Genomic DNA, 105028 nt, shown 5'->3' on the forward strand with positions numbered 1-105028 from the left:
ATCCCTGAGCACAGAGTCAGGAGTAAGCCCAGAGCACAGGCCCGTGTAGCACAAAAACAGAACAAACAAAATTGTTCCCTGTTGGGGGTGGATGTGGCTATAGACAGCTGGCAGCGCCCTGGGCAGTGGCCCAGCTGCGACCTGGACAGGCTGCTCTAAGGGACCTGGAGCCAGTCCTTGCAGTGGACACTCCTATCTATACTCAGGCTCACCCCAATCTCAGGCTCCAGACAAGCCTGTGGGGCCCTTGGAGAGACCCAGGGTGAGGTGGCCAGGGCCCACGTCGGCAAAGTCATCATCGGCACCAAACTGCAGAACCCGGAGCCTGTGACGGCAGCTCTGGGCTGGGTCAAGGTCCCTGGACACCAGCAGAGTCACAGCTCCGGAAGTGAGGCTGTGCCAGTTCTCACGGGGACAGGTCTGAAGACAGCAAGGCCAAAGGCAGCTCATCCCAGATGGCTGCAGGGTCAAAGGCACCCGGACCCTTACGCCTCTGGACAGGGAGGGCACCGTGCCCTGAGAGCCTCGGAGATGCCAGCTCCAGCCCCTGCTCTCCACCGCAGCACGCAGCCAGCCAGCCCACCACCACGGTAAATGCTTCTTCTTCTTCTTTTTTGTTCCTTAAAAATTTTTTAAATTGAATCACGGTGAGATTCAGTTACAAAGCATGTTTGAGTCATACATGATTGAACACCCATCCCTCCACCAGTGCACATTTTCCACCACCAATGTACCCAGTGTCCCCCCCTCCCAACCTCCAGTCATCCCACCCCTCCCCCTGCCTCCATGGCAGACAATTTCCCCCATACTCTCTCTCTACTTTTGGGCATTGTGGTTTGCAATATAGATACTGAGAGGCCATCAGGTTTGGTCCTTTATCTACTTTCAGCACACATCTCCCATCCCGAACCATTCCTCCAACCATCACTGACTTAGTGATCCCTTCTCTATCCCAGCTGCCTTCTCCCCCAGTTCCTGAGGGAGGCTTCCAACCATCCTAAGTGCTGCTTCTTAAACAGAAGAGGCCGGAATTCCCTCTCGGGCTCCTCCCCTTCGGGGGCGGGGCCCACAAAGCCACGCCCACCACCACTTGCGCCCTGGGCGGGGCGTTCGCCTTGAGCTCTTTTGGCCCGCGGGGCCCCCGTAGCCCCGCCCCCGCCGGTGACGCGCATTAGAGCCGCCGGCGGCGCCCGTGGGACCCGGTTCGAGCCCCTGCCTCGGCCGCCATGGCGGACGCGGGGCCGGGCCCTGGCGACCGCGGCGAGGGCGGCGGCGGCGCCGCGTGCGTGGCCCCTTTGGCCCCCGAGCAGCTGCGGCGGGTCCTGGAGCAGGTGACGCCGTCGGCGGGGCGGGACCCCCGCGCCCCGCGCCCGCTGCCGCCGCCGCGCCAGGTGAGACGCCGGCCCCCACGTCACCTCGGCGCCGCGCCCGGAGACCGGCGTTGCGGCCGGGCAGAGGGAGCAACGGAGTCGCCAGGAGCCCCGGGGCGCTGCCGTGGGCCCGTGCCCCCCCCCCCCCCGAAAGAGCAAAGTGCACCGCGCCGCAGGCTGCTTGCCCGCCCTTGCTCCGGATCCGACGCCCCCCGCGCCCCTCGCCCCCTCCCCGCCCGCGCTGCGCAGGACGCTGCCGTGTGCGGGACGTGGCGGTGTGCAGAGCTGCCGCTGGGCGCCCACGCGAGCCCCTGCTTTTGGCGGCGCCAGAGCTGGTGCCAGCTTTTGCAGATCGCCGAGAGGCTTGGCCGGGGGGCCCGCAGCGCTCGGGGCAGAGGGGGCGTCTGTGCTGCACCGAGGAGCAGTTGGCCAGCTCTAGCACACGTGTTGGAGGAAAATCCTTCACGCCCCTTCAGTGTATGGTAACACAGAGGCCCCGCCACTGTCCTTCGCCGCCTTCACACACGACCCCCGATCAGCCCGTGCGCCCCCCACCCCCACCCCAATGCACGCACATAACCAGATCCAAAGGTTTAGCTTAGTTTGTTCTGCTCTGTGCCCTCGCTTGGTTTCTCTGTATCCCACGCAGGAATGAGACGGGGCATCAGCTATTTGTTCTTTCTCCCGGATGATTCTTCTTAGCATCACCCGCTCCATGCCAGCCAAGTTGCCACAAAGGCCAGGCTTCCTCTTCCTCACGGCCAAGCTCCGTCCTGTCCCTACACCAGAGCTTTGTGCCCTCATCTCTCCTGGGCTGGCGCCTTATTCCCCAGTCTCAGGTGTTGTAAATGCTCTGCAGTGAACGTGTGTGTGCATTTATCCCCGCGCAATTGCTGATCCTATGGTGGATCTTTTCATGCTGGGAATTGAACCCAGGTCCACACACACAGAACAGGTGCTCGGCTGCCAAGGTCCATCACTAGCCACTGGTTGCTTCATTATTAGTAAATTAAGTCGTGGCCTGTCAAGCAGGACTCAGAGACCTGGGTGCCACACTCTGTGATACTTTGTCAGGCTGTACAGTAATATGGTTCTGGTATTTCTAATATTTTGAGAAGCCCCCATACTGCTTTTCACTGAGGCTGGAACAATCCCCATCTCCCACCAATGTTTGTATATGTACTGACCATTATTACAAGAATTCAGAGAAGTTTTAAGTGATTGGTAGTAAAATGAAACACGATTTTTTGTTTAATAAAGGCCAACTGTTGGGGAGCTTAGGGGCCCCCGGGGCTGTACCTGGCAGTGCTGGGGGATGGTGCCACAGAGAAAAATCGAGCTCAGGGCCTTGCACACACCCGCTTGTGCTTTACTTGAGCTATCACCCTGGCCCCAAGTGTGATCCCATAAAGCCATGCAGAGCACTCGGGGGGCGCAGCGATAGGACCACAGGTAAGGCATTGCCCTGTACACGGCTGACCTGAGTCCAACTCCAGACCCTGTATGGACTCCCGAGCACCACCAGGGTTGTAATTCCTGAGCACTGTGGGATGAGGCCCCCAAATTTAAAACAAAACAAAATACCAACCCCCCCCCCCCCAAGATATACAGAGTACACAGTTGTCATCCGATTCGCAAGCACCCTGGGAATCAGACTCGGGACATGCCTCAGCTCTGCATCTGTGTGTTGAATCATGTCTGCTATTTGTAGAGGGGGTGACATACAGCCCAGGACTATCCCCAGCCTGATCTCTCTGACTCTTCCACACTGTGGGACATTTTATTGCACCTCACCTTGGTAGAGGCCCGAGCCCAATGCAGGCCTGCTGGTGGCCCTAAGTCAGTGGTTCTCGGGGCGTCGGGGCGGGGGGGGGGGGAGTCTCACCCCAGGAAGCACAGTCAGTGATTTCCAGGGAGGTTTTTGATTGTCCCTACTGGGGTGCAGTGGGTAGAGGCAGGGAGGCTGCACCCCGCCTGCAGACCACAGCTGCTAGCTGCTCCCCTGCGAGGGCTGGAGGGGTGTGCACTGCATGAGGGGCTCACCCGCTGCCCCGGAAGATGCTCTGCCTTGGCCCCAGCCATGAAGCCAATGCTGGGAGCTTTCTGACACATGGGCATTACCCAGAAACTCCGGAATTTTCTGATAGGTGATTGCCAGGTCAGGCAGTGCTGCCTGGAACCTCCTAGAGCTCATGTTAGTGGATGCCTATGTGGGTGTGTCTTATAGAATCCTAGAGGCGGAGACTCTGAGCATTTGGAATTTTGTTTCTTTTTGAAAACTGGCCAATGTGCCACACCCAGTGGTGCTCAGGACTACTTCGGCTCTGTGACCCTAGACCCCTGTGAAGCCCCAAGGGGAGCCCAGGGCTTCCACTGGCCAAGCTTGTGTGCAAACCTTTGGCCATCACTCCAGCTTCTTGTCCAGCGTTTGAAAGCAAAATTGGCACTCTGCAGCCCTCCAAGGGACATACCTCTGAGGACACATGCGTGCACTCAGACTGGGAACTGCAGGCGTGAGGACCATCTGTCCCCAACAGCAAACACCCGGCAACTGAACCCCTCACCATGGACAGAGCGTCAAAGGCCAAATTCCCCACCCAGATATGGACAGTGAAATCGCTTGGGGAAAGTTTAAAATCTTGGGGCTGAGGAGACCTGGATGTAATTCCTGCCTGCAAAGAAAATATTTAAACTGAAACTGGGCTGAAGAGGTGGTGCCTGGGTAAGGCGCCTTGGTGCTGCTGGCCCAGTTCGATCCCGTGAGCCCCGCCAGGAGTGAGCCCTGAGCATCACCAGGTGCGGCCCAAAACCAAAAATGCTAAATAAGAAACAAGATACTGGGGCTGGAGCAATAGCACAGCGGGTAGGGCGTTTGCCTAGCATGCAGCCGACCCGGGTTCGATTCCCAGCATCCCATATGGTCCCCTGAGCACTGTCAGGAGTAACTCCCAAGTGCAGAACCAAGAGTAGCCCCTGTGCATCGCCAGGTGTGACCCAAAAAGCAAAAAAAAAAAAGGAACAAAATACTGGGGCTGGAGCGATAGCACAGTGGGTAGGGCGTTTGCCTTGCATGCGGGTTTGATTCCCAGCATCCCATATGGTCTCCTGAGCACTGCCAGGAGTGATTCCTGAGTGCAAAGCCAGGAGTAACCCCTGAGCATTGCTGCATTGCTGGGTGTTATCCAAAAAGAAAAAAAAAACCCTTAAAAAAACAAAATCAAAATACTTCTGGGCTGGAAGGATAGTACATCGGGCGGGCGGGGCCAACCTGGGTTCTTCCCCTGGCACCATGAGCATTTTTGGTCCTCTGAGCATTTTTTTTTTAACCACCTTTGGGTGTGGTAAAATAAGCAAAAATGAAAAGACTAAGGAGATAGTTTGAGGGCTGGAGCCCAGGTCCCATCCGCAGACCACACAGTCCCTTAAGCAGCAAGCCGGGAGGACCGAGCACTGCCAGGGATGGTGCCAAAACCGGAAACCGTCAGATGTCCGGGAAAGGTGTGAGCTGCAGAGCCGTGGGGGAGGTGTGTGCGCTGTACTGTTCCCAGACCCGTCAGGCGCCAGCTCCAGGGGAGGGAGGGGGCCGGCTACAGATTCCTGTGTTCTCCTTGATTTCCAGAATTTATTCGAAAGCATTTTTTGGAGGGGGGGCGCACACCCTGGCTTTGTGCTCAGGGATCGCTCCTGGAAGGCTCAAGGGTCCATATGGGGTGCTGGGGATTGGACCTGGGTTGGCCACATGCAAGACAAACTCTACCTGCTGTCCTATTGCTCCGGCCGCCATAGTTTTAGATCTATGTACGAAGACAGTTTCTCAGCAACTCAACTGAGTGCACTGCAGCGAGTGGTTTCAGAGTAGACAGTGAGGGGGATTACACCCAGCCCGAGGACCCTGACGGGGTCTCACTGAGCTGTTTGCAGAAAACAGGCAGGAGAGAGAGAGAGAGAGTGGGCAAGGCACTTCCTTGCCCCTGGGTGACCTGGGCCCCCTTCCCACTAAGGACACACACTGTCCCCTGTCTGCTGCCGGGGGTGAGCCCTGAGCCCTGTAGCCCACAGGCAGCAACACAAAAGGAAACTTTTTACTCTTATTTTGCCTTTTCGGTTTTTGGACTGGGCCAGCACTGCTCAGGGGCTGTCCTGGTCGGGGCCCTCCTGGCCGTGCTCTGAGAATAAACTACAGGGAGAAGCAACAGATTGCCTGCATGCTTTGCATGTGGGAGGGCCCAGTTTGATTCCTGGCACTGCCAGGAGTGACCCCCCCACACACTGCTGGGTGTGGCCCCCAAGCCAAACAAAACCACGAGAACCCACCTGTGGAGAGCTGGTGAGCTTGACCCTGCCTTTCTCTTTCTGTGTTTAAGCAACTAGAAGCCGTTTGTGTCAAGGTGCCCTCCGGAGAGGAGAGTGGTCAGGCGAAGCCCTGGCCTCTGCCAGCAGCCCTGCAGCCCCCGACGGCCCAGTCTGGGCCGCAGCCTGCCTTCCGGCTGCTGATCCAGATTCCCCGGCCCACCCTCCAGCCTGTTCCTGTGAAGAGAACTGTGGTCCCCGGGGCTCCAAGTGCGGAGGGCCCTACGCCGGCCCCTCAGGCCACCTCCCGCCCACCCGCTGTCCCTCGGGCCTTCTCGGGCCCTGCCAACGCCTCTGTCTCCCGCGTGCTCCCAGAGCACACCCAGAAGCTCAGGAAATCTCTGACGGTGCAGACACGCTCAGGACGCATATCCCGGCCACCCCGGCACAAGACCAAAGACTACAAGTTCATCAAGACCGAGGACCTGGCTGATGGGCGCACGTCGGACTCGGACGACTACTTGGAGCTGAGCGCGGGGGAGGAGGAGGAGCAGCGGGCACGCTTGCCGCCCTTCGACCTGTCCAGCTGCTGCCTGAGGCCCAAGATGTTCCACTGCCAGGAGTGCGACAAGGCGTACATTGGCAAGGGGGGGCTGGCCCGGCATCTCAAGCTTCACCCCGACCACGGCCCGCCGGAAACTGGGAGTCCCGTCGAGGGTCACCAGGATGTGGACCCTGCACGTCTGACCTCCGTGGAGCCGTCCACACCTGCCGGTGTCCACTCAGCACAGGGAGGCCTGCAGGTATTGTTGCCGCTCCCTCTGTGACCTGCCCGGCAGGGCACAGCTGCCCGTGTCTTCCAGAGCACACCGCTGACCCCAGCCCCTGGCGCCTCTGGGGACGAGCTTCTGTTTCAGGGGCTGCTCTGTGCAGGGACCCCCGTTCTTGGGCTTTGCTTCCCCTCGCCCGTGTTCACTTCCCAGCACCCTATATGGTCCCTCGAGCCGGCCAGGAGTGACCCCTGAATGCAGAGCCAGGAGGAATCCCCGAGCACTGCTGGGTGTCCTCTCCTCCCCTTCCCCCCCCAAAAAAAAGAAAAAAAAACATATTTATCAAACTGTCACTGTCACTGTTCTCCCGTTGTTCATCGATTTGCTCGAGCGGGCCCAGTAACGTCTCTATTGTGAGACTTGTTAGTGTGTTTGGCATATTGAATATGTCACGGGTAGCTTGCCAGGCTTTGCCGTGCGGGCGAGATACTTTCGGTAGCTTGCCGGGCTCTCCGAGATTTATCAAAACTTTTTAAAAATTTAAGTCAGGGGGCCGGAGCGATAGCACAGCAGGTAGGGCGTTTGCCTTGCGCGCGGCCAACCTGGGTTCAATCCCCAGCATCCCATATGGTGCCCCAAGCACCGCCAGGAATAATTCCTGAGTGCAGAGCCAGGAATAACCTTTGAGCATCACTGGGTGTGACCCGAAAAGCAAAAATAAATAAATAAATAAAAATTGAAGTCAGAGTAAATTAGGAATGAGCAAATGCAGGTCGGCTTGAAGATGACAGTGATGTTGGGGGGTGGGTTCCTGTTGGGTAGCCCCTTAGGTGAGGGTTCATCGCCCCAGAGTGCTGGGGGCTTCTTGTTAGCTGGTCTCAGGGGGAATTTGACAGGAAGTTTAACATGGTGATTGTAGTCAGTGTGTCTTCCTTACGTAGGAAAGAGAGAGTTTGTAGTTGTTGTTTTGGTCACACCTCTCTATGCCCAGGGCTCAGTCCTGGTGGGGCTCAGGAGCCACATATGGTGCCAGGAACTGAACCCAGGTTGGCCTTACCCACTGCACCATCCAGCCCCGGGATGAGGGAATTTAGCAAGTGGTGGGCACATGTTAAAGTTCTCAGGATGGTGTGTAAAGCCTGTCCGTTTCGCTCTCTTTCCGTTTGGGGCTGTGCCACTCCCTGGGACCGTCAGTTTGTGGACATGGGAGAGGCACCAGCGTCGGCGCCGGACGGCGGAAGTTATCCAGCCCCTGGGGGATCAGAGGCGCCCCTGGCCGGACCTGAGAGAAGTGTGTCCTCGGCCCCCGCGGACGGCAGCGCTGGAGCCAGACTCCATGAGGTGCGTCCCGGCAGGGTGCGGGTGACCCCACGGGCGCTGCCATCCGGGGTGGGGGGCTGTGGGGGGGCGTGGGTGCTGCGTGGAGCCGCTGGGGCTTTCAAGTGAAGAGCTCTCACTCTGGAAGTTCTGCAGGAGCAACGGCTGCTCCGTGGAAGCCGCGTATGAGACCAGATGCGTTCCTCACTTGGGTTTGGGGCCCTCCCCCCGCAGGACTCAGGGGACATGTGGTGCTAGCGAGGGGACCAGGCCTGCCACATCCACGGCATTTCCTAGCCGGCTTCTCATCTGGGCCAGAGGCTGTGAGGCTGGAGACCTGTCTCCATCGCCGCCCTGTGAAAGGGGTCAGTGGGCCTGACGGGCTGGCCGGTTCCTCCTGGGCTTGGTGCTAGCGGCAGACAGGCATCCCACTGCCCAGTCACGCTGCCCGGAGCGTTTCTGACATCCACTGGGCCCCGCGTCACTGCTCTCATGCCCAGTGCCCGGTTCCTTAGTCACCGCTAGCTCGAGGGTGGGCGGGGGCTGAGGTCCCCAAGAGGGTGGCCGGGCACCTCCTCTTGGGCTGGGGACGCCACATCCTGTGCTTGGCGTTTGTAGCAAAGTGGGACTGTGCTGTTCGGGAGCCACGACGAGGGAGGGGTTGGTCCGAGGCTGGCGCTGAGAGGCCCGTGGTACCTGTGCATGGACGAACTGCCTCAGTTGCCGACAGAGACATGCAGGAGAGAGCGTTCTGTGTGGGTGTTCCCATGGCCTTCGGATCCATCTCCGAGTGGGATTGCTGGACCAAGGGTCTGTCTGTAGCCTGCCCGCCTGCCTTTTGTTTGGGGGCCGCACCTGGAGGTGCCCAGGGATTACTCCTGGTGGTGTTTAGGGACCATATGGTATTCCAGAGATCAAATGCAAGTCGGCTACAGACAAGTCAAGTGCCTTACCCACTGTACTAGTCTTGGACCCCTTGCTTTCTTTTTTCTTCTTTCTTTCTTTCTTTCTTTCTTTCTTTCTTTCTTTCTTTCATTTTGGGCCTACCCAGTGGTACTCAGGGCTTTCCCCAGCTCTGCGCTCAGGGGTCACCCCTGGCAGGCTCGGGGACCATATGGAGTGCTGGGAATAGAACCCAGGTTGGCCACGTGCAAGGCTCTGGCCCCCTGGACCTAGCTTTTCTTTATGTTTTATTGTTTATTTGGGGGCCACACCCAGCGGTGCTGACTCTGCACTCAGGAATTACTCCTGGCAGGCTCAGGGGACCGTGTGGAACGTGAGAGACCGAACCCAGGTTGACTTGTGCAAGGCAAATGCCCTACCCACGGTACTATTTATTGCTTCAGCACCTCTTTCTAAGTTTTTAAGGACAAGCCCTTGCCTTTAAAATAAAATGGTTATTTTCTTGGTCCCTCCCTCCCTCAGCCATCTCTGTGGGAGCGAAGCCGGGCATCACTCACGCCTGGTATATACAATACACTCTGCCTCTGGGCCTGAGCCTCATCCCTTGACCTGAATCTCGCTTCTGGAAGCTCTGGAGTATTTGCTGAAGTGGGTGACACCCTGCCCCAGGGTCTGACCATAGACCCAAGGAAATGCAGTAGCCTTGGGCTGGTTGTGTGTGTGTGTGTGTGTGTGTGTGTGTGTGTGTGTGTGTGAGTTTGCTAAACCATGTGTGTGTGTGGGTGGGGGGACTTTGTGGTAGTTTGATTTCAGGGGAGCTCTGAGTGATGTTTTCTGGGGAGAGGCTGGTAGACAGGACGTGTCTGGCGGCTTGCACTCACTCTCCCTGACTGACTGCCCTGGGCCGTGTCTGGGCCCTGGACTGCCCGAACTCTGCTCTGTTGGTGCAGGCGGGCCGCAGTGCCAGGGCCGCCCCTGGCAGCACTCTGACCTCTGGGGGGCTTTCTTCCCGCGGGGCCTGGGGTGCCAGCCTCTCTCTGTGGCAGCTTCTCCAGCAGTGCGACCTGGAGCAGCTCGTGGAACTGGTCCTGCCTCGGCTGGCTCAGGCGGTGACTGTGTACGAGTTTCTTCTGACAAGGGTGAGTCCCCGTGTGCCAAGGACTGGGGGGTGGCCGAAGCTGGGGTGGTGGGGGGGCGGCATCCTCCAGGCCTCCTGGACTCCCGGACAAGCTTCGTGCGCCCGCAGCACCTGCCCAGCGGCCTGGTGTCCCGGCTCATCCCAGCCCCATGGGAGCACTCAGCGGAAGAGCTGCCCTGCCATCCCGGTGCCGCAGCCACGGGCCCCTCTCAGCGCACTGGGTGCTGGCCCTGGGTGGCTTCCTCCCCTGCTGTCTCCCCAGGTGCGGCAGGGCCCTCCGGCACGGCCCGTCTTCCCCGCCGTGTACCGGGAGTTTGAGCTGCTGCACAGGATGGTGAAGGGGCTGTGTCAGGACTACGTGGACAGCGGGGGCTGCCGGGAGCCCCTGGACGTGAGCAACAGTGAGGTAACTTGCCCCTTGGGACAGAGTCTGTGCTCAGGGCTGACGGAGGAGGCTGTGTGCACTAGGGAGGGGACAAGCAGTGACCCTGTCACAGCCCCTGTGTCACCTCCATCCGGTGATGCCTCTTCCCACTAGAAAAGTGATCATGCTTGTCCCGGAGAACTCAGGGCTGCAGACGAGCCATCAGGCCGGGACATGCACTCAGAGGGGGTCCTTCCACACTGCCAGGCATTGGGGACAGGGCATGGAGACCCTGCCCTTGGCTATCCCCAGGGGCTGTGGGATAGAGCCTTGGTCCCTCCTTTCTTGGGCAACCGTTGCCCGTCATCCTTCTGTGTCCTGGACAGATGGTGGTCTTCCTGCCGGGGGACCCTGCAGGGGCCTTTGCTGGTCCCCCAGGAGACCCAGGTCTTGTCCTTGTCCCTGCCCTGCCCAGGTCTGCAGGGGCACCCTGAGGAGCCAGGATTTGTTTAGCTGCTTGTTTTCCTTCCTGGCAGTGCTGAGGGCCACATGGCCCTGCCTGGGTAAGGACTGGCCTCTGGCCACACCCGCTCAGGCAGCGTGTGTTGCGGGCACTCGGTGGTGAGGCCCGTGCGTGGGCCGTGTTTTTTTTCCTAGTTTCACTGAGGGCGCCCCACACAGCGAGGCTTGGGGACCTGAGCCCAGGGGTCCTCCACCACCACAAGCTCGTGCTGGACCTGAGACCGTTTGCTGATGCTGCTCCCACCCTCTATGACCCTGCCTGGGCCTGCCCAGGAAAGAGTGGATGGCTGGACCTTACGGGCTGGCTTCTGTGGCAGGAGGCCTGTCCACACACTGCTGTGACACAGGGCTGCGGCTCTGCTCTCTGCTGGGCACTTTCCTCTGCCCTGCCCTGCCCATCCCCCTGCCCTGTCCAGCTCCCTGCCCTGCCCAGCTCTGTCCTGGCGGTTCTGGGTTCTGGGCAGGTGGGCCTCGCGGCCTGACATGGCTCCCGGCCCTTCATGTCCCTCTCCCTGCAGCTGGCTGAGTCCCTGGGCATCCCAGAGCAGCTCCTGCGGAAGGATGGTGGGCATATGACCTGCGCCCCAGCCTGCGGACCCAAACGAGAGCTGGAGGTGGACAAGGTGGGGGGGGAGGGGCAGGCCTGGCTTGCATGTCCGGGGGTGCTGCTGCCCTGGGCCGCGTCTGGGCGCTCACAGACCTTCTCTCCGCAGACGGCAGAGCAAGGCTGCACCCCCGCGAAAAGGCCCCGGAGGGACACAGCCACCCATGGTGCCACGGAGCCCTGGGCTGCTGCCGACACAGGTGGGCGGCTCCATGTCCCCTGCCAGGAGAGCCACGTCCCTCCCCGGGCTCCTAAGGGCTTACCTGGCTGTGCCCGACAGCCGGCGTGTCCGGCTCCACACTGCTGCGTTGTCCTGTTTGTCCCCACTGGGGCTTGAGAATATGCCCTTATCAGGGTGGGGGCGGGGGCTGGAGGGGACACGGGCGCTTGTCTTGCATGCTGCCAACACCAGTCTGTCCCTGGGCACAGAGCCAGGACCACCATCAGGTGTGGCCCCAAACCCAAAATAATTGAATTAGGCCGGCGGGTAGGGAGAGGCGTGGAGGGCTGAGCACGAGCTCGCAGGTTGGAGGCTGGGTTGATCCGTGGCACCGCAGGCTCCAAACCTCCCTGGGCACCACTAGGCTTAGCCCAGAGAAGATGCAAGGCTGGTGGTGAGTGGGCCGGTGCCCACCGGGGAGAGTGGCGCAGGGCAGTGGCTCGGGAGGCGTGAGGGGGTCAGCAGGGCTGCAGCGCCAGGGGACGAGGCAGGCAGCCTGGGGATTCCTGCAGCCTCTTGCTGGCTCCTGAGGGCTCTGGTGTTTTGTGGGTTCTCCCAACAGTGTTTGGGGTCAGTGGTCCGGGGACCTGGCGCCACACCCTGCATTGCTGCCGCTGTGACAGGGTTTTGGGACCTCGCACATGCCGGGGTCCGGTCTGAGGTTCTCTGCCTCGGAAGCTGACTCAGAAGCATGGACTCGCTCTCCGGGTCCCTGCCCTGCAGCGCCAGGACAGCCCCTACACTTGTGACACAAGCCAGCCGCGGACGGGCCCTCACAGCAGGCACAGCGGCCCCTCTCCTTTCCTGCCCAGGCTGACCTCTCATGCCTCTCCCCAGGTCCTGCCAGGGACACCGAGAGTGCCCAAGCCTGCCCCATAGGAGGTGCCACTGGACATGGAGGCGTTCACTACACTGGCCAGCAGCAGATGCCCCCTGCCGACTCAGGAGCCAGGAGTGGCTCTGAACAGCCCCTGGCCCTGCCCTGCGCTGTCCACGCTCCACAGGCTGAGCCAGGGAGGCTGAGTCCAGACCTCACGGGCACCGTCCCCCAGCAGGGAGCCCCCGGCCACTCGCCCTCAGCCGTGGGGGTGCCGCAGGAGGGGACCCCCTGCCCCCACGGCCCTGGCGGGGACCTGCGGGAGACCGTCCTGTCTGTGGATGTGGCACCCGTGTTTGAGCCGGAGCCTCAGATGTCCACAGACGGCCCTCTTGGGAACCACACGGGGCCCCCGGAAGCCAACCAAAGGGTCACCTTGGGGCCCCCCGCTTTGAACTGGACCCCTGAGGTGCTTCTCCTGCGGGGTCCAGCCCCTGGGCTGTCTGGGGGCGACACTGTCACTGCGGGCCAGGTCGGGGGGCCTCCCGGGCATCGGGGCTTACCGGAGGACCCGGCGCCCTCCCAGAGAGGCGAGCGGGAGGTGCTGGGTGGGTTCGTGTGTGTCTGATGTGGGGTCCGCTTTCGGCCAGGCCAGCTTCTCACTGTGAGCACCGACACGAGAGCCTTGATTTATAAAAGCAGCGTCTTTCTGCCCTGCCACCTGCTTTCTCGCTCCCTGCCCCGGCCCCGGGTGCAGCCAGGGCGCTGCTCTGGGTTCAGCGGAGAGGAAAGAGCTGGCCGCGTGGGCGGCGCCTTATAGGGAGGGGAAAGTCGTTCCCACATATGCTTTCTTCAGGGAAAAAAGGCAGAAAAGGCAGGTCTGCCCAGACGGAGCCAGATCCGGGAGGCCCAGGGTCAGCCCATGCGCAGGCGGGGAGCCCGCGAGGCCGTGGGGCACAGCGCCTCCTGCTGGAGCCACACGCGCGTCACCTAGCAGGGTGATTGCACGGCTGGTCTGGCACATCTGGCTTCCCACTCTCAAAGGGGCGGTAGGAGCATGGAGGGGTGGGGGGACACATGAATTACCCTAACCCCAGGGGCCACACGCCCCCCAGCCTGTGGGCCGCATGGGGTCATGTCCCCGGGGTCCCAGACAGATGCTTCGGCACAGTTTCTACACCACAGCTGCTCCGTCGCGGGCGGAACTGCAGGGACGTGGCGGTCCCCGTTAACAACACCGCCCTTTGACCTCACCAAGCTTTTCTGGGAGACACCAGGATGGAGGCGGTTCAGAGCCCCGGAGACACCCAGACCCCAACTGGCCTTACCCAGGGTTGGCGTGGCTCATGCTTGTGGGACTGCTGGACCCATGTCTGCCCCCACATCCGGTTCCATCACTGGGCAGGGTCCAGTGAATCCACCTGAGTAGTGGCTAGGGGTGCGTGTGAAGAGTCCCTGCGTCCCCTGGAACACTGTCTGGGCCCCGGCAGCTGCTCCCTGACCCCCCACAGCTGCTCCCTGACCCCCCCACAGCTGCTCCTCCCCACTCCTCCCCCCTGGACAGCTGCTCCTCCCCCTCCCCCATCCCGGGGCAGCTGCTCCTTCGTCCATCCCCCGATGCACCAAGTTTGTCCACAGACATCCGCCAAGGTCTCAGGCACCATCCCTGAGAGGGGCATAGGGAACCCTCTTTAATGCCCTGAAACTGGCATTTTTGTTTCATTTTGGGGGTTACTTAAAGAAAAAATAACCCACCTATCACGAATTTATTTTGGTTTTGGCCCACAGCTGGCAGCACTCAGGGCGGGCTCCCGGTTCTGCGCTGTTCCCTGGCGTCTCTCTGCTCGCTGGGAGAAGGGCTCGATCCTTCACTGGGGTGGCTGTCGGGGCTGTGGGTGAGCCTGGGCTGAAGGGACAGGGCTCGGGGCCGCCAGCCCGTCTCCCCAAGCCGGTTTCTCTCGCTGAGGCTTCTCCGGCTGGGGTCTCAGTCATGCATGGGCGGCAACTCAACCCCGTCACCTCCCGAGCAGGGCTGCTCCTGGGGAAGTGCTCCTGGCCTCCTGGGAAAGTGCTCCTGGGCTGAGCACAGCCTCACACACAGGCCGGTTTTGCACCTGGGCACGCACCATCCCCCCTGCGCCCTGCTGGCATGAGCCCTCAGAAGCAGGGGCGCCTTACTGGGGTCCGGGCTCAGCAGCCCCTGCGGTGCACTCCCTCAAAGCTGCAGTGCTGCCATGGGCAATCTGAGACCTGCACCCTCCTGCACCCCAAAGCTGCCCCGGCCTGTGCTGCAGGGCGGGCTCGGAGGCTGGAGAAGGGCATGAGGGCCGCTGTGGGATTAATGTAGACGGGGATGGGGGGCGCTACAGGATCGGTGCGGACTCTGGGGGTGGGGGTGGGGGCAAGCACTGCAGGAGTCGGCGAGGACACGGGGTGCAGGAGTCTGGAGCTGCAGAGCTCCGGTGGCCAAACTGGCATCCTGTCACCTCACCTCACTTCGTGTCTGTGCCACCACTCACTTCCCCGACTCAAGAAGGTTTGGGGTGCCCACTCCAGGCGCCCCATCTGTGGCCTCTGGACGAGGCAGGTGCAGCTTGGCAGGCTGGGCGCCCTGCAGGGCTCTCCTCAGGAAACCGAACAGGGGCGTCCCATCCCCCAGAACACTGGCCTGTGTGTGTGGGGTTTATCACCCAGCAACCTGTTCCTGGGGGGTAGTGACCCCGGCACCAGTGTGCAGGGATGTGATTCTTGCTGCTTGGGGAGCAGCGGCAGGATTTGCCCCAGCACCCCTGTTCCTTGTCTGTGGCCTTCTGGCGGTGCTGGGGACCCCAGGCTGTATGTACCTGGCCTCCCTCTCCAGCCCTAGACGGAATAAAACTTGTTTTGTGGCCACATCTGGTGGTGCTCAATGGTCACTCGGCGGGCTCTGGGACCTGTACACCATGCTAACCAAACACCATAACCATACACTGCAGTCCCTTGAATCCGGACACGCCGCACGCAAGGCAAGTGCTCTACCCGCTGTGCTATCACTCTTGTCCCTGCTCTCGGGGGTCCCTCGTGCTAGTGCTCAGAGACCTACAGGGGGCAGGGGCTTGAGCCCAGGTTGGCCCTCTGCAGGCCCCTAGAGAAAGTTGAGAGGCGATTTCCACTTGCATGATGGTACAGTTTAATGGCATGGGAATGCTTTTCGGCTTGTCTGGTTGCGAGGATGGAACCTGGGGTCTCAGGCACGCCTTTGTTCTGCCACGTAACTGGAAGCTCCACTGCACACGTTGGTTTTGGGGGTGGAGCTCTGGTGGTGTCATGGGCTGAGCCAGAGCTCACATGGCATGTGCCACAACCCAGCCCTCCACAGCACTTAGCAAAACCTTTCCCAGGTCTAGAGCCTGGGCAGGCAGGCAGCCGTGACTGGGTCAGCACTGCACAGCCCCTGGGGCACCCCCGGGAGCGGATAGCAGCACTGCTGGGTGTACACCACAGTAACAAAATTGAACAACTTCCCCCTTTCCCTTTTTGTGGCGGGAGGGGACCATTCCTGGTGGGGCTTGGGTGCCAGGGGTCAAACCCGAGTTGGCTGCATGCCAGGCAAGAACCTTACCACTGTACGATCTCTCTGCCTCCCTCTCCGTCCCCTCTGTCCTGACAACCAGGGGTCACACACCTGGTCATTCTATTTCCTGGGAATAGAACTTATAATTCTTTGTTTTGTATTTTTGGGCCGCCTGGCTGTGCTCAGTGCTTACTCCTGGCGTTGCCCAGGAGACCGTATGGGGTACCCAGGATCGAACCTGGGTTAGCTGGGTGCAAGGCAAGTGCCCCACCCACTGCAGTATCGCTCCAGCTCCGACACACTTGCAATGCACTGAACAGAAGCTTTTATTCATCCGTTTCTGTGGGGGTCAACACTGGCAGTGCCAAGAATCAAACCCAGGGCCCAGGAGCTGTCACAGAGCTGCCCACCCTGCTCTGCTGGTCCTGCGCGTTCTCTCGGGGATCGCCGCCTTTGCTGTCGGGGCTCAGTGCCGCCACAGTGGCCCTGCGTGTGTGCAGCTCCTGCGGTGGAACCGAGACCAGGAGCTCTGCGGAGCAGCGTGGCAGGACCTGCCTGGCCTATGTGCCGGGCTGCAAATCCTTGGCCTTGTGCTTCCAAGGCAGGCCCCGCCACCACGTCTCAATAGCTGTCGTACCAAACTAGAACACTCACCCCACAGCAGCAGACAATGTAGAGTGAAAAAAGTACAATCAGTCACTGGCGCTTTCAGCAAACTCACACAGTTCAGGAGACTCAGGCTGGGCAGGCCTGGAGCTCGTGCACCCCGCCAAGTGCGGCTCCCAGTGGCCCATCCCCAGCAGCCCCCAGAGCAGGGTCATGATGCTCGGTGGCCGTCTCCAGCGGCCCCCAGAGTGCGGCTCACGACACCACCGTCGCCAGCAGTTGCCCAGGGCGCGGCTCATGACGCCCCGTGGTCCGTCCCCAGCAGCCCCCAGAGCGCAGCTCACGACGCCCGGTGGCCCGTCTCCAGCAGCATACTCTCCAGCTGCAGCACCGCGTCATTCTCCAGGTAGGGCTGGTGCAGCCACATGGACAGGAAGCTCAGGACCAGGTCGCGGTTGGAGGTGTGAGGCAGCCCCTCGCAGATGGCGCGTTTCAGGAGCAGCTCCTTCGTGTACATGTCACAGAGCGCGCGGGCCACCGTGTCTGCAGGGCACAGGGTCGCCGTCAACAGCAGGAACTCCAGGGTGGGCCTACCTACTCCCCGCAGAGAGGCCACCGGGCACTGCTCCCCAGACAGAGCAGTGTCACCCCTGGGTCCTTATCAGGAGGCTAAGAAGCTCTAGAACCTTCTATGCAAGCCTGTAGTGATTCACCCCCAGGCAACGGTATCTCACTCCCCACCGACCTCACCACAGCCACTTCTTCTCTCACTGCCATGGGGCTGCTCTGGGTGCGCATGCCCGACAGTGAAGGGAGCACTGTGGGACTTGGCCCAGCCAGGAGCAGCACCCTTCTGAGCTAGCTCCATGGCCCCTCCAATTTACTTTAAAGAAAATTTTTTTGGTACATATTTATTCAACACCTTCCACATGGATATTTAAAAAGCAATTTTACTAGTTTTAAAAATATCCTATTTACTTTTTTTTCTTTTTCCTTTATTTGGGGATAACATGCAGTGTTGCACAGGGGTTATTCCTGGCTCATGCACTCAGGAATTACTCCTGGCGATGCTCGGGGGACCATATGGGATGCTGGGAATCAAACCTGGGTCGGCCAAATGCAAGGCAAACAAACGCCCTATCCTCTATACTATTGCTCCAGCCCCCCAATTTCACTGTCACTGTCCTCCCGTTGTACCTCGATTTGCTCGAGCGGGCCCCATAACATTGTGAGACTTGTTACTGTGTTTGGCATATCGATACCTCACGGGTAGCTTGCCAGGCTTTGCCATGAGGGCGAGATACTCTTGGTAGCTTGCCAGGCTCTCCGAGAGGGGTGGAGGAATTGAACCTGGCTCGGCCAGGCTGGCTGCGCGCAAGGCAAACGCCCTACCTGCTTGCTATCGCTCCAGCCCCCCAATTTACTTCTGAGTAAAACAAAAGCATTGGGCCAGAGCGATAGCACGTCAGGGAGGGTGCTTGCCAACTTGGGTTCGATTCCTTTATCCCACATGGTGCCCTGAGCAGCACCACAAATGATCCCTGAGCACAGCGCCAGGAGTAATTCCTGAGCAGAGTTGGATATGGCCCAAAAACAAAACAAAAAAGCAAATCAGGGGCTGGAGTGATAAAACAGCAGGGAGGGCATTTTCCTTGTATGCGGCCGACTTGGGTTCGATTCCCAGCATCCCATATGGTCCCCTGAGCACCACCAGGAGTGATTCCTGAGTGCAGAGCCAGGAGTGACCCCTGTGCATCGCCGGGTGTGACACACACAAACACAATAAAAGCAAATGAACAACAACAACAAAAAAAAAAACCAAAAGGAAAGCTAAAGTTCCATCATTCTTCCTTTACACAAGAAAAACACAAAGGCCGGCAAAGGCTCCTGTGTGCGAGCGGAAGGGCTGACGGCTGCGGCGGGCACTGTGGGCCCCAGTGATGTCACCGCTCTCGGCTGCCTGTGCTAGTCAAGGCCACGGCGTGCTGCCTGGTGCCAGTCTCGGCAACATCTGACAGGACGGGCCCTGGGGTCAGAGCCTGTTGCTGCTTCTCCCCCACCCAGAACAGCAACTCACAGAACTGGGCCGTGGGCCAGGTGTCAAACATGGGAGGCCGGGTCCCCTCCGCCCCGTGGTGGTAGTTTTCCAGCTCACAGACTCCTTTGGTTGTGGAAGTCAGCTTTTCCATTTTCACCTGTATTTTGGTCTGAAAAAACAGAAATTTTTGACAGGATCACTCGGCGTCCACTGGGGCCAGGCCACACATGGGCATCTCCCACTGCACTGCACGAGCTGCTATTTTTAGCAACAGCCCCAAGGCACGGCGCAGGGAGTGCTGGACGACCACCCCGAGGAGCGCTGTGAAGGTGTGGTGAAGAGAAGAGAAATCCGCATCAGAATCTCAATTCTTCACACTTGCCCTTCGACCTTCAACCACAGGCCAACCGACTCCAGGCCACAAGCGCCACATTTAGCTCACATGAATTTTTAAAAGCCTCCTCCCACCTCTTCTGGGTCGATGCTCCACCCTGCCATATCCTCCCGAGAGGCACCTCACAGCTGGAAAATTCTCAAGGTTGCCGTGACTGAGCCCAGGAGCCCGGCACAGCTCTCTTCTCCGCCTTCTGCTGCAGTCACTTGGGGCCACGTTGTTCTCGAGCCGAGAAAGCTGGGAGAGGCTGGCCACAGGCCACCATGCCACACTCAGCAGCCCACATGGGGAGGCTGAGGTGTGTGTGCTGTCGAGCCCGTTCTGCAGCCCACAGCGCCATACAGACCACGCCGAGAGGGCCACCAGGCCTGGGCAAAGAACACCCTCTACCAAGGGCAGATTCATTATAGACAAGGGAGGGGCTGGAGCAATAGCACAGTGGCCGACCAGGCTTCGATTCCCAGCATCCCATATGGTCCCCCGAGCTCCACCAGGAGTAATTCCTGAGTGCAGGGCCAGGAGGAACCCCTAAGCATCGCTGAGTGTGACCCAAAAAGAAAAAAAAAAAAAGGGCCCAGAGCCTACACAGCAGCTGGCACCACAGGGGTACAAAGGATTGAACCTGAGCAGGAGGACTGGATGGACCCAACACCATGCCAGCCCAGGCTATGTCCAAGATGGGAGGTGGGACTAGCCTCTCAGCCTCAGGGCCCTCCTCCCTGAACCCCACCTGCCAGCCTCAGTGCGAGGCCATCAAACACACTGCACTGGGGTGCAGTCCACACTGCCCACGTCCTCTCAGAGCTGTGTACGTGTCAAGACCAGCACCAATTGCACAGCGATGGCAATGGCCCGGGTGACCCTTACCAGCCCATCCAGCGTGGCCTGCAGCTCTTCACACAGCACCTCCAGCTCCTTAGAATATTCTGGAAACACCTTCTCTGCATTTTCAGCGTAAGCCGGGCCTCCACCCTCTAACTCTATCTTGTCTTTATCCCTGGACAGAACAGAAAAGTCACTGTTGAGCTGCCTTGTGCGCAAGGGCAGGAGGAAAGTCCATATGCCCAGAGCCCACTTGAGATCACTGCGCCAGCCTCTTGAGATCACTGCAACAGCCACTCAAGATCACTGCAGCAAGAGTGAGGCCTGGAGGGAAGACTGAGGGAACAAGGAAACTCCAAGAGTCCTTGACAGCACCCAGCACTCAGCCCCCGCCATGCAGATGGCTGGAAAAAAAACCCTATGATCAGCTTTCCAGGGGCCCATCCTCCACCAGGTCACCTGCCTCCTGCTGTGTGTCCTTGCTCCTTAATTACAGCCCGCCCCTCTCTCCATCTCCTGCCCTCTGCTCTGCTGGGAATTCGTCCATTAATACGCCTAACAGACTTCATTAGCTGTCCTCACTACCACGGCTGGGACTAGGGTGGAGGCTGGAACCTTCCCTGCAGAAAGCATCCTCCGGGCTTGGCCTGGGAGCCCCGGCTCTATCAGCACTCGGGAGTGTGTGGCCTTAAAGGCTGCTTGTGAAGGCTGGCAGGACCCTCGGCACCGTCAGGAGCTGGGGTGGACACGGTCAACCTCAGCATCCCGGCAAACAGCAACCACACAGATACCATGTCCCCGAGTCACTTCCCGGCCATCACACACTTCATTTCCCTACCTCCAGGGCCTTCGTTTTCCCCCTTTTATAGGAAATGGCACACACAGTTCTCCGAACACTCACAGTAGACTGAGTTTCAGATTGGCGATACTGTTTGCAGTGGCAAAACCCGTGTCATTGAGGGTTTCCCATTTCAGGATTAAATTATGCCAGTCGGCAGCATTGTCCTTGATCTTTCTTGCACTCACAGATAAGACAGGTTTTCTGGGCGTTGCGCTTCCAGGACTTTTGGCTGAAAGGAAGTAAAGTAAGCAGGACTGTTACAAAACTCATGATCTTGGTTAGGAGGAAAATGTTATCTTTCAACAGTAAACGTCTCTGAAATATTGCTGCAACCGGAATATTCCAAACCGAGACGTGTACATGGACACGGAAGTTTCTGGAATAATACTTTTTGCAGGGCGGGTACTTTGGGGCCACACCTGGAGATGTTCGGGGGTTATTCCTGGCTCTCTACTCAGGAGTGACCACAGGAGTCTTGATACACTCATCTGTGAAGCGGGGGCTCAGGGGGAGCCTCAGAAGAGACACAACAGGACTAGGTAAGGGCTGGTGCATAGCAGTGTCTGGCGGAGTCAGCTGTCGGCGGAGCAGAGGGTGCCTTCCAGCAGTGGATGCCAGAGCCAGCACCAGCACCCCGGCCACAGCGTAGGTCCTTCCTGCCCCTGCCTGGATGCCTATGCAAGTCCAGGCTGTCACTGGTCCCCCTGCTGCTGACCCCTTCCTTGGGTTCAATCAGAGCAGCTCACGGGACCCAGGGGAACAGGTCACTGATAAGAAGAAGAGGTCTGCAGTCAACTCAGGGCAGGAAGCGTGGGAGAAAGGGGTGAGGAGGGTGAGGAAGAGAGACCCTCTGACCCCCAGGCCGCCACTCTCTCCCACAGACCTGGAAACGCCACCCCCAGGGGTGCTGGGGAGGGATCAGTCTTGGCAGTGCTCGAGGGACAATGGGGTGCGGGATCAAGCCTGGGGCTCCTGCATAAGAAGCCCCTCGCCCCTCAGTTCTCTGGGCCACCTCCCTGGCCCCTGCGGAGTTCTGCATGGACTCCATGGCCAAGTCACTGGCCACTGGTGACTGAGGGGGCCTCCTGTCCCCCTGCAGGCGAGTCCAGCCCTCCAGGGCAGGGCCGGGTCCTGGCAACCAGTCCTGTCCTTGGGCAATTCAACTGTCCAAGGACACCTCATAGGCTCCCCTGCACAACACCAGGAGCTTTTTTCTTAGCGCAGAGACAGGGGTTACACCTGAGTCATGTGTAAACCCCAAACAGAACAAAATAAAAAAGTGTCTCACACATAACAAAGACAATTTTAGCACCCTTCACTTAGGCTAGCACAAGGCTTAGCTCAGAGCCAGACATCACAGCCCTTTCATCGGGGACAGGGGTGGGGGGCTCCACCTAGCAGTGCTCAGGAGCTGTTCTTGGCTCTATGCTCAGAAGTGACCCCTGGCAGTGCTTGATCCACACCTGTGATGCCTGGATCAAACCAGGCTGAGTGGGATATAAGACAAGCGTCTGAAGTAACACGCCACCCCTCCGGCCATATCACTGTCATTCTCCCCAAGTCCTGGCCATGGGTTCCAGCGCGACCACTTCCTTCCACTCCTCTGTGCTGCACAAGCACTGATTTGGACCTGGAATGTCACCTGCTTTACTCCTTAGCGTTTCCCTGGGCTGCGCGTTCTCAGGCTGCTGAGCAACCCTCGCTGGGGAGGGAGTCAGCCTGGGCCATTCTCAGGCAACTCTCTCTCCAGAAACGAAGCACAATGAGGTGAGGAGGCCTCAAACAGGGGTAGGAGAGAGAAGGGGACCACAGAAGGGCATCGTTTACCTGACAGTGAATGATGAGACGCTAGGGAGGGATGGCAGGGATGCGGAACCACGAGACCAAGGAAGACCTTGGGTTACATCACAGTGGACACATGAGCGTGCACGCACACACACACACACGCACACGCACACACACACACACACTTGCTCACATTCACACAGGCCCAAGACACGCAATACAAGGAAAGGGGAGTTGGCCATAGTACAGTTAAGCTTCTTGAGGCAACTGGGACCCGTCTGACCCCTACCACCCCGTCTGGTCCCGCCCCCTGCCAGGAGTGATCCCTGAGCACAGAGCCAGGAGTCAGCCCCGAGTGCCGCTGGGTGTGCCGTTCCCCAGCCACCCCCCAAGTAAGGCCAGCGTGGCAGATGTAAGGGGCAGCAGAGGAGGGTGGCGAGGAGGCTGCGGCGCAACCCGAGCCTTCCAGACCCCAAAGAGAAGCTCGGCCTCCTCCGTCTCGGGGCAAGGGGTCTCGAGCAAGAAGAGACAAGACCTGGTGCAGCTCAGGGTCGCTTCGGGCGTTTTCCTCGGGGCCACACTGGCCTGCGGACCCCCCGCCTGTCCGACAATCTCGGACTTCTCCCCCCAGGGAGGCCCCCGCGAGCCCCTCTCCCCGCCCCAGCGCCCGCACGTACTCGCCATGCGGCTCCGCGGGGATCCCGGGAAGGAGACCCGCGGCCCGCCCCGGAAGGAACGTCACTTCCGGCCCGCCCCCCAGCCGGCCGCTCTAGCCCCCGCGGGAGCGCGGCCGCCCCCGGAGGCCGGCCCGTCGCCCAGGGAACCGGCTCCCGGCAGCCCCCGCGCCGCCCAGCCCAGCCCCGCCTCCTCCGGCCCGGCTGGGCCGAAGAGTCCGGAGGGGCCGCGGCGGAGGTGAGTCCGGCGCCCCGCGCCCCTGCCTGGGCTCCCGCGCGCCCGGCCGCGCCGCCGAGCCTCGGCGCCCCAGCCCCTCAGCGCGTCGCCCCCGCGGCTCCCCGGCCCCCGGCCCCTCGGCGCCTCGCCCCCTCGGCCCCTCAGCGTCCCGACCCTCAGCCCCTCAGCGCCTCACCCCTCGGCCCCTTAGCTCCTCGGCCTCTCGACCCCTCAGTGCCTCACTCTTCAGCCCCTCGCCCCTCGGCCCCTCACCCCTCTGCCCCTCGCCCCTCGGCCCCTCACCCCTCAGCCCCTCAGCTCCTCAGCCCCTCAGCACCTCAGCGCCTCACCCCCTCACCCCTCAGCCCCTCAGCCCCTCAGCGCCTCACTCCCTCACTCAGTCTCTCAGCCCCTCACCCCTCAGCCCCTCAGCCCCTCAGCGCCTCACCCCCTCACCCCTCAGCTCCTCAGCCCCTCAGCCCCTCACTCAGTCTCTCAGCCCCTCACCCCTCAGCCCCTCAGGCGCCTTCGGCCCTTGTCGCCACTTTCCCGGGCGGCCGGCGAGTGGGGTGAGTGGGCGGCGCGTCCCGGGTGCCCCCGCGACCCCTGGAGCGCCCAGCCGGGGCCTCCCCGCGCACCCCACCCCGCCGCCGCCAGCGCCCCCGAGCTGCTGCCCCGGCCGGGCACCGGGCACCCGGCAGGTGGGGCTGTGCAGGTGCCACGTCCGTCCGCGGGCGCGGGGTGTCGGGTGTCCGGGAGCCGGCCGCCACCCCCGCGTCATTCATTCGGAGCTGCCGCTGCTGTACCCTGACGGGGGCAGAGAGTGGGGGCGCGCCGCCTGGGCTGGACTTCCAGCTGGCACGGGTTTAGTGAGTGCCCAGGGACGAGCCCCAGGAAGCCCCAGGCCCTCCCGGGGGACGCCCCCCACCCCGCGACTCCCTTGGCACCCGCCCGCACCCCCGCCGCAGTGCTCGATGAGTCTCCCGGCTTTTTTGGGTGCCCCGCCACCTGCCATGTGCGCGCATCCAGCAGGCTCCGTGGGTGCCGCCGTGGGTGGACAGTCGCTTCTGGGTTCCAGGGCGCTCAGCCAGTGGAGGGGCCGCTTTTGCAGCCTGGCTTGAGGAGCTCTGAGGAGTGTCCACGATGCCCCTGCTCTGTGGCCACGCTGCCTCTGCCCCCCCCCCCACCCGCAGCGCCCGTGCCCTTTCTCTCCGACAAGTCACACGGCACCGCAGCTTCTGTGTTGGCACAGAAGCTTCGGAAGTTCGCGCGACTCGGGAAAATGAGGCGTCGACCAGGAACCAGTTTCCTTCCACCCATTAAAAGCGAACCCTTAGCCAGAAACGCCTACAAACTTTCAGCCTTACCTGGGGTTCCACTCCCCGTCTCTCGTTCCTGGGGCTGCCATGGTGTGAAAAGCAGAAAGGGATGTTTGGACTTGGCAGTGAGAAGCACGGGGTCCTCCAGACCGTTGTACCTGGACCGTTGTTGTTTGTCTTTCCCCAGCCAGAGGGTGTGGCGGCCCAGGTCAGCGGAGGCTGGAGCCGGGTTTAGAATAAATCACCTCTTGTCAAAAGGGCTCTTGTCTGCGATGGTTCGCCCAACTGCAGGCTAATATCCGTGTTCTGAGCACATTTGCGGTGAACAGGGCGGAGCTGTGGCTGTGATGTTTTGTAGATTTGCTTCATTTTGTGCTTTTCCTTTCAGTCTCTGAAGGGGTCCCTGGGATCAAAGCGGGGCTTCGTGATTTTGAGATGTGGGCTATGCCACTGAGCTCCACCCCAGCTTTAAATGCACTATGGACTTAAGGTGTTTGCAGAGTATGTCTGTACTGTTGCAAGTCAGGGAAGCTCTATGCATGCAAGGAAACAAATGTTTCTGAGCCAGAGATAGGACAGTGGATAGGGCACTTGCCCTGCACGTGGCCATCCTGGGTTCTGATCCCTTGCATATATGGTTCCCTGCCCTCCCCCAATTCCCTGCCAGGAGTGATCCCTGAGCACAGAGCTAGGAGTAAGACCTAAGTGCCCCTGGGTGTGGTCCAAAACCAAAACAAGGAAAACAAGCATTTTTGCGAGGCAAGAGAGATTTCTCAGTATGTAGGAGTTTGGGATCTGGAAGAGCTACTGGTTGGGAGGTAGGAGAAGTGGGAAGGCACCCTGGCAGCCACACAGGCCCTATTGTGCTCTGGGTGGTCGCAGGCCCCCTGTGCCCACTCAGCTGCAAGCTGACTGGCTTTCCGTCTGGGGCTGAGGGCACTGGCACCACAGGGCATGTAATCTGGGAAGTGGCAGATATCTAGAAGTTAAGCAACTGCCTCTTTCTACTTTCTACTTGGGTTCAGCAGGAAGATTATAACCCTTTCATAATCAGGGTCGCAGTCTACCTTTAAAAATAGGTGGTTCAGAGGGGTGGCGGGGAGGGAAGTGGGGTCATCGGTGGTGGGAAATGTACAGTGGCGAAGGGTCAGGTATTGAAACAGTGGTATGACTGAAACCCCAATCAGGAACAGTCTTGTAACTCTGTATCTCATGGTAATTCAGTAAAAAAAAGGGGGGGGGAGAGGGAGGGGACCAAAACAAACAAAAAATAGATGGTTCAAGGGGAGGTGGCTGTTGTCACTGTCTGGAGGGTTGAAAGAGTTAGTTTTGCCTCTTCTAGGTAAGGTTTCCTGTCTGCAGGTCATCCAGAATGCGCCTTGGGGTCGCATGTGCCAAGGTCTGCAGTGGAGCTTGTGTGTGGTAGCTGAGCCTAGCTCCCCTTTGCTGGGCCACTGGGTCATGTGTGTTTGGGACAGGTTTGGTGAGAAAACATGGGTCTTCAGTTCTCTGGTAGAGGGAGACCTTGGAGTAGAATTGTGGGTCATGGGCCAGAGCAATAGGTGAGGGGTCAGGGTGCATGTCATGGCTGTTGTAGGTTCAATTCCCAGCATCTCATTGTCCCCTGGGCCCTGCCAGAAGTGATCCCTGAGCCACACTGGGTGTGACTCTCCTCCCCCCACCCCACTCCCTGCCCTCTCCTATTGAAAGAAGGAAAAAATTGCTGGGTCACAGGTGACTCTCAGTGGCTGTCCCTGTTTCCAACCGGCACTGTGGCTAGGGCTGGTTTCTCCACTCTCATGATCCTGTCTATTGATTGTGAAGGAGCTTCTCGAAGTTTTGTTTTCACTTCCTGAGGATTAACCATGGAGAGCATCAATCCAGAAGCTCCGTGTCACACAGGTTTTCTTTGAAGTGTCTGTTCACATTCTGTGCCTATGAAAGTTTTTATTTGATGACTGAGTTTCAAGAGTTCTCTTTTATCACCTGTGATGTGGGGGGTTTTGGCACTGGCATCAGAGCTCATACAGTCATGGCGTGGGAGCAAGGATCTAGGGCAAGTGGGGCTGTGGGAGTACTTGGGTGCTGGGGAAAGTTCAGGCCTGGTGCCCAGCCCAGGGGAGAAGGCTAGGTGCCAGGTTGCTGAGGAGATGGAGCTGAAGGATTGATTGTTGGAGGATAAAGAAAGGGAGAAGGCAGCCTGAACACAAGGAGGCCACCTCACACAGTTTGGACTGAAATTGGATTATGCTGTCTGTGATCAGCCACAGAATTGTGATCTTTGTTGTTTGGTGTGGATTGAGTAGGGGATCCCCAAGCAGTGGAAACTTAGCAGGCAACACTTAGCAGGCAGGACAGTGCTGTGGTCTGGAGGGCAGTGCTATTTCCCCCACCCCTACAGCTATTCCCCCACAGTGCTGGGGTCTCACAGTGCAGGGCTGTTCCCCCACAGTGCTGAACCTATGAGTGCAGCACTGTCTGGGCTTGAGTCTTCCTTAGCTCATGGTGCCTAGGGTCAAACTTGGATCTGGGGCATCAGAACAATCTCTCCTAACCTTTGTACTATCTCCTCAGAGCCTAAAATGTGATTTTTTTTTTTGGAGAGGGGCACACTCGGTTATGCTCAGAGGTTATTCTTGGCTCTGCATTCAGGAGTCACTCCAGGCGGTGCACAGGGGAACATATGTGATGCCAGGGATCCAATCTGGGTCAGCCACGTGCAAGGCAAACATATTACATTCTGTACTAGCACTCCAGTCCCAGGATGTGATTATTTTTAATCCTGCTGAAGCCCTGAACTCCTTCCTTACATATTTTGTAGTTGATTTGGTTCTTATTATCACTGTGTCAAGAGTATGGTCTAGAACATTCAACCCCCTTGAGTTGGAGTCAGAGAGAGCGCAAGGGGTAAGTGCTTGCCTTGCAAGTAACCGACTCCGATTCCATCCCTAGAACTGCATGGGGTCCCTCAGACACTGCTGAGTGTGGCCCCAAACCAATAAAGAGTTGAAAAATCTCAAATATTGTGAACAACTTTATAAAATTTTTAAAAATTACCAAAAGGAAACAAAAAGAATTTAAAAAATCTCATCACGCGGTCCAGGACAGCTGTAAAGGTTGGAGCACACGTGCCTGAGAGGCCCAGATTCAATCCCTGGCACCCAGGTCCCCCGTGCAATGCTGGGTGTGCCTTGGGGCTGTAACTGGATGTAACCCTTGCCCACGGGTGTGGCTCAGAAGCCCAAACCAAAAGGTTCTGGCATGGCACACCTGTGAGCTGTGTTAGTTCCCGATGGTGCCTGGCCTGCTGATGGGTCCCTCTGTAGCGCAGGGGCCCCTCCAGCCTTACTTCTGAGCTGGAGTGTGGAACGGATTGGCTGCCCAGAGCTGAAGTGCTGCTGACTGAGCTCTGCGGCTACTTAGCATATTCATCGGCTTCCATGGGCCTCTGCTCTTCCCGCTGTCACTGTCATTCGGGCCTGGCAGATGCTGGGTGTGTTGGGCAGTCCGAGGGGCCTTCCTGAGCCCTGCTATACCTGCTGTGTTTTGGGTGCTGAGTGAATATCCGGTCGGCCACAGTCATGGTGCCTGAGTGCTGACCTATGTTCTCCTGCTCTATCGTCGGGGACACTTTCCTCATATGCGGGCAGGATCTTGGGCTCTTCCATACTAGGATGGCCGTCAGCAGCCCAGAGTGTTGCTGTCCTCACAGTGTCCTTGTGTCCCAGACTCACCTGGTTGGCCTAATGGCCATTGTCTTTTCCTCTGGTGGCCGGGTCCTGTGAGCCCTGCACAAATCCAGGTCTCTACTGCATTGTGTCCCCTCGGGCAGCTCCAACCCCTAGTACCTCCTGCTGGAAGCGGGACTGCCAGTGCTCGGCTTTGCCCCCACTGACCCTGTGCCCTCGCCGCCTTAACTGTCTGAGCTGGGGAAGTGGGACTCTGAGAGGGCTAGAAAAGGGGGACTAGCTGAGCAGGACAGGCCTGGGCCAAGCCTCGAGCCTCCTCGCCCGCCTGCCGCCATCACTTGCGCCTTCCCCACACTTCCTGTTAGTGGCCATTGGTGTTTATCACTTCCTGAGCACTTCCTACCGACTTGACCCTTTTCTGGGTGCCAGGGCTGGAGGGGTGACGGGGCACCCAGAACAGCAGCAGGGTTGCCTGAGCAGGCTTGTCTGCTGTGAAGGTGGAGGAGGGGAGTGGTAAGTGCTGTGGAGTTGGCTGCTAAGGGAGGGGCTTCCTGCGGGGACCCCGGTCCAGGCCGGGGAGTGAGGCGCCCCCTGGAAGATTCTGCCTCCCTGCTGGGGAAAGGGCGCAGACTAGCAGGGAGGCGCCCAGCTCAACCTGCAGCCCTCTACCCTCGTCACCTCCATTGTCTTACCCGGAAGGGTGTGCATGAGACAGAGCACCGCAGACTATGGCACGGCCCTCGGGGAAAACACGGGGACACTGCCAGCCCGGCTCTGAGGGTTGAGGGGCTGCTGGTGGCGCCAGCGGGTGTTTCTCACCCACTCAGCATCACGAGCAGATTTCTCGGCCAGCTCGCTGGGTGCAGAACCACGCCCGCTTCCCTCCATGCCGCCTCCTGGTGGAGCCTTCCCCGCACCCACCGGGCTACTCTCTCAGATCCCCTTCAGATCAGCGCCTGGTGACAGCGTGCTTGTCTCACTGTTTCTGAGTGTAAACTACGGGGCCCTGGATATGTGAAGAGTATATTGGATTAAAATGCTCAAAAGTCATCTTCCTGCTTGTTTGGGGCCCACACTGGCAGTGCACAGGAGCTGTTCTGTCTCTCCAGAGTGGGACCCAGGGGCTGTTCCTGGTGTTGTTCTGGGAACCTTGTGGTTCAGGGGGTCAAATCCATGCCTCCTGCATGTAAAACAAATGCACTATCCCTTTGGGCTCTCTCCCTGCGCCCTCCACGTGAGCTTTATAATGCCTGCTTTTCTTTCCCGATTTAATTAAACTCTAGCTGTGTGCGTCTGTGTGTGTGTGTGTGTGTGTGTGTGTGGTTTCTCTTGGGCATGAGCAGACATTCAGAGGTGCTCATGCCTCATTTCGCCCTAGGTGCCCAGATGCCAAGAAAACACCTTTCCTGCCTGAAGATCCCTGGCGGAGGGCTGGGCCATGGCGTCCCCATCAGACCCCGTCACATTTCGAGAGTTCTGTCCTTTGTACTATCTGCTCAATGCCATCCCCACAAAGATCCAGAAGGGCTTCCGCTCACTGGTGGTGTACCTCACAGCCCTGGACGCCAACGGGGACTATATTGCCGTGGGCAGCAGCATCGGCATGCTCTACCTGTACTGCCGCCACCTCAGCCAGATGAGAAAATACAACTTTGAGGTGAGTCCTCTCTTCTGCATACCTGGGTCACCGCTGCCCGGGGCTGCACTGGCCCAGTCTCTGCTGCTATGTCCTGCTCAGACAGGGCACACCCCTTTCATGCCACCTTTCCCAGAGATGGAAGCTGATTGAAGCAGCAGTTTGCTCATCCTTTCCGACCGCTGAGAGGACATTTTAAGGCATGAATGTAACAGAAGCCATCATTTCTGAAAGCACTCTGCCTCACTCTCTTACTCTCCGCTGTTGTCTTCCTTTGCATCAGACCACTTCTGGGGAGCACGCAGCTGGTGTTCTTGCCCCTCTGTTTGCCTCGTTAGACACTCAGGTATCTGGTAGGTGGTGGGCACCATCACCAGCTTGCCTGCTTAGGCTGTAGTAGCTCTCCGTTGTGAGGCCCTGGCTTCTGTGACCAGCCTATGGCTTTTACTGCCAAGTCTTGTGGGGTCCTCTCTCTGCTCTGAGGCTTTTATATTTAAGAGAAACATCAGTATTTTAGTTATTAAAGTCCTGGGGTTTTCATACTTTTGGGGGATGGGGGCATACTTTGGCAGTACCTGTGCTCGCTGGTCCTGGTGTTGCTCAGGGTCCACCATAGCGCCATGCATTAAACCTGGTCAGCCATGTACAAGACCAGAATCTTTCCTGTCTCTCCAGGGAGGGACTCAAGTTGGCCATCTCTCCAGTCCCCTAATGTCCTCACTTAAAGTTAACTTTTCATAAATCTCTATATTTAATTTGGAAAAAAAAGGGTGCCGGAGTAATAGTGCAATGGGTGGGGCACTTGCCTTCCACATGGCTGGCCCAGGTTTGATCCACGGTACCCTATATGATCCTTTGATCCCTGAGTGACCCCTGAGTGCCAGGAGTAAACCCTTGGTACTGCTGGGTGGGTGTGGAACAAAAATTAAAAAAGAAAAAAGAAAAGAAAGCTCTGTAAGACAAGGACTGTCAACTCCAGGCCAGGGAGATAGTACAGGGGGCTCTTGCCTTGCTTGCAGCAGAGCCTGGTTTGCTTCCTGGCACTGCCTAGCGCTCCCCAAGTATCACCAGGAGTGATCTCCAAGCAGAGCTGGGAGTAGGCCCTGAGTATGTCCGGATGTGGCCAATTTCCCTGGCCCTCCCAGCCACACAAACACAACATAAGAGAGAAAAAAAGATTTTTTGTTTTGTTTTTGTTTTGGGGCCACACCCAGTGACACTCGGGTTACTCCTGGTTCTGCACTCCGTAATTACTCCTGGGTGCTCAAGGGACCACAAGGGATGTGGGAGACTAAACCTAGGCAAGCACCTTCCCCACTGTACTATTCTCTGACCCCTGAGAATTTCAGCTCTGGCTTTTTTTTGGGGGGGGTTATCTTTTTATTATTATTATTATTATTATTATTTGGTGAGGGAAAGTTTGGTTTTGTTTTTTGTTTTTGTTTTTTGTTTTTTTGCAAGGGCCTATTATATCTCTCCAGGCCCCCTTAAAGTTTTTTACTGCAATAAAAGTATCTCTTGAGAAAGAAGAAAAAAACGGATATTCTCAAATGAAAGAAAACTCAGGAGATTTGTTGCTCTTTGTTTTAGAAAATAATTGCTTCAGGGATTTCTTATGATAAAAGGACAATGAGACCAGAAGGAAACTTGGGACATCTGTAATGATGGCAGAGCAACAGATAGAATAGATGATTTTAGTACTCCTAGTACTCTGCTCATTTTAAAAAATCTCTTTGTCTGGAGGTTTTCCCTCTGGCGGGGGAAACCAGAGCGATGGTACAGTGGGGAGCACATTTGCCTTGCACACAGCTGACCCAGGTTCGATGTCTGCAGGGTCCCCTGAGCACTGCCAGGAGTTGAGTACAGAGTCAGGAGTGACCCTTGAGTGTCACCAGGTGTGACCCTCCCCTCTCCCCCCCAAAAAAGAAAACAAAAAAATGTTTTTTAAAATGTATTTGATAGGCACCAGAAAAAATTGTAACATCATCTGAGTTTTCGGTATGTGTAGAACAGTAATATAAGGCAACTATACATAGGAGGGTGGCGTATAATGGATAGAAGGGATCTATATCCTGGTAAGGTTTTCACAGTTTGCTCAGAGGGAACATAGGTAAAGGTAAAGGTAAAGGCCCTCCCGTTGATCATCGATTTGCTCGAGTGGGCCCAGTAACGTCTCCATTGGAGACTTGGTTGTAACTGTGTCTGGCATATTGAATACTCTTGGTAGCTTGCCGGCTCTCCGAGGGGCGGAGGAATCGAACTCGGGTCGGCCATGTTGGCTTCGTGCAAGGCAAACGCCCTACCGCTGTGCTATTGCTCCAGCCCATATTGATCATAAATAAACTTTGAAAAATAAATGATATAAATATATGTACACACATATACCATAGGGTAAGCACTAAAAAATAGCAGTTCAGCATGGGGCTGGAACGATAGTACAGAGGGTAGCGTGCTTGTCTTGCATGTGGCCGACCTGGGCTTAATCCCTGGCATTCTATATGCCCTCACTCCCCAGCACCGCCAGGAGTAATCCCTGAATGCAGAGCCAGGAGTAACCCCTGAGCTTTGCTGGTGTGGCCTAAATAGAAAAATGAAATTGTACAGCATGATTTCAAAAGATCACTGTAGATAAATAATTTTGTGTGTGTGTGCTGGGGATTGAACCCAGGGTCTCTACCACTAAGCTAAATCCCTTATCCCCAAAATGGAAATTTTTTTTCATTTTGGGTCACACCTGGCAATGCACAGGGGTTACTCCTGTCTCTGCGCTCAGGAACCACCCCTGGCAGTGCTCAGGGAACCATATGGGATGCTGGGAATCGAGCCCGGGTCGGCCATGTGCAAGGCAAACACCCTACCTGCTGTGCTATCACTCCAGCCCCTCAAAATGGAATATTTTGGAGGGGGTTGGGGCCACACCCTGTGATGAGAAATATCTGGAATCACCTCTTTGTTGTCTTATAGTTGACTCTATATCTAAAACAAACTCAGGTTGAGGCCTGTGGGTGACTCAGTATGGAAAACGCCTGCTCTGCAGATGTGAAGCTGAGAGTTTGATCCCTGTGGCTGCCCACGTATGCTGAGCCTGGTTCTGTTAGCTCTGCAGTCGGGAGGCTCTGGCACAAGCGGTGGGGAGAAAGACTCAGTTCAAGCATGATGTCGTAAAAGTAACTAGTTGAAGAGAGGCTTGCTCGTAAACACTGATCAGAAGGAAGTCGGAGTGGTGGTAATAATATCAAAGTAGTCTTGTGAGTCAAGACAGAATCAGGCTGAAGAGCAGCGCTTCCTGGGGTAGTCTGCTTGGCCGGAAAGACACAGCAGAGCTTGACAGCCCCAGTGGCAAATGATGTGGCGAGGGAGAAGCAGCAGCCGTGTCTGTAGGGGACATGGGTGCCCTGCCAGCTGCGAGTGGCAGGAGTCGCCCACATCATTGCTGAAGACCGTCTCTGTAGGGCTTCTCCATGGCTACCCTCGGTCATGCAGCACAGGCCAGAGGTCAGAGTCGAGCTGGCTCTCCCGCCCTGTGTCTCACTGTGTTGTTTCTCACCTTAATTAGTGCCTGAGTCTCCTAAGTGTACAAATCTCAAGGGAACACCTTGATGAACTGGCACCTGTGCTCACCTGTGGCATCACCCAGTCAAGACATGGAGGGGCTGGAGCAATAGTACAGCGGGTAGGGTGTTTGCCTTGCACACGGCCGACCCGGGTTCGATTCCCAGCATCCCATATGGTCCCCTGAGCACTGCGAGGGCTAATTCCTGAGCGCAGAGCCAGGAGTAACCCCTGTGCATCGCCGGGTATGACCCAAAAAGGAAAAAAAGAAAAAGACATGGATTGTGTCCTGGGAGTCTCCTGTGCCCGAACGTGCTCCTCTCACTTCAGATGCCTCGGCTATCGTTCCCGCCACCGCAGCCATTGGTGTTCCTTAGAGCAAAATTTCATTGATTGCCATCTTATTTAGTTAGTTGGATTTTTGGATCACATGTGGCATTGTTCAGGGGTTACTCTTGGCTCTGCTCTAGGGAGTCACTCCTGGTGGGTCTCAGGGAACCATATAGGGTGTCAGGGATTTAACTGAGGTTGCCCATCTGCAAGGCAAGCACCCTACCTGCTGTACTATTGCTCTGGCTCCACGATCACCATTTTATTATTCCCAACACCCACCCCTCCTCACCATTTTTAAAATCTATATGGCCATGTGTACAGCCACCAAACTAAAATGACCCTTAAGTTAAAGAAAGGAGAAATGCCTTCTGCCAGGTTGGTAGTTTCACCTGGACCGACAGCGTCTAACCTGAGTTTGTGTGTGTGTCATCAGAGGTGCCTGCGGAGTGCTCTGCATTAGGACAGGCTCCGCAGGACTGCAGGGTTTGGGGTACCTGGTACAAAGGACTGGAGCCCTGGTCTAGAAGGGGAATCTTGCAAGGTCCTATGTGTGTTTAGCTGCTTCTCCTTTACCAGAGACCTTGAAGAGAAACCAGAGTCCATGCCGGACCGCCCGAGCTTGTAAGGAACTTATGAGCAGCCACTGAAGTAGAGAGCACAGACTTAGGGTGACTGACAGAGGAAGCAGGAAATGAAAGCTCTTCTTAGAAAGAACACAGGAGTTGGGGTCTGGAAGCAAAGCTGAATGTCTGAATCATAAAACAAAGCTGTGGAGGATCATTTCTAAGGTTTCTATCATAATTAACTCTTGAGGTAGGGATAGAGAATGGGCCAGAGGATGAACAGGGTTTTAGGGTTTGGGAAATATCCCTTCAGCACTCAGGGTCTGTCCTGGCATGTTGAAATATCCCTTCAGCACTCAGGGTCTGTCCTGGCATGTTGAAATATCCCTTCAGCACTCAGGGTCTGTCCTGGCATGTGAATTCTTGGGGTTAGTGTGTGGGATCCAACCCAGGCCTCCCTTTTCTGTACAAAGCACTGGTTGAACTCCACAAGAAGAAAACATCCAGCCCCATCAAAAAATGGCGCAACGAATTGAATAGAAACTTTCTCAAAGAAGAAATCCAAATAGCAAAAAAGGCACACGAGAAAATCACATCACTAATCATCCGGGAGATACAGATCAAAACAACAATGAGATATCATCTCATACCACAGAGACTGGCCCACATCCAAAAGAACAAAAGCAACCGGTGCTGGCACGAATGTTGCAAGAAAGGGACCCTCTTTCACTGCTGGTGGGAATGCCAACTGGTTCAGCCCTTTTGGAAAACAGTATGGACGATTCTCAAAAAATTAGAAATTGAAAAAAAAAATTAGAAATTGAGCTCCCATTTGACCCAGCAATACCAATCCTGGAAATATATCCCGGAGAGGCAAAAAAGTACAGTCGAAATGACATCTGCACTTTATGTTCATTGCTGCACTGTTCACAATAGCCAAAATTTGGGAAAAAAACTCAAGTGCCCGAAAACAGATGACTGGTTATAGAAACTTTGGTACATCTACACAGTGGAATACTATGCAGCTGTTAGAAAAGACGAAGTCATGAAGTTTACATACAAGTGGTTCTACATGGAAAATATGCTAAGTGAAATGAGCCAGAAAGAGAGGGACAGACATAGAACGACTGCACTCATCTGGGGAATAGAAAGTAACAGAGTGGGAGTCGAACACCCAAGAATAGCAGAGATAAGTACCAGGAGTCTGCTCCACGGTTTGGAAGCCAGCAACACATGCTGGGGGAAAAGGCAGCTCAGATAGAGAAGGGAACACCAAGTAAAGGATGTTTGGAGGACTTGCTTGGGATGCGAGAGGCATGCTGAAAGTAGACTATAAACCGAACACCATGGCCACTCAATACCGCTGTTGCAAAGTACAACACCCTAAAGGAAAGAGTGAGCAAAAAGGAATGCCCTGCTACAGAGCGGGTTGGGGTGGGGGTGGAAGGGCTACTGGGATCATTGGTGGTGGAGAATGGGCACTGGTGGAGGGATTGGTACTCGATCATTGTATAACTAAAACCCAAGCACAAAAGTTTGTGAGTCTACAACTGTACTTCGTGGTGTTTCACTAGAAAAAAAATCTCAGGCTTGGGACTGGAGCGATAGCACAGCAGGTAGGGCGTTTGTTTTGCACGTGGCTGACCCGGGTTCGATTCCCAGCATCCCATATGGTCCCCTGAGCACCATCAGGAGTAATTCCTGAGTGCAGAGCCAGGAGTGACCCCTGAGCCTTGTTGGGTGTGACCCAAAAAGAAAAAAAAATCTCCAGGCTTGGGGGCTAGGGCAATAGCACAGCAGATAGGGCATTTGCCTTGCACACAGCTGACCCAAGTTCGATTCCCAGCATCCCATATGGTCCCCTGAGCACCGTCAGGAGTAATTCCTGAGTGCATGAGTCAGGAGTAACCCCTGTGCATCGCCAGGTGTGACCCAAAAAGAAAAATAATAATAATAAATAATAATAAAATCTCCAGGCTTTCTTAGGGTCAGGATGGGCTACTTTCCCCCACCTCCCTGTACTTCTGGAAGCCTCGGCCGTCATGTCCACACCCCAAAGCTGCCACTCTGTTAAAAAAGCTATTCCAGCCTTAACTTTACTGATACAAATACTGAAGGCCCTGAACAAACACTATGACCTCTTAGTACCTGTATTGCAAACCATAATGCACAAAAGGAGAGAGAAAGAAGAAAATTGCCTGACATAGAGGCAGACTAGAGGGGGTGGGGGGTGTTGGGGTATGGTAGGAGGGAAACCGGGAACTCTGTAGTGGGAAATGTGCACTGGTGGAGGGATGGGTGTTGAATCATTGACTGAAACTCAATTATGAACAGCTTTGTAATGGTCTATCTCACAGATATTCAATTAAAAAATTTTTAAAAAGTAATGTGAAGTTCATGCCAACTTCAGTCAGCCCTATCAGTGACTGAATAGCAGTACTCCTACATTTAAAAAAAGTCATACTTTTTTTCGCACACACACATACAAAAATCCATGTATAGCATAGAGGAAAGACCATGTGCTTTTTGAAATTTAATGGATTCTTCAGTATTTCTTCTTTCCTTTGTGGCAGTATCTTGGGGATACAGACTTGTTGTGGTTCTTGCAAGGTGGCTGGGTGTTTGCCAAGGTCACACTTGTGACATTGGGGCTCACAGCAGTGTGTGGATCTTTGGGGATCCAGCTCATGGCCCCCCATGTGCATGACAGCAACTTTTGTGACTGAGCCATGTCCCAGGTCTCGTGTCTAGAGTGGAGACATTTCCTAAGTGAGCAATAGGCCTTTCACGAGGCAAAGCCAAGCCAGCACAAACTTCTGAGAATCACGCTTTGGGAAACCTTTTCTTTAAAGTTCAAGTCAGCGGGAGACATGGAGGGTTCCCTCATCTGTGCCAAAAGCACCCCAGGAAATGTCTGAAGCACATGATAAGTATGAATGTCACAGATGTGTGAGACATATGGGCGCTTATGTGCGCTTATCTGCTTTTCTCTTTGGGTCTTTTTTTGTTTTTGGTTTGATTTTTGGTCCATAACAGGCAGTGCTCAGGGGTTACTCCTGCTGCCTCTGCATTCAAGAATTACTCCTGGCAGTGCTTGGGGGACCATATGGGATGCTAGGGATCGAACCCATGCAAATGTGTGCAAAGCAAATGGCCAACCCACTGGACTCATGCTCCTGCCCTATTATGTGTCTGTCTTCCTAAGGGTAGATCAGAAAGCTGACTTTACCTAAGTTTCTCGTTTTCTTTTTTCTCTTTTTTTTAAGGGTCTTTCTGTTTTTATTTATTTTTTTCAATGAGGGCACTGTGATTTACAAAGCTGTACATAATAGAGTTTCAGGCATGCAGTGTTCCCACAGCAATCCCACCACCAGTGTCAACTTCCCACCATGCAAGTTCCCAGTAAGTTTCTATTTTCTCTTTTGAAATTTCTCCCAGGCATTGGATGTTGGTAGTTTCCTTGAGTTCCACCTGCCCAATTTTAGCCAAGGAAGCAAAGTGGGAGTTTTTGTCATGTCAGGTGCAAGTGCTTTTGCCCTTTGCTTGCCTGCCTTTCCCTGCAGAAGTGATCCTTAGATACTGTAGTCTGAGTCTGGTGTCAGCCCAGCCAAGACTGGTATGTGCCTCAGTGAAATGCATGCTGTGGCCATGCATAAGGCTCGCAGTGTGTGTGACTCCATAGAGCTGTGGGGTGCAATGAGTGCCAGGCTGGGATGCCATCTCTGTGCAGTTCCGTCTCAGAGACTTCAGTAGGGCTCTCAGCTTCATGACAGGGTAGCCCTGCAGGCCAAGAGCCTGGGCCACCACAGCAAGTGGTTTAGGGCCTGTGAAATCCATGTTATGCTGAGCCCCCATGGGTGTGCACAAGGTGTGACCCAACAAGGTTTCTGAACAAGGTGTGACCCAGCAAGTCCCAGTGAACTGGTAACAGTGTCAGTGTCCTTGTGCTGTCATGCCAGCTCCTTCTTAGGAAAGGAGAGGGAACTGGGGCTCTACACAGGGACCTGAAGAGCTGAGTCCCTGATGCCCAGTCAGCCCTGCTCTTCCTGTGTGGGAAGAGCACCTGTCAGGAACCCAGACCTCTGATCCCACTGTGCTCTGTGGCCACATGCAGACTAACCCTGGTGCAGACTCTGTCTCACTTCCAGCAGCAGTGATGGCAACCTTTCCAGGCTCTGCTCATCCCCTGACAAACTAACCAGGGCCCTGGGGCCTGTGTAACACACATGGCTTTCGTGCCGCCAATAAAATGCCTGTTCCCCAGCAAAAATTAAAGAGAAATGAATCTCAGTCTTTGCGTGGATCAGTGTCTAGGGCAGTCCTTTTCTCTCTGCTGTGACTGTTCTGCAGCCTGGCCCCGCCACTCAGATCTCAAGTACTTTCGAGGTTTCATTCTGCCAGCAGTTCACCCTGGGTCCACACTTCTTGTTCCATTTCTCTGACAGTGTTGGCCAGTGTCTCCTCGGTGAGGTGCAGTACTTACATCGTGGGAGACAGGGGTTGTTCCATTTTATCATTGCCTTTTCTGTTGCTGCTGTTCCCAGGCCATTTTTCTGGGTGACGTCTAATGACGGGCAGTGTGGCTGGTCCTGCTCAGGGTAGACACCAAGTCGGGGCTGTCCCACAGCCAGGCAGTGTGAGCCTTGTCAGGCATGGGGCTGTGGCGGGGCAGAGCTGGCGCAGACTGACACGGAGGCTCTCCATACACGTGTGCCTGCCTGGGTGGGAGAGGGAGGGCAGGCCTGTGTCAGATGCATCGAATGAGGCTTCTGCCTCAGGAATGAAGTAGATTCCTTGTCCGCTGCATTTGCCAACAGGCCCGTTTTCCCATTCCCCTTCGGCCGTAGGCTCAGTCTTCCTTGCCTGGCTGGAAGCCTTGTCTTCTCCCCTGCTCAGAGGATACTGTGTATTGGCAGAGAGCCCCTGCCAGGCCTGTTGTGCCCGCACTGTCCTGTCTTGGTTTGGAGATCTGTGGACACGCTCTGATCCAGATGCCACAGCTGACAGTTCCAAGAGCCTCAGTGAAAGAAAGGGTGGCACAGATGTGGAATTTTCCTGCTTGCCACTGTAGTTTACTGAGCATACAATAGCTCAGTGTCTGCAGCTGTCTCCTAACCCCGCCCCCCCCCCCCCCCCCACCGCGCAGGGCCCAGAGCTCATGTTCTATATGCAGGAAGCCAAGGTTTGATCCCTGGCTCCATATCCTTCCCTGCCAGTATCTCTGGGAGTGAGCCTCACACAGATCCATTAGCTCCCAAACAAAAGGTGCCTTTCTTTCTGTCTTTTTTTTTTTTTAAAGGTGCCTTTCTTTAAAAATACTTACTTGGTGGGGATATGGTGTGACCAGCAGGTCAGCCTGTACTTGTGGAGCGAGTGCATCAGCAGCCTGATGGTGCCTTCAGGCTTCTTGATACCCCAAAATTGCTGCTGTGCCTCTGACTGGACCCCAAAAACTGGGACCAAAGTCCCTGAGAAATTAAATGGCTAAAAGTTAGGTATGGGGGGTCATGCCCACAAACCACATGCAATTCAACTATACAAGCTCATTTTTTGGCCTTGCTTCAGAGACGCATAAATGACACTCCAAAGAGATCAAAAGCCACAGTTAATCTCAGACCCACGCAAGGCTGAGCAATTGGAGGGGTGCAGGGTAGCCTGGTGCCCGCCCATGCAGAGCCCTCTGCAGCTGCTTGCTCCCACAACCCAAAATCACTGCTATGCCCCCGCCCCCAGTCAGACTCCACCCTCTCAGGACAGACCTCCCGGAGATATTAACCTGTTGAAAATTTGGATATGCAGGTTTTGTGACTGAAATCTCCAGGCTTTCTCAGGGTCGAGATGAGCTACCGCCCCCACGTCCCTGTACTTATGGAAGCCTTTCGGCAGTCACATTCACTCCCCAAAGCTGCCACCCAGTAAAAAAACACTACTCCAACCTTATAGTTCCAATAAAAATATTGAACACCCTGAACAAATGCCATGACCTCTTAGTACCTGTATTGCAACTATAATGCACAAAAATAGAGGGAGACTGGAGGGGGGCGGTGTTGGGGGATGGTGGGCGGGAAATGGGGGACATTGGTGGTGGGAAACGTACACCGATGGAGGAATGGGCGTTGGATCATTGTATGACGGAAGCCCAATCATGAACAGCTTTATAATGGTCTACCTCATGGATCACACTGTCACTGTCTTCCTGTTGTTCATCGATTTGCTCTAGCGGACCCAGTAACATCTCGATTGTGAGACTTGGTTGTTACTGTGTTTGGCATATCGAATATGTCACGGGTAGCTTGCCAGGCTTTGCCGTGAGGGCTCGATACTCTTGGTAGCTTGCCGGGCTCTCCGAGAGGGGCAGAGGAATCGAACTTGGGTGGGCCATGTTGGCTGCATGCAAGGCAAATGCCCTACCTGTTGTGCTATCGCTCCAGCCCACGTCATGGATATTCAATAAAAATTTTTAAAAATAATGTGGAGTTCATACCTGCTTCAGTCAGCTTAATCAGTGGCTGATTAATAGCAGTACTCTTACATTAAAAAAAAAAAAACTTTAATGGGGTCTGGAGAGATAGTACAGGGGATGGGGCACTTGCCTTGCTTGTATCTGACCCAGGTTCTTGTTCCCGACATCCCATGTGGTCTCCTGAGCACCACCAGGAGTGATCCCTGAGCAAAGCTAGGAGTTAAGTCCTGAGCACTTCTAGGTTTTGCTAAAAAGTGCTCACAGGTGAGGGGGGCTTGGTGGATTGAGGTGGGGGACACTGCTGGGGGCATGGTATGTTGTACATGTGAACCCTATTATTAATGATATTGCAAATCATGTGCCAAAAATTTAAAAATGGAAAGAAAAACCATGCTGATCATTACTTTAGCATCAAGGAGTTGTCTTGGTGGCTGAGGGATTGGCAGTGAAGTCTGTTGGACTTGGGTTCTGTGTCTCTATAGAGGCCATGCCCAGATGCTGGGGTGGTGGGCACCAGTCGATCAGTGTGCAGCAGGCGGTAATCCAGGCCTCCCACATACTGAGCGTGTGCCCTCCTCTTATTCCCTCTGCCCAACCTCAGCCTGGATTCTCAAGGATCACTCCTGTTGGGCTCTGGGGACCACATGGGGTGCCAGGGATTGAACCCAAATTGGTTGCATGTAAGATAGTGTCCTCCCCGCCGTGCTATTGTTCAGGCCCTGCTGTGATTCTTGTTTCTGCACTTTGTTTTACTTTTTTACTATCCTGAACTACTGTGTGTGTGTGTGTTTGTGTGTTGTTTCTGCACTTTGCTTTACTGTTTGTTTTTGTTTTGGGCTCACACCCAGCAATGTTCAGGGGGTTACTCCTGGCTCTGCACTCAGGAATGACTCCTGGTGGTGCTCAGGGTTTCACAGGGATGCGGGGATCAAACCTGGGTTGGCCATGTGCAAGGCAAGCACCTTACCCACTGTACTATCACTCCAGTCTCCTGCTTTGCTGTTTCTGATTTGTATGTTTTAGTTTTTGGGTCACACCCACTGATGCTCCGGGGTTAGTCTTTTCTCTGTACTTGGTAATTACTATTATTCCTTATGGTTCTCAGGGGATGCTATGGGGTCCCAGGATGGTATCAGGGTCAGCTGCATGCAAAGCAAACGTCCTATCTACTGGACTATCTCTCCAACCATTGCTTTACTTTTTGAATACCCAGGAGAGAGAAGGGGGAGGTAGAGTGAGTGAGAGAGAGAGAGAGAGAGAGAGAGAGAGAGAGAGAGAGAGAGAGAGCGCCTGTCTTAAGTTTCCTCCTTCACATTTCTGACTGTTCATATAGGACTGTTTTTCTAGATAGTAAGGCTGCTGTCCTGTTGAAAGTTGTAGGTAAAAGTCAGTAAACTGTAACATTATCACTAATCATGTTAAATAAAATGAAAACAAGCACTGTCCCCATCACAGTCTCCCCTGGGCAGCACCAGAGGGTTCCATTAAGTGCTGCCCCACTACCCACTACCTCCCCTTGGACAGTCTGACCATGCTCCTTCCTCTCTGCTGGCCCACCCGCCAAGTCTGGGGCCATCACGAACCACTGACCGCGGTGCCTGCCCTCCTCGCCATCAGCTGGAAACTCAGGTGATGGTGCATGTAACATATTCCATGGTGCCTGGTCTGCGGACCTCTGGGAAAGGATGTGGGGAACGCTCCTCCTCCCTGGCACGGTCACCCTACCCCAGGTCTGATTCCAGTCACGTTCCTGCCCTTATCCCCAGCCTTGCTTCTCTTGGAGTAAGCCAGAAGCCGCCTGCTCTGTTCCTGGACAGTCCGCCCCCTCCTCTCAGCCTGCTCCCCATCTGGAACCCGCAGCACTGCTAAAGCATCTGCTGCAGAGTCAGGGATCTTCAGGGCTCACCCCTTCCTTCCTGCAGTTAGGATCCAACCCTTTCTTTGTATCATGATCTTACAGCCCTTGAGAAACCCAGGGAGTGAGTCCTCCTCCACCCGGCTGCGCCCGGCCCGCGCCCTCCATACCCTGTGTGGGCAGCCTTCTGCAGGCAGCTTAGCCAGCTCCAAGTGTGGGTGGTCTTTCTGAATCAATCTGGTTTCAAAACGGAAGCATCCGATGACACCTTCAGCACCGCTAGGGACTCTGGAACCCCGGCACTGCAGGCCTGTGCGACGTCGCATCCTCAGGCCTCGCACTGTCACTTAGCCGAGTGTCACCAGTCTGGCCCAGCGTGTCAGGCACATGCGCAGTACTTGCTCACTTGCACTCTGCTCTTATGCTTGGTGGCAGCACTGTCCCGCTAAGCCTGTGCCTGCCTCTGCCTCTGCGTGCATCTCGGCCCAGCCTTGCTTCTCAGTGGGCGTGCGTGCAGCCGCAGGGCTGTTTCACAGGCTGCCCCCACACAACCAGCTCAGGCTTACCTGCCCTGCGCCCTGGGCTGTGCTCCAGGAGGGCAGACTGACCTGGCCGCTTGGGGTGCCTGCACCTCTGATTCTGGGCAGGCGCCTGCTTGGCCCGAGCAAAGTCTCTTCAGACCTGGGTTTTCATCTCCGTGCAGTCAGGCTGTCATCGTGGCATTTCCAAGCCTGGACACCTAGAAAGGCAAGAGCAGGGACTGGCCACCTTCCCTCATTGTCAGCTGGAGACTTGCCCTCGGCGTCCATCCCTGGGGGCTTCTCTTGTCCTCTGCCCAGTCTCAACCGTGTTTGTGCTGTCTCCTCCCCAGGGCCGAACAGAGTCCATCACAGCTGTGAAGCTCCTGAGCTGCTTCGATGACCTGGTGGCCGCGGGCACAGCCTCGGGGAGAGTCGCGGTCTTCCAGCTAGTGTCTTCACTACCCGGGAGAAATAAGCAGGTGCACGCATGACCTTAGGCTGCTGGGCTTTTGGGGGTTCTGCAAGGGAGAAACTCCCCTCAGCCCAAAAACCCTGCTCAGCAAAGCTTGGCCCTACACTGGGCAGAACCCAAAGCTCACTGACATTTGCATGCGCCCACCGGCTGGCTTTAAAGGGGGCTCAGTGGAATCGGGGGGTTCTTCCTGGAGGGGGCTGGGAAAGTGCCCCCATCACTCGTGCCTGTAACCCTGCACATGGCCAAGCTCATGCTTCTCCTGTCACCTCCGTGCCCAGCTCCGGAGATTTGATGTCGCTGCCATTCACAAAACCAGCATAACGGCTCTGGCCTGGAGCCCCAACGGGATGAAATTATTCTCTGGCGATGACAAGGGGAAGATCGTCTATTCGTCTCTGGATCTAGACCAGGTAACAGCGTCCTCGGAGTAGAGCTGTCCCTGCATCGTGTGTCCACTGCGCCTGGCGTTGTCGTTAGCTGTAGCGTTTTCTTTCAGGGACTGTGCTTGGCTCTGTCAGCTCCCCTCCTGACACTGAGCATTTGTCTTTGTCAGCCCCTTCGCTGTTTCCTTCTCTTTTCAGAAAGCACCTTCCAGGCACTGTGTGTGGGTGCCGGCTCACGGTGGCTGAAACTTCCCTGGCTGCCTGTGGCAAGGCTTTGTGTGGCTGAAGTGCCCAGCCTCTCTGCCCGGCTGTGTTACTCAGTCACCTTTACTGTCGCTCCGGGTGAAGGGTCCATCTACTGCCAGTAGTGAAGCGCCTGAGACTCTGACCATGGTCAGCTGCGGACTTCAGCCCCTCTGACTCAGGGCTGACCCGTAATCTGTAGCAGTAGTTCTCAGGCTTGTTCGTCTTGACCCCCTCTCGTGCATCAGAGGAGGCCCCCACAGAGCTGTCTGCCTGGTCTCTCTTCAGAGTGCGTTGTGTCAGAGACACGGGGAAGTTTAGTGTGGTGCTGCAGGCCCCGGGGCTGGATGCACGCTCTGTGAGCAGGAGCCCGCATTCCTTCCTGAGAGTGTGGCCCCCAAACCCAAACTAGCTGAAATGCAGTTTAAAATAATGCTGCAGGGGCTGGAGAGACAGTTCAGTGGGCAGGACACTTGCCTTGCATGCAGCCGACCTGGGTTCTGTCCCCAGCACCCCATGTGTTCCCCTGAGCACCACCAGGAGAGATCCCTGAGCACAAAGCCATCAGTAAGCCCTAGGATGTGCCCCCCCCCCCCCCCCAGAAAAAAAATGCTGCACTGCTCTGTGTTAACACAAGTACTAGCTTTTTTTTGTGGAAGTATCTGTTCTCAAACCACTGAGGAGAGGGTGCCTCGACTCCGGTGCCTGGGGGACAGCAGTGTTTTTATTCGTCTGTCTGGTCCTCTGTCCCATCTGTCTTGTCCCAGGACTTGGATCCCGGCATACGGACGAGGGTATAGCCGGCTCTCTGGAGGACTGTGGGCATTCTGCTTAAGTCGTCTGCCCCAGTCAGCGTCCAGCATTTCTCTCACGGCTGTTCTCGGGGTCTGAAGCCCTCGAAGGGTGCTCAGACTTGGCACAACAGCACCTCCCGCCTGCCCTGCGCTCTGCGTGGTTCTTTGACATGGGCACTTCCTGCCCTGTGTGGGTCACCTGGAAGGCACAACCCACCAGGCATGTGGGTCTCCCATATCGGCTCAGCTCAGTGCCTGGGAAGCACCTCCCGTGAGGGAGGACTAGAGGCTGCAGCCGTGTTGGTGTCCGAGGCCAGTGTCCAGCCCCAGGCTCTGGTTGGCACGTGACCAGCAGAATGTGGCTGCAGCAGCGAGTGCTGTCCCTGGCTTTCCTTGAAGGCCGGCGCACTTGGTTCTTGCTGAGGGAAGGGCACCAGATACCATGTGAGATGAATGAATGAATGAAGTGGGTGGCACAGCCCCTCCACGCCCCACTGGTCTCAGCCCTGGACCCAGGGCTTGGGCAGATGGAGCAGGTTTTCTCCAGCAGAGATGTCCTGCAGTGTGAGGTTTGTTTGTGCTGCAAATGTGTGGGGACAGGCTCTGTGTGCACCTCCCTCATTCAGGCCACCGGCACTTGGGCACCAGCAGGACAGAGCGGTGATGACCTGGAAGGGCAGTGGCAGCTTTGGGCTTCTCTCTGAGAAGGATTGCATAGACCTATGGGATCTGTGCCTGCCGGAACTGCAGCTCGAGGGAAGGTGCTCTGGAAGCCATGTCTGGGGTCCCTTCATGCTGTGCAGCCCTGCACACACAGCATCGGGGAGAGAGCGCCCCTCAGCGCCCTGCTCCCCCCTGAATGCCTTCTCAGACCTGCCTGAGATTGACAAGGCCGCAGGGCTGTGACTGTCCTAGATGACACACAGAAGCTTTCGTGGGTCCTCTTGGGAATGTTTGGGATCACCTGGGGGAGCTTCTGGCTTTGAGTCTTCCAGGATTCCTGGATTTGTCTCTCCTAAGGGCATGCTGAGACGTGGATCACATCCCTGTCTGCTTGGGAGTTCTCTCTAGCAGCCCAGAAAGGATACCAGCATATCCAGTCAGCATTTCTTTGGCAGGGGCAGGTATGGGCCTCATCTGTGTTAGGGGTCTACTCTTGATTCTGTGCTCTGGAGCTCCCAGTGGTGCTTGGGACCATGTGGTTCTGAGGCTACAGCATGTAAACCAGGTACTCCAGCTCACTGAGTGACTCAGGCCCACCATCAATGTTTCTTTGACAAGAAGGAAACTAGTTCCAAATATTTCAGGAGTGCTTGCCAAGAACAATAGACCAGGGCACTAACTGAGCTGCTCCCCACCCAGGAGCACGGATTTGACACCAAGAAATAGGGTCTGTGTTCACAGTTAATATCTCCTCCAATTTTCCTTACAGTATTCATCTATTCCTCACTTAGGGTTTTTGTTTTGTTTGTTCTGCTGTGTTGTGGTGCTCAGGGCTTGCTCCTGGCTCTATACTCAGGGATCACTCCAAGTGGGTTCAGGGGACCTTATGGGGTGTCAGGGTACAAACCCAGATTGGCCACGCGCAAGACAGGCACCCTCCTCGCTGTCCTATTGCTCCAGCCACTATTCCTCAGTAGTTTTGATGTTGCTTGAGTTTGTTTCTAATTTCCTATTTCTTTTGATTCTGTTACTAGGAATCCAGTGTTCCTAAGTCAGGGGTTGGGAAGGGTGTGTGTGGTTGCGTTGAATTTAGTGGATAGTTGTGAAAATATTCTGTAGAAGTTTCCATTGTGTTCTCGGTGACAGTGAATATTGCACACAGGCAGCACATCTGTGTTCTGTCACAGTGAATATCGCACAGGTGACACATCTCTATGTTCTGTCACAGTAAATATCACATAGGCGGCACATCAGTGTTCCGTCACAGTGAACATTGCATAGGCAGCACATCTTTGTGTTTTGTCACAGTGAGTATCAAACAGGCGGCACATCTGTGTTCTGTCACAGTATCACACAGGTGGCATATCTCTGTTCTCTCACAGTGAATATCACAGAGGTGGCATATCTCTGTGTTTTAGGTGACAGTGAATATCACACAGACGACACATCTATATTCTGTCACAGTGAATATCACAGGTGGCACATCTGTGTTCTGTCACAGTGAATATCACACAGGAGGCACATCGTGTTCTGTCACAGTGAATATTGCACAGGTGGCACATCTCTGCTTAAACCTGTATAGGCTCTTCTTTTGTTTTTCTCTGATTCCCTCCCCCCTGGCCAGGGGCCACCAGGGCTACTCTGGTCCTCGGGGTGGAGCCCGCACCTGTGGTGCTGGCTTGTGAGGCTTTGAGTGCCCCCCAGGCCCTGCGGACTCTTTACTGTCTCCAGGAGCATCTCCAGTTTTGGCAGGTTGACCGCAGGGCTCCTGCCTAGTTGTGTGCAGCCTGGCTCCAGCCCAGCGCCGGGGAGAAAGAGAGAAGAGCCTGGAGTTGTCTGAGACTTCTGGGCAGACTTGAAGCCCTGACAGGCACTGTTCCCTCGCAGGTCAGGACCCTCCAAGCTGAACCTGCTGTGGCAGGGTGGCCAGCAAGAGGTCGGAGACTCCCCAGCAGTGTCCTGTACTCGCTGAGCGGATCTGGGGGCACTGGGCGGCCCTTGGGACTGAATGGATCTGGGGAATGCAGGGTGGCCCTTGGGACTGAGCAGGCCTGGGGGCCGTGGGCGACCCTGGGCTGAGGGCCCTGCTCCCCTGCAGGGCGTCTGTCACTCACACCTGGTACTGGAGGAGCCGTCTTCCATCGTGCAGCTGGACTACAGCCAGAGGGTGCTGCTGGTGTCCACGCGCCAGAGGAGCCTGCTCTTCTACACAGAGGAGAGGGCAGTGCAGCAGGTCGGCACGCAGCCCAGAAAAAGGTGAGCCACTGGAGGCTGGGGCCACAGGACAGTGGGAAGGTGCTGGTCTTGCACACAACCAACCTGGGTTTGATCCCTGGTACCCCATTGGAGTCCCCTGAGCCCACCAGGAGTGATTCCTGAGCTCAGAGCCAGGAGTCAGCTCTGAGCACCACCAGGAGTAGCCCCAACCCCCAAAACACACAAAAAAGGTGAGCCCTCCCCCCATCCCCTGTGTGCCCAACTCAAGACACAGCACCCTAAGCCTGGAGTCCCGAGTGGGTCCGGCCCCAGACAGGACCTGCGTGGGGCCTGCAGGTACCACTCCTCTGCCTGGACCACCCAGGACAGCTGTGCTGTCAATGGCCCGTGTCTCTGTGAGGGCCCAGGGGAGGGCCACATGTTTAAGGCGCTGGGGCTCGGGGGCGAGGAGAGTGCCGCATGCATTGTTCTGTCTACTTTGGGGAATGGGACCCAGGGCCGGCCGCTGTCTTCTTAGACCCTCATCTAGTCTGTGACCAAAACACAGACAGACCCCAGCTGGGCTTGGAGCGGCTGTAGAGTGGTTCTGGTAGCAGGGGATGAGTCACACCCAGCCTTGTCTCCTGCCTCAATTTCCCTTTCACGTGCGAGCTCAGTGTGGTCCCCCAGGGCTGTGGTGAGGAAGCGGAGTGATGGGGAGGGCGCACGGTCAAGGTGCTGCCGGGGTATGACTGTCCGTGTCCCCTCCAGAGGGATAACTTGGCTCATGAATAAGGAAAGAAAATAGAGGTGTAAAAAGTGAGTCTGGGGGCTGGAGCAATAGCACAGCGGGTAGGGCGTTTGCCTTGCACGTAAACTACCCAGGTTTGAGTCCCAGCATCCCATATGGTCCCCTGAGCACCGCCAGGAGTAACTCCTGAGTGCAGAGCCAGAAGGAACCCCTGTGCATTGCCGGGTGTGACCCAAAAAGCAAAAAAAAAAAAAACAGTCTGGCTAAGGCTTTGCCAGAGCCTTGATCAGCAGTGGGCAGCTCTGTGGGGTCCAGGCCGCCCAGGTGGCCTGTTGATTTCTTCTTTCTCTTCTGCTTTAGCACTGGGAAGTTTGGTGCTTGCTTCATCCCTGGCCTGTGTAAGCAGAGCGACCTCACCCTGTACGCGTCTCGGCCAGGGCTCCGCCTGTGGAAGGCCGACGTTCACGGCGCTGTCCAGGCCACGTTCATTCTAAAGGATGTGTTTGCTGGCGGGGTGCAGCCCTTCGAGCTCTACCCGCGCCTGGAGTCAGCTGATGGCGGGGGCTGCGGCTCCCCTGAGAAGCACCTGGGGCTGGTGTCATGCTTTTGCCAGGACGGCTGGGTGCTGAGCTGGAATGAGTACAGCATCTACCTCCTGGACACCGTTAACCAGGTGAGGACTCAAAGGCAGGAGACCGGACGTCGCTCACAGACCAGAGAGCATGGGACTGGGTGATTCTGCTGCTCGCTCGGGCCCATGGGAGCAGCGGGGCTTCATAATCGAAATGCCAGGTTTCAGAGTTCCTGATCTCCACTTTGCCAAGAAACCATCTGGGTTTGATATTTAAGCATGGAATCAAGCTTGTTCTTTTTTTTTTTTTTTAATTATTGGGGGGGAGTCACACTTGGTCGTTCTCAGGGCTCTGTGCTCAGGGATCACGTTGGGGGCTTGGGGAACCAGATGGGGTGCCAAAGATAGAACCTGGGCTGGCTGTATGTAAGGCCAGTCCCACGTTGGTTCCTGAGACTGTCTGGGGCATTTTTTTCTGCCTCACACGGTGCTCTGAGCAAACAGGAAAGAGACAGTAGGTAGCACAGAGCTGCCCGCATCTCACCCGCTCTTCCATCTCTCCATTCAGTGGGGTGGACTCTCGGGATAGTTTCTGTGAGTGAGGGCACAGCCTAGGAACTACAGAAAACTCTGTCTCCGTGAGCTCTCCCTTCCTGCTTACCCCTCAGGCTTCTGGCAGACATTGCTTTCCCTGGCCATCAGTTTCTCCACAAATAAAGTGTTTCTCTTCTGGGGTGGCTTTCTCTTCTGGGTGTGCACAGAAGCTAAAGTCTAACTGTTTCTCTGTGCCCCGCCCCCACACCTCCGCCCTCCCCCATCATCCTAGCTCCGGAGCAGGGAAGGAAGCCACAAGATGCTCTTTCTGGAAGATTCTAGCTGGTTCTGCCTCTCAGTAGAAGTCTGTTCTCTGCCTAGCTTGGCTTCCTGTCTGAGACCTCCTCAGGATGGCAGTGGGCTGAGCTTGACCCTTACCAAGGAGACTTTAGCCCTGAGGGTTTCCCAGAACCCTTTCTCCTCCCCCCTCCCCCCCCCCACACACACATTTGAAAAGACTTTTTTGTATTCTTCCCTGGTCTGGAGAGTTTCACTTTTCCTCTTCAGTCCCCATGTAAGGGGACAGCATCTGTCAAAGAGGGATGCCCAGGAGGACGTCGTACTGGGCTGTATGTTGTCCCTGCCCAGGTGCGGGTGCCCTGTGGAGGACTGTGTGTGCACCGAGCTCTGCTCACAAGGACGTGGCCTCCGAGTGGCATTGGGCATTTTGGAAAAGAGCCAGCACAGAGGCTCAAGGATGCAAGGCAGCTGGGCAGGGTGGTGCAGGGCCCTGGAGCTCTGACGGGGTGGTGAGGTAGGGGGAGGCCGACCACTGCAGGGCCTGTCAGGGAGGGTGGCTCTTTCCCAGAGGTAGAGAGCCAGTCTAGGAAAGTTAAGGGACCATCCTGGGGCTTGGCCGAACCGAGGCCTCCAAGAGTCTCCATTGCACTCCATGCCATCTGCCCTCCAGGCTTTGCACATGTGGGCACGTGCTTTCAGTGTTGACTTGTTTTCTTTTTCACAGGCCACGATTGCTGGTTTGGAAGGATCTGGTGACATCGTGTGTGTTTCCTGCACCGAGAATGAGATCTTCTTCTTAAAGGGAGACAGGAACATCATAAGACTTTCCAGCAGGCCTGAAGGCCCAGCATCAATAGGTTTGTATTGTTACAGTTGTACCATCTGATTCAGATAGATGACTCTCGGGCCTGAGCATGTGCTTTGCAAGCAGGAGACTCAGGGTCAGTCCCTGTCACTGCATGACCCAGGGAGCACTGCCGGGAGAGCCTCTGAATGACCCCTGAACTCTGCAAAGATGGGCCAGAAACAAAATAAGAACTGTGTGACTGCTGTGTGTAATTCATAAACTTTAGCATTGTTTTGCTCATTAAGTGCTGGTCATTCTATCTAAACAAGGAATACGTGGAGCATTTCCTGTGATTCCTGACTCTTCTCTTTGGCCGAGTTGTATCTATGGGTCTAGAAGAGAGCTTCCCAAACTTACATGGCCTTCACCCCCCACCTTTTTGTTTCGGCCACTCCAAGCTATGTTCAGGGGTTACTCCTGGCTCTGTGATTAAAGCTCACTCCTGGTGTGCTTGGGGAGACCATACAGGATGCCAGGGATAGAACCCAGGTTAGCCGCGTGCAAGGCAAGTACCCTCCCTGCTGTACTATTGCTCTGGCCCCCTGTCTAGGAAACAGTATTGCTAATTGCCCCCCTGGTAACCTCCCTTCTTTTTTTTTTTTTTTTTTTTTTTTGGTGGTCACACCGGCAATGCACAGGGATTACTCCTGGCTTTACACTCAGAAATTACTCCTGGCAGTGCTCAGGGGACCATATGGGATGCTGGGAATCGAACCCGGGCTGGCTGCGTGCCAGGCAAATGCCCTACCCGCTGTGCTATTGCTCTAGCCCTGTAACTTCCCTTCTTTCAGCAAACAAATAGAAAGCGCTCCCCACTGCACCTGAGACTTCTTCCATCCCCCTGGAGGACTGCTGGGCTAGAGCCCCACTTCTTAACCACACTCATGGCCACTTAAGGCTCATGTCACTGAATGTGAGAGTTACAGAAACTCTGAAGAACCAATATTTTACATATCATTATGAGGCAAGAGAGATAGTGGGGAAGGTGCTTGCAGCTGACCCGCATCCAGTCAGCCACCGACACCACATAGGGTCCCCCAAGCACCTCCAGGAGTCAGCCCTGAACACTGCTAAGAGTAAACCCTGGCCCAAACACCCCCCCCATAAGATTTTTTATAATTCATCAGCAAACACTTTATTTGTTTACCTACTTGTGTAAGATCTCAAGCAAGTGGGTTGCGAGTGGAAGAGGCTAAGAAGCCCTGCTCTGAGCAGGATGGGGAACAGGGTGTGAGGCAGGGAAGGGGTCAGTTCCAAGCCTCCCAGACACGTGGGACTAATGGTATAAGCACAGACCTGAGGAAGATTCGAGAGTGTTCAGGGACTACTCCTTGTCTTGGCACTCACTGTCGGCAGTGCTCTAGGGCCTGTGTATGCCAAGCCTTCTGCATGCCAAGCCTGTGCTCCCCTGTTCAGGCCCTCCTGGGCCCCAGGCCCCTTCCCCAACCGGTTGTCCTTGGGATGACTCCTTCCCTGTGTTCTGGGCCTATTAAGCTTTGTGGTTCACGCCCACTGGAGTTGTGACAGTGAAGCACCAAAAAGCCCCACCACAGGCACCGCCCGGGTGCTATGTCCCTGGGGCTCCTCTAGGATCTGGTTACTGACGGTCTAGCATAGCCTGGACCCGCAGACACTGAGTGCCTGACCCTCAGGATCTCAGGAGAACATGAAGGGCTGACTTCCTGCAGTGGAGACCCCCTAGTGTTCATGAGGGTGAAGGGATGGGAACAGGCAGTGGAGGAGGCAGCTGGGTGCCCCTGGATGCCTGAGTATGCAGGGCTGTTTGCTGGCACCTTGCTGGATGGGTCACCTCCCTGTACTACACGGCTGACCGGCCTGCTCAGGGCCTCCTGCCCACTGCTGGCTCCCCTCGCGGCCTCTGCCTGCTGCCCTTCCCTTTGGCACCAGGGCCTCCTGAGCTCCGGCGTGCTCTGCTTCCCAGCTCCCCTCTTTGCCTGCATGTACCTCCACTTCAGAGTCGTTTGCTTACCGGCACAGCTCAGACTACCTGTGTGATAAATGATCTCACAACACGCTTTGTTTTCTGCTGCGTGGATCCTGTGACTCCCACCGTGTCCTGGTGCAGCGTGTGGCCCCCAGAAGGCCCTCCGTAAGTGCCAGTTTTGTTTTGGCCTCCGAACAGTGCTCAGGGGTGCCTGGATCAAACTGGGTCCACAGCAGAGCACAAACCCTTGTTCTCTCTCCAGCCCTGTGAGTGCTGTAGAAGTGGGGGACGACGGGCGGGTCTCAGATCACTGATCACTGGCACCTGGCCTTGCTTAGCAGCCAGGCACAGCTGGGGTCTCTTGAGCATAGAGGCATCATCACTGAAGAGAAGGGACCCACTGCTGAGCAGTAGTCCAGCCCAGAAACCAAGAGAAGAACCAGGGAGGCCTCAGGCAGGACTGGGCCGGCTGGAGGCAGTGGAAGGCAGAAGCGTTGGGGGCGTTGCAGGCAGTGAACCTGGCCTTCTCGGTCTCTGTAATGGAGGCAGTGCGGCAAGAGGGGGCACTGCAGAGCCGCACGCCAAGGGCCCGGAAGAGTGCAGACCTGAGAGTGCAGAGGGAGTGAACCACTGCATAAGATGACAAGCCCCACGGAGGGCCCATTTGGGGCTGTGCTATTCCCACTGATTTTCACGGGAGCAATTAAACTGGCTCGAGTTTGGGGGCTGGGGACCCTTGGCGCTCAAGGGACAGAGGTGACTGGGCCCACCACTCTGTGCAAGGGCCACAGGATGCTAGACCTGGGAGACGGGAGTGTCTGAGGAACTCAACTTTAATTTTGTCTCCTCTTGTTTGAATTTGGTTTTAATATTTAAAAAAAAAAGAAATTGTGGTTCCAGGGGTCAAAGCCCAGGCCTCACACATGCAGAATAGCTATTGCCACTGAGGCTGCTCCTAGTTGGACAGCCCAGTTCCAGGCTGTCTGCCATTCACCATGGCTTCTTCGCCAAGTGGTGTCCCTTCCCCACGGGTCCCCAGAGGGCCAGAGCCTGTGGTCCAGCCTGAGGCTCCAGCCCTGGCAGCACAGCGCCACAACCACTGAGGGTATAAAATTCTGGCCCTGGTGACCTGTGTCACAGGGAGAGAACAAGTCCAGGGAGCGGGGACGCCATTAGCTCTTGGTGGGGGCCAGAGCTTGGCCTGGGTGTCCCACCGCTCCAGCCTGCTCTCCTGACTCCCCGGTGATTTTCCCGAGCTTCTGCCTCCAGTCCCCTGTAGGGGGCGCTGCCTTTCTCTTCTCAGTTTCGGCAAGTTTCATGGCAGGTGCAAGTGTAGTTTTCTTTTTCTTTGATTTTTTTTTTTCGGGGGGGGGCACTTTGGTTCACACCCGGCGATACTCAGGGATTACTCCTTACTGCACTCAGTAATTAAATTCCTGGCGGGGCTCTTTTCTGATGTTCTTTGAGCCCTAAAATGTTCCTGGGGCATTGGTCAAGCATGCGCTAGCCCTCCTGGGAGGCTCAGCTGAGCCTTCCCGCTGTGTCATTTACAGAGGGCTGTGCCGAAGTTACTCCCCTGCTTTGGATTTGGGCTCATTTCCCTGTGTACTGGAACCGTGCCTTGGAATCTTATGCCAGTTCCTTGAGTGTCGCTCATTTCTCTGCACCCCGCAGGTTGGTGCAGTGCAGTAAGAGCATCTTGGTAAAGAAACCCAATTTCTTCCTCAGGGCGAGACAGTCTGGAGGTGTCAGGGGCTGCCGAGTGCTCCCGCGCACAGTGGGGAGAGAAGCCGGTGGGAGCCGGAGGGACCGAGACTCGGCTCCGCGGCCACTCGGTGACCAGCTCCGCAGCCAGCGAACCCAGGAGCCGGAGCAGCTCACTCACCTCCACCGACAGCAGCTCTGGGCTCCCGGGGGCCCTGGCTAGAGGCAGCCAGCCCGCAGCACAGAGGTTCAGTGTCATCAGCACGGAAGACTTCGACCAGGAGCTGGTGGTGAAGCCCCTCAAAGTGAAGAAGCGCAGGAGGAGGCGCAAGTCAGGTGGGCGTGCAGAGCGGCTGCACGGGGGAGGCCCCGGGCCTGCCAGGTCCAGCCGCATGGGATGCCTCGTGATCAGACGCACAATCCTGACGATGCGGGATGTGTTAGGGAATGGAATGCTTTTTGGAGGCGTCGGCTTGTTTGGTGCTGGTTATGTCCCCGCGTGAAGGAGTCAGCAGAGAACTTTGCAGGTGTTTGTTTCTTGGTGCCTGTCAGCCCTCCCGCCCCGAGAGCACTGCAGCACAGAAGGGATGTGGACCAGACTCCCAAGCCATTAATTAGTTTGGAAATGAGTCTGTGATCACTTGGGTGGAGGTGTGAGGTCAATACCTGCCAGTGCTTGGGGACCCTGTGATGCTGGAGATCAACCTCCCAGCATGCCCTGGTGAGGCATGCGCTCCATCCCAGAAACCATGCACAGCCCCCTCGGTTGTTCCAACAGTTTTGGGGGAGCCACTTAGCCACTAATGTGCAGTATTGGTATCCTTTCAACTACCCTACATTGAGGTCATTTTACTAGAAAAACTTACTGAAGGCCAGAATGTAGTTGAGCGATCGGACGTTTGCCTCACGTGTGGAACCAACACTGAGAGCGGGGAGAGACAGAGAAAGGGTGAGGAGATATTTTTCAGTAATTAAATTCCTTCATTTAAAACAGGTTTGGGGGTTAGGTTGGTTTTCGTGGGGCCTGACAGTGCCCAGGGGACCATCTGGTGCGATTGATCCTAGCCTTGTGCTTGCACTCTGGTCACTGAGCTATCTCTCCAACCCTAAAATATCATTTTCCTTTGTATTTTGGGGGTGTTATGGTACCTCCTCAGCTGTGTTTGGGGCTCTGGGCGTGGGGAAGGTGGGCACCGAACCCAGGCCTTCGTGCATGCTGTCTCCGGGCCCGGAAGCTGCAGGTTTTTTTGTTTTGTTTTGTTTTGCTTTTTGGGTCATACCCAGTGATGCTCAGGGGTTACTGCTGGCTCTGCACTCAGGAATTACTCCTGGCGTACTATTCCCCCCATACATTCTATATGGGGGTACCATATGGGATGCCAGAGATCAAACCCAGGTCAGAAGATACAGTTTTTGTTGAGTGAGAGTTTGACTTTGGTCTCTGGTCCGTGGTGCCATCCCTGGTCTTCACTGTCCCTGTTGTACTTTAGAAGGCGGAAGCAGGAGTACATGCCCCAGCTCTCTGGACTCCACGCCCTGCTGTGAGTTTCCCGAAGACAGTCCCCAGGCCTTGCTCACTGACCTGCTGCCCCCCGGCATTGGGGGCTCCTGCAGCCTGGGGTCTCCCGATGGTGAGAGCAATCTCCACAGCCTGCAGGACATGGACCCGGAAGCATTTAGTGTTCTGGAAGTGCCTGAACCTAGCCCTGACATACCTGGTGAAGACTGTGCCCCAGGAACCCCTGTGCCCCTGGGACACCCTGCGCAGGAGTTAGAGCTTCCCTGTGGGGAGCAGAGCCTGCCCTTGCCACCCAGGGAAGATGGAGAAGGCTGTGAGGTCTCCAGCCTGCAAGAGGAGCTGGGCCCTGCGCAGCACAGTGGACAGTCCCCCTGCCCAGAGCAGGATGGCGCTGAGCAGGTCCTGGAGGCCACGTGCCTAGAGCCAGGTGACCCCCATCCTGTTTCTGATGTTCCGGTCCTGGGATCCTCCCCAGTGCCTCCTGGCCTTGGCTGGTTCCCCTGTGCTGACCAGTGGCCGCTGGTGACCAGAGCCGATGAGGGCAGCATTGAGGGGGCCAGCCAGGAGCAAGACCACCTTGGGACCCACCCCGAGCCCGTGGTCCCTGGCAGAGACACTGGTCAGAAAGCCAGTGCAGATGTGGAGGGACAGCAGACTCGTCCGGTCTCAGCCTGGGCGACCAGGGCCCCAGAGCCTCGCGCAGAACCGCCTTCCCGGGAGCCGGCACTGACGTCCAGCGATGAGGAAGACATCTACGCCCATGGGCTCCCCTCTTCGTCCTCAGAGACGAGTGTGACAGAGCTCCGAGGCAGTCGCTCCCCGGGGCAGGAGCTGGGTCAGCCTGGCCCAGATGGCACGGGGCTGCCCAAGTCAGACCAGGTGTGTAGCTGGGGGGGCGGGGGGCTGGGGGATGGGACTGGCCGTGTGCTTCGGGCCAGGGCCTGTGAGTGGGGACCCACAGGCTGTACTGCTGCTTGGGGACATGCTTTCAGGTCACTCAGACTAGCAAGCAGCCTCACAGGCACGTCAGGGAGGTCAGGCTGAGGCTGACCCAGAGAGCAGAGGGCAGGTAAGTTTCCAGAAAGCACAACACAGGGAAGATTCTAGAGAGTAGAGTGCAGAGAACGTTCCAGAAAGCAGAGTGCAGTGACTGGAGAGTTAGTACAGTGGATAGGGCACCTGTTTTGCATGTGGCCACCCCAGGTATGATCTCCAACACTTCATGTCGTCCCTTGAGCACCTCCAGGAATGATCCTGAACTCGGAACCAGGTGTAAGCTCTGAGTGTGGCCCAAAAACAAACAAAAAAAAGGTTCCAGAAAGTGGAGCGCAAACGGCTCCCCTCCCTGTCTCACAGCACCTGATTCCCGCAGGCTGTGGGCCGCCCTCTCATGCAGTGCCTGGTGGTGCTGGGTGTCCCCCACTGGGTGATCATCATGAGTGCAGTTGTTCCAGGCGGAGGGAGGGGGTGTGAGTCAGCCGCCTGGTGGGGGCAGCTCCCAGGTCAGCTCACTTCTTTTTCCGGGGGCGAGGGCTCACTCTCTGTGGTGCTCGAGGGACTGCGTAGTGCCAGGTGAGAGGTGTTGGCCCCATGCAAGGCTGGTGCCCTTGCCCCGCACTCTCTGGCCAGCTCGTCTCTGAGAAGCACAGGCAGCCATCGCTTGCCTGGACGTGCCCCAGCTGCTGCTTGCTCTGAGAGGGGCCACGGAAGTGGGTGTCTCTGTTTCCTTGGGGACCGGCTGCTGCCTTCGTGGGCCTGAGTCACAGGTGGGCTACACAGGTGAAGGCAGTGAGCCATGTGCGGAATAGTAGGGTGCATACGGGCATTCCTCGCCAGGTGGACTTGAGGCCACACTAAGGCTCGCTTCCCCCAGCAGGAGGCGTCCTTGTTCCTGCCCTGGCATGGCTGCGTGGGGCTGGGGAGGGCAGGATGTGAAGGGCCGACAGCCTTCTCCAAAGCCCCGCCTCTGTGAGTGGGAGCTGGTACAGCCACCTGCATTTCGTGTGTGCTTCAGGAAACCACTCACCGGTGAAAACCAGCCTTGGCGTTGTGTGTGCTTTTTGCTTGGGAACCACCCTCGGCGATGCTGTGTGGCTGCTCCCAGCCCAGTGCCCGGGCCTCCGGCGTGTCGGCCATGCACACTCACCCCTGAGCTCCCACCCAGGCCTCATCCCTGATTTTTAAAAGGGCTGGAGAGACAGTGCCAGAGAGATAGTGCCAGAGGGATCGCACCGGCATCTTGCCCCGCTACCCAGCCCCAAGCCCCTAGCCGTCAGGGGTGGCTCCTGAGCACAGAACCCAGGAGCAAGACCCGGAGCCCGGTGTGGTGGGGTCCCGCAGGTTCAGGCAGGCAGCATGCGTGTTCTGGCAGATTTCCATCCACACAGGACAAACCGTGTCTCCTCTCCCGGGTAGAGGGTGGTACTGCTGCCTCTCCCGGGCAGCGCTGATGGCGGGACAAGGGCAGGAGCACACACCACAAAGTCCAGCATTGTTGGGGACCACCCGGGGCTCGGTGGAGGTGGAGGGGCACACCAGGTGGTCCCGGGGGCCCCCACCTGGTGCCACTGACCGGTGCCTCTGCCGGGACTCACAGCTCTGACCACGTCAGTTTGCAGAAAGCTGGATGGTCTACTCGGGCCCCGGCTGTGGCATCCTCAGCCTGGCCATCTCTGAGAAACACGTGTGGTGCCTGGACAGCAGAGGCGGGCTCTTCTGCAGCGCGCTGCCGGGCGCCGGGCTGCGCTGGCACAAGTTCGAAGACGGCGTCCAGCAGGTGGCGGTCTCGCCCTCAGGTTGGTCTCTGCTTGGCATCCCTGTGGCACAGCCCGCCTTGGGGAGACTGGCCTTTCACTGCAAGGCCGAGGGTCTCCAGGGTCAAAGGTGGGCTCCGCTTGGCCCCGTGTGCAGGGTGTAGCGGATAGTTCGTTGTTCGTCCAGGGATTTTACTGCTCCCTGTGTCAGCAACACTTAAGTTTGGAAAGTTTGGGGGTTTTTTTGAAGGATTTACTAACTCCTTGTAAAAATCTACCGTGCTTTTGTTTCTCCGCAGTGCTGGGGAGCAGTGGGCATGCTGGACACATGCAGTCCTTGGTTTCCTTTTTGGAAAGTTTCTTTTTTTTTTTTTTGCTTTTTCAGGTTACACCCGGCGATGCTCAGGGGTCACTCCTGGCTCTGCACTCAGGAGTTACTCCTGGCGGTGCTCAGGGGACCATATGGGATGCCGGGAATCAACCCGGGTTGGCCGTTTGCAAGGCAAATGCCCTACCCGCTGTGCTATCTCTCCAGCCCACATTTTTGGAAAGTTTCTCATGAGTCACATGAGTGCTCTGGGGAGTGATGACCCCCCTGGCTGTGAGAGGGGCTGCAGTAAATCTGGGCCACATCCACCCTCTGGCCCAGCTTGAGGGCCATTGTAGGGAGGCAGAGCAGCCTGGGCTAACGCCCACCGTGTGTGCTGCGTACCTGGCCACTGCTGTGAGGCCTACATGGCCAGAGCTGGAGCAGCTAGCTGCTTCCTCCCAGAGCCCCCGAGGGCCTGTGCGTCTCTCCCCAGGGTGCAGGCTGCCTTGTGCTTCTGAGCCCGTAGGTTCGATTGCTTGATGGTACGCACCACTGTGTCCCTGGCGGCCAGTGCTGTGGCACCATGCTGTAGGTGTGGCTGTCCACTTCTCTGTGGGTCTTAGCACTGCCCATTCCAGTCTTGCCACCTCCCACCGAGATCCTGCGCTCTATCTCCCCGCCAGCTGTGGCTAGTTCAGACACAGCTTCACCCTTGCCCTGGGCGCTGCCCAACTCGTGGGCCCTTCACTGCTTGGTCCTGGTCACTCACTCATGAGGCGGCTCTGGGCTCGACAGCCTCATGCTTGCTAGCCCAGTCACCATGCTGAGTCACCGGGTCAGTTCCCTGAGTGGGGAAAGGACAGCCTCGTCCTGTGGGGGTCACTGGCCATTTCTTTGCCTCCTGTCCTTTGTTCCCAGCACTCAGATGCTGACCTCACCCTGCTCCTGTGTATATCTCCTCGCCCCTGACAGCCGCGTGCTGCGCTCCATGCCCACAGGGTTGTGCTGGCTTGGCCATTCCCCGGCCATTCCCCTGTAGCCCTGCAGGAGTGGGAAAGGGGCCTGCGGGCAGGACTCCCAGGTTCAGGCCCGGCCACGCTCTTTCCCTGCGCTGGTTTTGGGGTGTGACTGACGGTCATTGTTGGCGGGACAGTGAGTTGAGTTGTGTTCGCTCAGGTGCCCTTCTCTGGAAGATCGAGCAGAAGTCAAACCGCGCTTTCGCCTGTGGGAAAGTAACGGTCAAGGGGAAGCGGCACTGGTACGAGGCTTTGCCCCAGGCGGTGTTTGTGGCCCTGAGCGATGACACGGCCTGGGTCATCAGGACCAACGGGGACCTGTACCTGCAGACAGGTAACTGCCTCTCGCCTCCGGCCCCACGTCCCAGCGGTGCTGGCAGGAAGCAGTTTGAATTGAACACTTGTGCGGGAGAGCCCGGCTCAGAGGAAGTTCCTGCTGCTGACACTGAGTCACCATCGAGTGGGGGTCTGGGCGCCTGATGCCAGGAGTGGTCATGGGGGGCTCTGCCGTGCTAGGGTCCACAGCTCACAGGATGAGGGGGATCCCTGTGAGCACTGCCTTCCACCCGCGTGTGCACGTGAGCGGGGCGTCACCCAGTGACTTCGTGATGACAGGTGCTGCCTGAGACTCAGGCTTTCAGCTGTGCCCAAACCGGGCCTTCGGCCTCACCTGCTTTCCCTTCAGAATACCAGTTGGCCCCAGCACTGCTGAGTCAGCAGCGTTTCTTGGCTCCAGGCTCGGACCCCTGCCCCCTCTGGCTGCTGGCTGGGCAGTCCCACATGTCCCCCTCCTGCTGCACAGCCACCTGTCTGTCTGGAAAATGAGCCCTGACCAGCCAGGGCAGCTCACTGAGCAGGGCACGGGGCGGTGACTAGAGGTGCAGGTCCTGTCAGGGCTGGGCAGGGGCAGGGAAAGGGAAGCCCCTCTGCCCTGCCCTGCCCTGCCGGATGGGCTGGAGGCCTGCGAGCCAGCCCCTGTCCACCCTTGTCTGCAAGGAGAGGTGGAGACCACAAAGCGGGGCTGGGGACTCAGCCTGTTCTTGCAGAACACTGGAACCCCTTGGGGACCCCTGAGAGTTCTGTGCTCCCCAATCCGTGACCACAGACAGTGGAGCAGGGGAGCGAGCCGAGGCCACGTGGGGGAGAGTGCAGGTCCTGACGATGCCTCTGGGCCCCTCTGTCCCCTGGCAGGTCTCAGCGTGGACCGCCCCTGTGCCCGAGCCCTGAAGGTCGATTGCCCGTACCCGTTGGCACAGGTCACAGCCCGCAGCTGCGTGGTTTGGGCGCTGACGGAGCAGCGGGCGCTGCTGTACCGAGAGGGCGTGAGCACCTTCTGCCCCGAGGGGGAGCAGTGGAAGTGTGACATCGTCAGGTACGCAGGGGCCCTGCCCAGGCAGTGCTGCTTCCAGGGCTCCCCGGGAGGGTCAGAGCCACTTCTAAGGCTGCGGGGGGTCCCCATGTCTCCTGACTGTGCTCCACAAAACATCCAACTTGGGGACGTCCCCCAGTCTCCAGGCACTGCAAAGCCAGATGTCCACCTTCCTTTCCGTCGGCCCCGTCAAATCTGCTCTCAGAATTGTGACAGTCACCTTATATTGTCCAGATTTTCAGGCACAGAATTAAAGCCCTTTTGTTAGAGTTCTTGGGGAAACGAGATGTGGTCTTTTGCTGGCAGTTTACAAACGACTCAACTTCAGTGTGTCTGTCATGGGCCCCAGCTGGCCAGGCTGGGTGTCTGAAGGGGACAGCTGCAGGCCTGCCCTCATGGAGGGGAGGAGCAGGATGTGTCAATAGCAGTGGCCGGCACAGCCTGGCACAAGGGCTGGGGGGTGAGGGTGTGGGCACGGGAGCTTTCGGTTGCTTCCTTGGTGGGGGGAGGGAGGTACTCCACCCTCATGCTCTGTCCACACCTCGTCACTGTCCTCACCGCTCTCCGCTCTGGGCCTCTGTGCTTCTGACACTGCCATATAGGCACAGCAGACCAGTGGAGGACTGCAGGTGGCCCATTGCCCCACACACACCAGCCCCCTACACTGTGAGTGTGGGCACTGACCCCATGTGTTGTTGTGTTGGCCCATTTGCAGTGAGCGGCAGGCCTTGGAGCCAGTGTGCATCACCCTCGGGGACCAGCAGACACTCTGGGCCCTGGATGTCCACGGACACCTGTGGTTTCGAACTGGCATCATGCCCAAGAAGCCCCAAGGAGACGATGACCACTGGTGGCAAGTAGGTGGTGCTTGGTTCTTCGCAGGAGTTGCCCTGGGCTAGAACTGCTTCCCCCATCACCCTGCCTGCTCCCTGGAAGGCAGGAGGGATGGCAGCACCCCTGTTCTCTTGTGTTTGGGGGTCACACTGAGGCGGAAGGGGAGGCCCTGCCCATAGAGAAGGCCTCGTGAGCTGTCAACTTCCATACCTGGCTCTGTTCCTTTCACCGGGGGCGTTCCTGAGAAACCCATCGTTAGACACTAAATAAGCCCAGTGACTTCCACTTGAAGACCTGGATAATAATGATGTTTAATGCTGAACAAATGTACTAAGAAAAGAGGCTAGACAATAGGTCTGGGACGCCCAACCCACAATTAAAATTCACCCATCTCAGCGTGCTCTAAAGGCAACAGAGTAAACAGCGTTTCCGCCCCGGAGAAGAGTGTTGGTGCCCGCCCCCGGCAGGAGGGGCTCAAAAGTGTGTGAGGGGGTGCTCTGGCCTGCGGGGTCTTCCAGGGTGTCACCCGCGCCCTAAGGCACCATTGGTGTCTGCAGAGCCCCAGCCTTCCCGGTGTCCAGCTCTCGTCAGACTCGAGGCGGGTGGGTCTGAGCGTCCGGGGCTGCCCTGGGGAGGCCGCTGGGCATGAGACCGTCCAGTTCTGCTTCAGTCATGAGTGACTCTGACACCCTGCTTAGAATCTGCTTAAACTTTTCATCACTATTCTAAGTATTGGAGACTTATTATCTCCTTTGGAAGTACCTAGATTGAAGGCAAAAATGATCCCTTCTTACTGGGAAGACTCGGAAGCTTGAGGGGATGGTGTCTGATCAGGAAATAATGAAAACTGGCTGTAAAGAGGCGTTCAGTAAAAGTGGGTAAACTAGGCCTGCTTCTGGCTCGGGAGAAATTACAAAGAAGCACTGGGCCTGGCTGCATGTGCTCAGGTCATTGTGTGATGCACATATGTATGCCTGCTGCCTGTGTGTGTGCTTGCCTGTGTGTATGCTTGTGTGTGTGCCTGCCTGTGAGTATGCTTGTGTGTGTGCCTGCCTGCGTGTGTGTCTTCCTGCATGTGTGCCTCCCTGTGTGTGTGCCTGCCTGTGTGTGCCTGCCTGTGTGTGTGTGCCTGTGTGTGTGTCTTACTGTGTGTGTGTCTGTGTGTATGCTACATGCCTGGTGCTGGCGGCACCCGGCCACGCCTTCTCCCAGCAATGACCACTGGGGAGCTCAGGGCAGCACTGCAAGCAGGTTTCTCTCCCTGCCCCCCCCCGTCCCCAGGTGAGCATCACAGACTACGTGGTGTTCGACCAGTGCAGCCTCTTCCAGACCATCATCCACGCCACACACTCAGTGGCCACAGCTGCCCAGGTGCCCGTTGAGAAGGTGGCGGACAAACTGCGCCTGGCATTTTGGTCTCAGCAGCTCCAGTGCCAGCCCAGCCTCCTGGGAGTGAGCGCCAGTGGTGTCTGGATCTCCTCTGGCAAGAATGAGTTCCATGTCGCTAAAGGAAGTCTTGTCGGTGGGTGTCTCTCATCTTTCGGCAACCCCCTCCCACAGTGCCCACCAGGCCCAGGCCCTGCAGGGTCTGGAGGGGTCAGGGTGGGCCAGGAATACTGACGCCATTCTCACCACCGGACCCTTGCATGGCAGCCTCCTGGGGGTATTCTTGCCACTATGATGTGGCCAGCTGTAGTCACTTGTGAGCAGGGCATGGCCCTGTTTCAGGTCCTGCTGCCTGAAGCCCCGGGAGTGCCGGAGGGAGCTGGCACGGTGGCCGCCCTTGGACCTGTGCCCTCTTCTCTCCCTAGGCACCCACTGGAATGCTGTCGTGCCCCGAGGGACGGCGTCCACCACAAAATGGGCCTTTGTGTTGGCGTCCACGGCCCCCACAAAGGAAGGTTGGTTGAGAGGCACAGTGCACAGCAGGTGAAAAGTTACAACCACTGCCCAGGCAGACGCGCTGGGGTGCTAGACAAAGGGGGTGGCTGTGAGCGAGTGCCCGAGCTGGGCGGCCTGGTCTGTGTCCCCAGAGGGAGGGCTCTCACATCTGAGGGTGAGGACTGACCCCGGCCCCTGGCAGCTGACCCCTAGCTGGGCTCCATCCCGGGCACAGGTCAGCTTGGGAGCCAGCACTGCCCTGGGCAAGAGGGAAGTGGCCAGGCTCTGCCTGCACTTCCCAAAGAAACCAGAGAGCCGGAAGGCCGCCATGGGCATGTGACAAGGCGCCTGAGGCGGACCAGCCTCTCCTGGGCAGAGTCCAGCGGGCGTGCTGGGCTGTCTCTGCCCACAGCGTGGGGCTCAGCGCTGAGGGTGGCTTTGGTGCCCCGACACTGGGGAAGGGCCGCAGCAGGAAGTGAAACTTCTGCCTCAGTCCCCCTTCTCCAGCCGCCTGCACAGGAGGAGGAGGAGGAGGAAGAGGAGGAGGAGGGGTAGGGCCGCCATGGGGGCTGCCTCCTGCCGCTGGGGGTGGGACGCCGAGCATCTGCCTGCAAGTGACAGGCGGCCCTCTTCTGCAGGAAGCTCCCTGTGGCTGTGCCAGGGCAGCAAGGACCTGTGCAGCGTGAGCGCCCAGAGCGCGCAGGCCCGCCCGTCCACCGTGCAGCTGCCGCCCGACGCCGAGATGCGGGCCTACGCCGCCTGCCAGGACGCACTCTGGGCCCTGGACAGCCTCGGGCAGGTGTTCATCAGGACCCTGTCCAAGAGCTGCCCCACGGGCATGACCTGGACCAGGCTGGACCTGTCCCAGCTAGGTATGGCCGTCTCGTGCCGTGACGTGTGCCGTCGGCATGACTGTGTGAATCCTCGCATGATACTGCATCAGTGGCCGGATCCCAGGAGTGGGCCGGCCACTGTCAGAGGAAATGAGCTCTGGCTCTCGGGGCGCTCTGCTCCCTTCCTCAGGGCCCAGGTCTTGGGGCCTGGGAGTCAGTGGCTGGAAACTCCTGGGGTGCAGCTATCTCTGCCGGTCTGTGGACTTGGCATCTTTGATGTGGCACAGCGCACTTTGCCCTCCTAGACCAGCCACTCTCTCACGCCAGCGGCTGCTTTCCTGCTGTCTCCAGGCAGGCAGAGCTGACTCACTCAGCCCGGGAATAAGCGGCCAGTGAGAGCGGCACGTACCCCTCTCAAGGCGGCCACGACCTCCTGCTTGGCGCTGATGCCAGGGGGCTGAGCACTCCCAGGGAGGCCAGAGGGAGGAAGGGGAGAAGCGGGAGGGTGCGTCTGTCCTCCTGCAGCCCACGGATGCCTGTCTCAGGTGCGGCTGTGGGGAGGGGTCAGTTGTCCTGGCTGCCACAGTTCTGACCGACTAAAGCAGCTCTCGTCTCAGCTAAAGAAGCCAGGGTGTGACTGAGGGTGTGCTCTGCCTGGGCCGTGTCCACCCCCTTATGCTGCCCCCTGTGCTGTCTACCCCCTGTCCACCCCCCTACTTCCCCCGTGCTGTGTCCACCCCCTGCTCCCCCCCCGTGCTGTATCCACCCCCCTATGGCCCCTGTGTCGTGTCCACCCTGCTCTGCTGTGTCCCTGGCGCCGCCTGTCCCTCTCTGCTGGGCTCTGCAGCTGCAGCCTCTACCCTGCCCACTGCTGGGCAGTGGTTCTTGTGGGGGACGCAGGAGTGACAGTCCCCCAGCGAGACATGCATCGGTGCCTGAAACACCTCCGAGCGGCGCCCGCTCAGGTGATAGGGTTGGTTGTGTCCCATCTGCCGCCTGCAGCTGTGCATGGGACCCAGCCCCTGCCTCTTGTCTGCTCAGGGATTCCTGCCGAAGCCAAGGACTGTTCTGAGCGCCTGCGTGCTGTCGGCCAGGCCAGCAGGCAAGGCCTGGACTCAGGTGGACAGATCTCCTCACTCCCTCAGGGCACAGGTTCCACTCAGGCGTGTGCTGGGAATGCCCACCATCGACGGGACAGCTCTGGGGGCAGGGGACCCGTGTCCTTCCCAGACTTGCCCTGCCAGGAGCTGGCTCCAGGCCCAGAACATCTCCTGGGTTCTCCTGAGCCCCACAAGGTCCTCTGAGCCCGGAGCAGCCCAGTAAGATACAGGAAAATCAGAAAACTTGGTCATGGGCGCTTGCAGCCTGGCAAGAGCCCACTGAGTGCCCCTGACCTGCAGAGCACCCCTCACCCCAGACTATGGGTGCTCTCCTCTCACACTGGGTGCTCTCCTCTCAGACTGGGTCCTCTCCTCTCAGACTGGGTGCTCTTCTCTCAGGCTGTGGGTGCTCTCCTCTCAGACGGGTGCTCTCCTCTCAGACTGGGTGCTCTTCTCTCGGGCTGAGTGCTCTCCTCACACTGTGGGTATTCTCCTCTCAGACTGGGTGCTCTCCTCTCATACCGTGGGTGCTCTCCTCTCACACTGTGGGTGATCTCCTCTCAGACAGGGTGCTCTCCCCTCGGACTGGGGTGCTCTCCTCTCAGACTGGGTGCTCTTCTCTCAGACTGAGTGCTCTCCTCTCAGGCTATAGGTGCTCTCCTCTCAGACTGTGGGGTGCTCTTCTCTCTTCTCTTGGTCTCCACTCGCTTAGCCTTGTCTCTGCCAGCAGATGAAACCGTCAGGAACGTTGTGACTTGTTACTCATGTCAGAGTCCTTTCGAGCCTGTCTCTTTCTGGGTCCTGGCCGACTGCCACTGAGCTGCTGGGGTGCAGGTAGGAGACACTGTCCCAGTCACCTCAGCTAGATGGGCGATCAGTGCTGCCCAAGCCATCCTCCTCCCAGGGCCAGAGGCAGGAGGCGCGGGGCTGTTAGTGCTGCCAGCATCTCATGCAGACCCTGACTTCCAAGCTTCTCTCTAACACAGAGCAAAGTCCAGCATGGCGTGGGCAGCGCAGGGCTGCAATGGGTTAGGACTTCGTGACACAGCATCCATGGAACCAGAGGTGTGGGCGAGCCCCGGATCCGTGTATGAGACCCCTGTACCAAAGACACGCAAGGCGACTTCTGTGCTCTGCAGAAGGGGCAGGTTGATAGCTGTTTAGGATTCAGTCCAAAAGTTTTTTTATTTCCCTTTTAGTTTTTGGGCCACACCCAGTGGTACTCCGAGCTCAGCAGTCATTCCTGGCAGGCTCGGGGGACCCTGTGGAGTTCCAGGGATTGAACCTGGGTTGGTCACCTGCAAGGCAGATGCCAACCTTTTGCTCCAGCCCTCAGTCCAGAATTCTTAAGCCTTGGACACAAATCCAGGTCTGGGGTATGAAGATGATATTTTGATTTCTTACAGTTGCTAATTTTTGGAAGAGAATTTGCATCATTTAGCAAATATTTAAGGTTCATATAATATTTCCATAAATATGTATTATGTCAAGTGTTAGAATGTTTAGCAACAGTTGCAAATTGTAGCTGAATTCATTTGGTCACAGCATTTAATGAAGAAATATTCATTGTCAGTTTCTGCCTCTAGTTTACAAATCAGATTACATTATACAGTAATTTACACAGACATTTTTTATTGGTAGTAAAACACCAAATAAGAGCCACATTTGTTATAAACTTTGAATTAAAAAGCAACTAGGAGCCGAATAATATGACAGTGGGGAAAGTTTGCTTGCACACAGCCGACCCGAGTTCAATCCCCAGCATCTCATATGATCCCCTGAGCACTGCCAGGAGTAACTCCTGAGTGCAGAGCCAGGAGTAACCCCTGAGCATCACCCAGTGTGTCCCAAACATACACACGCGCACACATACACACGCGCACATACACATACACACACACACAAAAGAAGTACTAAAAGGAAGTTTTGCTTTGTTGAACAGGGTAAACTTGTTAAAAAGGGAGGGAAAAAACAGACAGCTTGGCAAAAAGATTGTGGCCTGTCTGGGTTGGTGGCAGTGCTCATGACAGGACTCTTGTCAACAGCATGACGCTCCAGCACTGCTCTCACCCGCCCGTGCCCTTGTAGACTGTCTCCGGGAGGCTCACTGGTCTCACTGCATTGCTCTCGCTCCCGGCCTGCTGCCTGCTCGCTTCTGCTTCTTTTAGCAGAGACGAGTCACTTCTTACAGCCCTTTGGCCAGAGCCTCTTACTGACAGAGTGCCCTAGTACCCAAACCCAATGCTGGTGAGGTCATGGGTAGCCAGTGCCCACTGCCGAGGCATGGGACCAGTTAGACAGGAAAACCAGTTTCTGTCCAACTAAAGGTAGTGGGGGGCAGAGAGATCCCGAGGATAGAGCATTGTCTTGCGTGCAGCCAACCCGGTTTGATCCTTGGCACCATGTATGGTCCCCAGAGCACAGAGCAAGGAGTCAACACTGAACATCGCTGAGTGATTAGCCCAGAGCAATAAAAAAAAACCAGAGCTAAAGGTACACATGCATTGGACCTCATCTCAGTCAGAAAAGCAGCACACATTCACCGGCAATGTCTACAGGGATGGCCATCGGAGTTTGACTCCCCAGCACCAGTGTGGAAATGACCAGAGGGTCATGAGGTGACTGGCAAGCCTGCCTCATGCCCCAGGAAATGGCCTTTGGGAAAGGGACAGGTTCAGTCCCCTGAGAGAGAGGCACCAGACCAGGAGCGGACATACTGGTTCTGGCCCGTGGCCTCTAGACCAGACTCATTGCCCAGAGGGACAGGGAGCTGTCTGCAGGGAGGACACTGGTACGTCCTCAAATGCCGAGTTCCAGCCCTGGGAACCAAGCACAGAGAATCAAGCACCCTTCACTCTGGGTCGCCTAGGTCCATCTCTGGGGAATCTGGGTCTGTCTGACCTTGCTGGGGCCTGAACCTCAGGTATGAACAACAGCAACTCTTGCTGCACATTTGAAAGGTTGAAACACTATCCAGGAACCTGACTGTCTGCCCTGCTAGCTAACTCTCACTGATGCTCTATTTGCTGGCATAACCAAATACCAGTTTTTAAAAAACATTTCTTTTTCCAGGGGTTGGAAGAGTATTTTGGCCACACCCAGCAATGCTCAAGCTCTTTCCTACCCCAGTTTATCTCTGCTCTGTGCTCAGTGAGCACAGGGCTTTAGGGACCATATGGGGTGTCGGGGGGGTCGAATGTGTGTCTGCTGCTTGCAAGGCCAGTGCCTCTCCAGCCCAGGACAGGGGCATTCTCAGTCGCAGAGCTCATGTGCAGCGTCACCCTATCCTGATGTTCAGAATCCGAGTCCATGACCGTCACTCTGCTTGCCTACAGGCTCCATCAAGCTGACCAATTTGGCATGTGGAAACCAGCATGTCTGGGCCTGTGACTCTAGGGGTGGAGTTTACTTCCGTGTGGGGACCCAGCCTTTGAACCCCAGTCTGATGCTTCCAGCCTGGATTATGATCGAGCCCCCAGTGCAGGTAAGCGAGGGGACCGCACCTGACTGTGTCAGGTCTCGTTCCTGGCTTTCCACTCAGGGATCACTCCAGGGGGACTTGGGAACTCCGGGATGCCAGGGATTGAACTGGGTCAGCCATATGCAAGGCAGGAGCCCTCTCCTCTGCACTTACTCTCCAGCCCCTTGGCCTGCAAGCTTATGCTGAGTGATGCAGAACTTGCCAGACAGGCTGTGGGAGTGAGTCCTGGTCCCTCCTCAGGGCACCGGTCAGGGGGCTTCCATCAGTGTGATGCCCCCATGGAGTCGGGCTCTCCATTGACACAGATTTCCACCCAGCACTTTTCCCAGCTCGGCCTCTCCGCAGGCAGACCGGTCTGGGGGACCCCTCGGCCTGGCATGGTGCAGGGCCAACTTCTCGGGTGCGGACCCACCTGCTGCTGCTAAGCAGGCTTGGACCTCATGGTCCACTTGCTGCTTGGGCCTGTCCACCATAGTCGGACCTGGGTTCCTGCACGCCCCTGTCTCCCAGCACTCCCAGGAAAAGCCACCCTCCTCCAGCCCACTCGGGTCGACGTCTCGGCAAAGAACTCAAAACAAATGACTCAGTGCCACGCTTGGGAGGATGGGGAATATTTATAGTCATGCCGAGCATCTCCGAGTTTGCTGCTTCAGCTGCAGGATGGTGTGGCCATGCTGGCAGTCACTCACGGGCACACATGGCACCCAGCCCACCTCTCCCCCGGGACTCTCCATACCCTTCCAGCCCCTGGTCACTGGCCTTGCCCCCCGTGCCTTCTCCAGGGTCCTGCACTGCTGGAGGAGAGAGATTCTTGCATCCCAGAATTCCAGGCCCGATGCTGGGGGCCCCCCAGGAGTGCGGTGGAAGTGGGTACCCACCAGTGCTCCCAGAGCATGGCCAGGAGTCTCAACTGATGGGCCTTGGCACACGGACATCTTCAGAGATGCCCACAGCCAACAGGACTTAGCTGGACTCTCCTGCACTGCCAGGACAGCCGCCAGCAAACAACCTGCCTGGACCCTGAACTCTTCTCCGGGGTCGGAGTCAGTCTCTGGGTGCTGCAGCTGCTCAGAAGGGGTCCAGTGATCTTGCCTTGTCCCTAAGGCCTAGCTGGGCCACCGCAGGGTCACTCTTACCCCACTGTTTGTGGCACCCACCCCCCATCAAGCTCTGAGGCCCCCACATTCCGGGCAATTAGAGCAGGCCTCGGACTTTAGTCAGGCCCCATAATTTACCCTTCTCAAAAAAATAATTTGATTCTTTCCTTCCTTCCTTCTTTCCTCCCTCCCTCTCTCCCTCCTTCTTTCCTTCCTCCCTCCCTGCCTCCCTCCTTGCCTGCCTCCCTCCCTCCCTCCCTCCTCCCCTCCCTCCCTTTCTTTATTCCTCCCTCCCTCCCTCCCTTCTTCCCTCCCTCTCCCCCCCATCGTCCCTTTCTTTCTTCTTGTTTTGGGGCCACACCAGCAGTGCTAGAAAGTTTCTGTTCATCTCTTCTCCCCATTTTTTGATGGGGTTGGATGTTTTTTCTTGTAAAGTTCTACCAGTGGTTTTTGTATCTTGGATATTAACCCTTTATCAAATGTTTGATGGGCAGATCATTTCTCCCAATGTGTGGGCTGCCTTTGTATTCTGGTCATTGTTTCCTTTGAGGTGCAGAAGCTGCTTAATGGAATGTGATTCCCTTTATTTATCTTTGCTTCCATTTTTGTGGCCAGTGCTTTTTCATCCTTAAAGATGCCTCTAGCTTCAATGCTATGGAGAGTTCTGCTTATGTTTTTCTCTGTGAGCTTTATGGATTCAGGTCTGATATCAAGGTCTTTAATCCATTTTGACTTGACTTTTGTGCATGGCATTAGAAAGAGGTCTGCGTTCATTTATTTATTTCATTTCTTCAGTTCGGAGTCACAGAGTGCCAGACAGCCCAGTGTTTTCTCTCAGGCCCGCTGCAGGTGGATACAAGCCCAGGAGCGGGATTATCAGGCTGTACAGAAGCCCAGTTCCTAGTTTTTGTTTTTAATGAGTGCCAGTCTAGGGAGGTGCTATCTCATTTTTATTTGCAGATATCTTATGATTAGTGATACCGAGCATTTTTTCAAGTGCCATTTGGGCATTTGTATATCTTGAGGAAGTTTCTGTTTAACTCTTCTCCCTGTTTTTTGGTGGGGCTGGATGGTTTTTTCCACTGTAGATTTCTACCAATGGGAGGTGTTTTTTTTTTTTCTTGTATGTTTGGTTTGGTTTTGACTTGAGCCACGCCTGGCAGTGCTCGGGGTTAGTCCTGATTCTGCACTCAGGAATCACTCTTGGTGTGCTCGGGGGACCATGTGGGGTGCCAGGGATTGAGCCTGGGTCAGTTGCGTGCAAGATAATCGCTCTCCCACTGCCCTGTCGCTCTAGCCTCTCCTGGTGTTTCTGCACCTCGGATACCAGCCCTTTCTCTGATGAGTGGTAGGCAAATATTCTCTGCAGTCTGCAGGGTTGGCCTACTTGACAGCGCATCGAACAGTGTTTCTTTAAAGGTAACCCCCACCAGCCAGCACCACGCACCTGGGAGTTTAGCTCAAAGTTTTGTCTATCCCCAGAGTTTGAAAGGGGGCCAGTGCAAGCGTGCGCACAAGCTGCCTAGTCCCAGTGACCCCATACAGGCTCCCCCACCATCCCTGGCAGGGGCTCGTTTCCCAGCATGATAGACCTGTGTGTGGGTCAGCTTCAGGGAGGCAGGGCGGGGGCACACCCAGGACCTCTGCGGGGTGTTCTGTGCTCGTGTCTGTGCTTGCTGGTCTCTGCAGGTACGAAATACGGCAGTGATCCAGGGGCCTCCCTGCCTCCTGGCACTGTCCCTCCGCAGGAGCTTTCCACCATGTGTGGGTCCCTCGATTCTTTCAGACCTCTGGGACTCCCGATTCCCTCCACCCGCCTGCCCCCTGCAGGTCCCTGGCCACCCATCCCGCCCCCTGGCCCAGCCCTCTCGGTGGGGTGCAGTTGTTGCTGACACAGGACAGAGACAGACAGGACACAGCCGTGACGCAGCTGCCTGGCCTGCAGTGGAGGGTCTAGGAGTAGAGGGCTGCCATGGGTTCCACAGGACCCATGGAGGAAGGCGGGCACCGGGCGCCTCCCTCACAGAGCCCCGAGGGTGGGGTTGAGAGTTTGGGAGTTTCTTTTGTTTTGAGCCATACCCAGCTACGCCCAGGGGTTACTCCTGGCTCTGCACTGCACTCAGGAATCACTTCTGGTGGCACTTGGGGGACCAGATAGGATGCTGGGGACCGAACCCTCATGCGCAGCCAGGGCCTTACCCTCTGTACTTTGCTCCAGTTCCAAAGCACATCTTTTAGGGAGGGGGCGGGAGTGGGCCGCATCCAGCAGTCCTGCGGGCCCACGCGCACGCAGGGCTCGGCATCAGACCAGGGGCGCTGCGTACAGCATGGGAGCGCCAGCCTCAGGGTTCACTCCAGCTCTGAGCCCAGGGATCACGCGACCGTTTGTGCCGCTGCGGGTGAGAGGTCTCCCGTGCAAGGCCAGAGCCTCCTGTGCTGTCTCACTGCAGCCGTGTCTGCTCTGAGTTCAGAGGGTCACCTTCGTCAGCAGCACTGCAGGGGAAAGGACCTTCCCGGACGTTGGGGACCCGGCCTCTGTGGGCCTGGTTCTGGTTCGGGAGCCACAGCCAGTGGTGCTCAGGGGCTTTTCCTGGCTCCGTACTTAGGAGTCACCTTTGGCAACCCTTGGGAACCCTGTGTCGTGCTGGCGATCAAACTGGGTTGGCGGGGTGCGAGGCCATCCCTGTTCTGGTCCTCCAGCTCCATGTGCTTTGCCGTGGGGTTTGGTTCTGGCCCCATGTCTTGGGTACCAGGTGACCAGCGGGACCCTCACGACACTCAGGAGCATCTCCACATGCTGCTTCTGGACCCCTCTGCCCTCAGACTGGCTCCAGCCTTTCCCTCCCATGGTCTTTCCTGGGCCTCTGGGGGCTGTGGCCCCAGTGCAGGGCGTAGGAGTGGGTGCCACAGACCCGCCCCTCGTCCGAGCCCCTGACCACATGTGCTGTCTCCAGCACAGGTTGGCCCGTGACACCCTCAGCACCCAAACCTGCATCCTAGTCGCTGTCACGCGCCACCTCTGGCTGCCCAGACCCCCAAGCCTTCTTTTGGCCTCAGGGTGGGCAGGTGGGTGGGCACAGGGACCCTTGGTCTCCCTCCCCGGGGCTGCCCCTTGTCACTGACCACTTCAGCCCTCCAGCCTCCCGCCCTCGTCCCCAGCCCCGTTCCTGCCTCCCCTAAGGATGTCACCCCCTCCTCTCGCAGCCCGCTGGGGTGACCTTGGTCAGCGTACACTCCAGCCCCAATGACCAGATGCTGTGGGCACTGGACAGCAGGTGGAATGTGCACGTGCGTGTGGGGATCACGGAGGAGATGCCCGTGGGGACCGACTGGGAGCACGTGCCAGGTGGGTGCCGGTGCTGCCCAGGCGTCCCTGCCAGCCCCTGCCACAGACCTGGGGGCGGGGTGGCCTTCCCGCAGCCAGACCCACAGGCCCGTCCACCCACAGGCTTGCAGGCGTGCCAGCTGGCACTGAGCCCGCGAACCGTGTGGGCCCGCTGCCCCAACGGTGACCTGGCCCGCCGCTACGGCATCAGCGACAAGAACCCGGCGGGAGACTACTGGAAGAAGGTCCCGGGGAGCGCCACCTGCCTCACAGGCAAGGGGGCGGCCTGGGGCAGGCGGGTGGCTCGGAGGCAGAGCGGCCACCATGGGAGCTGACACACATTTCCCCTGCCCCCACAGTGACCACAGCAGACGAGCTCTGGGCCGTGGGCCCCGCCGGCGCCCTCCTCCAGCGGCTCACGAGGACTTTCAGCCACGGGCACGGGGCCCAGAGCAGCCCGGCCAGTGCACCGCACCCCGAGGAGCTGGAGGACGAGTGGGAGGTCATCTGAAGGCCGCGCCACCAGCACCCAGGGAGCAGCGAGGCCGCGCTGCTGCGACATGCCCGGTCAGTTCGGAGCCCCACAAGCTTCTCCCCCCGACACCACCACGGTTATGGTGGCGGCACCCCTGGACCCTGGTGGGGGGGGACTGGGGGCTGTGGTGCCCCGTTGCATGCACTGCAGTTACCTGTGTGCTGCATCCCCTCATCCCTGTCCACACCCGCCCAGCAGGGCTACACACTCCTGCGGGCAGGACCGGCCAGAGCCAGGCAGGGCACCAGCCAGGGAATGCATCAGTGCCCAGCCTGCCGCCATGCCCCCAGCACCTCAGACACATTTCATGCGTGAGACTGCAGTGGGGCACCAGTCAGGTGTCCCCGTGGGGCACCCCCCCGCCCCAGCCAGGGCAGGTGCACACCTCGAGGAGGCTCTGGCAGCGGTACAGGCTGGGGCGCAGACAAGGGGTGCATGGAGGCGGAGCCTCGCCACGGCCTTTTCCCGCTGTTGAGCCCTGCAGCAGATACCTCACCTGGAGTCGAGCTCACTCCAGACGTGCATTCCTGAAACCGGGGCAGGCCGAGTGTGGCCGCCAGAGGGACCCCGGCAGGGCAGTGGCAGCGTGAGGGCTGGGCCCTGAGGCCTCCATCTGGAGCCCTGACCTCCAGCCACGGCTGTTCTGACTGCGGTGACAGGGCCAGCTGCCAGGAAGGGGGTTCCCGGGGCGGGTCAGTGAGGTGGGGGCCCCTTGGCATCTGCCCACCTGCCTCGGCGGCTCCTACACCGAGGGGCCGCTGCTGAGTCCAGCCGCAGCTCCGCACCACCTCCAGGCCAGCTCCGTGCTTGACCTTCTGGTTTTTGTTTTCAGCTGTGCTTGGAGACAGTGCAATAAACTGGGACTTTTCCAAACCTGGTCGAGTCTGACGCTGGGCCGAGAAGGGCCCGCTCCGTGTGGGTCTCAGTCAGTGCCTTTGCCTGGCCAGCTGCTCGGGGAAGGGAGGAACCACTCCCCTCCCCCGCCCACTGCCCTGAGCCTCTGCTGTGGGCAGGCCTGGGAGAGCTCAGGCTCCTGAGTCTGGGCTTGCGTCTGAGATAGCAGGTACCAGAAATGCCCTCCCAGGACCTCTGTGGGGATAGAGCCGTTTGGCTCTGGCGGTGGCACTCACACATACCCGTATGCACATGCCCCTGCGCACAGCCCCCCTCCCCCCCCCAGCACTTACACACAGTTCCATACATGCTTTATGCACACATGTGCGCACATGCATGCACTCAGCTGACTCCAGGCCCAGCAACCTGGCCGGGACACTCTGGCCCCCGGCTTGCTAGGAAGTGAGTTCCAAGTTGTGAGGACTCCAGTCCCTCTCAGAGAAGTCTGAGACAGCCCGGGTGCCTGGGGGCTCAGCCTTCTGAAGCTAGGCTGTTTTATTGTGAGAATCTACTCAGAAAGGTGTGAGGGGTGGCCAGAGTATAATGGGGAGGGCCTTTGACTCACATGCAGCCCACCCACGTTCAATCCTCCGCATCCCATATGATCCCCCAAGTCCATCCAGAAGTGGTCCCTGAGCACAGAGCCAGGAGTAAGTCCTGAGCACTTCCAGGTGTGGCCCCAAAACAAAAGTGAGGGGAGAGAAACGTGTCCAAGAAGCGGGCTTCTCCAGAGGGAAGACACTCCCGGGATGCAGCTCTCATGGGCAGAAGCCTCCGGCCTCTCCAGGAGCAAAGAGGTCACTGGCCCAAGGTCACGCAGGGAGACTTGGGACATGGGATCCAGAGTGCTGCTGGCTGCCATCAGTCTCCGTCTCCTGTCACCCTGGGTTGCCAGAAGCGATGACGGCAGCATGTGAAGTGGAGGGAGGGGCAGGGACACCCAACAGGCCCACGGCCAGCAATAGGACAAGCCCCTCCCAGCACCCACAGCAACCACGGCTGAGAGACCTGCTTCCTCTGCCTTTGCTGAGTCACATGCAGGTGTCATTCCCAAGTCCAAGATCACCTTTTCATGGCCTGGCTGGGAGCAGACTCATCACTGAGTGCTGCTTTGCATGTAGGAGAACTGGGTTCGGTGCGTGGTATCAAGTGAACCGTGCCCACCCTCACCCAGCACTGTCATGGGCCACACAGGCAGGAGTGTCCTCTGATACTGTCAGGTGTGGCTCCAACCCAAACTACACACTGCCTGACAGCTACATCTGTGTACAGCCCAAGGACCCCCATGCTGGACTACAGTGGGGAGGCAGGTGGACAACACGGGGGGATCCCCAGGCTGGGGCCCCTGATCAAACACAAGTGGGTGTCCACCAAGAGCAGGGCTGCAACAGGCAGAAAGTTAGGCACTGAAAATTGTGTCTGCAGACAGCAGCTCCAGTGCAGTGCCCAGACTCCTTCCACCTCGGCCCGACTCGTCCTTGGGATGCCCAGTGCCTGGTGCTCAGTCCCAACAGCCTCTGCACTGGACACCCCGAATGTCCATTGGGGCCATCTCAGAAAGTGGTCTTGCGGCCAAAGCAGTTGTATAGTGGGTAGGGCACTTGCCTTGCACACAGTCAACCCCAGTTCGATCCCCAGCATCCCATATGGTCCCTCAAACACCATTAGGAGCAATTCCTGAAACGTAGAGCCAGGTGTAACTCCTGAATATCTCCAGGTGTGACCCAGAAACAAAAGTCAGTGCCGTCAGGGCCACAGCAACAGAAGAGCAGGGAGGGCATTTGCCTTGTATTCGGCTAATCTGGGTTTGATCCCCGGCATCCCATACAGTCCTCCAAGCACCACCGGGACTAACTCCTGACTAGAGAGTCAGGAGTAACCCGAGTATCACCAGGTGTGACGCAAAAAGCCCCTCCCCCCCAAAAAAAAGTGCTGTCTTGGGGTGCTTAAAAGTTAGTGTAATCAAAGGGGAAAAGGAGGGGAGGTATATTTTCTGGGGAGTGATGTTTGGTGGGCACAGTAAGCCCAGCACAGGGCCATCACCACATCCCACGTGCAGGGGTGCCCTGGGAGGTCCATCCCACAGAATCACAGTGCCCTGGGGACAAGGCCTGACCTTCAAGTCCACCCTCACCTGAAGCTGCCCAACTCTGAGGCTGCCTTCACTGGCTCCTGGTGGGCACATGGGCAGCTCTGGCCAAGAGCTGGTTCATAAGGGAAATGCACAGGCCATAGATGGCAGCAGCTGGCGGTGTATGTCCTATGCCTACACCAGAGGCCCCAAGGACCTGATAGCCACGGGGCACACCGCCCTCCTTCCTCCAGCGCCAGCCTCAGATAACACAATTTGGCTCTTATCCTCGCATGCTGGGGCCTCCACCTGGGAGCCCTCCAGAAACCAGCCCCCTGCGGTGGCTGATCCTGGCCTTACCCACCCACACTCCCCACCATGTGCCTGTGTACACGGGGGTTAACACCCTGGGTGCCTCCCTACCTGACCCCCTCTACCCAGGAGAGGGGTTGCCCTCTGTGGGGAGGGAGGGAACAGCTCACAGATGGCCCTGAGTCTTTGAGCAACGGGGACACTGAGGCAGGTGATGGCCAGCACCAGGCTACTGGGACAGTCCCACTGCCCAGGCCTCCTGCCCCGCCTGAGCCTGGGCACAGCTGCCCAGCACTCCTCGGGCCCTGGCAGGACATCATGGCCTCTGGGTGGAATTTCACAGGCCAGGGGTGAGTCGGGCAGACACCTGGCTGCACTCCCTGGCCTGAGACTCCTCAGGGTGCTGGCCCAGCCTGGCCTCTGTCCCGACAGGTCCCCATCTTCACAACCCTGGGCACAGACCCCAGCTGGGGCAGTCAGGCGCCGCCCCACCTACACCGGGCCCAGCGGGCAATTGTGGGGGGAGTGGGGGGGGGGCGGCGACGGGGCGAGCCCAGACCTGGAGCCCAGACCTGTGCAGACCCGGGGGCAGTAGCCATCCGCCAGGCGGGGGCGATCCCAGGAGGGCATCACCGAGCACCCTCGGGGGAGCACCCCCCACGGGGGCCTCCTGGGACTGCGCGAACGGGTGCACGTGCCCGCGGGGCCCCGCCGTGCTCCCCGGCCGAGACGCAGCCCACGGCGCCCGCGACAGAGAGTCGAGAAACGCAGGACAGACATCCGTGTATGTAAAGTGCCGGATACAGCGCTCGGAAACCAGTCCTGGCCGGCCTAGCCCTTGCCCAGGAGGTCCAGGGGCTGCAGGAAGGGCGGCAGCGGCAGCTCGTCCAGGGCCTCGGGGAAGCGGCCGGGGGCGATGGCGGTGACCAGCACCTGCATGGCGCGCGTGAAGAGCGACGGCGGCGCCAGGCCGGCCAGCCACTGGAACTTGTCCTCGCCCAGCAGCCGCTGCCAGCGCGGCCGGTCGCCCAGCAGCTGGCGGCGGGCCGGGGCGGCGGCGCCCGCGGGCGTGTACAGCACCAGCAGCTCGAGCAGCTGCAGGCGGCGCTGGCGGGGCTCGGCGGGGGCGCCGGGGGCCGCGGCCGGGGGCGCCGGGGCGGCCGGCTCCGCCGCGTCGCGGCCCAGCTGGCCCAGCAGCACCTCGAGCGGCGTGAGGCCGTTGCCGTCGCGCAGGCCCGGCGAGGCGCCGTGGCCGAGCAGCAGGAAGAGGCACTCGGGGCGCGCCAGCTCGCAGGCCACGTGCAGCGCCGTGCCGCCGCCCTCCACGCGGCCGCAGCCCCGGCGGTCCAGCAGGCGCGCGCGCTCGTCGGCCGGCAGGTCGCGCACGGTGCGCAGGATGCGGCGCAGCACGCGCACGCGGTTGTAGCGCACGGCCAGCGCCACGTGCGGGCCCGGGGCGGCGCAGCAGCGGAAGCCGGCGCTGGGCGGCGCGAGCGCGCGGCGCGGGAACGACGCCAGCAGGTAGTGCGCGTAGGCCTGGTGGTCGTGCACCAGCGCGTAGAGCAGCGCCTCCGACGGCGAGTAGGCCACCGCGCGGCCGCGCTCGTCCCAGTGGAAGGCCTCCGTGGCGCGCATGTCCTCGAGCAGCCACACGGGCAGCAGGTCGCGCACGGCCTGGTAGAAGGCGAAGGACGACTTGCGGCACTGCTTCTGCGCCCGCCAGCGCGCCGCGCCCGCACCCTCGGGCCCGCCGTCCGCGCCCCCGGGCCGCTGCGCGTCCCACGGCATGCTGGCTGGCCGGCTGGCTGGCGGCGGCGGGTACCCCGCTCCGGCACCTGCGGGCAGAGGGGTGGCGGTCAGAGCCAGGGACCCCGCGACTCGCGCGCCGTCTGGCCTCCACCCAGCCCGCGCAGGCCCCGGCCCGAGCCTCCCCGCCTCCTGGTCCAGACTCTCCCCTGGCACCTCCGCCGGCACGGGACCCCACGCCCCCACCCGAAAGGAGGGCAAGGCCAGGCTGGCTGCAAGTGGGGGCAGGAGAGCAGCGCCTCATCCCCCGCTGGGCCAAGTGCCCCCCACAGCCTGCGCCCCTGCGCCCCGGGTCTGCGGGGGCACGGGGCCGTCACACCTACCTGCGGTGCCCGATCCTAGTGCGGCGCGCCCCCTGCCACTCCCGGCCTCAGCTTCCGCATCTGGAAGAAAGCGGGAAGGGGCGCTCCAGCTCCCACCCAAGCCACTGCAGCGGGTGTCGCGAGTGGGCGCAGTCAACCTGGGTCTCCCCAGCCTGGGGCTGGGGCGCGGCTGTCACCACTGCCCATGGGCCCGACTGCCCAAGGTCAGCCGGTGCAGTCGGGCGAGAGGCTCGTTCCGGAGGGGCCCGGCCCGCGCCCTGACCTTGTCCTCTAAGCCCTCCAGGTCCCCGTCGGTAACTAAGTTACGGCGGTGGGCGGGGGGACAGTCCCGGCGCGCCGGGGTTTCGACGCCCCAGGTGCCCCGTGTGGACACCCGCGGGACGCCGGGCGTGTTACGTAAAGTCCGGCCGCCCCACGTCAGCGGGAGTCCGCGAAGGGGGCCCCCGACTCCCGGCGGGCAGGGCGCGGCGTCGGGCGGGCGAGGCCGGGGGGCGGGCAGGGGGCGGCGCGGCGGGGGCTGTACCTGCGCGTGCGGGCGCCGGGGGGCGGAAGGGGGCGGCGGCCCGGCCGGAGACTCACCGTGCGGGCGGCGGCCTGGGGTCCCGGACAGGACAGAGCAGGTGTCGGGCGGAGCGGGACGGAGGCGCCGCCGCCCGCGCCCGCCGCAGCCGCGCTCTGGGCCGCCGCGGCGCGAAGGTTGCGCGGCGGGGCAGGCGCGGGCGGCCGGCGGGCGGCGGGCGGCGCAGTGCGGCCCGGCCGGGCAGGACCGCGGGGCCGTGCGCCGCCGCCGATTGGCCCGCGCCGCCGGCCCTCGCCGCCGCTGATTGGCCACCGCGCTGCACCATTGTTACGTCACCGTCGGGGGCGGGGCCCAGCGGGGCCCGCGGAAAAGTTGGAGAAACTTGAGGGCGCGGGCGGGCGGGGCGGGGCGGGGCCGGCGGGCGGGGCGGGGCCTGGGAGGGGCCCGCGGGAGGGGCGGGCCCGGGAGGGGCGGGGCTCCCGGAAGCGCGGGCCGCGCTGGGCCTCCCGCGGCGGCCGTCCCTGGACAGGTTCCCGGGCAGGAGCAGCTGCTGGCTGCACGGGTCTCCCCTGCGTGGCTTCGCTCGCCCCGCTCGGCGGAGTCCAGTTCCCCGCCGCGCCGAACCCGTGACCTTGGGGAGCGGTTCCCCGGCGATCCGCGGAACCTCCTGCGTCCACGGAGCGAGCCCCGGACTCCCGCGGACTCCCCCGGGCAGGCCGCGCCCCCTGCCGGCTGGTCCCTGCACTGCCGCTGCCCGTCCGCGGGAACGGCCCGGCTGGGCAGGTGGCCAGCAGCAGCAGGACATCTGTGCAGGCTCAGGCCCCAGCACCTCCTAAAGGGATCTCCGTTCTGCGACCCCATCCGCGGTGCTCTGTGCCCAACACACTGCTGGGGCCCAGCTTCATGGAAACCCCGACATTTACAGCCCTAGGGCAGTGGCCTTATAGCCCCTGGGACTCTGGATCTGGATATCTGAGTTGGACAGGACAACTGCACGGGGGCCCAAAGGCCATCCCAAGACGGGTCAGGGCTGACCCGAGTGGCAGCAGGCGTGGCTGGGTCGCCTCCACAGGCCCCTCTTGGCTGGCTGGGGCTCCCTGCTACCCCGACTCTCCACTGCGGAGAGCCCTGTGGCCAGATGGGGTCCGTGGGGGTCCAGGCCCCCTTGACTCGGGGGCAGCAGTGATTTCCCTCCCAGCCACTGTGCAGTTCTGCTCTGTGTCAGGAAATATGGTGAGGGTTCCTGTGGGTGCAACCCTCGTTGGGGCAGGGCCCCAGCTGTCCCGTGTCCCACAGTGACCAGCTTGGCTCTGGTGGAAATGGTTGGGATTACAGGTTTCAGCGCCGGGACAGGTTGTCCTTTAGGAGGGAGTGGGGGGGGGGCGGCGGAGGCAGGTGGGAGGGGGTCTAGACCCGGGGCATCAGCACAGCCTTCTTGGTTTGGTTTGGTTTGGGGGTCACTCCTGCAGGGTCCACCCTCACAGCCCCAGGGGAACCCTCCCCTTGAGCCCGCTGACGTAGCGCATGTGCTACCTCGGGTGGAGAGAAGTGCACAGAGCATCTCTGGGGGTCATGAGGAGCGGTCCCCACTTCTGGGGCACTGAGCACTGGGAGGGGAGCGCAGCACTGCAGGATGGGGGTGGGGATCGGAAGCTGCTTGGAGCCCTGCTGGGGTGTCCATGGCAACTGGAAGTTGTGGGAGGGAGAGGCCCTGGCTGCAGGGAACAACTGGGTGTCCGCGGGGAGAAGCACCCAAAGCCCACATGACGAAGAGGAGGCCCCTCGCGACAGAGGCTCCGGATCCCAGAATCTTGGGGCCCCTCAGGCAGGACGTGGCCTGAGGACAAGTCAGTGTCCGGCCCATGGAGGCCACGGCTAGGGGAGGAACAGACCAAGAAAGTTGTTGGGGTGCGAGCAGAGAGAAGCAGGTGACAGGTGTGTGCCCTGAAAGCATGGGTGACTCCGCAGGTGTGCCTGTGTATGCAGGCGTGTGCCCCTTAGGCACATATGTGTCCCCTCAGGTCCATGTGTCATTTCAGGCATGTGTGTCCCTTAATCACCAGTGTGTTACCTCAGGCCATTGTCCTTTCAGGCTCGTGTGTGTGTGTGTGTGTGTGTATCCCCTCAGGCCTCTGTATTTGCCTTCTTAGACCATGTGTCTCCTCAAGCCCGTGTCTGTGTGTGTGTGTGTGTGTGTGTGTGTGTGTGTGTCTGTGTCTAGTCAGACCCGTAAGTCTCCTCAGGCCTGTTTCTGTCTTGTATGTGTCTGTGTCCTCTAAGGCCAACATGTCCCTTCAGACTCATGTGTCTCTTAAGACTTAATCTGTGTCCCCTGTGAGTGTGTGTCCCCTCAGGCCCTTGTGTGTCTCTCTTAAGGTCCTTAAGTGTCCCCTCAGACTCATGTGTGTCCCCCTCAGGCCTATGTGCATCCCCTCAGCCATGTGTGAATCCCCTCAGGCCCGTGTGTGTCCCCTCATGCCTGTGTGTATGTCCCCTCAAATCCATTTGTGTCCTCTCAGACTTTTGTGTTTCCCCTTCGGGCCCCTGAGCGTCCCCTGAGGCCCTTGTGCATTCCCTCAGGCATGTGTTCATCCCCTCAGGTCCAAGTGTGGACACACTCAGGCCTCTGTGTGTCCCCTCGGCCTGTGTACTTGCACTGTACCCAGAGGACCCAGGACGCTGCTGACGAAAGAGACGTGGGGAGCAAGGACCTAGGGGAGGGGGACAGGCTGGCCTTTGGGGTGTGGCTCAGGCTGGACACAGCTTGACTCACTCTCAGGATTAGGGGTGTGTGGTGGAGAAGAAGCGGAAGGGCTGGTGCCAGACTCGGCGCTAATCAGTGACCCGACCCGTGACTTTATCACAGCGGTGACTCAGGTGGTTTTGATCTCAGGAACAAGGCTCCGGGTGGAGCGTTCAGTGCCACCCCACACCCTGGTCCCCCGAGCACCTCCAAGAGCGATCCCAAGCACAGAGCCAGGAGTAGCCCCGGACAGCCACCAGGGGTCTTTGGAACACCCCGAAGAAGATGCTTGGGATAGGGGAAGGGTCGAAGCAGTGTGAGGTTGGGCCACCACCCTCCGCCCCCTTCCCGGCCCTGTCTCCCAGGGCTTGTCCCCACCTGTACCTGTGCCCGGCCAGCTCTGCCTCCCGCGGGGCCCACCCAACCGGTCTTCCGAGGCCCGGCTAGACCTGAAGAGTGAGGCCCACACCTCAGCATGGGGAGGGGCTGTTGGGACCGTGAGGGTGAGGGTGAGGGTGAGGGTGCGGGTGATTGAGGGTGAGGGTTAGAGTGCGGGTCGGGTACGGGTGCAGGCTGCTCAGGCCTCGAGAAAGGCAGTTTAGGGCAGGCTGGAGAGGCGACCCACGGTGCAGAGACCCCTTTGGCGTCTCTTCAGCTGTTCTGTCAGAATCCAGGCAGACTAGACCCCACACTGTGGCCCACGGGAGCAGGCGAGGCAGGGGCACCCCTCGGGGGCAAGGAGGAGCTTCGGCTCAGGTCCGCCAGTGTCACCGGGAGGCTTCTTGTCCCAGGAAGTGCCACAGACGCCTCCAGACACCACCGGATGCTCGTGACATGCCGGACACGGGGGCCGTGGGCTCTTAGCTTGTTCTTAGCGCTTTGCAAAGGAAACGCAGCCTGAATCTCCCACCCTGTCCCTGCTCTCTGAATAGAACCGAGGAGTTGACTAAGGAAGGAGAAGTGTCGCTTCTGTGCTTTCGCTTTGGTTTGGGGCCATACTCAGTAGCGTTCAGGGGCCACCCCTGCGACTCCCAGCCGTGCTTGGGGGACCGGGATGACGGTCAAACCAGGGCTCCCCCGTGCGCACTGTAGCTATTCGAGCTGTCTCTGACCTCTTTTTTTTTGTTGTTGTTGTTCTTGTTGTTGGGGGTGGGGGGAGCCACAGGTGGAGTTCTCAGAGGAGCACAGTGTTGGGATTCAAAACTGCAGAGGCTGCGTGCAAATCAAGCGCCTTACCCCCTGCACTGTTTCTCCGGGCCTACTGCAATGTTTTTGGTTTGGGGATGGTTTGGGGGCCTCAGTGGTGCTCAGGGCTCACTCCTGGTTGGGGGGGACCGTGTCGGGTGCTGGAGATAGACCCTGGGCGGGCTGGTGGGAGGCTGACACACTCCCTGCTGTGCTGTTGCACTGCCCACTGCCCTGCAATCTTGGCAGAGTGGGGGGGGGGGGGGCACTCCTAGGTACTGGCCAACTGCGCTCAGTGGACGAGCCTCCAGGGACCGCTCTAGCCCTGCCCTCTGACCTGCCCTAACCAGAGCACGGCTGACTGTGCGCCTGCTTAGCAGACAGGGCAGCTGAGGCACAGAGCAGGGACCCGGCAGGCACCCGTTCTGAGCCATCTTCAGAGCCCCTGTGAAAGCATGGCCCCTCCATGGTGACCCTCAGTGAGCACTTAACCCTGACCGGCCCTTGGAGCCCAGCTGAGGGAGGGTGGAGGGAGGCAGGGAGACCCCTGGAAGTGGGTCCAGCCCAGACTCTCTGCATCCGGCACTGCATCCTTCCTCACTGCCACCCAAAGGCCTGGGACCTTGGGACAGAGATGACAAAGGACAAGGGGTCCCCCCCCACCCCTCTGGGCCCCCCCACAGGGCCCCACACTCCTGGGGTGCCCTGGCAGCCCACAGGTGGGGCCTGCCTTGGAGGTGCTGTTAGTGACTGCTGAGGCCTAGGGGGAGGGGGCAGGACGTGATGCTGACAGGCCCCCACTCTGGCGGGCAAGGACAAGGCCAGGGATGGGGCTGGAGCGATAGCACAGCGGGTAGGGCATTTGCCTTGCATGCGGCCAACCCGGGTTCGATTCCCAGCATCCCATATGGTCCCCTGAGCACCGCCAGGAGTAATTCCTGAGTGCATGAGCCAGGAGTGACCCCTGTGCATTGCCGGGTGTGACCCAAAAAGCAAAAAAAAAAGAAAGAAAAAAGAAAAAAAGGACAAGGCCAGGGAGGGGGCTCGGGAAGCTCCGGCTGTGGCTGTGGTGTGAGGGGGGCGGGGGGAGGGCGGGGTGCTACTGGGGGAGGGCCGGGGCGCCGGAGCAGGAAGCAGGGCAGCAGCTGGCCCTCCCCACACCCCCTCCGGTCCCGTCCCGGGTCCCCCGCAGCAGTGGCTGTCATTCCCACGGCCCCCCCGGAGGGCAACTACAGCGGGTTGGGGGCGGGCCAGCGGGCTGCGCAGACGCCGCCGGGCGCGGGGGGGCCCCCACTCCGACCACGCTGCCTGCCTGCCCTCACCCGGCCGGAGGCTTCAGAAGGGGAAACTGAGGTGGGAGGGCCGAGCAGGGTGTCGTCCGGCGCTGGGGACCCCCGAATCCGGCCCGCGGAAAGGCCCAGCGCCCAGACGCAGACACTGAGGATCCCTGGGGGTCGGCTTTGGGGCTCAGCCGGCCTCGGGCGGAGAAAGAGGTCACCTAATTAGACCCCCCCCGGGTCAAGGGAGGACCGGACCGAGGACCATGCCTCAGTTTCCCGGAGCTTCTCCCCCGCCCCGCCCCGCCCCGCGCCAGCCGACACTGCCCCCTGGCGGCCTCGCGCGTCCCCGCAGCCCGACCCAAAAGGCCGGGACCCGGGGTTGGGGGGAAGGGGCTGGGGGAGGGCGGGGCGAGAGCACAGCGGGGAGGGCGTCTGCCTTGCGTGCGGCACACCCGGGTTCGATCCCCGGCCTCCCCTACGGTCCTCCGGGCACCGCCGGGAGTGACCCCTGAGTGCAGGGCCAGGGGTGACCCCTCAGCACCGCCCAAAACGGGGGTGGGGGGCGGTGAGGCTGGGACCCGGTCTGGGGGTCCGGGAGCTGGGACCCGGGCCTGGGGGGAGGGTCCTCAGGCCCGTCAGTGCACGGAGCGGGCCGCGCCCCGCGGGCCCGAGTGCCCGCCCCGGCCCGCGCTCTCGGGGCCACAGCCCCGCCCCGGGGGCGGGCCAGGCGCCCGCCGGGCCAATCAGAAGCTGTGGGCGGGGCAGAGGCGGCTGCCGCTTTCCGCTCCCGGCTGCCCCCTGCCGGCCGACACGGGTGGGGCAGGCGCGCGCCCCGCCCCCACCCGCGCTCCCCAGCCCCCTCCCCGCCCGGTGCGCTGGAGCCGGCGGCGGGAGCACCCGGGCCCCGCTGTCCGCGTCATCCCCGCAGTGAGCCGGCGCCGGCCGGACTCCCCAGAGGCGTCCTCTGAGCCTGATGCCAGCCCTGAGACCTGCCGCCCGCGGGGTGCAGGGCCGGCGGGGCTGGGGCAGGAACTAAGCATTCCTCTCATCCTCCCACTGCTGCTCCCTAAACAGTGCTCTCCTCCCACGGCGGGTGCCCCGCCGGACAGTGCTGTCTGGCTGGGGGACTCGAGTTCCCACGATGATGCCCGCCTTCATTCGCAGCAGGTCATGAGGCCTGGAGGGACAGCTTGAGTCCCGAGGGGCTGGAACACAAACGACCCCCCATCAGTGGGTCCTGAGGCACAGACAGCAGCCACATTTCTCTTGGGTTCGAGCGTGGGGCCACAGCTGGCTCCCGAACCCAGTGGTCCTGCATGCAGAGCTGGGCTCTGGTCCTTTGTCGCACTGTTTTGCAGACTGCCTGGCCACTGCGGCTGCCTCATTTGGCATCAGTTGGGACCGCCAGACAGCTGCAAGCGACTGCTGCTGGGAGGGGCGAGACATGTGTTGCCCCCGACAACTGTGCTGTGGGGGTTGATGCCAGGAACATGCTCACCCCCCCCCCCCACACACACACACACCCACCACGCACACATGGGCTTCCGTGCAAGCCAACAGCTGTTCCCTCCGCACCTGCCACTCACACTCGGGCCTCTCTGGGCCAAGCTGGTGGTGGTCAAGCCCAGTGGACGTGGCCAGAGACCTGCCTGACCGGGGCATGAGTACCAGGAAGTGTGGTTCAGCCACAGGTGCCCCTCACAGGGACACACACGCTCGCTCGGGACACATGGCACAGGGGAAGGGGACAGAGCTGACACGGCCACATGAATCCAAGGGGGCAGTGAAGGAGGAAGGGGCTCGGCTCTCCTCCTCTCCCACACCCCGGGGGCCTTGTGGGGGCTGGAGGATAATCAACCTTAAGTCAGGACAAGCTAGAAAGACACCCGCTTGGAGCTACCTGTCCTGTGGCCAATAAAACAGGGCAAAGCGAGAGGATAGTGCAGGAAGGGCACTTAGAATATAGTGGTCAGGGAAGGCTTCTGGGAGGAGGTGATGTTTAGGCTATACTTGGTCCCCCTGTACACCCAGGTTGGGGTGTGCAGGGGAATTCCAGGCGGAGGGAACAGCTGGAGCAAAGGCCCTGAGATGGGGAAGAGCCTGGCAGGGCTGAGGGCTGGAGGGGAGAGTAGAGGGGAGGAGAGGAGGGCAGAGGAGGGCCTGCTCACAGCAGCCCGGGGCTTCCACCGCCTGCCTCACAGGTCAGGGTTCCGGTCCCCAGTCTGTGGGCTGCTGTCTGACCCCAGCACCACCCACGGGGTCAGCTGCATGTGAGCACCAGGAGGGGAGAGGTGAGCAAACACTGTGGTGGGAGGCGGGAGCTCCCTGGCCACTCCACTCCGCGTGCCGCGACCGAGAGTGTGGGCCTGGCGGGGGGCGGGGTGCAGGGGTCACACACTATGCCACAGGACCCGGTTTGATTCCCAGCCGAGCCCCCCAGCATTGCAGGATGCCAACAGCTTCACTGCACCAGACCTGAGCATCGAAGCTTCCAGCTCCGTACTTGCTGCAGTGACCGCTCACTCCTTAAACACTGCAAACCTCATGAGCACTGTGGCCTGACATGCAGCCCCCCCAGCTCACACCACAGCTAGAGATTTTTTTCGGGGGGGTGGGCCACACCCAGCTTGCTCCTGGCTCTGTGCTTGGGGATCACTCCTGGTGTTACTCTGGGAACCATAATGACGGCCAGGATTGAGCCAGGAACACGTGCAAGGCAAGTGCTTTAACCCCTGTGCTGTCTCCAGCCCCCACAGTCCTAACTCGCGCACCCCCATGAAGAGCGCCCTGTAAGCACATGTGCAGAGGTGACTTGGTCCAGGGGTTCAGGCCTCGCTGAGCCCTGCGGTCAGCTGTGTGGGCCCCAGCCAGTCCCCTGACTGCCACACAACAGCCAGGCGTGTACCACCCAGATCACAGCCACAAAATGACAGGAGGGGGAGGCAGGAGAGGAAGCAACGCACAGCAAAGTGCAAGGCTCAAAGGCGAGAGAAGAAAAGGTGAATTGATCCCCAGCACCGTGTAGGTCTCCTGAGCACAGGGCCCCGAGCACTGCCCCTGTGGCTCCCCAAGGAAGAGAGGGAAGGGACAGTGGGAGAAACGGACAGTTGGTAAGCGTGGAAATGATCTGCATGACACTGGACAGAAGGACACAGTTGAGGCCAGGGATGTGGCTTGGAGGGGCAGCACTTGCCTTGCGTGTGTGAGGTCCTGGGTTCAAATTCCAACACTGCAGGGTCCCCAGGCACTGTCAGGAGTGAACCCCACGTACCACGTCAGGTGTCTCCCCAAAGCACTGCAGGGTGTGGCCCAAAACTCAAAAGAAAAGGGGGTCGGGGAACTAGATCAATAGCACAGTGGGTTGGGCGTTTGTCTTGCACACGGCCGACCCGGGTTCGATTCCCAGCATCCCATATGGTCCCCTGAGCACCACCAGGGGTAATTCCTGAGTGCAGAGCCAGGAGTAACCGTTGTGCATCGCCAGGTGTGACCCCCCAAAAAAAAGAAAAGAAAAGAAAAGGGGGCTGGAGTGACAGTACAGGGGGTAGGGTGTTTGTATTGCACATGGTCAACCCGGGTTCGATCCCCGGCATCCGAGCACTGCCAGGAGTAATTCCTGAAATGTAGAGCCAGGAGTAGCACTGTCCTCCGGTTGCTCATCGATTTTCTGGAGTGTGCACCAGTAATGTTTCACTGTGGAACTTGTTGTTCCTGTGTTTGGCATCTCGAATACTCCACGGGGAGCTTGCCAGGCTCTGCTGTGCGGGCGGGATACTCTTGGTAGCTTGCTGGGATCCCCGAGAGGGATGAAGGAATCGAACCTGGGTCGGCCGCCTGCAAAGCCAACACCCTACTTGCTGTGCTATCGCTCGAGCCCTGTGTTAAATAAGCAAATAAAACAGTCGCGAAAATGAATTTTGTCCAAAGTAATAAATGTTTGACTTTAAAAGATATCACTGATACTGGTGCTGATAAGAGGGAAAGGGACACGCACATACGCTACCAGCGCATTACTGCAAACCACAGTGCCCAAAGGGAAAGAACGGGATGTAGAAGAGCAAACTGCCTGCCACAGGGGACAGGAGGGAGGCTGGGAACACAGGTGGAGTGAGTGGACACTGGTGTTGGAAGATCCTCTGCCTGAAACTCAATCATGAATAACTCTGTAGCTCATTCACAGCGATTCAGATTTTAAAAAAGACAGCACTAGTGGTGCTCAGGGCTGGCTTGTGACTCTGTGCTCAGGAATCACTCCGACAGGTTCAGGGGACCCCACGAGGTACTGGGGATGGACCCCAGCTAACCCGGCTGTCCTACGCTAGAACCTTGCCTGCTGTGCTTCTCTGAACACCCACGGATCACATTTAAAGACAGATCAAAAGTTTGTGACCCATATGTCAGGATACGTCAAATATTCTTAGTGTAGTAAGATCCAGGACACATTTTTTGGGAGAGAGGGGCTTTGGGGGTCACCCACAGCAGTGCTCAGAGGTTACTCCTAGAATTACTCAGGAATTACTCCTGGCGGTACTGGGGGTGGGGTGGGTATCATATGGGACATTAGGGGTCAAACCCATGTGAGCTGCTCACAAGGTAAACACCCTACCTGTTCTACTATCGCTCTGGGCCCTAAAACCTGATTTTTTTTTTCGCTTTTTTGGGTCACAGCTGGCGATGCATAGGGGTTACTCCTGGCTCATGCACTCAGGAATTAACCCTGGCAGTGCTCGGGGGACCATATGGGATGCTGGGAATCGAACCTGGGTCGTGCACTCAGGAATTACTCCTGGCGATGCTCAGAGAATCATATGGGATGCTGGGAATCAAACCCGGGTCGGCCGCGTGCAAGGCAAACGCCCTATCCACTGTGCTATGCTCCAACCCCTAGAGCCTGATTTTTGAAAGGGGGAATAAAAGACTTAACCAGACACCTCACTAAAGAAATTATACAAATGCCCAGTAAGCACCTAAAAATATTTTCCTAGGCAGAACGTACAGCAGGGAGGCATTTGCCTCGCACACACCCAGCCCGGATCTGACCCCCAGCCCTACATCTGGTCCCCCAGATTGGCCAGGGGTGGTCCTGGAGCACTGCCAGTGTGGCTGCAAAACAACAACAGACGATCTTAAATATCACTAACCATCGAGGAAATGCATGTGAAAACCACAAGGGATTGAGCAGCAGCTCAGAGGGGCCCCTGCCTGGCACAGAATGAGAACCTGGGGCGGCCTCGGCAACCGACCCCCAAATAAGAGCCCACAGTAAATGTCACTAGGAGGGACAGGAGGAAGGAACAATGGTTAGACGCTGCTGACCCTTGCACCCCGCAGACCCCTGGAACCACTTATGAGCCCCAGAGCACTGCCAGGAGAGAGCCCCCGAGCCCAGAGCCAGGAGCGAGTCCTGAGCAGTGCTGGCTGTGGCCCCAATTTTATTTTATTTATAAAATAAATAATAAAATCTCACTCAGGTCTTAGGATGTCTTAGTTGGAGCCATCCGCTGGGCCAGAGAGTGCTCGGTGAGTGAATACACTCTGGCGCAGGAAGCCTAGTTCGGTCCCCGGCACAGAGAGACAGAAGACGCAAACACACCACCAGAGGTCAGCAGGATGCGTGGGCATTGAGCGGCGTGGTCATCACTGAGAGGGGCAGGGGGTAGAGGCAGGGGTGATAAAATAAAAGGGTGCGGGGCTGAGTCTGGCTGAGTCTGGCCCCTAGTGCCACTGAGGAGGGCCCGCAGGGATAATATTAAAATTTAAGACCACAGAGCCTGGCAAGGTCCCCGTGGTGTATTTTATATACCCAAAACAGTCACCATAACGGGTCTCATTTCCCTGACCCTGAAAGAGCCTCGAATACGGCAGTGTTGGGAAGGACGAGTAAGGAGATGTGTAAACTCACACAAAGGGGGCACGGCACACAGCGGCGGTGGCTCTATGTCTCCCGCCGCCCGTGTTCGGTAGTCTCACCCTTCTCCCACCCCGGGGAGGTCGATGGCGATGGTCAGGCGGAGGAAGGAACGAGGGCCAGGCTGGTAGGTATTAGTCGTAGTTTATTCTGATTCTCTCTCCATCTACACCAGTCTTCCTTCTCTGCCTGCGCTCCCCTTCTCCTTCCTCCCCCATGCTACTTCATTCTCCTTCTCCATTCCTCTTCATCCTCCATCTCTGGAGTCTGGGTTCTGATCCCTCTTTCTCTTCCTTCTGATCCCCTTCTGATCCCTTCTGAACCCCTAGCCCACTCCTACACTACAGTTAAATCCTAAAGCATGAGGGGTTGGGGTAATAATTACACATAGGTGCGGTCACAATCAATAGGGGTAGAAATCTTAGCCTCAGGGAAGGCCGCTCCTAGGACAGATCCTTTCTCAGCAGGAGGACCCACCCTAGAGCAGAATCCCATGGGTGTGCCTCTCCTCTCCTTGTCCGGCAAGCATATAAGCATATATAAGATAAATCATTTTGTATGGATACAGTAAGAAATATCTTAAACTTATAGAATTGCTCTCCTAGGGCCATCTCGATCTCAGACTACGGTGCTCAGGCCAGATAGTCTTTCCCACCCCTAGCAGGATCCTAGTCTCGTCGTTACCTTTGGATCATGACACCATTTGTCTATGATCAAACTCTTAACTTATAGTTAAGAATCGTGGCACTTTGGCCTGGCCCATTTCGATGCTAGGGTAGCTCACCGCTTGCCCTGGGTCCATTCAGTCCCTCGTCGGGACCCTGCTTTTGGGGTGTTAGGAACTAAGGGCAACTGAGGCTTAAGTCGAGAAAGCAGAAGCCTGGGAGTGAATAATATTCAAAGCCAATCAAATCTTAAGTTACAAAGCATAGTGTTAACGGTCTTCCTGTATCTATACAAAAAGGATATTGCTTTAAAGTAAACTGTTCAGAGGGGCTGGAGCAATAGCACAGCGGGTAGGGTGTTTGCCTTGCATGCGGCCGACCCGGATTCAATTCCCAGCATCCCATATGGTCCCCTGAGCACCGCCAGGGATAATTCCTGAGCACAGAGCCAGGAGTAACCCCTGTACATTGCCAGGTGTGACCCAAAAAGAAAAAAAAAGTAAACTGTTCATAAGGCATAAGGAGAGGAGAAAGGCAATATTTCACTCATACATATAAAATCATAGATTTCTGGGAAATCTAACCTTACAAATTAACAGAGTCTGATTAGGGGGAAAGCTGATTAACTGGGTGGGGAGGAGAGCATAGGGAAGACTGTTTACAGATAAACACAATGGAATGGAAGTGCCTCAGGAGCACTGTGATGGGTGTAACCAGATAAACCTAAGCTCCTTGTTCTCCAACAAGGAGAGGCTGCTAAACTCTCAGGTCTGGGACAAATGGAGACGTTACTGACACCTGCTCAAGCCAATCGATGAACAGCGGGATGACAGTGATACAGTGAAGTCCACATTTGTGGAGATTCCCTTGACATGCAGTGTCCCAGAGGTTGGTCTGGGCAGAGGGCTAGGCGGGGCAGAAGGGGGACAGGGTTGCCTGACTGCTGAAGGGCAAAGCCTCTGAATTCACAGCGGGGGGTGGGGGGGTCATGGGGGGCGTCTAAACTGCATCCTCTAGCACGGGGTGGGGGGTCTCACCTTGCAGGCTGGCACCACATTGTCCCCCATGTCCACCAGGAGTGGGCTGGGAAGGGGCTGCTGTTGGCTTCGGGGTTGTTTACAGATGGGCCCGCTTGGCCGCCACCCCACCCCGTTAAACGTTAGACTAGGGACCCAGTTGCCTTCTCTAATGAGCACCAGGCCCAGGAGGCCTCCGGGGACCCGCAGGTGAAGTCTACAATTACCGCACAATTAGGGCCAGCTGTGAGGGGGGCAAGTTTTCCCCCCCCAACCCCCAGACATCAAGGAGGTGAGCTCAGGGGAAGTGGGGACAGCGGCTCCCAGGGGCCCCCAGGATTGGCGCTTGGAGCCCCGGGGCAGGGTGGGGCAGAGCCCCTGGGTGCTGGGAGCTGTGGGCAGGGCCGCAGGCTCCAGGCCCTGAAGCCAGGTCAGAGCAGACGCTGGTGGCCAGGGACAGTCGGGCCGGGCGCTTGTCTTACACGCAGCCAGCCGGGCATCAGCCTCCAGCATCCTACATGGTCCTGGCGCCCTGCCAGGAGTGACCCCTGAGCACCGAGTCAGGAGTTACCCCTGAGCACCAATTGCCCTGAGCACGAGGCGTGTCCCAGAAAACCAAATAAAAACAAACTAAGGATCCTGCTTTGCATGTGGCCGTGGCTACGATGATGAGTCCCAGCACCACGGCTGGTTCCCACACACTGCCAGGTGTGGCCCCCCGCCCCCCAAAAAGCCAGGGCAGGCACTTGCATGCAGCTGACCTGGATTTGACCCCCAACAACCCCCAGGGTCCTCTGGGCCCCACCAGGAGTGAGTCCTGAGTGCCAAGCCGGGAGAAAGCCCTGAGCGCCCCAGGCTGTGGCCCCCAAACTAACGAATTAGCACGGCCAAGCCCACGCCTGCACCTGTCCCAGAGCTGGGGGGTACACGGAGGGCCTGGCTGTGGGGGCCGTAGGAACCAGCCCTGCCGAGGTGCCACAGGGACAGTCGCCCTCCCCACGCTGCCTCAGAGAGAAGCTCCGGGGGTCTTCTGGGGCCCCTCCCGCATCCCTGGGCGCTGTGGGGTGGGGGACAGCGGAGGGCCCAGGGTCACCCAGCTGGTGGCCTCAGGCCTCAGTGGAAACTGACTCCTGTGGCCCATGTAGGCTCTCCGGGGCACTGCTTCCGGGCAGGAGTGTGGGCCTGTATCTGGGCACGTGTGCAAACGTCTGTGCATGTGTGCACGTGTGCACAAGTGTATGCATGTGTGTCCATGTTGAGGGCACGCAGATGCCGGGATCCAGGTGACCCCTGACCACTCGTCCAAGTGTCCCTCTAGTGTCCCCCCAGGAGGGGACAAAGTGCAACAGCAGCGCTGAGTCCTTGAGACAGGGCGTGTGTGTATGTGACCCAGGGTGTGTGTGTGGGGGGGGACCCAAGGCATGTGTGTGTGTGTATGTGCGTGTGTGGGATCCAGAGTGTGTGTGTGTGTGTGACCCAAGGTTATGTGTGTGTGTGTGTATGTGTGAGACCCAGGGGGTGTATGTGGGGGGAACCCAAGGTGTGTGTGGGGGGACCCAGGGCGTGTATGCGTATGTGTGTGTGACCCAGGGTGTGTGTGACCCAGGGTGTGGGGGTGGGACGCAGGGTGTGTGTGTGTGTGTGTGACCCAGGGTGTGTGTGTGTGTGGGGAAACCCAGGACCTTTGGGGGGGGGGTAGTGACTGCCTCCCGGTGGTGACTTTTAAACCTACAGTGGCCCAAGGGGTGGCAGGAACTGGCCCCAGGTGGCCTGGCCGAGCTCAGTCTCCTGCAGGGCCCGCTGGACATCCCGGGTGTGGCCCTGGTGTCCCTGAGCCTGAGCGCCCAGACCCGGATGGTGGGGGACCCTGTGAGGGACAGCTTAGTGTCACCCCAGCGGCCTCCCAGCCTGGGTGCCGTCCCCGCTGGGCCACGGGGCAGTCTAGGTGGTGGGGGTGCAGCGTGTCCTGGCCTGGGGGAGCCGGGGGCGCCCCGCCTGGGACCCCGGCAGGGACTGAGCAGGCGCCCCCCCCCCTTCACCAGGTCAAAGGCTCGGACTGGGGCTCCGCTGGGAACCGGGTTGGGGGCGTGGCACGGAGAGGAGGAGGCAGGAAGCACCCGAACAAAGCCGGGAGGTGCCGGCCAGGGGTGACTAAGGCTGGGGTGGGGGCTGGGCGGGGCCCGCGGCCTCCAGCTGCACGGAAGCAGGTCCTGAGCGTGCACTTGAACCCGAGCCTGGCTCCTGCACCCGCAGAAGCCCTCAGAGGCCTCCAGCCCTACCCGCTTCGGCGGGCTCCAGCCAGGCCTCGCACTGGGAGGGGGCACCCCCAGGCCGGCTCCTCCCAGGATCTCCCACCTGGCCTGGGGGCACGCCCGAGGCACAGGGGGCGTCGCTGAGGGGCTGAGGGGCTGATGCTGGCCGCGGGTGTCCCAGGCCCAGCGGGTGGAGGCTGGCCGTCCCGAGAAGGGGGCGTGAGCCGGGGACCACCCCAGCAGGCCGCTGGGAATGAGAAGCCCCCTCTGACACGACCCAGGCCTTTGGAGAAGCTGAGGGGCCTGCCTCAGTTTCCTCCCGGGGGTGTGGCCCAGGAGGGACCCATTGGCCCCCCAAGCTCCCGTCCCCGCCCAGCCCCTGGGGAGTGTCCTGCTCGGCTCCTCCAGCTTTTCCTGCTCTTCCTCCCCTTCCCCCTCCTCCCCCGCCCCTCTTCCCCTCCTCCTCCGCCCCTCCTCCCCCTCCTTCCCCTTTGCCCCTCCTCCCCTTCCCTCCTCCTCCCTGCTTCTCCTCCTCTTCCTCCTCCCCCTGCTCTCCCTCCTCTCCCTCCCCCTCCTCCCCTCTCTTCCTCCTCCCCCCTTCCTGCTCCTCCTCCTCCCGGTTCTCCTCTTCCTGTTCCTCCTCCTGCTCCTCTGCCCCCTCCCCCTCTGGCTTGGCCTGGCCCCTGCCCGCGAGGCCCTGCTGGTGTGTGGCTGTCACAGCCTTGGCCCCTGCATGGCCCCCCTGGCTTCTCCGGGGGCCCCAGGAAGTTTTGGGCCACCCCCCCCCACCCCTCCACCCCCCCCCCCCCAGGTCCCTGAGGGCCTTTGCTGGCTGTGCAAAGGGTCCCGGACTCCTGTGGCTCCACTCTGGGAGGGAAGTGATGAGAGGCCGCAGGGGTGGGAGGCTGCTGGGGGAGTTAGTGGGGTCTCATAGGGGCCCCCCTCAGCCTCCCCCAGCCCCCCTGCCCAAGGGGGCCAGCTCCTCCTCACTCTAGGGGCTGGGGGGCAGGGACAAGGCGTGGGGTACTTCATGGGGGGGCTGGGGTGTTTCCTGGGTTCCAGCTCTTCCGGGCAAGCCCCCACCCCCCTGCAGCACCCAGGGCGAGAAGCCACATGAGGCCACCTGCTCTCTGGTGGGAGAAAAGGGTCACTTCTGGCCTCTGTCTGCCCCGCCTGGGGCCTGTTTGGAGTCTCAGCCCCAAGGCTTGATCTGCTCCGACCTGGGGGCCTTGTCTGTCCCTCCAGCATCCCAGCACCGGCAGGGAGACCCAGCTACGGAGAGGAGGGTGGGGGGCCTGAGGAAGAGAACCCCAACACCAGGTCCAACAACCTGTCCTGCTTCTCGGCGCTTCTCTACAGAATACACCGGCCAAAGTGACCTGCAAGCTCCAGGGACCGTGCTGCCTGCGGTCTCAGGGCCGTGGCCGTGTCCACTCAGCCTGTGTGGCCTCGGGCCCTACGAGGGGCTGGAAATGGAATATGTGTTAAAAAAGACAAACCCGGGCGTGGTAGAGTGCTGGCCTTGCACACAGCTGACCCAGGTTCGACTTCCGGCGTCCTCTACAGTCAAGGCCAGAGTCCAGTGCTGTACCTGCCTGCGACCACCTGCAGTATTGGTGGCTGTGACCCCCCCCAAAATAAACAATGTTTTTTTGTTTGTTTTTGGGCCACACCTGGTGGTGCTCAGGGGTTACTCCCTGGTGGGCTGAGAAGGACCAGATGGGATGCTGGGGAGTGAACCCAGGTGGGCCATGTGCAAGGCAAACGCCCTCCCTGCTGTTCTAATGCTCCGCCCCCCCCCCAAAAAAAAAGTGTTTAAAAAAAATCCTGGTACTATGCTACTCTCAAACTCCAGGACCTGTGTGTGCATGTGCTGTGTACACGTGTGTGTGCTCGCGCGTGTGCATGTGGGGTTTTGTCTTGTCTCACAGCAAAAAATTAAAAGGAGTAGATGAGCGGTGAAGGAAACATAGATTTTACTTGGAGGGTTTGAGAAAGGGGAAGGAAGGAGTGAAAGTGAGAGAGTGCCAGTGCTCAAGAGAGAACACCGGCTTCTCCAAAGGCGGAGGGGGGCCCTGCACACACCCCAGAGTCAGGTACGTGAGCATGAAAGGCCACGTCTCAAGAGGGGAGATGCGGGGGCCCCATGTGCTGGGCCACACGAGCACAAGCAGCACCTGGGCCCAGGCAGCGTACGTGCACCTTTCTTTGGTTCAAGGTGGCTCATCGAAGTTCTCCAATCCGCCCCACGTGGGGCTTTCTAGCTAGATAAGAGTCGGTTGTTAGGGTTATTGCCAAGAGGCTAGAGTTTGGAGAGATCTTTGAAACTCCTTTTCTTGTCCTTTGTTCCTTGGGGATCTTCTCTGGGAGGGTGGATCCAGCCTTCTCTGGTCTGGGCCCGCTGAGGGTTAATCAGATTACAGGAAGGAATTGAGGGGAGTAATTTCCTTCAGGCCCTTTCTGTAGGGAGGTTCCAGTCTCCTCAGAGTCCTCGGCTGCTGAGTTCTTATCAGGCCTTGCTTTCTGTATCCACAAGATGGGTCCGTTAGGACTGGTGAAATTTCCTTGCCGTGATGGTGCAGAGGTGAGCCCGGCCCTCCCTGATCTACCTGCCTACACCACTCGCACTTCACGACCACTACACTTAAACATCAGACATCCTAAAACAATAAACACACTACACACACATATACACACATGCACATGCCAAATAGAGCACACCACACACACTACACCAATATGCATATACTCCTCATCCATGTACTCCTACACCACAGACACCACACATACGTGCACACACCACAAACAGAAACACCCACACATATGCACACATAATAATATCCCACACACCCGTTCCCCAAATATGTCCACATCCATGTGCATGACACACAGACACATAACCACACCCACGCCGCTGTGGCTCCCCCGAGTAGGCAGAGGGCAGAGAGGGGTAGACTCAGGCAAAGACTCTGCGTCACCCACCTTGGCCACCAGCACTCAGGAAATGCCTTGGCCTGGACCTGTCGGGCCCAACCTCCACGCAGGCGCTGTGGGCCCACTGCCCTCCCTGACGGAAAAGAATTTCAGGATTAGGTGAATGAAGCAGGGTGGTTTTATTTTTTTAATTTTTAAAAATTAAAAAATTGGTTTTTTTGCTTTTTGGGCAATATCTGGTGTTGCTCGGGGGTTACTCCTGGCTCTGCACTCAGGAATCACACCTGGCAGTGCTCAGGGGATCATATGGGATGCAGGGAATCGATCCCAAGCCAGCCGCGTGCAAGGCAAATGTCCTACCCACTGTTCTATTGCTCAGTCCCGCAGGGTGGGTTTTTTCTTTTTTTGCTTTTTTTGGGTCACACCCGGCAATGCACAGGGGTCACTCCTGGCTCTGCACTCAGGAATTACTCCTGGCAGTGCTCGGGGGACCATATGGGATGCTGGGAATCGAACCTGGGTCGGCCGCGTGCAAGGCAAATGCCCTACCCGCTGTGCTATCGCTCCAGCCCCCAGGGTGGGGTTTTTAATTGAACAAAACTTACTAAGAAAGATGTGAGAGATGTGAGAGGCGAGAAAGAGAGGAAATCTGTGTTCAGGAGAGAGCGAGGGCTTCTCCAGATGGAAAGAAGCCAGCAGACAAGTACGCGAGCTGCGCGGTCCAGGGAGCAGGGGTGAAGAGGGGCCCACAGTCCTCCAGGAAGACAGTGCTTCCAGACGGTCTTTTTTCCCCTGAGGTTTTGCATACATAAATTTAATCCGGGTGTTGTCACAGTACCCAGGTACACCGTTAATGGTCTTTTCAGTTCCAGAGATTCTTCCGTGGCTTCTCCTGAGGGTCTGTGGGTTTTTGTGGTTGCTTTTCGGTTTGCACCCTTCGGGGGACAGGATTTACTCCAGGCATGTTTGTGGAACTCCATGGGGTGCCAGGGTCAACCTTTGGTGGGTTGTATACAAGGCCAGTGCAGTCCCTGCTGTACTGTTGGATTTCTGCATCTGTGTGCTGCCTCAGTTTCTCTTCTTCAGAGTTTTTAGGATTTGGATGTCAAAGGGATGTGGTCTTCTTGCCTTCAGACTACTTCACTGCTAGGAAACAGCTTCTTAAGTTTTATTATTATTTCCCAGAAATACATTAGCATGCACCTACCTACCTACCTGCAGCATTTGGAGTGCTGCCCAAACACGCGCACACACACACACACACACACACACATGCACATTCTTTGCCTAGGCTCTCTTTCTCTCTCTCTCTCTCTCTCTCACACACACACTCTCTCTCTCTCTTTGCCTTTGGAGTGCTGCACGCGCACACACACACACACACACACACACTTTTTGACTCTGCCTTTGGAGTGCTGCATAAACACAAACACACACACACTCTCTCTCTCTCTCTGCCTTTGGAGTGCTGCACACACACACACTCTTTGACTCTCTGCCTTTGGAGTGCTGCACAAACACACAAACAGGCACACTCTTTGCCTAGGCTCTCTCTCTCTCACTCACACACACACACTCTCTCTCTTTGCCTTTGGAGTGCTGCCACTGGGCCTAGGCTCACACACATGCACACACTCTCTTTGCCTTTAAAGTGCTGCGCGCGCGCACACACACACACACACACACACTCTCTCTCTTTGCCTTTGGAGTGCTGCACAAACACACACACGCACACTCACACTCTCTCTCCCTCTCTTTGCCTTTGGAGAGCTGCCCTGGGGCCTGCTCCGGGTGGAGCGGGGGTCCTCCCGGGTGCGACCCAGGCTGGCCTGGAGGCGGCTCCGAGAGCGGCGCTGCTGGGGGCGCGGAGGCCCAAGGGGGGGCGGGGGCCGCAGCAGGGCCGGGAGCGCGGCCAGGAGGCGGCGGGCCGTGGGATCGGGGCCAGGGGCGGGAACGGCGCAGACAGGAAAGAGCCCAGAGCCCCCGGGAGCTCCCGGCTCTGAGCGCAAAGACTCTGGGAGTCTCTGCGGGCAGGAAGCGGACGGTGGAGGTGGAGCGCGGGGGAGGGCAAGGCAGGGCAGGGCAGGGTAGGGCAGGGCAGGGTCCGGCCAGCGGCACAGCAGGGGCGGGGGGGGTAGGGGGAGGGAGAGGCGGGGCTCCGTCTGGGAAGGGGAGGGGCTTCGTGGAAAGGGCGGGGCTTCGTTTGGTGGGCGGGGCTCCTGCGGGCGGGGCCGGACTTCGCGCGAGGGCGTGGCTTATGCCGGGCGGGGTTTCTAAAGAGGGGCGTGGCTTCGCGTAAGGGGCGGGGCTTCTAGTGGGCGGGACTCCCGCGGGTGGGGCGGGGCTTCGCGGGCGGGGCGGGCTGCCGTGGGCACAAATATCCCACAGCTGAGAGGTCCCGAGCATCTGAGTTGTTGGGGAAGATGTGAGCTGTTGGAAGATCAGGCGTTGGGGTCTGCAGAGAAGGGCAAGTAGCGCCGCTGCACCTCCAGGGTATCCATGGAGAGCGTCTCCGGGGGCTCTGCTTGTGTACTGGGGGCGCCACAGGCCAGACTGCAGCTGGGTGGGGGCAGTCCCCAGGGCGGTGATGCCCTGCCTCTGATGTGCACCCTCTGTCCGGGCCCTGACTGGAGTGGGAGCAGGGCTGGGATTACGTCCACCCCTGCGAAATAGGGCCGCCTGGGATGGCTCAGCTGAGTCCCCGCACAGGGGTCAGCCATCCCTGGCCACACATCCCCAGACAGCTGCCTGTGGTCCAGCCAGTGTGTGCTGTTGAGATTCCATGAGAAATGTGGATTTGGGGGCCAGAAGGATGGTACAGGGGTTAGAACTGCCGTGGGTTCTAGATTCTTGCTGGATCCCAGCAGCACATGGTCCTGATCACCCAGTGTGTGTGTCCCTGGAGGCACCAAGCACTGCCGGTTCGCCTAAGTGTCCTGGCCCAGCAGGATGGTGTCCATGGGCCCTAACAGTCAACCAATGGCCTGCTTGGCTGAGAATCCATGGGAGTAACCCTCTCCCGTCTCTGAACGTGGACTGGGTAGTCCCCTCCCCCCAAAGAAAGAAAGTGGGTGTGGCTTTTGGTCCCGTTCCTGCACTCAGCTCCTAGAAGCGTCCTGCTGGTGAGTGAGAAGCAGAGGCCTTCAGCTGCTCTGCGCTTTGGCCATAGTTTTGCGGTTTAGATCAGGTGATATACTTTGAGAGGGGGGTTGGGTCAGGCCTAGCTGTGCTGTGGTTCTGTTCTTGGCTTTGTGCTTGGGGCTCCTGCTTTGGTCCCGGGAACCTTGCAGTGCTGGGGACTGAGTCTGGGTCAGCCCAGTGCTGTGCTATATGTTGTCTTGCGTTTCGTGTTGTTAGATTGGGTTGTGTTATGATATGTTCCTTTTATGTTAGACTCATGAGGTAAATTTGGAAGCACCTGAAGGAGGGGGCTGGTTTCCAGGGGATCCAACACCTCGGGTTCCACCTCCCTCTTTCTGAGAAGAAGAAAGAGGCTGAACCAATCATCAAAGTGAATTACTTTATCATCAATGCTGATGATGAAATGATGAAGTCCATAGATGTTTAAAAGGATGGGGCTTGTGGAACTTTGGGGTAGGCGAGTGCACGGAGTCTGGGGGAGAGTAAGGCCCTGAGTCTCCCCACCTCACCCCCCATACTTTGCCCTGCATGCCCCCTCTTGGCTATTCCTGAGGTTTTTTTTTTTTTTTTTAAGCTTTTTGGTCACATCTGATGATGCTCAGGGGTTACTCCTGGCTCTGCACTCAGAATCATTTCTGGTGTTGCTTGGGGGACCATCTGGGTGCCGGGAGTCAGGCCTGGGTCAACCTCCCTGCTGTACAATATTTCCAGTTCCTTGAGGTTCGTCTTTTATTATCATATATTTGCTTTGGGACAGTTCCTGGTGTCCTGGGGGAACTGCAGGGTGCTGGAGATCCAGCCAGGGCTCTTGCATACGAAGCAGGTACTCACTTTGGAGTACTCACATTGGAGGAGGGTGTCTCGGTTCTGTGAGTGGCTCTAGCAAGTCTGTGGGGGTGTCAAAGTCAGGAGGGGCAGTGGGGCCTCTGGGTGCGACCCTCTGGTCCAAAGCACAGGCAGCCCCTGGGCCTGTGATGGGCAAGTAACGGGAGTTACCTGGGTGGCTGAGCCGGTCAGCCCATGGGTCTGACACCATCTCCATGGAACTGTAGGACAATGTGGGCAAACAGGGGATGTCTGAGACCCCGAGGAGTGGCAGTGTGAGCAGAGCTGGGGTGCAGGTTGTCCCCAACCCCATGCCACAAGCTGGCTCTCACGAGGGGGGATCTTGATGGCGGTCTGGGGACCCCAAGTGGAGCTCCCACTCAACCCAGCTTTTTTTTTTTTTTTTTTTTTGCTTTTTGGGTCACACCCGGCGATGCACAGGGGCTACTCCTGGCTCTGCACTCAGGAATTACCCCTGGCGGTGCCCGGGGGACCATATGGGATGCTGGGAATCGAACCCGGGTCGGCTGTGTGCAAGGCAAACGCCCTACCTGCTGTGCTATCTCTCCAACCCCTCAACCCAGCTTTTTGCCAGGGGACACACGAGAGGTTAAATGAGGTCATGCTGCTAAGTTGCGTAGTGACACAAACTGCTCCACATAGCGGCTCAGACACAGGTGGGCAGCTTCCGTGGCTCTCCACCATCCTGTGAGCCACGAGGTTTCAGACTGTGGGCACTGGCCTGGCAGAGGCTGAGAGGAATGTGGGCCTGAAGAGATACAGCAGCCCAGCCATCCCTGCCTGCCTCTGGAAAGTCAGAACCAATCATCTGCCCCCGGGGTAGCCCGAGAGGACCATGGAGGACCAATTACTCACCTCCCTGGCTGTCAAGGCCTCGGGACGTCTGTTGGTGAGTGAAGAGAGTGCAAGTGAGGGTTTGCACTTTCCGAGTGAAAAAAAAGTGTTTCCTCTGCTACAGAGAGAGCAAGTGTGGGGGGCCTGGAGGGACAGGGCAGGGTTGCCATGGCAGCCTGTGGTTATGAGTTCAAATCCCAGGTGCCCCACATATGTCAAGCGTGATCCTGTTACTGCTGTGTGAGCCTGGCAGCTGTGAGTCATGAGCCCCAGAGTCATAAGCAATTAAAAATATTTTTGTTTGGGGGCCACACCCGGCAGTGCTCAGGGATTACGCTTGGCTCTGTTTTCAGGGATCACTCTTGGCAGGCTCAGGGGGCCACATGGGGAGCTGGGAACGAAACCTGGGTCAGCCACATGCAAGGAAAGAACTCAACCTGGTGTCCAAGAAACTTCTGGCTGCCCACAGCCGCGGGTGTGTGGGTACCACAAATGGGATGCCCGCTGGCAAGCACAGCACTGGACAAAAACTTGTGATGGACCATTTGTGACCAAAAGAGCTGTGGCACATGGCTCCCTGGCCCCGCCAGGAGAGACCCCGGCGCTTAGCCGACTGTGGTGCCCAAGTGATGATTCCATAGGCCGAGCATGTGCCCTGCATGCTGGAGCCTGGGTTCATCCTGGCACCATATGGTCCCTGAGCACAAAGCCAGGAGTACCGAGCAAGTCTTGGTATGGTCCCCAAACAAAAACAACAACAAAAGCGATGCTGCTGGTAGAAATGCTTGCCAACCTTACATCTTCTCAGCTAGGCCACTGGCGCCTAGCACAAAGTTGCCCAGAGCCCTCTCAGACATGCAAGGATCATATGAACCAGTCCACGCAACTCTGCTCAGGAAGCTGCTGGAAGATGTTTAGAAAAAGGGAGGAAACCAAGAAAGAGAAAGACACAGGAGCCAGGAAATGGTCCAGCCGGGAGAGGCAAAGGAGAAACGGGCCAGCCTGGCCTTGCCGCAGCTGTGAGCAGACAGGACACCAGAGCAGGCCTGGCAGGGAGGGGTGTGGAGAGGGCGGGCCGGCAGGAGGCGGGAAACCATGCCTTGGCGGGGCAGGGAGGCCGTTAGCTGTATTTGTTGGGTAACCAATGACTATGCTGGGGCTGGAGCGATAGTACGGGGGTAATGCACTTGGCTCGCATGCAAGCTTGATTTGATCCCCCCCAAAAGTCTTCCGACCCCACCAGGAGTGACCCCTGAGCACCGCTGGATGTGGTCCCCAAAATTAAACAACCACAAAATGAATGTCGAGAGCCTCGCCTGCTGGTTTCTGAGGATGGGGGTCTGTGCGTTGTCTTAGCTCTGCCTCTCGTGTGTGTCTCCCCCGGCAAGGCCGAGGAGCCCCTGCGCCCTGTCTGTCTACGGTCGGTCCTGGGGAGAGGAGCCCCCTGTAGGCTCACAGCCACTGTCAGCTGCCGTCCAGGGCTGTCAGTGAATGGTCAGCTTCCATTTCCTGCTTCTGTGGGTAGAGTCGCAGTTGCTAGGCGCCAAGCTTGGTTCCTGCATGTGCGTCGCTTGACGAAGTGCACAATCTGGCTACTGCCGGGCCAAAAGGGCTCATAGGCCGGTGTTCTCTGCCCTGTCCTCCGCCAGGCTGTGTGTGAGGG

General features: G+C 58.3%; 4 protein-coding genes across 6 annotated transcripts; 1 reads left to right on the plus strand and 3 right to left on the minus strand.

The window, feature by feature from the left end:
• Positions 1–16176: 16176 nt before the first annotated feature.
• On the minus strand, positions 16177–23052 carry CINP (cyclin dependent kinase 2 interacting protein). Of its 2 annotated transcripts, none has more exons than XM_056113723.1 (5): positions 23032–23052; positions 20630–20798; positions 19774–19903; positions 18552–18681; positions 16177–17017 (listed from the first exon to the last, which is right to left on the minus strand). In XM_056113723.1, exons 1-5 carry the CDS (start codon positions 23036–23038, stop codon positions 16815–16817), a joined length of 639 nt encoding a protein of 212 aa, XP_055969698.1. In that variant the 5' UTR covers positions 23039–23052; the 3' UTR covers positions 16177–16814. The 2 variants fall into 2 exon arrangements, with proteins under 2 accessions (XP_055969698.1, XP_055969697.1); XM_056113722.1 differs by lacking the exon at positions 23032–23052 and adding an exon at positions 22033–22120.
• A 6560-nt stretch (positions 23053–29612) lies between these two features.
• TECPR2 (tectonin beta-propeller repeat containing 2) lies at positions 29613–75512 on the plus strand. Its single transcript, XM_056113706.1, has 19 exons — positions 29613–29910; positions 43527–43655; positions 43930–44061; positions 47833–47990; positions 49042–49354; positions 50811–50943; positions 54607–54918; positions 56073–56980; positions 58713–58896; positions 60341–60514; positions 61372–61552; positions 62265–62406; positions 63665–63905; positions 64195–64284; positions 64903–65136; positions 69533–69681; positions 73980–74121; positions 74224–74373; positions 74460–75512. Exons 1-19 carry the CDS (start codon positions 29692–29694, stop codon positions 74609–74611), a joined length of 4143 nt encoding a protein of 1380 aa, XP_055969681.1. The 5' UTR covers positions 29613–29691; the 3' UTR covers positions 74612–75512.
• Positions 75513–78679: 3167 nt separating this feature from the next.
• On the minus strand, positions 78680–80771 carry ANKRD9 (ankyrin repeat domain 9). 2 transcript variants are annotated; one of them, XM_056113693.1, is made up of 3 exons: positions 80621–80771; positions 80042–80101; positions 78680–79747 (listed from the first exon to the last, which is right to left on the minus strand). In XM_056113693.1, the coding sequence occupies exon 3, from the start codon at positions 79698–79700 to the stop codon at positions 78744–78746; it is 957 nt and encodes a 318-aa protein (XP_055969668.1). In that variant the 5' UTR covers positions 79701–79747; positions 80042–80101; positions 80621–80771; the 3' UTR covers positions 78680–78743. The 2 variants fall into 2 exon arrangements, with proteins under 2 accessions (XP_055969668.1, XP_055969667.1); XM_056113692.1 differs by having other exon boundaries at positions 80565–80771.
• Positions 80459–80886, minus strand: LOC130023131 (salivary acidic proline-rich phosphoprotein 1/2-like). Its single transcript, XM_056113696.1, has 2 exons — positions 80621–80886; positions 80459–80564 (listed from the first exon to the last, which is right to left on the minus strand). The coding sequence occupies exons 1-2, from the start codon at positions 80884–80886 to the stop codon at positions 80459–80461; spliced, it is 372 nt and encodes a 123-aa protein (XP_055969671.1).
• Positions 80887–105028: the final 24142 nt, after the last annotated feature.

This window comes from Sorex fumeus, unplaced genomic scaffold (assembly GCF_029834395.1).
Source record: "Sorex fumeus unplaced genomic scaffold, SorFum_2.1 ptg000022l, whole genome shotgun sequence".
NCBI lineage: Eukaryota > Metazoa > Chordata > Mammalia > Eulipotyphla > Soricidae > Sorex > Sorex fumeus.

Coding starts and splice junctions, on each gene's coding strand:
- ANKRD9 (XM_056113693.1), bottom strand. CDS start 79,700: ATGCCGTGGGACGCGCAGCGGCCCGGGGGCGCGGACGGCGGGCCCGAG.
- LOC130023131 (XM_056113696.1), bottom strand. CDS start 80,886: ATGGTGCAGCGCGGTGGCCAATCAGCGGCGGCGAGGGCCGGCGGCGCG. Junction 80,565..80,620: donor CCCAGGCCGCCGCCCGCACG/GTGAGTCTCCGG, acceptor CCGCACGCGCAG/GTACAGCCCCCGCCGCGCCG.
- TECPR2 (XM_056113706.1), top strand. CDS start 29,692: ATGGCGTCCCCATCAGACCCCGTCACATTTCGAGAGTTCTGTCCTTTG. Junction 54,919..56,072: donor CAGGAGGAGGCGCAAGTCAG/GTGGGCGTGCAG, acceptor GTTGTACTTTAG/AAGGCGGAAGCAGGAGTACA. Junction 60,515..61,371: donor GGACCTGTACCTGCAGACAG/GTAACTGCCTCT, acceptor GTCCCCTGGCAG/GTCTCAGCGTGGACCGCCCC.
- CINP (XM_056113722.1), bottom strand. CDS start 22,120: ATGACAGTGATATGGCCGGAGGGGTGGCGTGTTACTTCAGACGCTTGT. Junction 20,799..22,032: donor GTTTGATCCAGGCATCACAG/GTGTGGATCAAG, acceptor ACTTCCTTTCAG/CCAAAAGTCCTGGAAGCGCA. Junction 19,904..20,629: donor AATCTGAAACTCAGTCTACT/GTGAGTGTTCGG, acceptor TGTTCTGTCCAG/GGATAAAGACAAGATAGAGT.